The sequence below is a fragment of the Camarhynchus parvulus genome, chromosome 14 (assembly GCF_901933205.1).
Source record: "Camarhynchus parvulus chromosome 14, STF_HiC, whole genome shotgun sequence".
In the NCBI taxonomy this organism is placed as follows: domain Eukaryota; kingdom Metazoa; phylum Chordata; class Aves; order Passeriformes; family Thraupidae; genus Camarhynchus; species Camarhynchus parvulus.
The window spans coordinates 11580256-11722749 of NC_044584.1; the positions used below are offsets into that span (position 1 = coordinate 11580256).

At 43.4% G+C, this 142494-nt stretch overlaps 3 protein-coding genes across 3 annotated transcripts; all 3 read left to right on the top strand.

Annotated features, from left to right (window-relative positions):
- Positions 1 to 19532: 19532 nt before the first annotated feature.
- Positions 19533 to 79368, top strand: SMG1 (SMG1 nonsense mediated mRNA decay associated PI3K related kinase). Its single transcript, XM_030957872.1, has 63 exons — positions 19533 to 19873; positions 28468 to 28631; positions 31548 to 31703; positions 34258 to 34394; positions 36610 to 36668; positions 37370 to 37583; positions 38337 to 38462; positions 38557 to 38629; positions 39307 to 39404; positions 40880 to 41053; positions 41998 to 42222; positions 42334 to 42435; positions 42872 to 43141; positions 43684 to 43814; positions 44509 to 44670; positions 45104 to 45222; positions 45647 to 45734; positions 45817 to 45918; positions 46437 to 46577; positions 46869 to 47068; positions 47310 to 47506; positions 48192 to 48359; positions 49163 to 49317; positions 49791 to 49936; positions 50602 to 50803; positions 51729 to 51838; positions 52290 to 52437; positions 52806 to 52965; positions 53598 to 53718; positions 54361 to 54609; positions 54896 to 55180; positions 56176 to 56320; positions 56593 to 56731; positions 57022 to 57252; positions 57345 to 57522; positions 58145 to 58306; positions 58579 to 58796; positions 58973 to 59127; positions 60036 to 60258; positions 61201 to 61447; positions 62027 to 62256; positions 62808 to 63056; positions 63434 to 63572; positions 63660 to 63769; positions 64383 to 64601; positions 65034 to 65224; positions 65814 to 65986; positions 66363 to 66642; positions 68226 to 68498; positions 69078 to 69312; positions 70744 to 70970; positions 71643 to 71793; positions 71886 to 72075; positions 72308 to 72777; positions 73705 to 73839; positions 74698 to 74850; positions 75178 to 75357; positions 75561 to 75788; positions 76219 to 76430; positions 76634 to 76740; positions 77068 to 77247; positions 77364 to 77470; positions 78118 to 79368. The coding sequence occupies exons 1-63, from the start codon at positions 19785 to 19787 to the stop codon at positions 78193 to 78195; spliced, it is 10986 nt and encodes a 3661-aa protein (XP_030813732.1). The 5' UTR covers positions 19533 to 19784; the 3' UTR covers positions 78196 to 79368.
- Positions 79369 to 84391: 5023 nt separating this feature from the next.
- On the top strand, positions 84392 to 90884 carry ARL6IP1 (ADP ribosylation factor like GTPase 6 interacting protein 1). Its single transcript, XM_030958223.1, has 6 exons — positions 84392 to 84501; positions 86036 to 86169; positions 87824 to 87943; positions 88765 to 88882; positions 89508 to 89592; positions 89815 to 90884. Exons 1-6 carry the CDS (start codon positions 84466 to 84468, stop codon positions 89931 to 89933), a joined length of 612 nt encoding a protein of 203 aa, XP_030814083.1. The 5' UTR covers positions 84392 to 84465; the 3' UTR covers positions 89934 to 90884.
- Positions 90885 to 91372: 488 nt separating this feature from the next.
- Positions 91373 to 95780, top strand: RPS15A (ribosomal protein S15a). Its single transcript, XM_030958478.1, has 5 exons — positions 91373 to 91481; positions 92572 to 92709; positions 92865 to 92944; positions 94453 to 94538; positions 95645 to 95780. Exons 2-5 carry the CDS (start codon positions 92577 to 92579, stop codon positions 95736 to 95738), a joined length of 393 nt encoding a protein of 130 aa, XP_030814338.1. The 5' UTR covers positions 91373 to 91481; positions 92572 to 92576; the 3' UTR covers positions 95739 to 95780.
- The last annotated feature ends 46714 nt before the right edge of the window (positions 95781 to 142494 follow it).

The following is a 142494-nucleotide window of genomic DNA, read 5'->3' on the forward strand; positions in this document are numbered from 1 at the left end:
AACAATTGCTCTTGAATACATTCCAAAACTAATTTAATATACGATGTCTGCTGGGACTGGGTGAGTCAGAGCACTGTGATGGGACTCCGAATGTGCTGCAATTTATTTGTACTGAAGTTTAAATAAGATTGATGGAGCCATAAAGCCATTATTGAGAAGGCTTCATGGTGGAGCCCAGAGGGAAAATGAAGCATAGCAACAGGCTCTGGATTCTGTAACATCCTCCCACCTCACTGTGGGGTTGTGATGGTGGTAGGTCTTTTTTGTCAGCTGGTTTGGGTCCTCAGAGAGCTGTGGGTGGCTGCAGACTGGTGTGGATGGCTGGCACTTGTGACAACCACCAGAGCTCTACAAGAAGATTTCCCAGGAGATGAGGGGTGGCTTGTGGAGCTGTATCCAGTAGAATCATGGAATAGTTGGGGTTGGAAGGGATCTCTGGGGATCATCCAGTCCAATGGCCCTGTCAAGGCAGGGTGACCTGGAGCAGGTCACATTCATTCAGGTCACACATGAATGCATCCAGAGGGGTGTTGAAGGTCTCTGTAGAGGGAGACTCCACAGCCTCTCTGGGCAGCTGTTCTGGGGCTCTGCCATCCTCAATGTAAAGAAGTTCTTCCTTATGTTGAGGTGAAACTTCTTGTGTTTTAGTTTATGGCCACTGCTCCTTGTCCTCTCGCTGGGCACCTCTGAAGGATCTGGCACCATCCTCTTGGTACCTGCCTTTGAGATATTTATATTCATTAAAGTTAGTCTGGATTTTCTGGTTTAATACAAGATTTTGTCAGAGGTTGGCCTTGAGGAAGAAGGCTTGCAGCCCTGGTGAAGTCTGAGGCCAGCCCAGTGGGGATAATTGCTCAGTGGTTCCAGTGCCTCCGCCCTGCAATGAGCCCCACCAGCAAACCCAGCCAGGCTGGAAGCCGTAGGCTGCCCATCTGCCACCAATGCTCTTGGAAGCAGAGCAAAGGAAATTGGATGGATGGTATAATAAAAACTAGAAAGGATTATTGGCTTTGGTTTGCTTTTCAAAGATTAAGAATCTCTTTCAAGTGTCTTCATTTATCACCTAGATATAGACCAGCACAGACAAATACATTTATGGTGCAAGATATCTCTAAAGGTCTTTCTTTATACTTCACAGCTGTGAGGTATCAAACCCTCAGCTTTTTTGTGATGATTCATTCAAAGTAAGCTGTAAAGAGCAGCAGCAAATACAAGTGAAGCTGTGGCTGTCTGCAGCCACAGGCTGGGCATCCCAAGGTCCCAGGCAGATCCACTGTTCCAGCAAGTGCTCAGTGTGCTTGGGTGGCAGGGATGGTCAGGAAGGGTCACAACAAGCCTGCTCCAAAATGTTTACAGGCCCCCTGGTTTGGCTGAACCCTCTCCTTTTGGATTTGGAGAAAGGTTTAGTGGCAGCTGCTGCCTTCAGGTTTCCAATGCTGCATACGTGTGGCTGACACATATGGTATTTCCCACTTGGAAATCTCTTTCCAAACCTCAGCCTCAGGGCAAGAACAGGAAAGACTGGGGATGCACCAGGATTTCCAGCTGGGATGTTTCTATCATTACTGGATAAAAAGTGCTGGAGAAGAAAGCTTCTGGGTAATTCAGAGTCTGCAACTGGGTGTGTGTGACTCACCAGTATGTTGACACGTACTCATTTTAGTAAAATCTGGTGTTTGTTTCACTGGTAGTGTTGATGTACAAAAGGCATTGAAATTAACTGCTGCATGTTAAAGATCAATTAGGTTTTACTCCCACTGAAAATGACATTGGTATTTGGCAGAGCCATGTACACCCATGGCTCCTTTACACTCACAGGAAAATTTATGGCCCAGCTGCAGAGAGGCCGTTTTCTCTGCAATGAACATCAAAATTTGGTTTCTAGCTGTGCCCTTTCTCCATTTGGGTACGTTTTTGTGTGCTGGGAGGAAGGTCCTGGACAGAGCAAACAGTTCAGTGCCAGCTGGGAGCGACGTGCTGCTCATCAGACCCTGCTGCCTTCTCCTGGGGCTTCTCCTGGGTGACCAAGGGAGCTGATGATGCTCATCATGTGTGCTGGCTGCAGGTGCAAACATCACCTGCCATAAAAGCTGCACCCTGGGATCATAACAGCCCCTTAGGGGAAAGATGAAACACCATCCCAGGTGCCTCCAAGGGAAGTGATGTGGGGTCAGTTTGCAAGGCTGGTGCCTGGGGCTTTGGATTGCTTTTTTAGAAAAAGACATGAGGCAGGAGAAGGTGTGGTAAAGGTACCTGCCTGGCTTACCAAGAACACTGAGTTAAGCATGTCCCAGTTTCCAGGGGCATCCCTGTGTGGGTGTCACCAGGCTCATTGCTGGTGTGCTCCTTTGGGGGTTTGAAGCAGGGGGCTCTTGCTGCTGATTTTGTACTGACACAATTTTGGATATAACTTAGGATCTTGGGCCATGCTTTAAAAGAAAGTGGTGTTTCAAGGAGTTAAACACACCTCTGGGATGCATTATTCAAAGTAATCCTTAAATGTGGGGTAGCACCTGCCTGGACTTTCCTGTTCCTGCAGTTGGTGACGCAAGGAGGTGAAAGAGGCTGTTGCTCAATGCCTGTGACTAACCAACCCTTCCTGCCACAGCTCTTGCCAGGAGCACACTCCCTCCCTCCATCCCACCTCAGCCCTGCTGGAACCTGGGGTGCTCTGAGGGAGCAGACCTGGGCCAAAATACCCCTGGGGAAAGGGAGCTGGGGGGTTCTTTCCACCCTGATAATTTCCCTGATGTGGTAAAGGCGCCTGGAGAGGGGCTGCAGTCTTGGAGGAAGGCTGTGATCAAAAAATACCCTGCTGCCAAAAGAGAGGAGAATTGGACAAAGTGGGGTGATTCTTGCACTGGATCAGTTCCTGGAGTGGTTTGCGCTGTGCCTCCCCAAAGGTGTAGGGGTTCATTTTGGGCAGGACTGGTGCCAAAGCTGGTGGAAAGAAGGCTCTCCCCTTGTGATGAGGGCAGTGTGCTTTTACCAAACAGGTCAAACACAGGGCTCCTTGCTGCAATTTCTCCCTCTTCCAGACCTAGAACTTCAAACACTGCTGCAGAAAGTATATGGAGACCTTTTCCTGTGTTTTGGTTTATGTTCTCTGCCATCCCTGCATGAGGAGAGAGGCAAGCTGGGTTTGGTACAGAGGAGGTACGAAAGTGATTTCAGCTGCTAGGAACAGCAGACCGAGGAGACAGAGGGAGCTGTGTGCCCTGCCTCGTGTTTGTAGATGTCACTTGTCATTTCCAATGGTGTGCATGATTTTGTCGGTTTAATCAAATTGCTCCTTCTAACACTCGATTTGCCCAGGGGCTTTTTTCCGTTCCTTCCTGTGTTAGGTGTGAAACATGGGCAGGGAGGAGCCCGGCTCGGGGCACGGCTGGGCACGGGGCACCGTGTGCCAGGGGCTGCCAGCAGCGCTGTCCCTGCCCAGTGCCGGTCCCTGGGGAGCCCCGGGGCAGCTCTCGGCCACCAGAGGGGTTTGTGGCACTGGCACAGAGGGCAGCAATGACAATTTGACGTCAGCGGCCGCGGCTGCTCGGCTCTCTCGTCTGCTGGGGACTATTTTTAGCCTAATCTCAGAAGTGCCTCCTCGCCCGCTGTAGTTGCTTAGCAGCCCCGCGCTGCCGTGCGGGGATGGATGATGATGATGAGGATGATGATGATGGGATGATGATGAAGGCACACGTGCAGAGGTTTCCGTGCGGGCTCCTCCGGCCACAGCGAGCCCAGAGCTCCCAGAGCTGCGGGTCTGTCCCCGGTGCTGGCGTGCCCTGCAGTGACAATCCCGGCGGCTCCTGCATCCCCTGCCCTGCGCTCACCTCTCCGGCGAGCAGAGCCTTCCTTCCCTCTGGGTTTGCTCTGCTTGGGAGCAGACATCAGGAAAAGGGGCTCGGCCTCCAAACACGCCCCTGAGGAAGTCCCGAATGCGCAGCCAGGGAAACGCGGTGCAATAAACCCTGGCAGGATGCTTTGTTTACTCTTTGGTGAGCTGTTTTACTTTCAGATGATCTGTTTTCTCTGACGTAATGTAGAATTGCATGTGTCTAAAGCTGCCTGCCAGGATTGCTGGTGTCTGAGAGGGGAATTATGTTTGTTGTAAAGGCAGTGATACCCTCAGTTAGAGTTAAGGCTCTCAGAAGACAAAAGCAGTTTTTTTCTCAAATTTGAAACTCTGGTACTTAAACTATATCTGCTCCAATTGATCAAATCAGATTGCTGAGCTACAGATAAGTCTGTAAATACATTAAGCTGAAGAAAGATTTGTTTTATGTCTCCATGCCCTGACAGGCTCCTTTTAAAGCAAGAAAATCCTGAAATTAGTCACTGCAGGTACAAATACAACACACACTCAGGACTTTTAGGGGCTGGTTTCCAAAATGGCAGGAGCCCAAGCTGATGCGCAATTGTAAGCATGTCCCATAATTTGATGAACCTGAAAAATTAGGCTGAGGCTGTCTGTGTGTTTTGGGGCACATCCTATTCCTGTCTGCCCAAGACCCTCCAGGAGATGCTGCAGCTCCTGCTCCTGCACTTGCATCCCCCCAACATGTGTGACCAGACACGTGAGGAGTGTGCCCAAGCTGGAGAGTGGTGATGCAGAGCCACAGGGCTCTGGGCACAGGCAAAGGAGGCTCAGGGAAGAGAAAGGCAGCAAGGATGTGCAGGGAGGGCTGCTGGAGTGGGAAACTCTTTGATCTGGAGAGCTGAGGGAGAGACTGGAGGTCTAGAAGCTCCTTGATAAGCCACTGCCTGGTTATCAGGGAGGGATGGTTATTGCAAGGACAGATGCTGTTTCAGGAGGATGCTGCTTGTGAGACAGAAGGTCCCTGTCAGGCACTGGGGCTGGAACACTGAAGGCAGGAGAGGGTTTCTGCTGAGTGTCAGAGCCTGCCAGGAGGAGTCCAACAGCATCCAAACCAGAGGCTGGATTTCTGCTCAAGGGAAATGATCACTGAATATCACACTCTGTTTAGTCTGGAGTAGGGTGTGCTGCTGTGTTTTACACCCAGGATCCCATCTGGAGCATCTTCACACCCCTCCTAAGCTGTGGGGAGGAGTAAGAGCTGTGAGTGCTATCATTCAACATGAAAGCCCTCTGTGCATACCTGCAGTCCTATTGATTTAGCATAAAAAGGCAGAAATCAAATATCAATTCAGCCTTATTTGCCAGCTTGGTCCCCAGATTGTGCATTTTTAGAAAGCCATCCTACATTCTTTCTTCTGGAGAGTTATAGGCTGCCACTGTTGGTAAATGTCAGCCAAAAATTAAATGGGGTGTGAGAATGGGGCAGTCATGGATTTTCTGCAGTTGATGGTGGCACCAAGGACCTTTCCAGTAGCTCGTGCTACTACCCAGCTTGCTGGCAATCTAGCACAGAGCTCAAAGCTCTGAGGAAACATAAAATCCAGTGCTACACAAGTAGTACACAAAGAGGTGGTTTGGTTTGGTTATGATTGGCACCCTACAGTAATCTTTAATCACTTTAAGATTAAAAGGCAATTTCTGAGCTACTGGAAACTCAGCACTTCAGGAAAATCATTCCCTTAAAACATGCTCAAGTGATGGAACTTTTCCCTCTCACTTTGTCCTCTTTAACTGATGTACAGTAAAGGATGTGGAGCCAGTTACTAGGTAGGTTTTCAAAATAACCCTGGGGAAGATGGATCTGGCAGACAGCAGCACCAAAGAGTGGAGAGGCAGCCAAAGGCCGGTGTGTGTTTTTGCCATGGTCCCCAGGAGCTGATGGAGAATCCAGTGCTGAGGAGTCAGTGCCCCAATCCTCTGCAAGCGCAGCCTTGTTCAGTGTCTGGCACGTGTCCTGGCTGAACCAACCCGGTGTGTGCCTGACTGGCTGCACAGCCGTGCCCAGGGTGGTGCTGGAGAGGTGATTCCTTTCCTTGCCTTTTGGCTCCTGTTTGTCACATTAGTGCTTGTGCCCCTATCGATTGGTTTCAGACGTTGCTGAAGAGTGCAGGTAAAGCCCCTCCCTCTGCCCCTGTGAGACACTGAGAACAGCTTCGTGTGCTCTCCTTCAAACCAGCTGAAACCATGAACCTGTGTATTTGCCAACCCAAGCCCTTGCCGGGCCTTTTCATGTGTTTAATGAAACACTTTCTGCATCCAAATTCCAGATGCCTCAGGCTCTGCCACCTGCTGCCAGCTGCTGCTGACCTGGGCTTTGCTGCAGCTGGGTCCAGGCCTTGGGGGCTTTTTCTATCCTGTAAAATAAATTTGAAATAAGAAATAAGGTTTACATGGTTTAGGACAAGGCTTTATCCTACTACTTGTTTGCTTAAGGCTCTTTGCTTTGGCAAGCATGTCAGGAGTGGGAAAGGAAATGAGTGTCACCATTTGTCACACATTTAGTAATGTTGCATATAGAAAGGTAAATGCCAAGTGTACATATGCCATTTTATAAATAAATGCTGGCAAGGAAAGGCGATTTCTACCCAATTATGTGCCCTTTTGGATGTAAATGTTATGTATGTGTGGTAATATTTGGCCATCTGCTGCTGACAGCAAGAATTGCACGGGCATGGCAGGAGGGAGCCCCTTCACACTGGCTCCTGCAGAAGCTGTAGCCAGGAGGGGGGACCCGAGGGACCCCAACACCCTGAGAGGTGCTGGGATCTGCCCCACATGATGTGAGGGGGTTGTCAGCCTCATCTGGGCTTCCTGACTCTAAAGGAACCTAAATCCAGGCTGGAGCTCACCATCTTGGTCTGTAATAGTATCTGTGGGTGGCAGCCAGCAGCTGACCCTGCTGGCCTGTGGCAAGCTGTCCCAGGCTGCTGGGGAAGTCTGTGTCTTTCAGTGGCTGGAGGTGTTTGTAGGAATGCATCTGCCTGATGTCTGTGACCTACAGGGCCATGGACCACACCAGGGTACAATACCCGGGCAAGAGAGGAAAAGGAGAGGTGTGAGGAGAAAGAAGGACATACGAAAAAAATCTCACAGTGTCGGAAAGGTCTAGATTAAAAGAAGGTGGGAAAGTTGGTATTGTGCTTTACAAAAACAGTTCTGTGAGGGCATGTGATTTGGCAGAGTGTCCAAAGGAAGGCACTCAGGTGAGCTCTGATAATATCTGACTGTCTGATCCTCCTCCCATCAGAGGGAGCTCTCAGAAGCTCATCTCTGGCATCCCCCAGCAGGTCCGGACATCTGAAGACTGTCAGCTTTGCCCACATGAATAAAAGGCATTAAGGAAATATCCCCTGTTTTTTAAGGTGTGTTGTGTTTTCTGTGCAGGGCTATGCTCTCACACCAAGTGTTCTGAGCTCTCTTCAAGCACTGTGGATTTAATTGGCTTCCCAGGCAGGCACCTTGCTCCATGGTCTGTCTTGTTGGCAGCCTTGGAGATATTTTGCCATTGTTATTTTTCGCTTGGCACACCAGTGTCTGCACACGGTGTCCAGAGTAGCCAGGCCCAAGTCACTGATGACATCATGGTCTCTGGAAGAAAAACTTCCCTAGGGAGAAGGGCAGTGTGTGCAGCTTTGGGCTAAGTACAATAAAAATCCCCTGTTTTGTGTAGAAAATGAAAAACATGCTCAGAAAGACCACAGGGAGTAATAACACTGACTGCTAGCAGAAAATGTGCTGGGTGAGCCCAAAGTCAATGTGCTTGTACTTAATTCTGTCCCAGCAGCTACATGTGTAGGGTGAACCCAGATCTCAGCAAATTCATCCTTGTGCCTTGGTGGCCCTTTCCCTCTCACAGGACAAACTGTGGTCCAGAAGGACCTGGCAGGACTGAGCAGCAGCTGACCTACAGGAGGGGAGGGCTTCTCAGCAATCCTCCTGTCTGGGGAACCTGGCACTTCAGGACTGGAGCCTGCTGAGCCCCAGGTACTCACTGTAGTTTCCCTTTTCCTTCTTTTTCTTTCTTTCCTTTTATTAAAGCTGACTGCTGGCAGCAAACTGTAAAGTCCTCTCTGCTAACATTGCTGCAGGAGAATTCACAGGCTTTTCCTGGTTTGCAGGGAATATTGCAAACCCCAAGGAAGGGAAGAGTCAGCAAGAGGGAGGGAGGAGGAACAGAGCTATTCAATGGTCCTGGGAGATTTGCATCTGTCAGCTAATAAATGCAGTAGGATAACAATGGAATTAATTTTAAATCACCTAAACAATCCAAGAGCAATTACTTCATTTAATTATAAGCAAGATGAGGGAAACAATAGGATTTAATTTCAATAATACCGCTACCAACTCAGCTATTATTTTAATTTAATTTAAAGTGACAGAACTTCCTGCGTTGCAATACTCTGCCTGAAAATATCATGCTTTACCTTCACCATTCAGTCAATAAACCGTGGTATGGACTTTGCTTAATATTCAGCACCTGATTGAAAAAGAAAACAGGGCCCTACACTTTGTTTTAAAATAACATTTCCAAGTCTATGCAGCAATATCTGTTATGAGAGCCAAAGGTCACTGGGGGAACCCAGCACTGAACTGAATGGTGACCTGCTTGTTTGGGTATTACTTATCAAGAATATTTTTTAGATTCCCCCAAGTATTGTAGTTCCTCTACAGAACACACAGCCATCTCAGGCTCTCCCTGAAGAGGCTCAGCACTCAGCAAGATGTGAGGGGAGTCTTCCAGCAGTCCCAGGCTGGAGCAACATAGCAACATCTGGGCAAGTAGAAAGTGACATGAGAGCAAAAGTAACAGCTGGATTTGTTGGCTGCAGGCGAGTTGGTGAGTGGCACAGCTGGAGAAGTTTGGGCTTGCTGTCTCTTGGTTTTTTTGCCTTTGTAGTTGCATGTTTTTTGGGTTTTTTGCTGATATTTTTAGCCTTATTCCAGTTTGGTAGCATTTAACTTGGTTGCTATAATAACTGCTGCAGAAGCTGTCATGAGGGAATTTATTCTGTCTTTGTGAGTATGTTTGCACTGCATGAAATAAAGAAGGCCTGAGGCAAGCTATTGAAGAACAAGGAAAAGACAAAATATTGACTCAACAATTCAGTGAGCATCATCTGCCCACTGTGCTGAACAAGGCATGGGTCCTACAAGAAAAGTCTCCTTGATCATGTTGTTAAAGAATATCTTGAAAGGCAAAGAGACAGGAGAACTGGAGACAGCTGCATGGCCTTGAGTAAGATTGATAATTTTTGAATACTTGACTTCACAGCATATGAATATATAAAATTCATACATGATTCATATAGGTATGTAAAGGAACTGATATACCCAGACATATATTTCTAACTCATGTAAATCAGTGTTAGTGGTTTAATTTATTCTTGTCCTGGTGCTTGTTGCTTTTATTAAGAGCAGCTTCTTCTGATGTCCTGAGTCACTTCAGAGAGAAGGACATGAGGATCCAGCTTTAGCTCCTCCAGGCAGCTCTCTCAGTCCCATGCCTGGGTTGTTGTCAAGGAGACATATCTCTGGCATACATCTTCTCTGTGGTTTCTCCTCTTAGTATGCTTTTCCATTGCTATGGAGACTATCACAAACTCATTTAGCAACTCCCCGATGCCCCACGAGGAATATGTATTTCATAACTCACTCCTCAGAACAAGGAGTGCTGTTTAATTTTTGGCTGCTCACCTGCATGTCCAGCCTGGCTGTGCCAGGGACTGTTTGTGCTGAGCCCTCATGAGCTGACACAGCGTGGCTCTAAGGGCAGGGCTGCACAAAGGTGCCTTCGATGGGGACAGTTTGGAAGCTGAGACAAGCCTTGTGTGTGGGAGATAGCCAAATTCTTGCCCTGGCCACTCGGCATGGCTCTCCAAGTCCAAACCCCTCTCATTCTCCAGGTCTCCAGCTGGCATTCTACTGGGTTCTGAACTGAGGTGAAACCAAGAAAAACGCCTAACTCTAATAGTGCAAAGGAGAGGTAAGCAGAACCACTCTGCTGGCCTCTGCTGCAGGGCAGGAGGGAGGGAGCAGTGCAGCGGGGCTAGCAGGGACAGGGAGCAGGGAGGGGGGATCCGTGGCTGGTTTTGTCAGCTCCTGCTGCTGCAGATGGGCTGCACCCCCTCGGGGCAGCTCCGGAGTTTGTGACAGTCACACGGTGGCACTCGGGCTCCCAGGGAGCTGGGGCACAGCTGCACTGCAGACCGCAGCAGCCCAGCAGCAGAAGTGGCACCAGCAGCCTGGAGGAGCCCAGGTGTGTGCACTCAAACCACTTTGGCCAGCACAGAAGAGTAGGCTTTAATGAGAAAAGTAAGACATAAGAGAAGTTATCACCTGGGATTTACAACAGCTGCTGCACAGGAAAGCAGTCACTGCTGGCTGAAGGGCCTGCAGCAGTGGGTTTGAGCACACCAGAGCATCTTCCTTCTGAGACACAAGGGAGAAGGATCTGGCAAAATGGTCCCACAGGGACTTAATGCCGGGGAGAGATCCCTTCCAAAGCTGATGCAAGTAAGCAGGAGAAAATAAATGGGGCAGCCCATAAAACAATCAAGTCCCAGGTTCAAGGTGGGAATTACAGCTCTGTGGTGAGATGCTGAGATGGCAGCTGAGGCTGTGGTTCCCAGCTCCCTGCCCTGTTTCCCCACTCCAGTGCACAATCTGACATATCAGCACAATCCTCAATTCCAGCTTGCATTAATGTGTCAGTCTCTGCCCTGCAGTACCTCAGGAGCACACAGACTCTCATCTGGCTACTGGGGCAGGAAGGCCATGGCAGGGCTGAGATAGGGACAGTGACCCCATTACCTTCCCTGGGAAAGCCAGAGTCCATCTGTACCCAGAAGTCTGTAAGTAGCCAGACAGCCTCCAAATCTCCACCTTAGTGCTACACAGGGCCATAAATAGCCAACAGGTACTAGGAGCAGCTGAACCCAGCTCATAGAATATAAATAAATAAATAAATAAAATGAAGTAATTAATCAATTCAGTAATTTAACAAAAATGTACAAATTTACATATTTTACAAAGGCATGTGATTTTTAATGAAGTAGGATTTGGGAAACCCAAAGGATTCACATATACCCTGTCACTTATGCAAATCACTCTCTGTTCACTGATTTATAGTATCAGTTGGCTGCACATGAAATTGCTTTAAAATGCTGATGTGCATCTCCCAGATGCGTGTTGGGCTGTTTCCATGTGCTGCACTGAGGCTGGCTCAGCACAACCCAGAGCTGGGCTGGTGTAGGATGTGCACCCCAAAATCCCCCTCTGCATTACAGAGCCAGCACACTCACAGGCAGTGGAGAAGGAAAAGAGGAGGGAAATGCATTAGAAATCTACCCTGAGCAGTTAATTCCAGTGTCTCAGCAGTGATGGGCTGCTTTGTAATTTGCTTCAGTGCCATTTTTAATCTTGTGAAGTTCAAAAGGTAAAGGATATATTTCACTCAAATTTAGATTTGTTGTTTTCAACTTGGATCCCAGATTTGAAATTCCAATTAGTATCCATAGAAATGTATGTATGCACACACTACACATGGGATTGCATTTCATGGGGATAACTATGCCCAAGCAGCAATTCCATGTGCAGCTCTGGTTCATATGGCTACATTTCTCAGAGGCACTTTTTTTGGTCTTATAATGGGTTTTCTTCTGGGTGTTTAAAGGCTTGGCTTGCTCTTCAGCTGTGTGTTGGTGAAAGCTTACAGCCAGGATTTATGGATTTGCAAACATGTCATTAAGGGGTTGGTGGATTGGGTCTGCATGCTTGGAGCTAAATTCCATTTATCTGGAGAGTAGGTGTTTAACTAATGGCACATCAGACATGGAATAAATGCAGGGCAGCTTCTAGTGTCCGTGTTTTACAAAAACATCTGAATAAATGAGCTGAGAGAACAAAACATCGACTGTTTTTATATTCAGCGAACAGAAATAACAAGAAAAAGCACCATGATGAAGCACTATCTTTGTGCATTAGTGATTATTGCAAAGTTAATTTTATTTATTCTGGAGGATCACCATATCTGTAAGGCTGTGGAACAACAAGTTCAAGAAACTGAAAGAACCAAATAATTGCAAACCATATGTTGAAACAACCGAATTAATATTTCAAATAAGAATTTAAAGGAACTTATGTGAAAGAAAACAGTAAGTTTATGTAACATTTCTAGCTGAATGAAAGGCTGGCTGTGTTTGTTAACAGGGCTGTAATGCTCCGTGTGCATTGGCTGCACAAGCTGTGGGTAAGAAGGATGGTGGTGCTACAGGGAAGTGGGAAAAAGCGTAGCATAAATGTGGTCTAGGAAAACAATGAGAAAGAGAGAGAAGTGCTCTGTTTAAGGCCTCAATCTGCTTCAGATGATGATCTCTTTTATAGCAGAATATTAGACCATATTATGTTATGCTTCAAGATGCCAACCTGATCAAGGTCTGACTATTCTAAACATTAAAAAAATGTAATTTCTGCCTAGAAAGCTTTAAGTTATACAGCAGTTTATAGAATAACTTATTTTTATGTAGGAAATCACAAGTACTTGGGAATAAGGAGTATGACAAAATAAAAATTTGAAAGAACATGTCAATAGGGCTTAATGAGATCTGCTGTCTTTCTTTTGCTTATTTCTGAGTAAATCCTTGCAGTTTTCTCTGTAAACATGCAAAAATTGAATTAAAAGAACTTTATGAAGGCTGAAAAAAGCAAAACTTGAAAATTGGAGAAAAAGTCAGAAATCAGGTTGACTGGGGATGATGTGTGCTTTTCATGCACAAAGCCATATGCTATTTTTTCACCCTGGCCTGGAGATGAGTCAAAGTTGCTTTTGAAGGAAGCTGTGGTTTGTAAGGCTGTTGTTAGAGAAGCTGCAAATTGTAGTGATTTATACAAGGCAGTATGGGAAGATGATTTGGTGGTTACAATGCGTGTATGTTATTTGGGAAATCAGATTCCCTTTTACATAATGCTAGACAGCTCTCCCACACCAAGCTTTTCATAGGCTCAGAGGAATTCTGAGTCCTTGCACTGCATGTATCAGGCAGTAAAAGGCAATTTATCCTCCTTTGATTCAGGTTGAATAGTGTCATTATTCAGCCATGGACACAGCCTTTCTCACAAAAGTAACACGCAGTAACAACTATGCAGGTGAGATTTCAACCAAGCAGTGCCTGGGGCCTCAATTCCCCTTGTGGAGACTTTGAACCCTCCTGGGTTTGCTCTAGATAGTGCCAGTGACTGCTGTCACTGCCCATCCTCTGCAGTGCCCTGCTTGCAGAAGAACCAAGGGAACTGCTGTTGCTCCCTGCGTTTACCCAGATTTTATCCACATGCCACAAATCTATCCAACTCAATTTGTTTTCTGCTGATGAGTGTTTTCCCACCCTGTTAGCATGTTATCATGCAAACAACCAGAGATGTGAAAGATTTTGTCTTTTTAGCTGGTTTTGTATGGAAGCAGAGCTCACATGGTCCCTTGGCCAGCAGATGAGCCATGGGTCCTCTAGGAATTCCTCTAGGAATTACTTTTGGTCCCATTGCCAGCTTTGTGGTTGGATGCCTCAACTTGTGAGTTTCCACAAAAATGCCCTAGAAAGGTTGTGAGAAAACCTGAGTGGTGCTTGAGAAACGTGTACAAAACTGACAGAAAATATGGTTGTACATCACACATAAAATTAGTCCCACTGTCTGGGTCAGAGCACTGAACTCTGAGAGATAAGGACCTGCTGCTTAAATCTCTTTCTGGACTCATGGCTCCTCTCTTTCAGTCTCTGATACTGTGTTTTTTCTCATAAACGCTGGTTATCGAGCTGTCTCACGAAGTATGACTCAGGTGACATCTCTACTGATCTCATCAAAGTCTTTTCCAGAGGCTTCAAGGAAAGATAGAGAGATAAGGACTTGGTAATGTTGAGATCTGGAACACATTAAAAAAACAGGTAGGAAAATAAGCCTAGAAAAAGCAATTAAAGCTAGTGAAGATTAAAGGATAAATACCTTAGGGGAGTTTACTGTATGTTTCACTTCTATTTGTACTGCACCTTTTAGACCCATTTTTCTTTTCATTTTCATAGCACTCCACTATCAACATAAGCACCAAACTGATCTAAATTAACAAGCTGGATTCATTACACCATTCAAACAAATTTCCCTGGGCTTATTACACCTAAAGGCTTGATACTTTCCTGCCAGCCTCTTTCAAATTACCCTTTCAACAAACATGACATAAACTTGGGTCTACAGAGCATGAAAATTTATGTGCGAGAGCAGTTATTTTAACAGGTGGAAAGTCTCAGATTCGCCAGAAAGGTGAAGCATCAAGTACACCATTAATTTTTCAAAAGGGCTTCACAGTATAATAGTCTTGTACTATTGGCATCCACGGTGAGAGCTAACTGCTTCTTGCTGCAACTCTGCCTTTCTCTGCAGTGCAGCACAGAGCACGCCAGCTCTGCTCCACCACTGTGCAGCATTTCATCATGTGCAATTGCTCGTGAGCCCCGACTCAGCTTTTCCCTCTTGCAGCATGCGGTGCTTCTCAGGCTTCTGCCCAGGCTCTCAGGAATCCTGCAAGAAGCACAAATCTCCCCACAGCCCCTGAACAGTGAGCTCTTGCAGCACCATGAACTGATCTGCAGCCAGGCTTGGCTTGCAGGTAACAGAAATCTCGGGCAGGACAGCAGTGTCTCACTGATCAGAGCAGAGGGAGCTGCTGCTCGTGGAGCACCTTGCAGTTGCTGTGAGTAAAAGCACACTTGCTTCTCAGCCAGCACTGTCTACACATCAGACATTCAGCTGTTCCACGAAGTTTGATTTTCAGAGAGGTTGAAAAATTTTTGTAACTGAGTTGTTACAATGCTGTCAATTTAACTACGTAACACACTGCAGGCAGACTATGACTTCCCTCTGAGGAGCTCTGTGTGGATTCCAAAACTCAGAAAAGGATTGTTGCAGTTCCCACTCTCCTGAAACCAGCATGGACACTACTGCTTTGGGTTATCTCATCATTTTAACCCTGGCTGAAATTTAATACATATAATACGACTGCTTGTATCGACAAAAAAATTTACTCTCCTACTATTTTTCCTTTCAGGACCTAAAGTTTTAAAGACCTGAAACTGGATTAAGTTATGTATTTATCAGGTCAAAATTAGTGCAACAACTACTTGTTTAGAAACCTGTCACTTAAATGGAAGTGCTTAGTTTGTATGTTATGTATGACAGTGGCTGGTAATATGTAATAATATCTAGGACATTTAGGGAAGTATACACTTAATACACAGAAAAACATACTGTTAATAAACAGAATATGAAGAAACAGCTTATACACACAAACAAGGACTAATGTAGCCCACAATGTAATAAATCTATGACAGGATGATGTCTGTGGCAGGAACTCAGATACTTACATACTGTACATAATGCTGGAAGATATACATCTCACCTAGGAGATGTAAAATGCCTTAAAGATGTAATAATCATAAGGAAATTCAGGAGAGCAAGTTCTAAGAAATTTTATGTCTTATATTTGTTGCTCTGTAGTAGAGGAATACTGTTCAGGAAAAAATATCCTCTAAAAGACCTTGAGGAAATGGAGCAGATGGTTGTATGTGCTATCCCACTTAAATTCAAAGTGGCTTTATAAATACTCAGAAAAAATAAAGCAATGTTTCTCTGGTCCTTTATACAAGTAAAAGAAGCTAAAAGTTGATTTTTTTGTTGACATTCAAATTGGAATTCCAAAACAAAAGATTGACTTTTTTACACTAAAATGATTTTCAATTCAAAACTGGTGGTGAACTAATGGTTCAATATGCATTGTTATTAGAATTATTTGTACACTGGATTTCTGTATCAATATCCCTCATAGGATAAGGAAAAATTCTAGTTTGGGATGAGATAAGGTAGGCCTCAACAGGGGCTGCAGCATTTGTTGCTGCTGGACAGTGTCCCTGCTGGACAGAGATCTCTGTGGATCCCTGTACCTGCACAGGTTTTTAATGAAAGCACAGTGGGAGTCCTGGAGGAGCTCCTGTGCACGCCTGGGGGCTGTGCCTGAGCCGCCAGTACAACGTGTTCTGGACACCCTGTGCTCTCGGTGCCTGCACAGACTGGCCACACATCATATGTGCTCTGAGACTGCTGTGCCCAGAATAGTCTGTGGGGCCAGTCAACTGAAAATTTGGTTGGTTGATGAAAATTGGATTCTGCCATCAAAACAGTAGAATTGGCAGGTATAGGGGGTAACTCCTCTAAGAATCCTTTCTTATTTTTAAGAGGCATCTATCTGAAATTCACAGACTACAGGATCTTGGCGACTGGTACTTCTCTGCTCTAGTTAAATACTGTTTTGCTCCTTGGCTTCTGTCCTATTTCCACAAGAGGAAATAGCATCTCTTTCCCTCTCATGGCTGGTGATTGTTTTTCTCTCAATCTGTAGCTTTATTATGAATCAGAGGGAGCCAAGGGCCAGGAGTGACTTGCAATCCTCAGCACATGCTGGTTTCTCCAGACATACTGCTTAGTAAGGAAATAAATTAGCGAGGGGTAAAAGACGCAATATGTGCTTACCACCCAATTTCAGCACATTAAATATATACAATCTGCACTTCATTCCCACTAAAAATAACACTCAGATTAATGCAGCTTTCTTTGATATATTAAATAGAGAAATCATTAGCATGAATTACAAAGCAGGAAAAGTGTGTTTCACGGTGTCTGTCACTCCAGGGCTGTGCGTTAGGATGGATGTGGGCAGTTTGATGGAGCGGACTGAGCATACACCCAGGAGTGAGGGCACGTATCTCCACAAGTGTCATCGACTCCTTCTGGAATTTAAGGCAGGTCTTTTAAGTACATTTATTTCTATTTTGAGAGAGTCCATATTTAAACACTTTAATTTTTAGCAAGACTTCAGAATGTACAGCTCCAGCTGATGTCTGTGCTGGCTACTCAGTATAAGTTCCAAACTTGAGGGCTGAAATTTAGAAGGCAGTTTTGAAAATCCTGGCCTCAGCTTCCCCAGGTTTCTTAATTCCTAATGTGATATCTGAATGGCCTTATCCATCTTTGGCTGATTGAAATCTGCTGAGAAAATGCTGTAGGAATAATTACTACTCTATCTCACAAATCTTGATGAGCTTTTTAACTAATATCTTTAATACCATTCAAATTTCACAATATAATCATCTTTGTAGAAACAAATCTAAAATATCTTTTATTTTGGTAGCTATATAATATCTTACAATGTTAAGGCTGTGCACAAAAGCAGTTTAGAAAGCTGAACATCACTGATCCATTTTACAAATGGAGACAACTGCACTCTGAAGAGGGATCTGCATTAGACCACACAGACTGCAGCAAATTCACCACTAGAATACAGGATTTCTGATACAAAATTTACTCCACTGAACACTAAATCAGCGGTTAAACTCTTGGTGGATACAGGCAGTTGTTTGTCATAGTATCCAGGTTGCTTATTTATCCCTGGGTAAATTAATTGGAAGTGTAGTTAAAAATACATTGCTACAATTACCTTTTCCCTTAAGTGATTCATGTTTGTTACCACTGGGATGCTACTCAGTAATGAAACAAAAAGAATCACTTGCAGCATCACTGGGGCCAAGAATCTGCTTGAATTAATAGGGATGGGTCAGGAAATTTGCAGCAGGTACTGTTGTTATACTTACAGAAAATAACTTTGTCATGTATTTTGTAATTTTGGATGTCCATCTCAATTATAAAGGACGGGAAAAAATCTGTCAGGGCTCACGGAATTCATTGGTTTTGGAAAACTAATTCACTTAAGATGTACAAATGTACATCAGCTGAAAGTCAGACTGATGGCCGGGGGTCATTGCATAGAAGTGGCATTTTATTGTGATGAAGCCTTGTGATACAATTTTTTCTTTTTGTCCTGAAATTGATCTTGAAATCGCTATGTCTTGCAGGCGCTGCTGATTGAGTGCCAGGCAATAGGAGTGGATCAGCAGGATGAGGGCTGCCCAGCGGAGTCCAAGGGAGGCGGCAGGATGCCATCTGTCTGAGGGAAGACTCCAACAGAACCCTGGCATAGTACGAGGATTTCTAATATGGAAATAGGCACAGGAGAATTTCAGAAGTCTCCTCAGGTCTTGCAGTGGTCTCAAGCCTCAGATATTGCAATTAAAAAAATATTTTGTCTACTCATGTCTCTTTGCTGAATACCTGACCAAACTATTATGATTTTTCATAAATGAGGAATAGTCTGCTGTCAGGAATTGGACTTAATGAATCAGCTATTGTAAGTTTCCAGACCTTGCAGGAGAAATAAAAATACGCCAGAGACAGTGTACGCACCTTTTTTGGGGGAAATGTCCTTAGAATATCTACCAAATGGAGGTGACCTTTTTTCTCTCCTCAGAATTGTCTGCCTCCCTGGTAATAGGCTTTGCCAACAGTGGGCACCAAATGCCCTTCCAGCGGCTGTGAAGAGAGCTCCGGAGGACAGCACAGATAGCCATGGAGATATACGGAAATGTCTCCGGGTTTAGAAGGACACTATTTTGCTTTTGAAATGCATTTTAGAAGGTTCCTGTGAGGAAGATGGGGAAACCTTCGGGGTTTGGTTAGTGTTTGATTTGGGCCTGGTCAGCTTTCTGCTGATGGCTGCTGAACATCAGACTCCCTGCCACTCATGGACGGGTGGCATGCCCTAATGGGAGAAGCGTGGGGATGGGGATCTGCTCCATCCGGACGGACACAGCTCCCTACAGACTCCAGCGGGGCGTGGGGCAGCACAGACAGACCCGTGCAGAGGGAAGGGGGGATGGCAGCAGGCCAGGGTCCGCCCTCCAGCCTCGCTCCGGTCCTGTCAGCCCCGGCTGCTCCCGGGGCTCAAGGGCCCCAGGGTCCCCTCACGCCTTGGAAACCTCGGAGCGCCGGGGGCCCCCTCGGGACTCGGGGTCTTCCCCTGGCTCCCCTCGGGACTCGGGGTCTGGGATCCCCTGGCTCCCCTCGGGACTCAGGGTCTGCGATCCCCGGGCTCCCCTCGGGACTCGGGGTCTGCGATCCCCGGCTCCCCTCACAGCTGGGGAATGAACCCGCCGCCTCCCGCCGTGTCGTGGGCACACCGGGGCTCCTCAGGCGCCAGGGTGCCCTCGGGGCCTGGGGTACCCTGACCCTCAGGATGGCAGGATAGCGTCTTGAGCTGCGCCCAGGGAAGGTTTAGGTTGGATATTAGGAAGAAGTTCACAAGAAGGATTAGACTCTGAAATGGGCGGCCCAGGGAGGTGGTGGAGTCACCGTCCCCGGCGGTGTTTAAGGAAATACTGGACGTGGCACTCAGAGCCATGGTACATTGACGTGGTGATGTTCGCAGAGAGGTTGAACTCGATGATCTCAGAGGTCTTTTCCAATCCCAGGGATTCCGCGACCCCTTCACGCTGCTGGCGTTGGGACGCCCTGGCTGCCCTCCCGCACGGGCTCCCCCGGCAGCTGGGGGGCTGTCACCGGCTCCCCGCAGGGCCGGGGGCTGACACCCCGGTGACCGCCCGGGGCGGTGCCGCCGCCGGCCAGCCGCTCCCGCGGGAGGCACGGGCGGAGAGCAGCGGGGACCCCCCGGGCGGGGATCCCGTCCCGCGGCTGCCGGAGGCGGAGCCACCACCCCCGCGCCCCGTGCCCGCCCTCCCGGCGTGCCCCGCGGAGGGGCGGGCGGCTCATGTCCGCCATCCCGGCGTGCTGCGCGCCCGGGCAGCAGCCGGAGCAGCCGCGACGGCCGCGTCCCCTCCCTGCGCTGTGAGACAGCAGCACCGCCCGCGGAGCGCGAGTGAGGAGCCGCCGCCCGCGCCTCTCCCCCCGCGTCCTCCTGCTCCTGCTGCTCCTCCGCCCTGTCCCGCGCCGCTGCCCGGCCGGCCATGCCGTCTCGGGCAAGGTAATGAGCCGCAGAGCCCCGGGGTCTCGGCTGAGCGGCACCGGCAGCAGGCAGCACTACCACCCGCGGGGCTGGAATGACTGGCAACCCAGGTGGGCAGGGCTGGGGCCGGGGGCGCGGGCTCGGGGCTGTGAGAGCGGGGCGGGCGGCTCGGCCGGGCCCCACCGCCGGGCCTGGGGGAGCGGGGCGGCGGCTGAGCCACTTCCTGGCGACCGGGCCTAGCGCGGGAGGGCGGGCGGGCCCAGGCGGCGGGACGGGGCCGCGTCTGCCGGAGGCGGGACGGGGCCGGTGTGTCAGCGCTCGGCGGGGTGGGAGCTCCCGCGGCCTGTAACGTGTGCGGCCGGTGGCCGGTGTGTGCCTGCGGGCAGCGCGTCCCTCCCTGGCGGCCCCGGGCGGCGGAGCGGGGGTGGGCTCGGGTCCCGTATTTTCAGCCTGTTTTTCAGCTGGAACACAGCCAGGGAAGAGCTGAGGCTGCAGGAGTACTCGTAGTATTTTGAGGGTTAACATCGTACTACCTAGATTTATTTTAGATATTTTTTTATCAATCTGGGGAGACTAGTTGATCTCTATAAGCTCTCAACCCAGTCTATTTAAAATGAGTTGTAAGGCTTTAGGTGTGTTTACATCTGGTACGTTTTAGTAAAATTCAAAATCTGTTCAATGATTTAGTTAGATGTAGAGTGTGTATTTCAGGTCTTAATTATTTCTAGTCTATCTCATGCCAGTGTATTTGCTCTGCTGCTCAGTCTTGCTGTTTTCAGCATCAAAATTGTCATGTAGAAATGTAAATAAATTTGTTGTTTCTTAGGTTTTTTAAAAAATATGTGGGTTTGAGGCTTTTAAAAGAGTTTTTGGAAGTTTAACGCAGCATAGGACTCTACTTACAAACTTTCCAGTAGAGACCAGAGTGGCACATGCTTGGGAATATATTTGCAGGTGATGGTCCCAGTCTCATGTAGTTTGGACTAGAAAAATAGGGTGAATGTGAAGGTCACTTCAGCATTTACTGTGAAATAAACTTTCCTTTTGCTTGAACAGCCAACAGCACTGCCTCTAGGGCCAGTGCTAGAGGCTGTTCAATTCTCAATGGTGTATGGGGCATGGTTATTTAAATTCTGATTTCTTCTGTGATTGAAATACTTGGTCACATAACTTGGTCACATAACTTAGTCTTTTTCCCTCACTTAAGAACTTATGAACATTATTGGTGACATTTTCTTAGAGCGTCTAGATTTTTTTGGGAGATAATTAGGAGGACTGATCTCTTACTCCTTACCTACTTCTTCACTTCAGCTTCCTGGGCTGCAGTCTGTAATTCTGGGCCCTAACTCGTGACCCTTCGACCTGGAAGAAATTGGATGTGTCTTTGCAGTGGATGACTTCTATAAATGCATTTTGGTTGGATATATGAATTTGTCATGAGTTCTATCTTTTTATCTAAAAAATACATCTTCTGAGAGTTAGGAAGCTGATTTTACCCAATGTAGTATTGCCTACAGAGGGTTCAGTAGAGTTAAGGGTGAAAGTAAGAGTGTAGCTGCAGAAGTGCTTTGCCTGGTGAAAAGGTTTAAGAAGTTACCTCCATGTGTGGCTCTGGTGTGTTCCCTGTAGTCTGGTGCCTCCTTAGCTCTCAAGTACAGCTGTGTGACCTGGGCTGCTGAAATAATTGTCCACAAAGCCACAGCAGAGCCAAAGCTCTGAGAGCACCAGGGAAAGTGTGGCAGCCTTAGGGAGCCTCAGCATGGATGGGGCCTTGTTCTGTTTCCATCACACTGTGTGATCAAGAGCTTCTGCTAAGAAATAGCCAGCACCTCTACGCTGGTCCTGACACTTTTCAGAATTTAACTGTATCATTTCCTTTAAATATTACTTTATTATTATTATTATGGTGGGGGATACCAGGAATCAGAAATGTTCACACAATCCTGAACACAGCACATTTTCATATGTGTGCAGTGCTCCATTTTTTTGCATCTCAGAAAGATTGGTGATGGGAAGCCTGAGTCTACACTATGAATTTAAGGACGGTGCAGAGATTAAATCAGTCTGTTGATTTGGTGTTAACTAATTTTTAAAAGTGATTCACATGCACGGTTGAAAGGAGATCTGTTATATAAAACTGACAGCCTTTGTTTCTTTCATAATTTGAAATATGATCTTGGACAAACCCCACAACACAAATATATCCACATATTCTTTCCTTCCCCTTTCTGCTGGCTGTTGGTTTCGTTTACTTCAGGTGATACTGCTGGTAAATGCTTTCTTGCAGGGTGTGGAAGAGGTGAAGGAAGTGGCCCAGGTAGTGAAAGCTGTAATAATTGTAGTTGTTTCAAGTTCCTAAGGGCAAAAAAAGGAACTGCTGATACATGGGTGTATCATCAGATGGATTGTTTTCAAATGCACTTTTTTATGTGTGTAAAAGTGACTAGATTGATTTTCATTAGTAGGTCCAGATTTCCTCTCAGTTTTTAGTAATGCTAGTCAGCACTGGGGCTTGTGGTGAAAAGAGTGTGAAACTGAAAGTTGGAGCACAGAGTTTCTTTTAAGAAAAAGTAGTTTTTAATGAACATGAGATTTCTTCTGTGTGTGTGTGTGGATGCAGTCATCCACATGGACTGGTTTTCCAGCAGTGTGTGTGCAGATAGAGCTGCCTGTGTGTTACAGGGGAAGAAGTTGTCCTGATGTATAGGGGCGTATTACTTTGTGCACTGCTGTGTACCAGACTCAGTTAATAGCAACACAAAAACTTCGTAGACAGATGTTGGATGGATGTGACAGAGAACAGTGAAGGATTTCTTGAGAAGGCTTGGTAAGATTTTGTTCCCCCTTCTCCTAATCTTTGCAGCTGTCTAGACCTTTGCTTCTTTCTTTCTTCTCTCTTTGTTCAGCAGATCTGACTGCATTTTCCCTGTTACAACTCTTGGGGCAAAAAATAAATCATTTCAGTGTGCAGGCCTTGTGTGTGAACAGAGTTCATTTGTTAGAGTGCTGAGGGCTAATTAGGTACTGAAAGAAGCAGTGCTGCTCTTTGGGAGGAAATGCAGGAGTGTGAGTGCAGGGGTAGCAAGTGCAGTGTGCACTATGGCATTCTTAGGTGAAAGTGTGAAAAGGAAGATAAGATTTTAATTAACAGGACCTCTCTGTCTCCCTTACCTATCATAAATGTAGGTTAGCAGGGGAGGATGCAAAAAAGTGTAAAACAACATCTTTCACCTCTGAGCAAATTTGCAGAAGTGTCCTATTAGGTTTTAGTACTGAAATAATGAAAATGGCATGTGTCCTCTCCTACAGCATGTCATTGTTATGAGTTACTAATTTCTGTTAGCATGGTGCTTGCCAAACCAAGTTACTGCCTGATCCTCATAGGTTTAGACTTGAGGAGACAAGACAGTAAAATATGGTCTCCTTCCAGGTAGATTGTGGCCTAAGCAGCCCTTCCAGCAAATTGGCTGGAAGTTTGTAACTGAGGACAGGTAAGTACCCTGTCTTTAATTCAGACAGGTTGGGAGATACTGGCAGGGAGCAAAGAAACTCATTAGACCAAATGGCCCAGGAAAGTGCTGCTCAGAGCAGTGCTTTTCACATGGCTGTGAGGGGCAGAGGCATGTCTTTTACAAAAAGCAAGCACTCACTGTGGAAATTGTCTGGTTATAATGCTGCGTCCAGGCAGTGAATGACAAACAGGTGATAGTAGCAGTTCTACGTAGAAGGAAAGTTGAGACAGACTCTGTTTCTTCTGTGCTTGCATGTACAGCAAAGTACCTGTAAAACCTTTGTTAGAAATAGGCTGAAACCATTGTTTGCATAGGTGAGAGACCTGAAGGCTGGCAACATACAGGAGTTTGAGGATGTTGCTGTGATTACCTAAGAATGGGTGTAGAGTCATGTAGGGTGAAAGTGGATATGACTTCTGTCCCTTCAGGGGTTGCTGAGAGAGAGGAGAGCAAAGACTAAGATAGGGAAGGAGAGAGAAAAGTAGTCAGTGATGTTAAGGCAGCTTAAAAAATGAGATGCAGGATCAGTTGTAAGGTGCCATTGTGAAAACATCAGTGGAAACCTTGGGAAGAAATTCAGTGGCCTGCATGTGGGAGATGCTGAACAGGAATGGGTTCAGTTCTGGAGTTGCAGCCATAATTCTTGATCTCCTTTCACATTTGTGTTAAGTATGATGATAACTCTTTGATCTCACACCTTCCCAAGCTTTTTTTGGGTTTTGGTAAAATGGAGGAGCTGAAATTTGTAATGTAAGAACCTTTGTTTTTAATGTGAAGACAGAGGAGAATGAGTGTGAGAAAGATTAAAGAAGATGAAAGTGTGTCAGTGGGAAGCAGAAGAAACTTGGAGTGCAGATCATTTTCCATTCAAGAACAGCCATACTAAATCAGACCAAGGGTTTAGCTAGTTCAGCATCCTGTACCCCAAAATGTCTGTTGGAAAACACCTGTGGCAAAAGAAGAGGATGTGTATATGTGATACCTTTCCCTGACATTCCCTTCTCATAATGCCCAGTGTGGAACAGAATGAAATTGGTGAGCTTCTGTCTGAGAAGGGAGTGACACAGAATCAGAGGTGATTTGAAATGCTTCTGTGATGACAGGTAGATGTCCAGCAATGGAGCTGGCAGAATTGCAGTAGGAAGATAGTTTATTAGTTATTTCATGAATAGAAAACACAGCCACTTGTATTTTCCCAGGAGAAGAAGCAGAAGTAGGCTTTGGGGTGGGCTCAGCCGGGCTCTGGCTTGGCAGGATGGACCAAGTGAGGAGAAGGTCATGGCAAAAGGAAGCTCTGCATGCCAATGGCAGAACAGTCAGAAACTTGGTGGGAAGCTGTTAATTTGGGTGAATACAGTGACTCTTTAAAGTTTTACATATTTTACTGATAAAGAATTTCAGTAATGAAGAATTTATCGACATGACTTCAAATAAACTTGGCAAATACAGCAAGTAAGCAAGTAAAATCAACTGACTTGGGCAATAATAGAACTCACTCAGTAGAGTTGCCTTGGAGTAAATCTTTCATGTAGGTTCTGTACTTGGAAATAAAATCAAATAGAATAATTAAGTGATTTTTGTCTCAAAATAATGTCCATATGGCAGGGCTGTTCTGAAAAAGCTACACATAATGAACAGTATACACTAGATTGTAGCAAGTTTCTTGGGCAAAAATTCTTAAGGCTTCCATATAACAAAAATAGCAACACATTTTTGATCTATTTTTCTTTTTTTCTGGATAAGTTAAACTAGTTAAACTAAAATCACCCTGCAGAAAACTGAGTGCAGTATCTTCTGTTTAAAGATATTGCTAAAACAGTGTCTGCAGCCACTTGGTGGTGATGGGTAATCTTCACCAGAACCAGACGCAGATGAAAACTCTCATGTGAGCTCTTGAAGTACTTTGTTTACTCTCCATCAGTGAGCTTTTCAGGTAGAAGTAATGCAGTGTAGTCTCTCATAAAGTGCCTAATAAACTTTGGAAGCTACAGTATAAGGTAATCATAGTCATGTTCATCCTTGCAGTTTCCCATTTTGACTTCATCTAATATAGCATTTGTATTTTTGCTTATCTGTTGCTAACATTGTACATGAGACTCTATCAATATGTGATATTTGTTAGGTGTGTGACAATGTCAATGCATTTAACTTAAATTTGTTGTTACGTAGGATAATGCTGAGCATTAGATCTGTCGTGTAACCTGCCATCTGCTTGGTGCAATTTCAGTGTAAATATCACCATGTGAGCAGAGCAGTGCCCTCTGAAATGCAGGCATGAGCTGAGGTGACCACAGTACAGTTCTGCCCATTGCCTGGTGGAATGGCTGGAAGGGAGGCAGAAAAATTAATTATTTTTAAAACTTTGGCAAGGACCTGAGCACAGAGTGCCTGCCTTTGAGTTGTGAGGGGCTGTCTTTCAAAATCATACCCACATTCCTGACATGAAAAATGGTATCTTTCAGAAATGGATTTGGAATTGAGTGTGTCTGCCTGTGCACGCAGTGGGTGTGCACAGCAGTGTCACCCAGGTGTCTGGAGCACAGGGGCAGGTGACAGGTGCTGGGTCACAGCCCCAGCTCTTGATGAGCCCTTGCCACAAGTCCCAGAGTGGTGTTGCAGGAGCCCACAGCACAGCTCTGGAATTCCTTTCCCACTGAGGGAACTCTAGAACAGCTGGAAATGCACATGTCCATCAGGTCCTCTGCTCTGCCTCTGCTGTGCAGCTCCTTACAAGCTCCTTCCCATTGGAAATCCTCTTTCCAGGCAATACAGGCTGTAGCAGTCAGTTGGGTCACAGAATACCAGCATCTTTCTAGGATGATTTTTGTCTCTGCCTCATAAAGATAGCCAGGAGTTTCTGTCCAATTGAAGCTACACGTTTATTGTAGTGGGAACAGTGTGGTCAGTGGGCATTATTGTCTCTTAAATTGATCTATAGGAGAACAATTACATATTTTTTACTAAAATTGGACTCACCTTTCAGTTGGTGATAAAGTGTGAGCAGGTTGGCTTGCAGTTGGCTGTTCCAGAAGCCCGAATGAAGTGAGTGTGTGGGTTTTCCTGGGGAAACAATAGGCTCACGTATTTTACCACAGTGGAAAATTTTACAAAGCGTTCAAAGGCTGTCCTGTGGGAAGTGGGGTTAGCTGAGAACATGTGTAGTCCTTCAGTTGATAGGGATGCACAGAACAGTGTTAAAAATTGTACGTTTAATCAGCTTTTGTACAGACGTAGGAATTTCAGTGTTAATGGTTGACAATTAGAGATGATTCAGTTTACAGTGCATTGCCTTAAAAAAGCGATGCCCTTTGGGAAGGTAAATGTAAGAAGCCACCAGTACTTAAATTTGTCAGGCTGTTTCATTGAAAGACTAATGTAATTGCTCAAAGTGAACTGGGAGGTTTTAGGAGAAGATCTGGGGTCTCTGTATGTCTGGAAATTTGCACATGATTTTTGGTCACATTTAAAGTTCATACCATGTGAAGTGCAGAACTTTTCTGTTCAGCATAGCTTGGGTGAATGATGATGGAACAATTGAATAAAGATTTTTACAATCCTAGCTAACTGTCATGAATAAAGACTTTTAGTAAGGCTTTGCCTCTAGAGTAACATAGCCTATTTTTCAAATAGTCCAAGCAAGTGCCCAACAAAGCAGTAGATGTGATGGCACAGTGAATACTGAGTGAGAAAAAGTGTCTTGCTGTGTATGTCTAAAAATGAACTTGCTTACAGTGCAAAAGGGAATAATACCTGCCAACAAATCTAATATCAACTTGCACCGTGAGAACACAGAAAAAGCACAGTTTTCTTATTGTTCCAAACTGATAATATAATGTCTTTTAACATTCTCAGGAGAATAAAATGTATGTCTTTAATTCCAGTTGGTTTTGCAAGTGTCAATGCTCATGGTATTCCTCTTCCGGTTGTACTGAGGCCGAGCTGTGTTGGACAGTAGCAAGCCTTTAGTACTGCTTAAGTAACAACTGCTTATCAAAAAGTTTACCCGTGTTTTTCCCTGTTGGCCTTGAGATGTATTTCCCTTTTTCCTGAATTTGTCTGCCAGTTCTAATCACAGTGTTGTCTTGAAAAGGAAAAATGAAAGAGATTTTCTTTAAGAACCTGTGGTGTTTATCCTTACACAAATTGTAGTTAATTTACAGGAATGATCTGTCCTGCTTTTTTGTTAAATAGTTGAATGAGCTAGCCAAAAGTTTAAGTAAAAATAGTAGATCTTTAGAGTAGTGAAGGCTTGCTGTAAATAATCTGAATAGTCTGATTCCAAATATACTGGAGTTGAGTGAAATTCTGCTGATTCTCCCTTTGGATGGGTATTGCTTTATTTGTTTTAATGTCATCCCCCCATCGTTGCTTGTAAGAGTGCATTTGAAGTGATTGGTTGAGTTTACGTTCTGAAGTCTCATGCACGCATGTTTATTATTAAAGTCCCGCATGTTTAAAAATTAAACCACTTAGTGTGTCCAGGGAGAAGAGTTGATTTCATAATTTTAATCTTTTTCCTTAAAAGTTTAGTCTGGTCTTTATCAGTTTTCTGATATGAGAGTGGTTCAAACCTAATGCAGATTTTTTTTAAAGTTGCCTATTATCTGCAGACATTTACACTTCAGGATCACAGCTCTTAATTTACCTTTCAGTTTTTTCACAGTAAAGTCTGCTTCCTTCCTTTTTTATTTTTTAAAAACTTCATATGTGATTTTTGTGCTGATCATCAGTTACATTCTTCGATCTAATAAGAGGGTTTATGTTGCTGAGTAAGGCCCATGGCATATTATATAAATGTTCATCTGTAGATTAGTGATGACTTTCACAAATGGTAGGCACTGTATCATCCAGCTATGATACATACCTGGACCTAGTTTTGTTTTATTTGTCACCTCTGGGAAGTAATGTTTGCCTTGTATAGACATGCAACTGGAAAGAGACTGGAGAAGGTCATAAGAAAAGGCATTGGCACACTAGAATGCATTTCCTTTGCATGTTGCTGTGATAATTAGTCAATTCCTGCCCCAATGTGAATTTAAGGTCACTTTTTAAGCAACGGGTTAGACAAACAACTTTTTTGACGTAGTGAAATACATTTGGGATTGTCATTTAAATATGTTGCATTTATAAGTGAATGTGAATCCCACTCCTGTTATATCCCTACATAAAAAAAAATATTTTTCTCTTTGTAGAACTGACAGTGCATCAGCTGACCAGGACAATTTAAAATATTCTTCATCCAGAGATCGGGGCAGTTCTGCCTCCTATGGATTACAACCCTCAAATTCAGCTGTGGTGTCTCGGCAAAGACACGATGATATCAGAGTCCACACTGACATACAGAATGAAGAAAAAGGTACACAGATTGCTGTTTCATGTGTGGTTGTGAGGGGATGAGCAGGGAAAGGCAGGAAACCGAAATGGTGGAGATGAACTGATTTGTCTCGTTGCCACAAGTATCAGTGTTTTGGGAGATTTGTCAGGGATCAAAGAATTGCTGTGGTTGTTGTGAATACTGAGAAAAACGTGCACTTGTGTTAGGAGAAGAATGCAAGAGAAGGCTTGATGTGTTAACAGAATTAGTACTTTTTTCTGAAGAATGATATTCTGGATGTGTCTGGTCTTCAGACTGTAATTTCTTCCTGAATAGTCTCCAGTACTTCAGGTATTGGATTAAAAGGGCTACAAGGCTGATCTATTGCCTGTTGTAGCTTTACTGCACCAAACTGGAATCTTTGTTCAGTAATCAGATCTATATTCTTATCATTAATGGCAGTTTCTAGTTTCATGTACCTCAATCTGACTTCATGTAAATCATGTGATGTGTGATTCATACATTTTTACTGGTTTTGTTTTTTTTTTTTTTTTTAGGATGTAAATACTATCTCTAGGAGATAACTAAACAGTCAAATTCATATCTTTTCTGTAATTATGAGAAGTCTATATTCTGATTTTTTTTCTTTAATTGCCAAATACAGATATCAAATTAGAGGATTTCTTACTTGCAGAGTCACTTTTTGACTATGTAAATCCTCAAGCAGGCCAGACTCAAGAAGAAATCTCGCAGGAATAGTAGTGTGGGAGTTTTTGTTCAGGAACCTAAAAAGTATTTGAACTCCCCCCACTTCTCTGGCCTGTAACTGACTGTAAATAATTGCTGTATCTTAGGGGAAATTACAGCTGGATGCAAATTATTTTTTTATAAGTAGAAGATAGTGTTAGTAGGTGGGAGAAGCATGAAGCATGTTTATCTGCATAGTTTGAGAACCTTAAGATTTGTTTTACTTCAGTAGAGAAACTGCTTAGGAGGTGAGTGTATTTGTCTGTCTGCTAATGTGGAATGTTGTACTGTGTTTAACACAGACTGGCATAGGAGGTTGTTCTTGTAAGTTGAAGGGTGCTGGTATTTAAAGAATGTACTGGCAGTGCAGTGAAATAGTAAGTTTTGGACAAATTCAGAAAGGTAGTTTGTGAAGTTGCTGGGAAAGTGCCATTTGAGAAGAAAAATGTACCTGGCTCCCTCCAGTGCTGTATCTTGCAGGGCATGTCTCTGCTAGCTCAGCACTTTGTGCTGTTTTGTTCAGGTGTGACTTGAAAAGAAGTGATTAGGATATTCTCACTATAAAACCAAGTTCCAGGTGTATCTTGTTCATTTTTATGATTGGAGAAATTTGTAAGCTTAAAGATGCAGAATAGTCTCTTTGTTTACTAAGATCTTTCAGTTCATCTGTTGGAGTCTGCCAGCATGGAATTTTCATTTGAGATTTTCTGTCCTGGCTTCCATATGCTCCCTACCTGCCTCCCCGCAGTTTCTGGTGTTAATAATAAAAATCACGTAGAAATTTATAATTTTTGGAAGTTTTTCAGGTTTGAAAACCTCCAAGGATGTGACTCTTATGTGTAGGCTCAAATGCATTAATTGCTCTTAGAAGTTACTTCCTTCATAGGACAGTGTGGTTTGTTCTGACAAAATACAGTGAAAAGGGGCAAACTTGCTAGTTGCTGTTTAAAAACTGAGCTGTAAAAAATAATGTTGTAAATCTAAATAGATACAAACTATCTTTTCTGTAATTGTAGTTAGCCAATTACAAGTAAGACTTTGCACAGGGTTTTCTGTAATGGTAGGGTAGCCCCATGGGTATAGGAATGCACAAATGTATACTGGTAGTTAATATCTGCTTTTTATCAAATATTTTGCCTTAAAGAAACATTTGTTAAATCTCCTAAGGTCTAGGTTCACCTCAGTGTTTGAACTCTACTTTTTTATCAATCCTTTAGTCTCGGTAGGCAGCCTCTTATGGGGAGCCACCTCTTCTTTTTGCCCTGGCCTTCTTTTATACATTGAAGCAGGTGGACTTGTGGAAATATCTTTTCTGAAAGAAATCTTGTGTGTTTTTTGTTTTTCTGGGTTTAATTTTATTAGTTGATTGTTCCCTGTCTTGGACAGGGAAGGGCACTTCAGAAATGTTCCTTGGAGGTGAGCTCTGATACCTTGAGTGAAGGATTGGGCAGGCTCAGGGGACAGTTTCACTTCTCTACAGTATTGAGGGGAAGAACCTGCCCTCAAAGTGGTGTGGCAGGCTGGAAAATTGCCAGCATTTGAGTATGTTTATTCTTGTGCATCTAGGAGTAAGATCAATTGAATTACTCAAAATGATGCTTTTATTTTCATTTTATATTGTTACCAAAGATGTGTCTTAAGTGAGAGAATGTAGAATGTAGACTCCTTAATTGAGGATGGTGCCAGTATTAGTGAAAATGTTGACCTTAACGTTTAAGGAGAGTTGTTCAGTCTGTGCAAGCAGATCATGTTTGTCTTTTCAAAAACTTTCCTTTTTTTGGCCATTTTACTTAGCTTGTATAGTGGATTCATAGGAAAAACAGAATGGAGATTTCATGTACATAAAGGAGCAAGTAAGTGAAAATACCTAGCCATGTGTACCAGCAGTTTGACCTTGTATTTTACAAAGCCTTTAAAGTCAAAGTAATAATAAGAAAACATTAAATGCAACAAATTTGATACTAAACTTTATGACAATAGTGATTTTCTCCTGTATTAAAAAAAAAGACAGATGAGATTCTTAATCTGTGACCTGGAAATTTACAGGATATAACAAAACATTGATGCATGTGGAAGTGAAGAAGGAAGCTAAAGGAGGTGATAGAGGATAGAGCTGCTAATTTGCATACGAATTGAATAACTCACAGCTCACCACCCTGGTAAATGTGTGGTCTGAGAGCCTGTTCTAATGTCACATTGGTTTGTCCACAGGTGGCTACAGTGTCAATGGAGGATCTGGGGAAAATACTTATGGTCGGAAGTCGTTGGGGCAAGAGCTGAGAGTTAACAATGTGACCAATCCTGATTTTACCAGTGTTCCGCATGGGAATCGTGCTTTAGCCACAAAAGACATGAGGAAATCACAGGGTAAGGACATTGCTGAGTTTCAGGAAGAGGATATCTCTTTTGGCAATATTTCTCCTGTTCAGAATATGAAAAGAAATTCACTGTGGTTATGCAGTCTGTATGGATTTTATTTTTTGTGATACATGATTAGATGGTGTTGATGGAAACTTGTTTTGCTCATTTTTTGTCTTGTTTTACTGTTCCTTGTGCTGAGGCTTCCTCCATAGGTTTGGCAGATCTCTCAACAACCTGGCTTAGACTGTTAATCTTTCAATTTCCTTTAGGTGGCTTTTGAACCCTTGCTTAGGTTAGCCAGGTTTGGCAGAGACATCTGTAAGAAAGAGAACTTGCTTTGGATTTTGTTGCAAATGGATGCCTGAGTAAAAAGTTGTAATTAATGAGCCCCAGCGTGGGAAGAGCAGCAATGGTTGGGAGCAGCTCAGCTGTTCCTGTTGTCCCTGAGCTGAAGGACAAACAGTGATCATGTCCTGTCACTGTGTCCTCCTGAGCCTGACACTGCTCCTGCTCCCTCTTGCTGAGGAACAGAGGCCAGGGAGGAGCTGGAAGTATCCTAAGAATGTGGGCACCGTCTGGGGAGATGCAGCAAGAACAAATTTGGAGTTTCAAGAGGCTGCAGGAATGCTGGGCTTGTGTTTTTGAGGAAGAAGGCTTCACTCTTCCCACTATTTGAGGTTTGAGTCATAGTTAAAAAAAAAACCAAAAAGAAGTTATTCTAAGCATTTTTTGAATGAAAATAGAAACTTTATGACTAAGCACTGTCACTTATTGCATCACTTAGTATAAGTAGTAGTTGAGCCACTGGTAAAATCTGCCTGCTTTATGCCAAGCACATTATAAACATGAGGACAGGCTGTTTCTTCTCAAGAATTAATATTTCAGAGGAGAAATGGGAATGTTCAGTGTACTTTGCAGTGGAAGAGCTGAAGTGTAAGTGGTGCCATGACTGTTTCAAAAATGTGATTTTAAGAATGAGTTAAACTCAGACTTTAGAATCCCATTCTGGTGTCTTGGTCTAAAATTATGTAGTCCTTTTAGTGTCTTTTTATGTTTATGTACAGGAAATAGAAAACTCTTCAAATGAAAAAACTTTCTGCCAGTACTAAATAATGGTTAATTCAGACTGTTTTCCAGGGTATGTGAGCATCTCTAATACTTAAAAGGTTAGGATGTATAATTTTGGATGACTGAAGTTGTTGCCTATGACTTGCATGTTTTCTCTCCTTGAAATGTCAGATTTCAAATGTTTCTCCTTTTGAACGTGGCTGTCTTTGATTGTTGTAGGTTTCAGCAAGTCATTTTGGTTTTTTGTATCTTCTTTAAAATACAATGGGATTATGCTGCAACAAGATTTTGGGTTTTAAGTTCTTTGATTTTTCTTGTTAGTATACTCATTAAACAATTTTAAAAATAGTCTTCTGTGAGTTAGCATGTGGCTGAGACCTTGCTGAATTTTCACAAAGTGAATGTCACAGGTATTTGTTACCTAGTGCTTTGATTAGTGTAGCTTCAGTCGTGTTCTTGGTTAATGGTTTTTGCTTCTATTTTTTTCTTAAAGTTGTAATTGTGACTTAACAATTAGCTGACACTCTTGGGGAGTAATGCCAATGTAGATTAGCTATGAACTGAATAAAGACAAAGCTGCTTTAGTCACATCAGATGACTGATGTCTAGCAGAGTAGAGCAGAAAGCTCTGTAGCTGTCTTGGATTTTCTCATTAGTCATATTGACTAAGGATACCTCATCATACTCCACGAATCCTCTGATTGGAACCACCACAAAACATCTAATATTAAACTTATTGAAAGAAATTTTGTTTCCTTTTTTCAAATGAGGGCAATTAATTATTTGTATGAATTCGTAGGTAATTTGTCCCTGAGGCAGGTGAGTTGCATTGTGACCATCTCTGCTATTGTGTGCTGTTGGCCAGGTTTGATGAGGTGTTGCCTTAGGAATGTTCATTCTCCCCCATCATGATCTGGTTAAGTGAACTGCCAGGTCCCTCTTCACACTGGGGCTTCTGTTCCTCAGTAAATAAAGAGCAGTTCTATTTTCCTGTTTGAAGCAGAACCCCTGCTACCTATCACAGAGAAAATATTGTTTGTTTGTAGTTGCTTGAACTTAAATCTGGTTCTTTGCTTCAGGAAGCAGCTTGTTTTTTCCACAAGGTTTTCTCAAAATATTATTTGTTGAATTATTTTTGTTTATTCTATGAGAAGTCTGGTTTAATCTTACCCCACACCATTTTTTTTAGTTACATTTATGTAGAAGGAAACTAAGTCCAAGTTTTTGTGTAGAAATAAGACAGTTCTGCTTAGTTCTGAATGAGTTCAATAGAGATAGTGGGCTGTCTCCATGAAGAAATGAAACATTTTGATAGCTAAATTGGATTTTACATTTAACTTCTTTTTATGAAAGCTTAAAACCAATCAGGATTTATTTTTAATTATTTTCTTAAATGACTATTATGACTTATTGATTCCACTCATACATGTATTGGACAATACAGTACTGTTGATAAATGCTGTAGGAAAAAATAAAGAATTGCTTTTTTCAGAGCGACCGTTGTCTTATTCTGACGAGTCTCGACTGTCAAATCTTCTTCGGAGGATTACTCGGGAAGACGACAGAGACCGAAGACTGGCTACTGTAAAGCAACTGAAAGAATTCATTCAGCAACCAGAAAACAAACTGGTCAGCAATTCTTCCTTTTCCATTGCATTGGGTAGTTCTTGTTTTACAAAATTGTCTTTTTCAAATCTGAGTATTGGGATATGTCTGCAGGATTATCTTGTATACAAAGAATTTCATTCCACAAGAAAGGAGAGTGTATTCCTGGATTGTCTGTCTTGTTTCCCATAATTCAGGAAATGTTTTATTAGGATGTGTTGCCTTAAACTAAACAGCTGAATGCCTGAACTAATGTAGATTAGCTATTATAGGAATTAACATGGCATGTGTGTGGCTTTCTTTGACTGCTCTTAGGAATAGCCTCTGGATCCCTCAGAAAGGAAGCAGAGGGAAAGGGGAGTAAAGTGTTGTTGTCTTGTTCAAGAACTGCTTCTGTATTTTAAATTAAAAATACACCGTTTTTTTATTCTTGTGAACAGCTCATCTTAGAGCTACTCAGCTTTCTAAACATCTCTATGTGGGAAGGGAACTAAGTAAATCTTTGTTTTCATTATATCTTTAGGAGTTTTGGTGGTTTGCTGAAATCTCTAATGTCCTTAAGTGTTTTTTAAGGATATGGGGATGGGAAGGGAGGTATCCCACTGTGGGTATAAATTTTTAATATTACGTATTTTGAAATGAAATATTAGAGAGCATATTGTCTGACACATCTCCCCCACTGTTTTGGAAAGCTTAAGAGTTCTCCAAGTACTGAAAAGGCAGGAAGTGATGGTTTAATATCCTGCCACTCATTTGCAAGCAGTGCTCTGATACTTTAGCTGTGGGATCTGTGTCTGTCCTTATTTATAAGAAATTGGTTCATTTTCTCGTTGTATGTTAATTAACCAGTGATAACTGTGCTGTTTTCCAAAGGACATGAGACTTGAATATGGGGAGTATTCTGGTCTGTGCACCTAGGTGTAAACAGCCCCTGTGCAAGCCTAGTTAACACTTCAGCTTTCCTCTTGTTGCTACAAGGGTTTAGGAAGTAAATGCTTTCCACAGTTATTCTGTGGTTATTTTTAGTTACTTCCATTGTTCTCCATGAGCTTTTTCTCATTTAAAATTTTAATTTTGTAACTGCATTTTATTTAGGTTTATTGGTATCTCAGAATGTACTGAAATTGCCATTGTAATGTCTAAGTCAGTGATGACAAACTTTGTTAGTGGTCAGAATATTAGAAGTTTGTCACCTAGAAGCTTCCCTGAGCTCACTAATGAGAATAAGATCAGATGTCAAGTGATATTAAGGCCAAAACTTCATAATGGACAGTGTTTAACCCAGCAGTAGTTCCTGCAGGTCTTGACACTACTTAGTGTAGTTTAACTAAGTTCTTTTCCTCTTCAGGGCTGAAATATGAGTTCAGAGTAAAGTGGTAGAAGTCAGTAGTCTCTTGTCATCTAATGGAGTCCAGCTTTAGCTTCTAAATTATAGAGATGTCTTTTCCTTTTTAGCCTGTCTTGCAGGTACCAGACACATTTTCAAAATGCCCTTATGAGTTCTGAGGGGTCAAGCATGTGGATCTCTGTCCCTCAAAAGCATGATGTTGCTCAAAACTTTCCATTGTGTTAAAGGAATGTCTTTGTGAAGAAAGGAGAATAAACTTTTTTTGTTAACTTGTCAAGAAAACTCCCTGTTAATGTGTTACACAGTTGCAGCTAAAGTGTGATTTTTCAGTCAGATCACTAATGTGGCAGGGGTTTAGTGCATTTAGGAAAACAAGTCTTTCTGATTATGTTCACTGAGAAGTACTGGTTCATCAATAATGCTTCATCTCAAAATTTTATTCCATTTCACTAAAATGCAGGATTGCCTAAGTAGAACCTTTAGTACTTCAGATCATATTATGGGTTCCATTAAGTTTTCCGGTGATACAATTGATTCATTAGTGTTAGAGATTTGGTCTTTAGTAGATGCTACTCCTTAGCTGTGTGATGAGTCTTCCATGGTGATGTAATGTTATCAGCAAGAGCTAAACTTGGAACAAACCTTGATAGCAGGCTGCCAGTATTTTCATGGCTACTGTAAATAAATATCAAATATAACATCTAGGATAATATTGCAGTGTTGCTTAATATAGTTGATGCTAGTCTGCAATGGCCATGGAAAGCATAATGGCATTCTCTTGGCAAGGAGAACTGGGAGTGTTGTGTTTAATGTGGGTGTAAGCAGGGCCTATTGTGGAGGCAGTATTGGGCAATTGCTGTGCTTATGCCTTTTATGTATCTTGTATTGCAGGTACTTGTTAAACAACTGGATAATATCCTGACTGCCATTCATGATGTGCTCAATGAAAGGTAAGTTGAAAAAATGCTCTAAAGGGGAAAAATAATGTCAGCATTAGGTTTGAAATAGAGAGGGAAAAGTTTGAAAGAAAGTAATTTGCTAGTTTTGCATGGGTGTCCTATTGCAGGAGCAGAATGAAATTAGCGGGGAGTAAAGGCTCTTAGGCATATCAACAGTTCTGTTGGGCTGTCTAGAGTACACCTCCCTTGGACAGCATGTGAAGGCACAAGTGTGGCTTTGATGCTGTGGGTAGTGTGGAGTCTGTCTCAGGTGTGTTCACTCAGCTGGTGGAGCTGTGCACTGCTGTGGTGGTGTAGCTTCCAAAATGAAATGAGTTTTTCTACAAGCTGAGTCATTTACATCCAGTTAAGAATGTATATAGAGGATGCTGAGGTTTCTCTGGGCTTTTAGGTGCTTAGGTCAGTGTTATTTCCCAGTCAGCTGCATATTAAGAACTATTTCTATTGGGTACTGTGTTGCTAGTAAAACAGCACATTTGCATACTTTTATTCCAGCTGATTTACTCCATAGAAATAATATTTCTTAGAATTTTATCTTAGCTTTGCCACTGCTGCCATTAAGTAGAAGAGAAGCAGCGTCATTTCTGCATATATTTTCATTTGCATTAGAAAATGCGTAATTTTGTTCATGCTTCTGTTTTGCTGTCATGGCTGGAGATGCCAAGTTTCTTTTTTTCTCTCTAAAAATACAGTAGCAAATTGCTTCAGGAATTGAGACAGGAAGGAGCTTGCTGTCTTGGCCTTCTTTGTGCTTCTCTGAGCTACGAGGCTGAGAAGATCTTTAAATGGATTTTTAGCAAATTCAGTTCATCCACAAAAGATGAAGTTAAACTTCTTTATTTGTGTGCAACCTACAAAGCACTAGAGACTGTAGGAGAAAAGAAAGCATTTTCATCTTTAATGCAGGTAAGACTATAAGTTAAAACATGATTATTAATGATTTTCTCAGTGCAATGCTTGAATGAACTTTTTAAACTGGAATGAACAGTAAGTAATGCTATATTGACATAATAAGTAATTATCATTACAGCTGGGAGGGAACTTTCTGACTGAATGAGATTCTTCAATTCTGGTTACATTAGAAAAGAATGACAAGTCTTTGTGGGATACGTATTTGGAGCAATTTTCTAGTATTTATGGCAGATCCAAGAAGAATCTTGTTGAGACCAGAAAGAACTTATGTGGACTGCTACACAAAATCCAACCTTTTGCTTGTTTTGTGTCACCTCCTATTTACCATTTCTAACTGGAATTGTGGGTAGATCTGAGAAGGAGTAGGATGTGTGCAGACAAGATGAAGTCCCCTTGTACAAGTTTTAGAGTTTCTTATTTTGGGTGTAGAACAGCTATGGCCAGGTCTGTGCTCCAATTTAATAGTTACTTTACAGAGCCAGAAAGCTTTGGCAGGAGAAATAGAGCTTAAAATTACACAGTTGTTCTGTGGCTAAAGACCTAAAGACAAGTGTTCCCTGGCTCTGCCGTATATCAAGCAAATGCCCCCTTGAAGTGATTATTTTCATGCAGTGTATGTGATGCCTTTTACATTTTGTTCCTGCAGAAGGAGTAGAGTTTTGTTGATTGAATCAGACTAGTTTGTTACAGTGTGTTCTCTGTCATGTTTTAATGTGAAATATCTGGTGGCTTTGCTTTACTTTTCAGCTTGTAATGACCAGCCTGCAGTCCATCCTAGAAAATGTTGATACACCAGAGTTACTGTGCAAGTGTGTCAAGTGCATCCTTTTGGTGTCTCGATGCTACCCACACATTTTCAGCACCAATTTTAGGGTAAGCTTTCTTTGTGCTTTGTGTTCTCTTTCTACAATGGAAATGTTGGTGCATTAATTTGGGTAATGATTCTGTTTTCACAATTGCTTTCCAGGACACGGTGGACATCCTGGTTGGGTGGCACATAGATCATACTCAGAAACCTTCCTTGACACAACAGGTCTCTGGTAAGTTTGGCCAGAGGAGCTCATGGAGGGTCTTATCTGGCTTGCAGATGTTTGGGGTTTATTTACACCAGTTTGGGTCTTCTGACATGCAAACTGACATAAAACCAAAATAAGTTTCTGGCTACATAATAAGACACTTTGTTCTTAACTTTTTAGCAAATTTGCATTTTCCATTTTTTGCTAATTCTGGAAAAATTGTATGCTTTATTTAGGGTACATTTAAGCACCAATTGTTTTGTGCAATTTTATAACAATCTTTAATAAATTTATAGGTCTTAGTATATCCTCTGTGAAAGAATATGTATTTTCCCTATGTACTTTTAGAAAATCTTTCTCATAAAGATCCTGTACTGGCATTTAAAAATGAGGAGAGTTTTTCCAGTAGCTTTGTCAGTTTTCTTGGGAGTTATTCACAGCAAGTTTATTATGCTTCTTGTGTCGTAGCCCTAGATTCTATCTTTGGTGTTTACTGCTGTGGGGCAGAACTGAACCTTAAAATTATTTTTGCAAAAGGACAGAAGAGGGAGATACAATTTGCATTTCTTTTTAAAACATCTAGTGTTAGTATTTTCATGTAGATGACCTCTTAGCTCAGCAACTTTTCCCTCAGAAATATGCAACTAAAATTTAATGGTTGTATGTCAGCCTGTATTAATTGGCTTGGTATTTTTGTACAGGATGGCTGCAGAGCTTGGAGCCCTTTTGGGTGGCTGATCTAACTTTTTCTACCACACTCTTGGGTCAGTTTTTGGAAGATATGGAAGCTTATGCTGAGGTAAACAAGACTTTATGGTATACACCAGAGTTAACTGTTATGGTTTTCTTAATAAACCCACAGCTGTGATTTTTATGGCTGTATTACTTTTGTAGGATTTCCTGGGGAAAAGAGGGCCAAATTACGGAGTATAATTCAGTCATGTACAATGACCAACTGCACAAATACTCATGAACCATTAAATAGTATCACAACCAGGCCTTCAGCCATTGTTGATTGAGAATACAGTGTTGTAGTAAAACTATAAACAATTGACCAAGCAGGAATGCCTTTATTTTTCAAGAGCTGATGTGAAGACAGCTCATGATTTTTCCTTGGTGCTTTATTTAATTGTCCAACCTTAGAGTGTTTCAGAACTAGTAACTGTTGGGGGAAGAGAGGAAATCTTAATGCTTCAAAAGACTAATGACAAATCTGTCTTTTTAAAATAAAGCAGCAGATTACATTGTGCAGGAAATAATGCAGCAGGAACTGATGGAAAATGAGATTATATTCATTTAATGTACTCCATTTTGACTTTAACCTTTGCTAAGTTAACAGGGCATAGAGTTTATCTGATGCTGTCATTAAAGAAAGAGCTTTGGGTTAGGAGGGGAGTGCTGTCTTTTATGGTGTATGTGCTCATATGAATATGTACTTACAGGTCAATTATACTGCACTGTGTATGTTAATATATAGGTCCTGTGGGTAAAATTGTACTTGGAGCATAATTTGTGTCACTCAAAGCAGAATGAATAATTTGGTCAGTATCCTTCTCTGCACAGCAGGGCCTTTGCTGGGGCAGCTTTAGGATTCACAGGGCAGAGCAGTAAATCACTGCTTATCAGGCTGGCTGCTGCTCTGGTCAATGTGTGTATTCTTAGTCACGGAAGAGTTTTAAGATAACGTGTGCTAACATGGAGGAGGTGCTTCCAGCCAGTGTGTTTATCTCACAGTGGGGTAGAGCAAGGCTACAGCTCTACTAATGAGATCAGCACTTCTGGGAATGTTCCCAGGCACTGGTGCCAGCTGGCATGGAGTAGGCTGGTAGTGAACTCTTGGTCTCCAGATCAGCATACTTCACATGTGTGATGGGAATGGCCAGTGAAACATCTCCTCTCCACTTTGGGGATGGGAATTTTTTGAAAGAGTGGTAAAAGTGTGCAGACAACTGTTGGTAACAGTGCAGGAATACCAATGATCATGTTCCAGAGACCAGGAACTTCATAAGCTTCAGGTTCAATTTACAAGATATAGTCTGAGTACTTTGTTTCAGTGGCTAAACTCATTGCTACTCTGTGACTTTTCATTGTCATTGTGTGCCTATATTCCACCTTCCTATGTGTGTGTCGTTAAGAGATACTGGATAAACACATCTGTAATTGGATTGTACAGTTTAATGTCTGGAGATGAAGTATTTTCAATCTCACATTCTGATATTTTACCCGTGTGTAAGTTGATGATGTGTGCTGATACACAAACCTTGTGTGCTGCAGGACCTCAGCCACGTGGCTTCGGGGGAATCAGTAGATGAGGACATTCCTCCCCCGTCGGTGTCGCTGCCCAAGCTGGCTGCCCTGCTGCGCGTGTTCAGCACCGTGGTGAGGAGCATCGGGGAGCGCTTCAGCCCCATCAGGGGACCACCCATTACAGAAGCTTATGTAACTGATGTAAGAGCTCCATTGCTGTGGCTTTCTTGGTTGCTCACGTGTTTTGTCACCATACAGCAATGCCACTGATTTAGGTTTTACGAACGTTACATGAATGTGTATATTCTTAGCTTTGAGTAAATCTATTTTTTCCAAGATATATGCTGCAATAATTCTATTAAACTATAGATTGTGATAGTGGCACATGGAGATTGTATCAGAAATTAACTTTTTTAGACATTTTAACTTCATGTGACTGGGTTTGCTTGTTATCTTTGAAACCATGTTATTGTTTATTCAGATAACTATGCCACTGTAGAAACTTGAATTCTGCTTATGATTTTTCTTTCTGTTGAAATTTTATCTATTAAATCTGATAGCAAACTTTTCTAGCTCTATAGTACAGGATGGTGTAAACTCAGAATAAATGTTATATAATAAGCTAAGTAGCTGATATAGTTCTGTAATGGGTGAGGAGATAAGATAAAAGTACCTGCACTCAAACTCTTGTGGCTGCTGGATGACCTGCCCAGCTGGAATTTATGCCCTTGCAGAATTTTGTGAGAGACACAACTTCTTGGGTAAATATGTGTATGGATTTCCCAGTTGAAGACAAGACAGTTATGTAACTTCTGCCCTAATCTACAGGGGATTCTTGTGACAAAATCTCAAGAAAACTCATCTGTCTTTTTCAAGGGGAATTCTGGTGATGTTAGTTGGAACTGAACAGAACTGTGAGTCATGAGCTTAGGTTTTGTAGATCTCTAACTGAATTGGAAACCAAGCAATTGAAAGTTTGTTTTTTCTTACACTTCCGAAGTGTAATGTCAAGATGACATTTTTCAGAATAGAATTGAACAAGCTGCAGAGCAGGTGATGGGACAGGATATCAAATGGGTGTGAATACAATTAATTAGCATCTCTCTTTAATGGAGTTTAACTCAGTTGTGTTTTTAATTTTGCAGGTTCTGTACAGAGTAATGAGATGTGTGACTGCAGCAAACCAAGTGTTCTTTTCTGAAGCTGTGCTTACAGCTGCCAATGAGTGTGTTGGGGTTTTACTTGGCAGCCTGGATCCCAGTATGACCATACACTGTGACATGGTCATCACCTATGGATTAGATCAAATGGAAAATTGTCAGACTTGTGGCACTGACTACGTCATTTCGGTCCTGAATCTGTTGACACTGGTTTGTACATGTTTTTATTCTTGTGAGGGACTAGAAAAACAGTATTTTGATTAATCTTTAATAATGAGTAAAAATTCAGGTGAAGTTACTTATTTTGGTCTTTATCCCCAGATTGTTGAACAAATAAATACGAAACTACCATCATCATTTGTAGAGAAATTATTTATACCAGAGTCTAAACTACTTGTTCTTCGTTATCATAAGGAGAAAGAGGTAAGAGTAAAAGTAACTTCTGCAGGTGTATTCCAACAGCCTTCATGCACTTCCTAGAATATATTGAGCTGTAAAACTTAAGCTATAAAGCTCATCTTGAATACATTTTTTAGTCTAACAGAATATCTGAAACTTCTGAAAAGGCAGATATAGCTACTTCTTAGCATTTAGATTTGATAAGAAATTGGAAAGTTTACCATCATTCCAGGTAGAGAGGTCCTTAGTTCATCTGGCTTTGATACTCAGTGTGTTAGGCAGAAGATCTAGAAAATAATTAGTAGATTCTGTAAGTAAGAGGTACAGAAAACTGAAGATGGATATCTGTATCAGACTAAGCTATTCATAGATAAAGAAGAGTGATTTTAAACTCTTTGTTGCTGATTAGTGTATTTTATGATTTGTTTTAATCAGTTATTGCTGTAATTATGTTCTCAAGGTCGTTGCAGCAGCCCTTGCTGTATACCAAGCTGTATTGAGCCTGAAGAACATTCCTGTTCTGGAGACTGCTTACAGGTTGATTCTAGGAGAAATGACCTGTGCTTTAAATAGTCTACTGCATAGTTTACACCTTCCTGAGGCCTGTTCTGAAATCCAGCATGACTCTTTCAAGAAGCTTATATCCAATGTGGATAATGCCAAGTTTGTTGTTATATTTGACCTCAGTGCTCTAAGTACTATTGGAAATGCTAAAAACTCATTAATTGGGGTGAGTAACAACTCAGACAGTTCATGCAATAAGTGTAAAAAATACTTGATTACTTAAAGTTAATGTATTACACCAGTAGGGTGCATATGTATAACTAAAATGATCATATTTGTCTCTGAACTTCCTAAGTTTTAGAAAAACTTCCAGTGTTAAAACTTAGGGGAAACAGTGGGTGGATTGTATCTCTAGTTGTTGCATAATGAAAAGCAGTTTCTAGGGAAGAGCATCTTATCAGGGTTATTAAGGGTTTAATGCTCAGATCATCATAGTAATTGTTTTTGAACCTCAAGACAGATAAAAGCAGCTGTAAAGTGTCCTTTGGTAGCATGTTAGCCATATGAAAACACTTTCCAGATCTTTCCATATAAAAACATGAACTACTTTTAACAGACTTCTAAAAATGGGAAGGAAATAGTTACAGTCAGAAAACAATAGAGTTAAATTATTTCCTGTGGGGAAGAGAGGAAAGACATTATTTGATGGTATGAAAATTACAGTTAAAAGTAGATCCTAGTTTTTATGTTTCTGTGATTGTTTTATAGATGTGGGCCCTTTCACCAACTGTATTTGCACTGCTGAGTAAAAACCTGATGATTGTTCATGGTGACATAGCAGTTCACTTCCCTGCTGTCCAGTATGCAGTGCTCTACACGTTGTACTCACACTGCTCCAGGTATGGGGTTTGATAATTCAGCAGTATTTTAAGAGCACTAGGATGGACTGATGTGAATAGAATATATTGTTGGAGGGATGAAATGAAATAGGCTGTTACAATCAAGCTTTTGCCCAAACTTCCTTAATTAGTTTTTACTTTCATTAATTGCAGGGAAGCTGTATCTCAGCCAGGAAAGCATATCCTGGCTTAAAGTTGGCCTTTTATTCAAAAGCAGATTAGAAATCTTGTTTGAATAGAGATAACGGAGGGAGAACTCTACTGAAAGTAAATTAGGAAAGATTATTTACTGTTTTGCCTTAATGAGAGACCTGGGAGGGGTAATGAGATGTAAACAACAGATGTAAATAGATTTTAGACCTTATTAATACAAACTGTTGTTAAAGTAAGGGAATATACAATTTTAACTGTTACTCTTCACATTCTTAGCTGTGGTGATTTTTCACTAAGCATTGGATACCAGATACAGTTGAGAACAGGTTACTGGCCTGCATGGACTGATAGCAAATTGTAGCTTTGTTCTTTTAGGCTAGGGATCAAAATATTTGGGTTTTGACAGAGGGTGGTTTGTTTGTGTATGTGTTCATTTAACTTTTGTTGCTCATTGTTGATGTTTTCTCTCCTCCTGTAAACTTTAGGGAAGTATCTCTAATCTTGGGGCAGTTTTACAGTTTGTTTTTCCTTGCCTTTTCAGGCACGACCATTTCATATCCAGTAGCCTCAGTTCTTCCTCTCCCTCTCTGTTTGATGGAGCAGTTATAAGTACTGTAACTACAGCAACAAAAAAACATTTCTCAATCATACTGAACCTTTTGGGACTACTGCTTAAGAAGGATAACCTTACTCAAGATACCAGGTAAGGAAAATATTCCTAGAAATTTGGAAATTTTTTTTTGTCCAGTAGAATACATTAATTCAGAAACCAGGATAATTTGAATTTGTAAAACTTGGGGTAAATCTAACCTGTCAAACGTTTGGGTTTTTTATACACTATTAGTGAAATCATGGAAAAAAGTAGCTGCTTGTTTTTATATATGAAAACTAGAGAAGTTTAAACCATTCTAAGATCTATCCAGTAGAAACAGAGCTATTAAAATTCACTGAAAGAAAGGGTTTGCTCACTGAAAGCATCCTTACCAAAATGCTGTGAAAGCTGGGGACATCTTTAAAGTTAAGAAATAACTTGTCTAGAAAGTGTGAGCTATGGTGCGATACTGATGTACAACGTGAAGTAGTTTGAAAGTACCTTTCTTAACTGTGTAGAGTGACTCAACTCTTGGTTTTTGAAGGAAACTACTTACAACATGGGCTTTGGAAGTGGCTCTTCTGATGAAGAAGTCAGAAACATATACACCGTTATTTTCTCTCCCATCTTTTCATAAGTTTTGCAAAGGACTTTTAGCAAACAGTAAGATATTGCATATTTTTACTTAACTGTCTTTTACATTTCAAAATTAAGTACATAAATAGCCTTGTCCCACTGATAGTAGCAACTGTACTTGTTTCATTTACTTTAAGGATGCTTCAAGATAGCATTGTGCAAGAACTTAGATTCTTTTTATGATTTTTTTTTTAAAGTGGATCCCTGCCTGTTAGTTAAACAATTAATTTTGTTAAAATAAATTGCAATCTTAAGAGATTTGACACATCACTGACATTTTTGGTAGATCAATTTCCCAGTCACAAATCATTTCTCAAAAGCACTGGAACAGTTCTGTGATGTATTCAATTCCAGAATCTGTAAATAATATGGGAACAAATGCAGAGTAGTGCAGAAGTTACCTAATTCCAGCAAGAATAACTTGTTTTGTCCTTTCAACTCTTTAATTCAGCACTTCTGGAAGATGTGAACATTTGTCTTCAAGCATGTAGTAGCCTTCATGCCTTGTCTTCATCCCTTCCAGATGACCTGTTACAGAGGTACTTGCACAGAGGTCTGTATGTTATTAGAATTCTGCTGATGATGGGGATATTCACACCTCTTTCCTTTTTGGTGTTGCAGGTGTGTTGATGTGTGTCGTGTTCAGCTTGTCCATAGTGGTGCTCGTGTGAGACAAGCTTTTGGAAAACTGCTGAAGTCAATTCGTTTGGATGTTGTGTTGAGGTGAGTTGTTCAGACCAACTTCAGTGTAGATAATGGTTTAATTTCTTCAGAGACACTTAACCTGAAAAATAATGCCAGTGGACATCGTACTGTCTTAGTTCAAAATCGAAGAGCACGAGCTTACACTGGTAGTTCTGGGTTCCTGGTTGGGCTTGATGATATTAAAGGTCTCATCCAACCCTCTATGATTCGAAGTGTCTTGCTATCTCTCCTGTGCTTTTACTGGTCTAAGAACAGTATGTAGTACACAAAGTAATTAATAAATTTGATTAGCTGTGCATCACTTCTTGAAGCAAACACTGAGTATCTGTAAGGTCCCTGTTACTCAGAGCTTCAGCAATATGTCCTATAATTTGACTTGAAGACCTGAGCTCTGAAAGCACTTGGTATTAATACCAAAGCATGTAATTACTTCTAGTCATTACATATAGATATAGTGTGTGTGTAACTCTTATACAGCTGTTTTTGGTTTAGTCAAGTATATTGTAGCATGGGTCATTTTCCCTCTCTTCCTGCAGTAACCGTACCCACACTGAAATACAAGAAATTTCTTTGGCTATAAGAAGTCACATGAGCAAAGCTCCAAGTAACACATTCCACCCACAGGATTTCTCTGATGTCATCAGTTTTATTTTGTATGGAAACCTCCACCGAACTGGGTAAGAATTCCTTGTAGAACTGAAATCTCTGAGTGTTGAATTTATAGTAAACAAATCCAAGTTACATTTAGTTTAAAATTTGTAAATATCATTACAAACTACGTTGCTTTGCTTTCAAACTTTTTTTATACTTTTAAGTATTTATAAGCATCTTACATACACACCTTTTGGCATATTTGCCTATATACATTGCTGCTTGGAAGTTAATTTTGTGAGAGATCTGTTTGTGAACAATAGGGAGATGAAGTGTGTACAGTATAAGCTTGTCAATGCACTGATGTTTTCTTTCAGGAAGGATAATTGGTTAGAAAGGTTATTCTATAGCTGTCAAAGACTGGATAAGAGAGATCAGCCAACCATCCCTCGGAACCTGTTGAAGACTGATGCTGTGCTGTGGCAGTGGGCTGTCTGGGAAGCAGCTCAGTTCACTGTTCTCTCAAAGCTACGGACTCCTCTGGGGAGAGCCCAAGATACATTTCAAACAATTGAAGGTAAAGTAAAAAATACACTTTATTTTGATGAGATTTTTGGTAAGGTTGTGAAGCAAATGTGTTCATGTCTAAGGCAAGAGGCACAACAGCTTTATTTTTCAGTGCTTATAGATTTTAATGTTGCTGCATAATTACTGTTAAGTTGTGGTAGATTTGAGGGCTAGCATTGCTATCCCTTTGCACATTTAAATACAATACTTTTTGGTAACTCTTTTTTCCCATGTTTTGGTAAAATGTGTAGGTATTATTAGGAGTCTTGCAGCCCACACATTAAACCCTGATCAAGATGTCAGCCAGTGGACTACTGCAGACAATGATGAAGGACACAGTAGCAACCAGCTTAGGCTTGTTCTCCTTCTGCAGTATTTGGAGAACTTGGAAAAATTGATGTACAATGCATATGAAGGATGTGCCAATGCCCTTACCTCTCCACCCAAGGTTTGTCTGTCTTGCAGTGCTGATGTTGCTTGGAGCAGTCTAGTGAATGAGCGGTGTCTTCAGGATTGTTCAGTTCTTAGCCATGGAATTCCAGAAAAACTTCTCAAGCAAAGTCTGAGCCTCTTAAAAAAACTCTGGCTTTAACTTTGGCATATTCCTACAGAACATGTTAAACCAGGCTTTGTTTCTGGAGTACCAGCTTGCATAGTGGTACAAATCCAGCAAGACTGTAGTCCCTCTGATTTGTAGCACTTATTTGTAGATTGTCAGCAGCCCTATTATAAAGTAACACACATATTTAAAGTTTTAATTGGTTTTTGGGGTCTATTATAAAGTAACACAGTTATTTAAAGTTTTAATTGGTTTATTTATAAGTAAGATACCCCATTGTGTATTTCTAAGTGCAAAACATTCTTCACTGTTGAAAATAAGCTGTTTAATTACCAGACTTTGATGTGACAGTAATACATGATTTATAGTCAGTGCATATTAAGACTTCTGGCCTGCCAGTGTTCCTGGCCAGTTGCATGCTACATATGATTTCAGACCATTTACATTAATAAAATTAATGATTAATTGAAGACTGGAGAAAATAAACCTTCCTGCCTTTGATATCAGTCTTAAGTACTTAACTGTTTTGGTTTGTGCAGAAGAATGTTGTGAAACTTCTTTCCTGTCTCTGAAGGTTATCAGGACGTTCTTTTACACCAATCGCCAGACGTGCCAGGACTGGCTGACACGGATTAGACTGTCCATCATGAGAGTTGGATTGCTGGCTGGCCAGCCTGCTGTGACAGTCAGGCATGGATTTGATTTACTCACAGAAATGAAAACTAATAATAGTATCTCTCAGGTACTCTCTTTTCAAACTCTGTGGACTACTGCAGAAATATTCACTATGATATTCTAAAAGAAGTAAGCTAAGACAACCAGTAGTTACTAAACCAAGTGGTATTAGTGGTAAAAGAATGAGTTTTTTAAAGCCACATTTTAAATTTGTATGTTTTTGTTGTGGTTGTGATACTGTGGATTGGAGGTTAGGATGTACTGAACACATGTGGTCAAATACTACACAGGAATGAATGCTGTAGTTAATTCACAGTTTTAATTGAGCAATTTCTAATTTAGTGGAAACCTTGTGAAACTAGTGCTGCATTAGTGTGAGACCATCCCAAGCTTGTGGTAGTGTGATGTCTTTCCATACCTTGTGGGTATGAGAAGTGGGATTGTGTCATAGGGGTATCCTTCCTCTAACTAGGAGCTAAGTTCAGGGGTGGGATGGGTGGATGAAGTAGTTAAAACCTTCTTGAAAGGGTTGAATAGTTTCTTCAGTACTTAATTTGATTTGCTTAAATGTTTTACCAAAGGTGGTTTGATAGATATTTGTTACTTTGTGCTCCCTTACAAATTCTCATATAGGTACAAAGCCACCACCCAGTGATTGCTTGCCACTGGTGTTGAGGCTGTGGGTTCACAGCTCAAACTCTTCCCTTGGCTCCCCTGCTCTTCCAAAATCAGTGCAGTGGATGGATATCAGGAGCACTTGTAGATGCGTATAGTGAAATACTGCTTCACCATTTCTGAGTACTCACCCACAGACAGGTGGCTCTTGCATGAGATGAGTTTTGTTAAATAATGCTTTTGGTTTGCATTTAGGGAAATGAATTGGAAGTGACAATTATGATGCTGGTAGAAGCATTATGTGAGCTTCATTGTCCTGAAGCTATTCAGGGTATTGCTGTCTGGTCTTCTGCTGTAGTTGGGAAGAGCCTCTCCTGGATCAATTCTGTAGCTCAGCAAGCAGAAGGGCGGTAAGTTTTCACAAATTATGGGATGCTATAAACTTGGAAGTTTTTTCCTTCTAGGGAAAGTTCTGCTTCTGAGTCTTTTAAACTGTGGCATGAGTCAAGGCTGATGAATTTCCATGTCAATTATACTCAGTGAATCTTTTCAGAGATGTGATATGTATTTAATCAGTATCCAGCTCTACTCATTCAGATTAAAATTGTGATAGACAAATATAAAACTAATTTATTTACTTCTGTCTCTACTTGATTTGAAGTTTACATTAAAACTTTTATGGACAAGCTTTTATCAAATACTATAACCTGGAAATTCAGCTAGCAACCTCATATCCTATCTTAATCCCTTTCTTTTGCTGAAGGTGATATGAGCTTTTTGAGCATTGGAGTAAAATAATGCTCAAAATCTAGGTTATTTACAAAAAAACCAAAAACCCAACCTGGTTCTTCAAGATGCTGACTGAAATATTGAACTGTTTTAGGTTTGAAAAAGCAACTGCAGAATACCAGGAGCACCTCTGTTCCATGACTGGAGTGGACTGCTGTATAACAGGCTTTGACAAGACTGTTCTGAAGTTGGCCAATTCCAACAGTGTGAACAATGCCAGCCCAAAGCATTCCTTAAATGGTCAGTATTTGTTTTCTTTTTGAGAGGAATACAACTGTGTAAATGTGTACATAAAATAAGAACATTCAGTGATACAGCCATGGTGATGTCTGACTCTGAAATCTGAAAACCTGTTTCTGTCTGCAGTTAAACTGAGCCACTTAATGCCCTTGAAACCAATATTATGTGTAGATAGGAGGGTTTGCAGTACTGAGGTCTAGCTGAATGAAACTAAAGGTAATAGGTAAAATATTTTGTAACTTATTAATTTAAATCTAGTTAATTTTATATCATCATAACTTAAACCTTAGTGTTTATGACATAATTGTATCATAAGTGCACTAGTTATTCAGAGATTTTTAACTTCTAAGACTTGGTTGCAGTATTCTGTTTCATCTTTGAAAATGAACCTCCTTTGTTCCTAATTTAGTTTTTCTGTTTTTCTGTTTTGATGCCCCTTTACAGATATAAACTAAATTTTTTCAAAACCTCATCTGAAAAGGGTCTCTTTTCCCTTGGAAAAAGTGTCAGTGGAAGAATACTGTTAAAGTTGTATAACTATTTGATTTTTTTTAATGAAGTGTTTTTCTTGACAAAAGACATAGAAATAATGTTTCAATGATAGAACTGCTGTTTGAAAATATATATTTAAGTGCATGTTTATATAATATTTTTTCATTCCATAGGAGAAACTAGAAAAACTGTTCTGACTAAGCCAAGTGACTCTTCACCTGAAGTGATAAACTACCTGGGTAACAAGGCATGTGAATGTTACATTTCCATTGCTGACTGGTCTGCTGTTCAGGAGTGGCAAAACATGGTCCATGAACTGAAGAAAAGCAATAGTAATACCTCAATCAACCTGAAAGCAGATTTTAACTACATAAAGTAAGGGTATAATTCATTTTTTCAACAGTACCTAAAAGTTCATTGTTTTACAGCTGAAATATTAAAGTTTTAATTGATTTTAAAAATTGGATGTCAGTTTCTAAGTAGAGGCGTACAAAGAAGAGAGGTGTGTTCTTGGGAGGGTGAAAACTTGGCCATGGCATTTACAGATGAAGAGAGAACTTCATTCTAAATAGCTGCTGTAACTTTCTGGCTGCTGAGGCTGCTTAGTATTCAAGAAAAAAATCTTTCATTGAAGAAAAAAGATGCCAAATTTATTCTGCTTTACTCAGCGGAAGATGAATCCTTTTGCACAACTTAAATGTATCTCATGTTCTTAAAAATATCTTAATATACTAATTTAATGGAAAAAGTATAGGAAAGAAATGGTCTTGGCCACTGAGTTTTTTAGTTTTCTGGTTTTTTTTAAATGAAATTTAGAATTGTAGCTTGTGCATTTATTTCCTGACCTTTGATATTTTTCTAGTTCATGAAAAAATACTTGTGACATTGAATAGACCTTCAGAGTTTAAGGATAATTTATTTTTATTTGACAACTTGATTGCTTTCCATTCCTGCATGATTGTGGTAAACATAGTAAAATCCTTTTGCCTGAAATTTTTTGACTTGAAAATAAAAGCACAGAAGAAAGCAGTGAAATAAAATCTGCAGGTCTGAAAAGGTGACTGCTTCTGTCAGAGAAAGAGGCTCTTCTTTCTCTTTGGTACTGGATTCATTCATTTGGTGCAGGAGTAGTGCCTTTTATTGATGTATGTGATAATTGAGATTTTTTGCTTAGAATTAATCCTAAGAGCTCTGTAGGATTTTGAGTTGTCTTGAGTCTTTTCTTTTTGCTGTGTAATATACTTAGCAACTGGAGTGAATTAAGAAATATGAAAATAAAACTATAAATGTTGAATTGCAGATCTTTGAGCAGCTTTGAGTCTGGACAACTTACTGAATGCACTGAACAACTAGAATTATTACCAGGAGAAAATATCAACCTGCTTGCAGGGGGATCCAAAGAAAAAATAGGTATAAATGCATAAATTAACATTTACTTCAAATGCAAAAATAAACATTTCTTTGTGTGTCTGTCTGTATAAATGACAGACTGAAACTTCCGAATGCAATTTGCTGTGTTCAGTGGACTGACCATAACCCTTATGAATCAAGCTTCAAAATGATGGGCAGTGGTCATCCTAAATGTTGATGCAAGTTTGTTTTCTGGAGTTAATTAAAAAATGTGACTGTTTATAAGTAAATAAAAAATGTGACTGTTAAAAAAAATGTGACTGTTTATAAGTAATCTGTGATGAATATTCATAATAGAATATTATGAATATATATACATATAAAATATATATATTTTTAAAAGAGGGGTTTTTTTTCTAACTTCCTTACTGTGAAAAATGCATTATCAGATGGTGAAACATGATAAAATTTGGCAGTTCTAATTGGTTTCAATTGTTTAATCTCTATGTAGACATGAAGAAGCTCCTTCCTAATATGCTAAGTCCTGATCCAAGAGAACTTCAAAAAGCAGTTGAAGTACAGCTTTTGAGAAGTTCAGTATGTCTGGCAACAGCTGTAAACCACATAGAACAGGAGCAAAAGTGGCAGTCAATATCTGAGTAAGTTGAAATGTGCTATGAATTAATGTAATGCACTGTGAAAACACGTTCTAGTTTGTTAAACATAACTTTGTGTAAAGCTTCAGCATCCACGGCAGTTCTAGCTGTTGTGAGTTATAAGCTTACTGAGGAAAATAAGATGATGTTTAACTTGGAGTTCATGCAGTTTATAAAGTACTTGAGTTGGTAAAGTGCTTCTGTGTCAGCTTAATAATTGAGTATTGTCATGTAACTTGTATGATATTGCAACGCTTTCCGACCATCCTTTTAAAGATACTGATTTTGTTTTTTCTTCAGTAATTTTGATACCGCTATTTATTCTCACAGTCTAGCTAAGAAAAATGACTGTCCTGATCCTTTAATTTCAGAAATCTTATAAAGTACCTAAAGCAAACCTCTCGCATTGCTATTGGGCCTTTGAGGCTTTCCACGCTCACCGTGTCTCAGTCTTTACCAGTGTTGAGCACTCTTCAGTTGTACTGTTCTTCTGCTTTGGAAAACACTGTATGCAACAGGCTGACATCAGAGGTAATTCTGTGTGTTTAAAACCTAAATTGGGATCATGTCTTTTGCCATGTCATATTGTGGAGTATTGAATATAAAACATAGATTAATTGTTAATTTTGACTGTTAATCGTACTGTCAAAAGATCTCATTCAGTTTTCTAATGTGCCTTGACCCAAGTTTTTATAAGCTTACATCTCAATTGGAGTTCTCTCTACAGCTATAAATACACCTCTCTTTCAGTTACACTTACAGTATTTTTGAACTGTTATTGACAGTTGCCTTTTGGAGTGTTGGTATTTCTTCTCTGAATACATTGTAACATGCACTTAATTTACTTTCAAAACAACTTAAAAATATTCTAATAAAAAATCACTTCAGCAATTAGAAACTGAATGTCAGACTTCAACCACTATGAGTGTTCTAGATGTAATTTCCAATCACATTGTTCAGAAGACAGTTCTGCTTGTTTTGAGCAGTTCTTACTGTTGTCCTCTCGAAATCAAACATAAAACATATTTCTCTTAGTTACAGTGTGGTTGCTATTATAAATAAGAATTTTTGCTCTAAAAATGGTCTTTGGTTTTAATTAATGAAAATGCATTGTAATAAAGTTGTCTCTCAAGACAACTGTGCAACTTGTGTGCCTCTTGCAGGACTGTCTGATACCTCTCTTCAATGAAGCGTTGAGGTCATGCAAGCAGCACGATGTAAGACCATGGATGCATGCCCTGAGGTACACAGTGTACCAGAATCAACTGATGGAAAAGCTGAAAGGTGTGTGAGCTCTCATTATGGTGTTGTGAAAATCAAATGCAGAATTTGAACTTGTCTGCTGAAAGCAGCAGCTGTGTCTTTTTCTAGTATTTTAGATTAAGTACTTCTTAAAAGCCAGTTTTTTTCCTTCAGGTGTCTTGTTTTACTACTCATTGTCTTTATTAGTGCTGTAATGTAGACAGTGTCAAAAAGGAAAACAACATTCTGAAGTGTTTAATAGTTGTATGCTCCTCTCCTAATAACCCCTTAATTGCTCATCACTTCATACTTTAACTGCTTTCACTTTTGAACATTTCACCATTATGAATAATGAGTCTTCACACACAGTGAAGAAAGCCATTTAAATGTGCAGTATGATAAGAAGTAATGGGAGAAAAAAAGTTCTGTCAGGAGAAAAGTAGGCTTATTAGCTAAGAAGAATGGTTATAGTGGGGAAGAAAACCTTTTGCCCATCAGATAATCCATGGATATAATTTATGTTTGAGATGGGGTATATAAATATTCTAGGCAGAAATGAAGTCATCTAAATCTCTGAAGCAATTTTTACTGATGCCCATGTACACAATATATTGGGCAGACATTCTCTGTGTGTCAGACAGTGATTTAATACTTTTGTTTACAATGTCTTGCTCCCTTCTTTAGAACCAACAGTCCCAATTAAGAGCCATCTAATGGAACTGGGTTTAACAGCAGCGAAGTTTGCACGGAAGCGAGGAAACATCGCCCTGGCTACGCGGCTGCTGGCCCAGTGCAGTGAGGTGCAGCTGGGGAAAACCACCACTGCACAGGACTTAGTCCAGCACTTTAAAAAATTGTCTGCACCAGGTCAGATAGATGAAAAATGGGGTCCTGAACTTGATATTGAGAAAACAAAGTTGTTATACACAGCAGGTGAGTGTTATGTTGTAGTGACTTGAGCTTTTTTTCCTTATAACCAGGCTGATTCACCTCACCTTGAAGAAGTCACAGTAGGGCAGTATGATTAGGAACTGATTTCATCCCATTAGCTGTTGTCTATCTGAAAGTGTTTTCACAAGTGTTTGCATGCTTGTCATTCTTCAAAAGAGAATTTTCTCTGTAAACATATATTGGTGCAAGTTTTATATGAATGTGCTGAATTTCAGAATTGTTTTAAATAATAGCAGTGTACTGAAGATCTGCTTTCCATGATATGCAGGTCAGTCAACACATGCCATGGAAATGCTGAGTTCTTGTGCCATATCTTTCTGCAAATCTGCCAAAGCTGAATATGCAGTTGCTAAATCTATTCTCACGCTGGCTAAATGGATTCAAGCAGAATGGAAAGAGATCTCAGGACAGTTGAAACAAGTATATAGAGCTCAACAGCAGCAGAATCACAGTGGCCTGTCTACCTTGTCTAAAAACATATATAATTTGATTGAGCTGCCAGCTGTTAATACACTGGAAGATGAATATCCCAGGATTGAAAGTGAATCTACAGGTACGTTTGTTCTCATTGTTCTTTTTTAAAATTAGTTACAGATAAATATAGTGAGGGATAACATCAGTTATATTGATGAAGACTAAGTGCTCCATCTCTTATGTATTTGCTTTCCTAATGTATTTGTCAAAGGTGTGTATTTTGTGCAAAAGGTAACTATACACAGTTAGAAAATCCAAACACCTTAATATTGATATTTCATATTTCTGTAACATTTTTCTCATTCAAGTAATGGTGGCCTGAGGAAGAAACTGGGATATGTTTATTTTGTGTTGAGGATATCAGTTATTGTCCTGTATGTGTTTGCTTTCAGCTTGTGTATTTGCTAAAGTTGGAGTTAGATCTTTCAGGTTTAAGCATGGAGAGGATTTATGTTATGAAGGTCCCCATAAGTGTGAAAAGTACTTGAGGATTTTTCATTATCTTTAATCTGTAATTAATCTGAACACTTCTGCTGTTGCTGCAGAATGTGTTCTCATTCCTAATTTCCAGCACACTTTAAATGTTAAGATAAATTCTGTGCTTCTTTAAACTTGGATTTCATAAATAACTTCATTCCTGCAAAGTCAGAATTATTGTAGAGCTGTTGGTGGATGTTAAACAGTAGGTGCTTTCTGACTTGATGGCAGAGAACATAAATATATACACAAACAAACACAACCACTGTGCCCTGGGTACTTCATAGAAGTCTTCTCTCTGAAGCACTCTGCTCCTTTGGAGGTCATGAGTTCCTTGCCTCAGTTCCACCTCTCTGTGAGAGAGGAAGGAATTGTAGAGTGTCAGCAGTGGTTGTTGGCAAATGGAAACTAGACTTTATTTTGAAGCTGTGTCAGAACTGAAAAATAATTGCATTTTGGAAAATTTTGCACTGTTGGGTATTAATTTTACTAAAAAAATACTGTATACCCATAATTTTTGGTGTTATTTTCTGTGCTAAGGAAGGCAGAAGTAGGTTTTACACTGTAACACATATTACTCTATTTCTCCCATCACAGTAAACATTGGAGTTGGAGAACCAGACTTTATCTTGGGCCAGCTCTATCACTTGTCTTCAGTACAGGCACCTGAAGTAGCCAAGTCTTGGGCAGCCCTGGCTAGCTGGGCTTACAGATGGGGCCGCAAAGTAGTTGATAATGCCAGGTAAATACAGCCTAGTGCTTGAATTTGTACAGTACAATTGGTTTTCTTAAGATAAACCTTATCTGTGTATTTATGATTGCTGTTGTATGTGGTCTGAAGCTTGCCATGAGCAGAGAAATGAATTTTCTCCTGGTTAGTTGCCTCTGTAAAACAAAGCTAACTTAATTCTGAGAGAACGATGATTTCTTCCTTCAAAAAGTTTTATAGATAGACTTGCAGTAGCTCTACAAATACTCATGTGATGGGGATCAATAATTCATTAACTGTTACAGTCAGGGAGAAGGTGTTCGGCTGCTGCCCCGGGAGAAATCCGAGGTTCAGAACTTGCTCCCAGACAACATTGCAGAGGAGGATAAAGAGAAAATCTATGGCATTCTTGGGCAGGCAGTGTGTCGGCCAGCTGGCATTCAAGTAAGTGTAGATTTGTTTGTGTGAAAAAATGTTCAGCTTCAGCATGAACCTTACTTTTCTCTTCTTGCAGTTCATGTTAACTCTTGTAAATGTCTTAAAGTTAAAATTCAGACAGTACAAGAAACCATCTGTTAGCCATGTGTAACCCACCTGTTGGATGAACTATGGTAGTGTGATCAAGTAATGCAGTTGCATGAGCTGCTAAGCAAAAACTGACTTAGGAGCTCACATTGCTTGTAGAAATTATTGGAGGACTTAATCAAACCTGCTTTCCCTTTATTTGCATTTAGGATGAAGATATGACTCTACAAATCACTGAAAATGAGGACAATGAAGAAGATGATATGGTGGATGTGATATGGCGTCAGTTATTAACAAGTTGTCCCTGGCTTTCAGATCTTGATGAAAATGCAACAGAAGGATTAATTAAAGTCTGGAGGAAAGTTGTAGACAGAATCTTCAGTCTCTATAAACTGTCCTGCAGTGCATACTTTACATTCCTCAAACTCAATGCTGGGCAGGTTAGTGTTGATGTGGAAACCAAGTTACAAAGTTTTCTAAATGAGGATATGAGCTATATACTTAATTTAGAGGAGTATTTCTGTGTTTCAAGGTTCCACTTGATGAAGAAGATCCCAGACTGCACTTAAGAAACACCTCTGAGCAAAGCACGGATGATGTAATTGTGATGGCAACCCTGAGACTGTTACGCTTGCTTGTGAAACATGCTGGAGAGCTTAGACAGTATCTAGAGCATGGACTAGAAACTACACCTACTGCTCCTTGGAGAGGTAAGCATATGTTATCTAACTGTTAAAATTGATTTTGAGACATTTTCTCTAAATGCAGAAAACTGTTCATTGCACTTTGATAAAATCTTTTATTTAAGTGTGAGGAAAAGAGACCCTGTCTTTTACTAAGTGATGTCACTGAAGATGTTAAAGTCTGCCACACGCTCTGATTGTGAAGTAGATAAGTAGCACAGATTTTGATCCCCTCCTTCCCCCACTTGAAGACATAGAAAGGAGAAAGGGGATGTGGTTTGTGAAGTATTACATCACATGACCACTGTAAAAAACAAACGAGGTGGGTTTTTTCTAGTTACGGTTGAGAAAGATGTGTGGCTAAAGCCACATGTTTCAGAAGTAGTTGTTTGTCACTACACTGCAGGTTCTGGTTGTTCAGGGACTTCCCCTCAAAGGTTATAGTGTTAGTGTGGGAGGTAAAGAAAAGGAGGCCACCTATTGTAAAATTGCTCTTTGTTTTGGACTTTTTTGTAAATTGGTAAATTTGTACTTCTTTGATTTACATTCTCCCTATGCAAAAATAATGGCATGCTTTTAAAAATAAAATTCTATCTCATTTGAAGAGGAATGAAGTGAATCAGCACATTTCCCTTTCCTCTTTCTGCAGGAATTATTCCCCAGCTTTTCTCTCGCCTGAATCACCCCGAGGTGTACGTTCGACAGAGCATTTGCAACTTGCTCTGTCGAGTTGCTCAGGATTCTCCTCATCTCATCCTCTATCCTGCAATAGTGGGAACCATTTCACTTAGCAGTGAATCCCAGACTTCAGGTATGGAGAAAAGGAAAAACTGTTCAAATTAACTTAAGCTACTATATTTTTATATACTGGGTAGGATGATGCTGAGGTGTTTTTTTTGTTTTCTCAGTTTTGATCTTAAGAATATTTTTGTTATGGGAACTCAGTGATATCCTTAATCTGATTTACCAGATTTTGCAAATTTTTCTTATACTTCACCAGTACTTAATGGGAACCTGATGCTGAATAAACTGGAGTGATACATCTTACTGTAGCTAATATTTTATCATCTGTTTTTAATTTAGGAAACAAGCTGCCTTCTGCCATCCCTACTTTGCTTGGTAATATACAAGGAGAAGAGCTGTTGGGTGGTGAATGTGATGAAGGGAGCACTCCAGCTTCCCAGGAAAGTAGTAAAGATGATACAAAAGCTGGATTAAATGAAGATCAAGCAATGATGCAAGATTGCTACAGCAAAATTGTGGAGAAACTCTCTGCTGCAAATCCAACAATGGTATTGCAGGTAAATAATTCAAATGTATGTTGCTTCAGTACTTGAACCACAAATATGTAATTTATGTGTCTTGGGTGTTGGCTGACTGAAAGTTTGCTGTGTCTCTGTCTTTTTTCCAACTTGTTCATCTACTGAAACAAATCTGAATTTTAGTTCTTTTGAAAAGTGACTCTTGCTTTCTCCAGGTTCAGATGCTTGTGGCTGAGCTGCGCAGGGTTACAGTTCTCTGGGATGAGCTGTGGTTGGGAGTTCTCCTGCAGCAGCACATGTATGTCCTCAGACGGATTCAGCAGCTGGAAGATGAAGTCAAGAGGGTCCAAAACAACAACACTCTACGGAAGTATGTCTGTTTCAGTAATACAGGGGATAATCATAACAAATGTTTATTCTGGGGAAGTAAACAGTCACATGAATCAGCAGTGGTGTTGTTCCTGAATCCATACTATCCCAGCTGCTACTTTGTAAGCCTGGGACCTTATTTCAGGAACATTTTATGCTCCAGCTACTTCTCCAGTCAAATGAGAGAAACAGTTTATCCTGTGAATTCATGTTGTGATTTCTTTAGAAATAACATGTTAGAACCCGATGTATATTGTACTGTGGATGATGAGATCCTATAGTTCTCCATTTCCAAGTGAGATGAAATGAGTATACACCATTCAGCATGCTTAATCTATTTAGACATCACTGTAAATGCAGATATTTGGAGCAAACAAGAATGTCTTAATCTGGTTTTAGTTTTCAGTGTTGAGCAAGTCTGTCTTTCTTCCTCACCTGGGTTCTCCTGTGAGCAGAGTAGTAGAAGAACAGATCCATTCACTGGGCACCTGGCTAAACTTAAGAATGCCTCTTGTATTCTGTAGTCAGGACTGACATGGAATGGGAGAACAGAATGATCTGAATGTCTCTTCTCCTTCTTTACAGTTTGGTGCACCCTCAACAAGTAGTAGTAAAAAGGTCCTTTAATAAAGGAAATCATTTGCTTAAAATGATTTCTGCTCAGAACTTCTAATCAGGGTTTCTGGTACTGAACAATGCATTTTAAATGTTTTTTTTTTTGAAATACGTGTGGTTCAGAGGAGCACTTATTCAAGGTGGAATGAAATATTCTTCATTTTAATATGATCATTTTAGAGAAGTAATCATTTTTGTGAGTTCTTCAATGTCTCATTTGTTATTTAATGCTGTCCTTATGAGAACTTGGTTTTATGGCATTAAGAAGAGGTTTTTGTGTGTTTTTTATAACAGAGAGGAGAAAATAGCAATCATGCGTGAAAAGCACACAGCTCTGATGAAGCCCATTGTGTTTGCTCTGGAGCACGTGAGGAGCATCACTGCAGCTCCTGCAGAAACTCCTCATGAGAAATGGTTTCAGGATAACTATGGAGATGCAATTGAAAATGCACTAGAGAAGCTGAAGAATCCTTTGAATCCTGCTAAACCTGGAAGCAGCTGGCTCCCATTTAAAGAGGTATCACGTGCAAGAGAAAGAGTACAATGTAGACACACTTGCTGCTCTTGCTGCATCATGTGCTTGACCCTATCCTTCTCTTGCTCTTCTCTTACCGTATCAAAATTGCAGCCTCAAGCTTTGTCTTAACAGTCAGCACAGGCAAACTGGGCACTAAAGCACTATAATTTTTGCCTCTAGCCAGTCCTATTGATTGTCTGTTACTGCATTTCTACCCATTGAAATTACATTTTTCAAATTTTGCAGCTTCTTCTGTGTGGGTTGCTATCAGCTTTGGGAGCAGAGAGCTTTTTATTTTAAATACTGTCTTTCTGAAACTCTGGTATTTGAGTTTAGTTTATTTATGTTTTAACAAGTTAATTCTGTTTATCTAAGCATAGTCCTTGGGCTGTGCAGCAACCTTCAAAAGATCAACCCTTCCCAGAGGTCCTTTGTCAATTATGTCATCTTCTCTTAGTTTATGGGTTTTAAGAGAAACTAAATATTCACTTGTCTCTCCAGAGCCAGCCTGGTGTTTTTAAAACCAGAACAGAGGTTTTACATACAAATAGACCTTTTTTACTTGTACTTCCTCTTCTGCTTTGCAGAACAGACAGGCATTCAGATATATAAACAGGAGGTTGCTGAATGCTGCTGCCTTTAACCACAGCTCAGGTATTTATAAATACAGGAGCAAACCTCTTGAGCAGCATGATTTGTTGTGACTTTGCTTCTTGTCACTGCACAGGGTATATTTGCTGCATAGAGGATGATGTTTAGTTTTTGTGATCTTCATCCTAAACTGTGGATTAGCAGTGCGGCAAGGGTGCAAGGGAGTTTAGGAAAAAACCTTGTTTTCTGGAAGATGTCCACCATTAAGTCTAGTTTGATGGTGTTTTCATTCTTACTGCTATAACTGTTAAGGTGAATGTCAACCTAAAAGAAAAAAAATTTTTGGAATAGGTAATGCTGAGCTTGCAGCAAAGAGCACAGAAACGGGCCAGTTACCTCTTACGACTTGAAGAGATCAGTCCTTGGCTGGCTGCCATGATGAACACTGAGATAGCACTTCCTGGAGAGGTGTCCACCAGGGACACAGTCACCATCCACAGTGTGGGCAGCACCATCACCATCCTGCCCACCAAAACCAAACCTAAAAAGCTGCTTTTCCTGGGTTCAGATGGGAAGAACTATCCCTACCTGTTCAAAGGTAAGTAATAGAATTTTTCTCATACCAGGTACTGTCTCTTATTATAAATTAGACTGTATTAAAGTTAGGAAGATTGTGTGGTGCAGCTCTAGTTTTATTTGCCTGAATGATAGGGAGAAAGAGGAGTTTGAAGCATTTGCTCTCTCTCTTCCCTACCTCTTACTTCACCAGATATTTTTCAAGGAATTTTGCCATGTGAAACTGTAAGTCAAATCCCTTCTTTACAAGACTTTCATCAGAAGCTGTGCTCTGCTTGGATATTGATAGGATTTGCTGCATGTAATTTTTCAGAAGCTTACTGTAGCCCCTAAAAGAAAACTTAGAGACTTTTTGTTTTGCCTTCGAGGGAAAGGCCTATTTGTTATGTTGTAACTATTGTGTGTACTGCTCACATAGCAAGCTGGCATAAGCTGGTAGGTGGATGCCATGTAAACACTTTGCTTTAGGCCAAACAACTCAATCTACATATTATGAAGATATTCATAGTCTGAAATGTAGTGAGTTTAAAGAAATACTAAATTTTGGGCTTTAGGAGAATTTTTTTATCTAGAAGCTAAATTTTAAACAATTTTCTTGAAGGTTTGGAAGACTTGCACCTAGATGAGAGGATCATGCAGTTCTTATCCATTGTGAACACCATGTTTGCCACCATCAACCGGCAAGAGACGCCGCGGTTCCACGCGAGGCACTACTCGGTGACACCCCTGGGGACAAGGTCAGGCCTCATCCAGTGGGTGGATGGAGCCACGCCTCTGTTTGGGCTGTACAAGCGCTGGCAGCAGCGGGAAGCTGCTCTGCAGGCACAAAAGGTAATGGCTCTGTCCTGTGCGAAGTGGAACAAGGCAGAAGAGAAGTGCTTGTTTGATTTGCTTTGTGATTCTAAGTCACATGGTCTTATAAGGATTGTTTTGTTCATAATAATGCAGAAGGGTTCTGTGTATTCATGTAATTTGGGACTTCACCAGAAGTCAATAAAATTGCATCTCTGTTATTTATATATAATTACAGTATGTAACATAAAAATGCTCTCTGGCATGATAATTCAAAAGAACTGTTTTTTACAAATAGAATTAACCTTGGTTGAAATTATTTTAGTTCCGTATCTTGTTTACTCATTCTCATTCCATTCTAAATACAGTTTTTGCAGTTATATTTGAGATCTACTTTGAGAATAGAATTAGGCTGAAACAATGTGTTTTCAGTCTATTTAGATCTTAACTGCTGAATTTTGAAAGCAGTCTCTGAGCTGAAGAAGTCATATGCAGTCAAGGCATTGATTTCATATTTCATTCTCACCCAAACTGAATTTGGCATATGTTTCTGTGCTAATACATCAACTACCCATTTTTATCTCTTCTAGGCTCAGGACTCCTACCAGACCCCTCAGAACCCTGGAATAGTTCCTAGACCCAGTGAACTTTACTACAGTAAAATTGGACCTGCTTTAAAGGCAGTCGGGCTTAGTCTCGACGTGTCACGTCGTGACTGGCCCTTGAATGTCATGAGGGCTGTTCTGGAGGAGCTGATGGAAGCAACTCCCCCGAATCTCCTCGCCAAGGAGCTCTGGTCATCCTGCACCACACCAGATGAGTGGTGGAGAGTTACACAGGTGAGTTACAACAGCTGTATTTTACATAGGAGAGGCTGTGGTTTTAATGGGATGAGGGGCACCAACTGCCTGAGGTGTTGTACTTGTGAGTTTGGAGAGCTGGTGCTGCTGTGAGTTTGAGGAAATGTTGGCAGTTGTGCCGTTGAATTTAAACGTGGGTATAGACCAGATAAGTCTATGTTATACTAGAGTTACCAGCCAAAAAAATGAAAACTCTTGTAAGATACCATCAAACAACAAATAGAAAACTGCTTGGAATAAGTTGGGCTTGATTTGTTTTACACTTACACTTAAAATAATGTTTTAAGATGGTAGTCAGTCCAGTGTGTTGGCAGAGGATTCCCACAAATAATTTTTTCCTGAAACTCTCTTTTAAGTCGTATGCAAGATCCACTGCAGTTATGTCCATGGTTGGCTACATCATTGGTCTTGGAGACAGACATCTGGATAATGTTCTTATAGATATGACTACAGGAGAAGTTGTCCACATAGATTATAATGTTTGCTTTGAAAAAGGTAATTTAAAAAATGCTCTATGTTATTCAAATAAAAGGTTTTCTTTCTTAGCAATTAAAAGAAACAACTTAATTTTTTATCTTCAAGGCAAGAGCCTTAGGGTGCCAGAGAAGGTTCCGTTCCGGATGACGCACAACATTGAAACAGCGCTGGGAGTGACAGGAGTGGAAGGGGTGTTCAGGCTTTCTTGTGAGCAGGTATGGTTGGAGATTTGAAAACTGAGGGCCATCACTGGCCAAATACTGTCTTAGAACTTTTCTATTCTTCATTCTGCTGCTGGTTTATAGAGCCTTCACCTAGCTGCTGTGATTTTAATTGGCCTTACTTTAGCTATATCCTGTGGTAGGTATTTAACACGAGATTGTCTGATAAATGTGCATGCAAGTAGTGGTACAACTAAAATTTAGGGCAAAAAGGGGGACTTTTAGTTGTAGATTAAAATGTTATGTTTTTCCTGAATTTTTTTTTGAGATATCTTGCTTGCCCTCTTCCTTTGGGACTCATCCCAAACAGATGACAGATATGACAGATATGTTTTTAAAAAGAAAAATGCTGTGAGGGAGGGAGATTTTCCTCCTTAAGCATCTGTGCTTGTGCATAGAGTTTGTGTGGAAGGCTAGATCTTCCTACAGGCTTAGCTGCATTTGTACCCACTGTGGTGTTCTTCCTGTCTCTGTAGTAGTTAGGCATAACTATTACTATCCATTATGTATTTCTGTACCTACTCAATACAGTATTTTGCCTCTAAGTTTCCACTGTTCTGCGAAGATAACAGAGAATCAGAACGAGTCTGTTTAAAATACGATGCAGGTCCTTCATATAATGCGGCGTGGGAGAGAGACTTTGCTTACACTGCTGGAGGCTTTTGTTTATGATCCACTGGTGGACTGGACAGCTGGAGGAGAGGCAGGATTTGCTGGGGCTGTCTATGGTGGTGGTGGCCAGCAGGCTGAAAACAAACAGAGCAAAAGGGAAATGGAAAGGGATATTACACGGAGTCTCTTTTCCTCAAGGGTGGCCGAGATAAAGGTGAGTTTACTACAATAATTTTATATTTTTAATTCAAAGTAGACTCTGCACTTTCATTTTATTTATTTGCATTTTGGGAATGGGGGAAGATACGGTCTTATATCAGCACTAGTTCATGAATTTTATTGTGATAAATTGAGTTTGTATAAAGGGAAGTGTTTATATTGAACTTGGAAGTATTTAATTTTCAGTTTCCACATGCTTAATTCTAAAACACGTTTTAGTTCTTTGCCTGAATCTGGGCTAGGAGAATAACAATAGAGGTTTAGAGAGCAGTTTAAATAAAGAATGTCTGTTAAGATTTGGCAGTTGTAGCCCTGGAAGCAGTGCTAGATGAATGGCATTGTTGAAGGGTTAAGTTCTGCCATATCCTTACTTTCTGCTGCCAGTTGGATTTAGTGCAGTTCAGTAACATCTGTGTCTTGATTGCAGGTTAACTGGTTTAAGAACAGAGATGAAATGCTTGCTGTGCTGCCAAAACTGGACAGTAGTTTAGAAGAGTACCTGAACCTGCAGGAGCAGTTAACAGATGTAGAAAAGTTGCAACGAAAACTACTGGAAGAGATAGAATTTCTGGAAGGTGCAGAAGGAGTGGATCATCCCTCCCGCACACTTCAGAACAGGTACAGAGGAACCAGGAGTTCTGTCAGAAGTCTCACAGTTCAATACAAATGGTGTTTTAGCAATGTACTTATGGGTTAAATGTTAGAAATCTGTACATGAGTGAATAGCTGGATAAAAGCTATTGCAGTAAGCAGGTCTCTCCTTGTACAGAAGAACTACTGAAACCTTTTCCTACTCAATAATCTTATTCATGTCCTGCCCCTCATACTCCATTAATATAACTTGTGCTAGTCCAAGTTCCACACTTGACCCTCAAGGTAAGAGAGGGAATGTTCTGAAAGTGATGTCCCATCATTATAATCCACTTAAGGGAGCTCTTGATTAATAGCACAAAATTATTTTAAGTTTCTAATTTCTTAAGGTTATTTGAAATTAATCAAGTACTTCATAATTACATGAATAGGCACAGGCATTAATTATTTTGTAAGAAAACAGAATTAATAATAATACTGTTAGTTTAAGTAATTGGTGAGAAGCTATTCATTTGCTGGTTAACAGTTGTATTGTTCAATACTGTTCTGTATTCTATAGTGTTAAGTATTTTCTTTCTTGTAGTACTTACTTGATTCTGTGGCTTCAATAATTCAGGTATTCTGAGCACACACAGTTGCAGTCTCAACAAAGAGCTGTCCAGGAAGCCATCCAGGTGAAGCTGAATGAGTTTGAGCAGTGGATAACCCATTACCAAACTGCCTTCAGTAATTTAGAGGCAACACAGCTTGCAAGTCTGCTCCAAGAAATTAGCACACAGATGGACCTAGGTACAAAATAGTATTTCTGGGGGTGGTTTTAATGGTTTGAAAATAACTTGAGTTCAATATCAGGAGGCATTATGAGTACCCTCTAACTTAAAGGCAATGATCTGTATGTAATAAGTTAAAAGAAAGGGGCTTCTTCAAAGGGTGATTTAGAGCACTTCAGGGTTTCAGTGCCAAGCTGTCTGAAGGAACTTGTCTGTCTTATCCTACCTGGGCATGAGATTCTCTTACCTTGTACTCAAAATTCTCAATATGAATTCTCCATGCTTCCTTTATCACAAGTTAAAAAAAAAATTGAAAAGGTGTTAATGCTCAGTATTTGTATGGTATAAAACGTGTTCTCAGACATATCTTTGTTTATAACCTTCTTTCTTAAAAGGTCCTCCAAGTTATGTCCCAGCAACAGCATTTCTGCAAAATGCAGGCCAGGCACATCTAATCAGCCAGTGTGAACAGCTGGAAGGAGAGGTTGGTGCTTTTCTGCAGCAGAGAAGATCTGTGTTACGTGGTTGCCTAGAACAACTGCACAGCTATGCAACAGTGGCTCTGCAGTATCCAAAAGCTGTGTTCCAGAAGCACCGAATAGAGCAGTGGAAAACCTGGATGGAAGAGCTCATTTGTAACATGACAATAGAGCGTTGTCAGGATATCTTTAGGAAGTAAGTTGACAGAGTAATGGCTTGTTCAAAGAACATAATTTTCAAGTTACTACCCTAATTTTATCATTTAAAGAAATACTTCTGCAAGGACCTATATAATTATAAAGCAAACCAACATAAAGTTGTGATTCTACAAATTTGGAGTAAACATGAAACACTGCTTTAAAAATACCATTCCAGAATTTAATCTGTGTACTTCAACAAGAAAATCAAGTAACATTGTCCTGTAATGATCAAATGGAGCAATCACCTGTGTGGCTTCAGAGTAGTGATATTTTGAGTTTTAGAAACTTCTAGTATTTAGAAATCAATAAGGAAAGATTTTTTTAAATCTAGTAGATTTTCAAGCAGTTTCTGGTTCTTTTTTTCTTCTTAAGTCAGGCTGTTTCAACATTATTATGGCTTGGCTTAAGAGATCTAGATTATATTTGAGCATTTCCTCTGAAATCTCTTTCCTTTCTTTTTATTTTCTATTCATTCTTTGCTTCAAGGATAGTTATCTTATGTCCTTGCAAACAGGTGTGGAATATGGTGCATTTTAGGACCTTATAAAAGCATTGTTAGGGGCGTCATCAACCTCTTGCAGTATTTAGAGTTAAGGATCACGGAATCACAGAATAATGAGGTTGGAAGAGACCTCTAAGATTGAGTCCAGCCTATGCCCTAACACCTCAACCAGACTATAGCACCAAGTGCCATGTCCAGTGTTTTTTTAAACACATCCAGAGATGGTGATTCTACCACCTCCCTGGGAAGAGCATTCCAATGCTTTATTATTCTTTCAGTGAAAAATTTTTTCCTAATATCCAATCTCTACCTTCCCTGACTTAGCTTGAGCCCGTGCCCTCTGGTTCTGTCAGTGCTGTCTGGTGGGAGAGACCAACCCCACCTGTCTACAGCCTCCCTTCAGGAAGATGTAGAGAGCAATAAGGTCACCTCTAAGCCTCCTCTTCTCCAGGCTAAACTACCCCAGTTCCTTCAAATGTTCCTCATAAGGATTTGTGTTCCCAGCCCCTCACCAGCCTTGTTGCCCTGCTCTGGATGTGCTCAAGCATCTCAACATCCTTCCTAAACTGAGGGGCACAGTAGGTGATTTAGGAGCAGTTTGAACATTGTGGTGGTGTTCACAGGGGTCCCAGGATGAGAGAAGAGATGAGAATCTTGACTCCATCTTTCAGCAGGCTGATTTATTATTTTATGATATATATATTCTATTAAAGCTATACTAAAAGAAGAGAAGAAAGGATTTCATCAGAAGGCTTGAAAGGAAAGGAATGAAATGATAATAAAATCTTGTGACTGACCAGACCTTCTGAGACAGCTGGACTGTGATTGGCCATAAATTAGAAACAACCACATCAGACCAATCAGAGATGCACCTGTTGCATTCCACAGCAGCAGATAATTATTGTTGTTCTTTTCCTCTGAGGCCTCTCAGCTTCTCAGGAGAAAAATCCTGGCAAAGGATTTTTCGGAAAATATCATGGCTACAGGGCATGGAGTGTTTTTCCTACCTGCAGATCAGAAAGCAGTGTGTTGCCACTTGAGAAGGGAAATGTGGTCAGTGTGTTTGTGTTGCACAGGTACGAGATGCAGTACGCCCCCCAGCCCGCGCCCAGCGTGTGCCAGTTCATCACGGCCACGGAGATGACGCTGCAGCGCTACGCGGCCGACATCAACAGCCGGCTGATCCGGCAGGTGGAGCGCCTCAAGCAGGAGGCCGTCACCGTGCCCGTGTGCGAGGAGCAGCTCAAGGAGATCGAGCGCTGCATCAAAGTCTTCCTGCACGAGAACGGCGAGGAGGGCTCGCTCAGCTTGGCCAGCGTCATCATCTCCGCTCTCTGCGCCCTGACCAGGTGAGTTCCCTCGGGAAAGCTCCCGCTGGAGGCCTGTTGTATTGCACTAAATAGTTTATTTGGTTGTTGTTTTGCACTGGGTGATTGGAAATTTGTACTGAGTATGTTATGTTACGTAGATTGTTATTTCTCTTCTCCCATCACGTGGTCTTTCCTTCTTGCACCCCTCTGCTATACCCCCTGGTGGTTTGGGCCCTGGTTACCCCTCCCCTCACCCCTCCTCAATGGTATCCCATTGGCTGCAGTCCTCTTCCCTTGCCCCCATTGCCTCGGGTATAAAGGTCCCCTGCAAGAAGGTCACACCCTCTTTTACACCTGGGAGGTCACCAGAGCCTGAAGTGTCCCTTCCCAAGCTAATAAAGGGGACACTCGTCCCCACGTGGAGAAGAGCGTTTCTCATCTTTTGCTTTGTCCATGTAAGACCATGTGGGCCAGAGTCCATAGCTAGCTGGAGTGGATTCAAACAACAGCCCGAGAGACACGGATTCTTACAGAGGTCACATCACAGGAACAGTCAGTGGTGGACTCTGTGAGGAGTGTGGCAGCAGGCACCGTGTCTAAGTGTCTCTGTTCATCCAGGCGAAACCTGATGATGGAAGGTGCAGCGTCCAGTGCTGGAGAGCAGCTGGTTGATTTGACATCCAGAGATGGAGCCTGGTTCCTGGAGGAGCTTTGCAGCATGAGTGGCAATGTCACATGCCTCGTGCAGCTGCTGAAGCAGTGCCATCTTGTACCCCAGGACCTAGACATTCCCAACCCCATGGAAGCATCAGAAGCTGTTCACTTAGCCAATGGAGTATATATCTCACTTCAGGTGAGTCTTTTGTTACTTTTCCCCCCATCCTTCAAGGCTTCAGTGAAGTCATTTGTAATAGATTCTTTGTTAATGGGCTAAATGTTTGTTTATGATGCTGCTGAGATTTTTTTCATAAGTCTTGCTGATTGCTGTATTTGATTGAGCTGAACAGGCATTTTCTTCTGTCGTTTACATTTTTATTGGTTGAAAGAAACTGTTTAGATCTATACATGACAAATTACAAAAAACTGCTGTCAAGTAAGTAACCATGAGGAAGACCTTGGTATCAGCTTTATAGGCACACCAACTTCATGTCTCCTTTTCATTTTTCTGTTCTGTTGCTGGCAGTCCAGATCAACTTCCAGACTCTTCAAACTGTGTTCTTTCTGATTTCTGCTCCTGCTAAACTTTACTTATTTTCACCTGAATCTAATAGTTTCAAATAAACTCAGAAAAGCTGTTGTACAGGCCCCTGTCTCCAATATTGGGTAGGAGAAAAATGCATTTATAATTTTGTGGTTCAGAAATGTTTCCACATTAATAAAACACAAAAAACCCATGAAGGGCAGTCTGAGTGAAATATCTGCTGAAGACTAATGTGCTTTATAAACTGTGGCTGGTTAAATAGATTTTTGAGGCTTTTGGTTCCATTGCATTGATTTGAGAAATATTTTCCTCTCAAGCTGCATAAGTGCATTTGGATTTTCATCACTTTATTTTTTTTTCTCTTTGAAGTTGTAACATTTCAGAACTGTTTCAGAAATATGCATGGCAGCAGTTTCACTGCATTGCAGTGGGGATCTTTCACCCACACATTGTTGTCCTCCCGGTGAGCTCTTAGATAAGATGTACTCACTGAGCTCCCTGCTCACTTGGCAGTCAAGATAACCAGTCTCTGGTGTGTTTCCTCTCCTTTTGGAGACAGAGCACGTTGGTTCTTTCTGTAGCTGCCTTTAGCAGCATGAGTGGCTTCTCTGCTGCATTCTGCTTGGGGGAAATTGCTCTGTGCCACTTAAGGTGCTGTTTTTCTTCCTTGCATTGATTTCTGTGGCAAAATTATCACTACCTGGCAAGTTTCTGCTACTTTGTCTAGTCAATCAGTTTAAGAAATCATAAATTCAGTAAATAATTTAATATACTTATAGTTATGTAATGGAAAAGCTGACATTGATGAAACCAATTCACAAATTATGAGCTCTGTGCCCCCCAGCCTCTGCTGAGGATGGCTGCCAGGTATTGCTGCTGTGGAGATGGTTGTTGCTACATTGCTACACGGATCAGACCTTTGGCTTTGTACAGGGTTTAATGTATTCCTGATTTCTTCAAAGTTTATCCAAGAGCAGAATGTCTGCTGCATGGTGGTGTAGTACTAAAATGACAAAAGATGTTGCATGTGATACTTTTTGGAGGGGGAAAAGTTCTTACTTTTTCATACCTACTTCCCAACAGGAATTGAACTCCAACTTCCGGCAGATCATTTTCCCCGAAGCACTGAGGTGCTTAATGAAAGGAGAGTATACTTTAGAAAGTATGCTCCATGAACTGGATAATCTCATAGAGCAAACAACTGATGGAGTCCCTTTGCAAACGCTGGTTGAATCTCTTCAAGCCTACTTAAGAAATGCTGCTATGGGTATAGAGGAGGAGACACACACTCATTACATTGATGTTGCAAGGTAAATCACCTTTTTTCCAGTTCAGGTATGAGAGAGTGAAGACTGAAGAACATTAATTTGTCTAAAATTATTTTTTGTTTGAGGTGCAGGCTTTTCTTGCCCAAGAATGCCTTCAGCAGAATGCAGGGTATAAAGTTGTGCACTTGTTTCCTCCTGTTTGTGTGTTTATCCACATGCATACACAGAAATATGGAGCTGTGGCAATTTACACTTATATCTGCTTAAAACTGACTTTTGTAGTCAACTTCTTCCAAATATGTAGTTGTGATTTTATGTTTGAAGTGAAAGGATGCTCAAAATAGGAACTTGTTCATTAGTTTGTGGGAGGAACCTGTGAAAGGGAGAGCTTGTAACCATGGCACTCCTCATCAGGAGGTTTGAGGAGCAGCTTTTGCTTAATGAGTCAGTGACTTGATTAAAAAAGCAAAATGAGACAAAACACCAAGCAAACAAAGACTTGTGCATCTTGTAATGTGGGACAGTAAATTTCTGGATAGGTGCTTGGTACACAGCAAACTAATTCAAAATCTTCAAGTGGTGTTTCCCTTGAGCCAGTTGTGGTGGGTCCATCAGTGGTACAGTGAACCTGTGGAATCAGGCAGTTTAAGAAAATTCTGTTTATTGTGGACTAAGTGAAACCAGGTAAATTTTCTTTCTTTTTTTCCTGTTAAGAGTACTTCATGCTCAGTATGGTGAACTGATTCAACCAAGAAATGGTTCAGTTGATGAAACTCCCAAAATGTCAGCTGGTCAGATGCTTTTGGTAGCTTTTGATGGAATGTTTGCTCAAGTGGAAACTGCATTTGGTTTATTGATTGAAAAGGTATGGATTTGTTCTTTTTGGAGTACTGTTTGAGTCAGAATTGGGAAACCTCTAAAAAAACCAAACTAATTAATTTCCTTTACAATGCTCAGCTAAACAAGATGGAGATACCTCTTGCTTGGCGCAAGATTGACATAATCAGGGAAGCCCGCAGCACCCAGGTTAACTTCTTTGATGATGACAATAATCGGCAAGTCCTGGAGGAGATTTTCTTTCTGAAGAGACTGCAAACAATTAAAGAATTTTTCAGGCTCTGTGGTACCTTTTCTAAGACACTGTCAGGTAAACAAATGTTATTATCAAATATTCAGTTTGCCCTTATCCACTTCTCATCCTGTTCAGAAGAACATAAATTGGTCACTTTTGCTGTAACTTAACTTGGATATGTGGTAAGGAGGCAGCAACTAAAAATGAATTACCATACTTTTGCTGTGCTTGTAATTTGGATATTATTCTTCTGGATGCATCAAATGTTTCATTTATAACAAGAGTACTATTTCTTTCCCTTTAAAAGGAATCAGTTCAATTGAAGATCAGAATGCAGTAAATGGACCTGTTCAAATTGTCAATGTGAAAGCCCTTTACAGGAACTCTTGTTTTAGTGAAGATCAAATGGCCAAGCCAATTAAGGCTTTTACAGCAGACTTTGTGAGGCAGCTTTTAATTGGCCTTCCAAATCAAGCTTTGGGACTGACCTTGTGCAGTTTCATCAGCGCTCTGGGTGTCGATATCATTGCTCAGGTAGAGGCTAAAGACTTTGGAGCAGAAAGCAAAGTTTCTGTGGATGACCTGTGCAAGAAAGCCGTGGAGCACAACATCCAGATTGGCAAGTTCTCCCAGCTGGTGATGAACAGGGCCACAGTCCTGGCCAGCTCCTACGACACCGCCTGGAAGAAGCACGACCTGGTGCGCAGGCTGGAAACCAGCATCTCCTCGTGCAAGACCAGCCTGCAGAGGGTGCAGCTGCACATTGCCATGTTCCAGGTGAGAGCCCAGCACGGCTGGGGAAAATGAGCCTGAGTTACAACAAACATGATATTTTCTTGAATAAGTTCTAAGGTATTTTAGTGGACTTTATAAGGTATTTAGGTTATAATTATGCTGTAAATATATAAGGAACAGTGCTACTGCTGGCTTTTCTGGAAGAGTAGCTGCTTTACAAGAAGCAAATTCTTCAACATAAAAATTTTTTTAATCAATCCATGTAATTTTTTTCCATAGCCATTAATTTGGTGTTTAGAAAATAGGTCATTCTCTGGCTTTCTTACCAGCAATGCTGTCCTGTTCTCCCCCTTTTTCTCAGATTATGATTGTAAGGGAGGAGATGGCTTAGAACAGAGGGTGAGGTGCTGAATGTCATTTTGCACCTTTCCTTCAAAGTTTTAATGCATTGACTGTCTCCTCTCCACTCTTTACTTCATTAAAAATACAAATAGCAGCAGTATCAGTCCCAAAAAATGCTCTTCTGAGGCTTTAGATAAATGCCATTGTGTTGTACTATCAGTGATCTTAATTTTATATGGGACAAGGCTTTCTCCAGGTCAGTTAATAAACCATTTCATAGACCAATGAGCAAAATTATTTTGGTTTTAAGATATCAAGTGAATTGTTTCTGAATATTGATGGCTTTTCCTTTAGATTAAAATGATATGTGTAAATCACATCTAGTAAGTCAGTGGACTGATTAATGGTATAAACATCCAAGCCAGCAAAACCTTTACAACTACTTGTATAATTTAATGCTCTTGAATGATTTAGGACTTTGAGCTGTGCTGGTACTGTCTGATGTGCAGCCCTTTTAAGTGCCCTTACTTATACAGGGTACCAGAGCACTGGAATTGCTGTTTGTGATGCTAAGTATTTTGTGCTGAGCAATATTGATAATCAAGTGTTGCTGTTGCTTTCTTAAAGTGGCAGCATGAGGATCTCCTCATCAATCGTCCCCAGGCTATTTCTGTCACTCCACCTCGTTCTGTAATTTTAACCAACATGAAAAAGAAACTTCACACGCTCAGTCAGATTGAAGCTTCCATTGCAACGGTCCAGGTATGGCTGTTTGGGGAGGGTTGTCCAGCAGCCCATTGAAATGTGGCAAACACAAACTGCAAAATCATCTGCCACATTCAAATTATGTTATCTGGCTTGCTGTCTCACACAAATGTGGGGGTATTGTCATCAATCTCTTTCTGATGGATACTGTTATATTGTTTGATTTTGCTGTCTCATCCAAAATGTTCTTTGGAATAGCAGTAAATGTCTTTGACAAAAAATACAAATCTGTGAAAGTACCTTTCTTTCTGAAGGCTACTAATGCTCCTTTTCTTTAAGTTTGTGTGCCTTAGATCATCCTTACTATTATTTTTCATAGCTAAATGTCAGAAGTTCCCTTTGTAGAAACGGGCAAATTTATTCTTCTGTGTTTTAAGGTTTGTATGCTGTGGCTTTGCTCAGTATTTTAGATTTGTTTGGTGCCAGTAATGTAGAATGTTTAATTGTTTGTTAAATGCTGCTTAGCTTCCTGAATTTTAATTTCCTTTTTTTAGTTGTGAAGGTACTGTTTATAATAATTTCTTGAATTATTTGCAAAATAATGGAGGCAAATATAATGATGTTATATAATTCTCAGTCTAGAACTCTGATTACTTTTGCCTTTTTTTTGGTGAGTTAAAGTCTAGACAGGTAGACTTTATGTAACAATCAAATCCAGTTGTGATGTGTACTGGAAATAAACTTTTAAACAGCATAAACTAACATTTGTTAATCATGAACACTGCAGTATTTTACATACATGGCATAAGAAAATGTCTACATGTGTTATGTATGCAGAATTTATTTAAAGCCAGGCTTAGAATGCTGTGTATCAGTATGAATTATCTATATGGGCTTTTTTCTTCCCCAATGCAGGAGAAACTAGCAGCACTTGAAGCAAGTATTGAGCAGCGTTTAAAATGGGCAGGAGGTGCTAATCCTGCACTGGCCCCAGTCTTGCAAGATTTTGATGCCACTATTGCTGAAAGAAGAAACCTTGTACTGAAAGAAAGTCAAAGAGCGAGCCAGGTACTACAGATATGTACAGTACTCTTGATTCCATGAGTGTGTTCACTCTTCATTTCCCACTTGAGGTTTATGTAGAAGATATTTTTCTGCTCTGCATCTAAAGAGCAAGCATGGATAACTAAATACTTCTGGGAATCCCACTTGAAAGCAATAGGAATAATCTTTGTGAGAATTGCTGCAGGGTTGGATGACCCTGGGATGATACTGCTACTGTAACAGAGCAGTTTCTGTGTGTTTAAAATCCTCACTTCAAAGCACATGAAAAAAACAGTGTTTGTCTCTTAGACAGTTGAAGTGAAATAATTTTTCTCACTCTTTGATTTTCAGGTCACTTTCCTTTGCAGTAATATCATTCATTTTGAGAGTTTGCGTACCAGAACAGCGGAAGCCCTGAACCTGGATGCTGCCCTGTTTGAGCTCCTCAAGCGCTGTCAGCAGATGTGCTCCTTCGCATCCCAGTTCAACAGCTCCGTGTCTGACCTGGAGCTCCGCCTGCTGCAGAGGGTGGTGAGCACAGGGCAGGGCATGAAACCTCTCAGAATCACTGCAGGGAGCTCTCAGCTTTGCCTTCCATTCTCTGTTATGTGTACCTGCAGATGGAGTGTGGCTGCAGAGTTCATGCTGTCAGTTAAACACTTGGCAGTGCTGTCTGCACAGCAAAAGCGTTTTATCTCTGGGTACAGATAAAGAAGTGTTTCTGTTATTTTTAGGGCACTGGTCTCGAACATCCTATTGGCAGCTCTGAATGGCTTCACTCAGCTCACAAGCAGTTGACCCAGGAGATATCTACACAGAGAACAGTACAAACAGAAAGAGAACAACAAATAGAAACAGTTTGTGAAACAATTCAGAATCTGGTGGATAGTATTAAAACTGTGCTCACGGGTCATAACAGACAGCTTGGAGATGTCAAACATCTACTGAAAGCTATGGCAAAGGTATACCTGAAACATCCTTAAATTTATTCCTCAAACCCAAGTCAGTACAGTTTAAGAAAAATAACAGTAGTAGCTATGTGCTTTGTAAAGTATCTAGAAACAGTAAAATGTTTGTGCATGTGGAGTTCAAGACATAAAGTTCATGTTTAAGAATTCGTAAAACTTTCTAGCATTAGCCTTAGCAGGCTTTTATTGAACTGAACCGTTTCTCTGTCTTGGCAGTTGAAACATTGTGTTTGTAAACCCTTTTGGTTCTAAAGCTGTGAAAAATTTTATAATTTAAAAATTTATTTCTTCATACATAACTGCTGAAAATTATAGTTATTTGTAATCATATGACAAACTGAAGGACTGAAAAGGCTTAGAAATCTCCACTTTATTCTCATAGCCAAAATGTAGCAGCTGACCTTTTTGTACATCTTGGTTACAGGATGAAGAAGCGGCTCTGGCAGATGGTGAAGATGTTCCCTATGAGAACAGTGTTAGGCAGTTCCTGGGTGAATATAAATCATGGCAAGATAATATTCAGACAGTTCTGTTTACTTTAGTTCAGGTTATGGGTCAAGTCCGCAGTCAGGAACATGTTGAAATGCTGCAGGAAATAACTCCCACCTTGAAAGAACTTAAAACACAGAGCCAAAGGTAAGAGAGTTACCTTTTCTCAGGTGACAAAAGGCATTTTGCATACCTGCTTTAATGTAGCAGGAACACATCATGGGACACATGCTTGATGATTTTCTTAAAACTCAGAAATCTTCTTGTAAAATTTTAATTAATTTAATTTTTGGGTTTTCAGTAAGTCAAGTAGCTGCATGAGTATTTACTAACTCCATTATATTTCCCAGTGTCTACAATAATCTGGTGGGGTTTGCATCACCCTTAGTCACGGATACAGCAAATGAATGCTCCAGCCCAACTTCAGCTGCTACATATCAGCCAACCTTTGCTGCAGGTAATGCTTGCAAAAGTACAAATGTGAAACCACCAGGAATTGATATTAGAGAGGGGATCGTAGCTCATACTGAACTTTGAAATGCAGACAATTTACTTGATATAAATAAATTCTTAGCAGTGGAATAAAACTTCTTGTTTATGAAGTGAAAGAAATTAGAAAATGGAAAAATTGAAAACTGGTGCAGAATTTAAAATGCAAATTTAAAATGCATTTTTTCTGAAAAACTGATAGGTCTATTTGAAATGCATTTAATTGTGCTTTTTCTTGCATCTGTAATATGCTATTATTTTGAAGACTTTAAGCACTTTTAAACTTTCTTTACAGCTGTACGTAGCAATACGGGGCAGAAAACTCAGCCAGAGGTGATGTCACAGAATGCAAGAAAGCTAATTCAGAAAAATCTTGCAACATCAGCAGATACTCCTCCAAACACAGTCCCAGGAACTGGCAAAAGTGTTGCTTGTAGTCCCAAAAAGACAGCCAGGGACCCTAAAACAGGAAAAGGTAAATACAAACCTCAAAAAAACCAACAGCCCTACCACTGACAGCAACAAAAAAATACCTCAGAGGGTTTCTGTGCAGGAGTGTCAAGTTGCATAAACTTTGTTTTGTACCTGTAGCTGTGCAGGAGAGGAATTCCTACGCAGTTAGCGTGTGGAAGCGGGTCAAAGCCAAGTTAGAGGGCCGAGATGTGGATCCCAACAGGAGAATGTCTGTGGCTGAACAGGTGAGTTGAAAATAAAGATCCAGTACTGGTCTTTGCTTTAAATACATGCAGGTGTGTATGCTGAAGTGTGCCTTCAGGGCTGAAATCCTGTTGTGAATGGGGGTTCCTTGGGGTAGGAGCTATTGCAGTGCAAATCAAGGTTGCTGCTGCCTTGTATTGCCTTTTTTTTTTTTTTTACTGTTATATGCTTTTGTTTTTTGTATGGGAGGTTTATGTAGAGCCATGAATCGGATAAAATTGTCTTTTGTCTGTCACTAAGCTAACATTTATTCCACAGCTGCTGGTAGCCAGGGAGAACACGAGATCTGTACAGCTGCCCAAGGGACAGACTTGTCTGTGTTCACTAACACAACACACAACTCCTGTCTCTGGGCAACGGAGTCAGGGGACACAGTTGTCCACGTCTATTTGAGAATGGTGTGGCTACTTCCACAGGATAGGGGCTGTGAATGAGATGATAATGTGACTTTTTTTTTGCAGCACAGCTTCCTGTTTCTTATGTAGACTGCACCAAGTTATGTCTACAGTTACTTCAGATTTTTTTCAATAAATATTTGCAGGTGGCATTCGACAGTAAATTGTAAGATCACTTAAACACTTCTAAAATTCTAGCTTATTTTTAATTCCTTGTTTGACCTTTTTAATAGGTTGACTTTGTGATTAAGGAAGCAACTAATCTAGATAACTTGGCTCAGCTGTATGAAGGTTGGACTGCCTGGGTATGAGTAGGGAGACAGCAGCTCGGTCTGGTTCAGCGAGGTCAGACATCCACCAGAATCAACTCGGCCTCAGGCATCCGTAGCCGCACCACAGTCGGTGGTGATGCATACTGGGGCTTAATCTGAGGAAACCTAGGAAATCTCGGTGCACTGGGAAGTGAATCCTGCAGGATAGCTGCACTCAGGGATACGCTAAACACAATGGTCTGCAACCCCCACGGTCAAGGGTGAACGCTCACCGCTTGAGCAACACGGTTTGTCTTTCTGCTACGGAAGAACTGCAAACGTGTCTGGGGGTCAGCTGCAGAAAGAAATCAGGATGCTACAAACGGCAGAGTGATTTGGAACTCAATTCCACCTGACCCTGTGAACAATTCAGGAAACACTGAACCCTGTTCAAAGAAAAACAGAAAAATGGGGCCATGAAGAAATCACAGCAAGGGCAGATTTGACGTGTTCAGATCCTCGTTCCTCTTGTTCTGTGGCAGCAGTGCTGGTTGAGTTGACCAGTTAGTACGGGAAAAGGCTACAAAATGTAAACTTCAGAAATGGACTGAAAGCAAAGAGCTGTACATCAGATACACGCCGCATTGGAAGAACTTCTGAGATAGAAGAAAAAGCCTTTGTTCTCTTCTCCCTTTCCTCTTTCCTTTCACTCCTCCCTCCCAGCCTCTCCTCGCATACCCCCCTCTTGGCTTATTCTTGTAGGTTAGGCGTACTTCCAATATACTTTTTATTTCAATCCTTCTACTTCACAGTTTAGTCAAATTAACGACTTAAATTCTGTTTGGTAAACAATTTCTCCAAAAGCACTGAAAATACAGAACATCAACGATTACTTATGAGTTGGATGGTCAAATGCAAAATGTAATTTTGGTTATTTTAAAGTCATTTTTGTGATTCTATTATGTACAGTTTCTCAAAATTGTCACTGTGCATTTAAAAGTAATGATTCCTACTGGCATTTGATTTAATGTGCACTTCCCTCTGCTTGCAGTGTACACTTTTTTGTAATTCAAATTGTCCCTCCAATCTCATTCTACTGTGATTGCTGTAGTTTCTTTCGTACAACGTAGCTAATGCAATGTAATCTTTACCTTTTTAAAAACCAGGATAGAGTATCTAGTAGAGTTTTACATTGTTGATGACAGATAAACAATAAAGTGATGTTCTGGTGGAGGTAGAGTGATATGCTTTTTACTTCATTTTCCTAATCCTTTTAGTTCACACTTGTAAATTCTAGTGCTTCACTTCACAGGGGTATACATATAATCCAAGAAATGAAGGACTCTCAAATTTTTGTTCAACTAGATCTGTAAAGATTTCTGCAAAGTAGTTTTCCTTCGCCATATTTCTTCTATAGATGGCTGTTCAGTAATGCATCCATAGGGAATCTTCCACCAAGGTTTTTTTTTAATCAATTCTCAAAGTGTGATTATGGTCAGAAAAGTCTCTCTAAAAATGGCATCATCTTCCTTGGATCAAGGTCCTGCTTGTGTGCTGGTTGTCTGAAAGACTTCTTGCTTTATTTTTTAAGCAGGACACCTTTAGGAAAAGGCAACTTCCTTTTCTTAGAGAAACAAATTCCACAGAATTCAGCTACAACTGCAGAACTGTAAAGGTGCTGATAGCTAAAGCAGAAATGCACCCTGGCATTCTGAACCCAGATAAATTTGTTGTAGCTCTGTATAAAAAGTTTTTTTGTAAACTTGGTGAATTCGTTATGGATAGTTGCTGAAAAATGTGGGAAGATCCTTAATGCCATTTTAGTCACTTTTCAGAGTAAAACCACACTTTCAATACAGCATTTTTCAGTCAAAATCCAAGTATTAAAAGATTGGAGCCAAGCCCACTACTGGCATAAAATTAATTTAATTGAAAGGGTTTGCAGCAGTTCATCTGAGTAGGAAGCTTGGCTGGTGATTTTTGGATAATGCCAGCAACCTTCTGTTCCTTTCAGTATTTGCACTATGCTGACTGCTCTGCCTCCGCAGTAGGTCTTAGAATTCACTTTCTCCTCTGTTGCCAACTTTTTGTGGACATGCACTTTGAAGTGTAACAGTTTTCAACAGTCATATGGCCTTCCTTGCACTCTGATTGCCTGATTACCTCTAGGGAAGTCACAGGCTTTGCATCTAACAGTCCCCGTGCAAACGCATTCCACTGCCGCTGCTTCCTGACCCTCTGCCACGCTCGCCGCAGGAAACGCTGTTGGAATGTTGCAGTGAAGAACATTCATGTGCACAACAGGACACTTGACACTGTTGGTCCTTTCCATTTTTCTCCAGTTCAAAATGACCTTATGAACAATCTGTTGGAGAAGTGTAGTGACAGGAGTGTGTTGTACCTGCTGTTTTGTTTCTTGGAAGCTGGGGGGAAGGGAGGGGTAATGCACTCACCTGTGGCTCATGTATTATACCTCTGCCATCCAGAAATGAAACACTTGTGTGGAGATGGGTTCTTACTGCGTAATTTAATAAAGTTTTAAAAAATAAAAAAGAATACGTGTTTTTAATTTCCTTCTGGGCAACACTGTGTGGTTGTGAAAATTACAGGGAGGAATAAAAGTGCCAGATACAAACAAATAACAAACCAAACCCCAAATTGGAACAGGATTCTCTAGAGACTTAAATTTGCATAACTAATGCAAAGGAGACAGCTCAGATGTGCTAGTGGGCTGGCACTGTTCACATGTGTGCTGACACATTTTTCTTGGAAATGTTGACAGTATGGGAGGTTGGTACAGTCTTGATGAAACCTAAAATTCAGGTTCTGCTCACACATCCTGCATATATGACTGCATTAGTTACATTCTCTTAAAAGATGCTTCTTAAAAAGACATGAGGGTCCTTCCTTTATTTTCAGTAGAACTGGTGTTTATTTTCTCTGCAGTGAGGCACACCTAGAATAATGCAAGTCTAGAATCACCTCTCTAAATACATGCAAACCAGCTGAAGCTGTAGAAGTCAAACAGTTCAACTGAGGGCAATTTTTTGCCTGCTGCTTACCTGCAGTAAATATTAACCAAGGGACCAGGCTATAAAGTGATTTCTCAAAGCCAAATTCCACATATGTTCAGCAGTTTTGTTACCCCCTCACAATTCTATAGGCTCGTGGTTGAGATGCCCTTTGAAAATGGAGTTGGTTGTTTGCCTCTCTTCCTTCTCCCCTTTTGGAAAGCCAGGATGTGAGCATGGCTCTGCCAAATGTGTTGCTGGGATGTGTTAAACTGGAATTATTAGTGGTGTCCTAGATTATTTTGGTAGGATAATGGCACAGTCAGTACAACAAATGGAAAATGCAGCAGATCTATATAGTTAACAGAAATAGTTTTGTACTTTTTAGGGACTTCATGGTTTGATTTTGCTTTGCAACAATATTTTTGCCCTCAAGGATTATCCTATTTAAATAATGTTTTGTCTGATTTTTCAAATGTCTGTAAAAGACTCAAGTCCCTCAAGCTGAAGCTCTGTTTTTCTAAGTGCTGTAGTCTTTAAGGTTAATTTACTTCAATTATTCATCAATATGTTCTGTGCCTGGCACATTAGCCATTCTGTTTTAGTGCCCTCAAGTACTTCAAAGGTTTCTTTGCTTTCTTTTTTTCCTTTTATTTTTGTCAAGCTTTTCCTAAAATTAGCAGACACACTTTATGCATTAAAGAATTTGACTAGGAAAAATAGTTCAGAGGACCTGCCATCTGTGTGTTTGTTAATGTGCTCCCAAATTATAAAATGCATTTTTCCTTTAGTGAAGTTGTGAGCATACTGTTAATATTTTAGCTAAAGGATTTCACAGAAATTACAGATATTAGCTACAAACTACTGCTGTGTACATAAATGCATAGCTGATTAGAGCAATTCTGCCATTCATCAGGCTAATTTTTTTATTACTAGCATAATAAATGTGCATTAGGTATGCTGAAAAGGGTGGAGGTTTGACATGTAAACTTTGTGTGCCTGTTCTAAGTGCACAGAGCAATTGCACTGCCCCTTTTAAAGGTGCTTTGAAAACAGCTTGGGGATTTAATTTGCTGTGCATCTGCTAAGAGAGAATCTTGGTGCAGGAAGAATGGATCCCATTGCAGCATGGTCTGTGCCATGTGTTGCGTGTAGCTCAGGTAGGGTGCAGGAGGTGCTGAGCTGCTGCTGATGGTGCACCATGGCTGAGATTTAACAATGCAATCTGTGAATACCTGTACTTTAGGCACACATTTTTTAATGTGACTTGGTGTCTCTCAAGGCCTGGCTGCTCAGTGAGGGGTGGACAGGTGGCAGGGCTTGCCCTGTGCTGTGTTCCATGGCCTCTCTGGCATTTCTGGGCTTGAGGGCACCCAGCAATGCTCACCTGTCCCTCTGAGGTATGCAGCAACACCTAATAGGAGGGAAAGGCACCTCCATGGGCCCTCTGGGATGGAGAAAAGCTGCAAGGGCACCTGGATGGGGAGCTGGGTTTGAGAGACTGGCTGGAGATGATGGCAGTGCCTGCTTTTCCATTGGTAAGTGCTTGGGTTTTTTGTGGTGAGAATCACATAAATGGGTGAAACCAGGAGCTGGCTGATGTTATCTTATAGCCAGAGCAGTGTTGCTGCAGGGCACTGTAAATATCTGTAGAAACTGTAATGCATCATGGACCCACACAATGGTGATGGGCTGGAATGGACCTTAAACACCATCTAGTCCAAACATCCCAGCACTGAATCTCCCTGGGCAAACCTGTTCTCACCACCCTCAGTAAAGAATTCCCTCCAAATATCTAACCCACATTTCCCCACTTTCAGTTTGTACCCGTTACTCCTTGTTCTGTCACTACAGTTCCTGATGAGGAATCCCTCTCCTTGTAGGCCCCTACAGACATTGGAAGGTTGTTTGAGGTCATGCCCTGTATGGCTCCATGCTCTTTTAAAAGACTAATAAAATTATTGCTGGCATCATCACTTACTTATGAAATCACCTTTTGTGTGAGCTTTGCTGTGGTAAAATTACAGATTTTGAGAGCGAACTCCACCATTTATAAGTGTAAAACGTTACACAAAAATACTGTTAGCTTTTAGTGGCATGTGAATGAATTTGAAAGTTATTCAGTATGGCATCTGTTCTTTACATATGTTCTAGGGTGTGAGAAGCACCCTGTGAAAGACCAAACCATTCAGGACAGACATATGTTTGCTTTTACACTGTCTTCCTTAGTCCTGCTCTTTTTTGTCTCCATCAAGCTGGTGCCAGAGCAGTTTGGGTGCCCGAGATGTTTTCTTTGCTCTCATTATAGCCTTGCATTGCATCCTGGGCACGGTGATTACGCTCATTAACTCACGTGCCTGAAGCATTTAGAAAGCTGAGTCAGAAACAATATTTATATCCCAGTGGCTTTCTCCTGTATTTATTTCCATGCTGCCACAAGTTCTGAAGGAAATAAAACACCTTTGCTGGGCTTTGATGTTACCAAGAGAACTTGCCGAGCGCTGGGCACTGCTGAGGCCGCACCTCGGGTGGTGTGACCAGGTCAGGGCCCCTCAGTTCAGAACGGACACTGAGGGGCTGGAGCGAGCTCAGAGCTGAGGAAGGGGCTGGGGAAGGGGCTGGAGCAAGAGCTGAGGGAGCTGAGGGTGTTCACTGGGGACACAGGGACCTCAGAGCTAGGGAAGGGGCTGGGGAAGGGGCTGGAGCAGCAGCGGAGGGAGCTGAGGGTGTTCATGGGGACCCAGGGAGGCTCGGGGTGACCCCTCAGAGAGCTGGTCAAATGGGGCTGGAGCCGGCCCGGCGTCGGGCTCTGCTCCCAGGAAACAAGGGACAGGACAAGGGGAAAAAGTCTTAAGCTGAGCCTGGGGAGGTTTAGGTTTGACATTAGGAAGAATTTCTTCACACAGTGATTAGATATTGGAACGGGCGGCACAGGGAGGTGGTAGAGGCACCGTCCCTCGAGGTGTTTTAAGGAAAGATCCGATGTGTGTCACTCAGTGCCGTGGCGCAGTTGACAAAGTAGTGTTCGCTCGCAGGCTGCACTCTGAACTCTTTTCCAACGAGACTTTTCAGTGGGGCGCCGCCCCTCCCCGGCGCCGAGCAGCTCTCCCCGCGCGGGCCCGGCACCGCCTCAGCCGCACTGCGGCGCGCAGGGGGGCGCGCGCACGCCCAGCGCAGTTCGAATCCCAGCAGCCAACCGGCGGCCGGCGGGGCGCCGGGGCTGACCAATCACAGCGCTCAGGCGGCCCGCGGAGGCTATAAAAGGAGGCTGCGCGGCGAGTGACGGAGGGCGTGGCCGGCGGTGCGGGAGCGGCGCAACATGGCGGAGGGGGACAACAACAGCGTCTACCAGCTGGTGAGGGAGGGCGGGCGGACGGCCGCTCGGGCCTGCTGGGGGCGGCGGCGGAGCCAGGCCCGCTCTGCTGTGCTCTGCCCTGTCCTGTCCTACCCGCAGTGGGGGCTGGCGGGGGCCGCTCGGCCCCGCGCTGTGTGACGCGGTTCGGCGCTGGGGGCTCGGGGCCCGCGGTGCGGCGGCTGCTGCGGCTGCGGGCCCGGGGCGCGGGAGCGGCGGCTGCGCTGCTGCTCGCGGGCCGGAGCCCCCAGCAGCGCTTGGCGTTGCGTGATCTGCGGCGGTTACAGCCTATGTCAGTCTGTCAGTCCGTGTCCGTGTGTGTCTGTTTGTGTGTGTGCAGCCTCCTGCTGCGGGAGCGAGCGCCGCAGCGATCCCGGAGAGCGGCAGGCGTTGGGTGATTCAGCTTAACTAAACGTGCCAAGATATGCTTGAATAGTTAAATAAACACAAGGCTCTATATATAGTGATGCCTCAGTTGGTAAGCGGCTGCCGAGGGAAATGGGGAAATCGTAGTAAAAACCCGTGAAGGGGCAGAGGCTGGAGGCGTTTGAGCGCTGCGGTGCTGCACACCCAGGCTGGGCGCAGGGAGCAGCTCCAGGAGCTCGGAGCTTGGAGGGAGGCGCCGGGGTCTGTAGAAAATCCACGAGCTGTGTTGTGCTTGTTATTCTAGTGGCGTCGGAGTTCTCATTGGAATTAAGTGTAGCACATAGCTGGGAGTGAAACCTGTTCTTTTAGCTCTGCGCGGCAGACGTGCATGTCTTCATGGCTTTTCATCTCTTACTGCTCGGGCAGCAGTCAGTTCTGTTCACGGTCTACCTGAGTTTTGTAATCTCTCAGATGCCATCTCCCGCTGAGGGGACACTGTTAAGCTCTGTTAAATGTGGAACACCTCAGGTGAACTGCTTAGCAAGCTGATGGCAGCACAGGTGGGGCCTCCTTGCAAGAGAGGTGTAGGGAGGAATGTAGGAATCACATAGGAAGTGGAGTTGAAAGGCTGTCTTGGGCAGCTTGTGGGAAGACTTGCTGTCCAGGTGTCATCAGTTGGATAAATTTACTCTGGATTCTGAGTCTTTATCCATCTTCCTCATAATAAACTGGCATTGGACAGCAGTTGGAAAGCTTCAATTTAATGTGGTAGAGTTGTCTTGGAAAATACATTTATTTTTAAACAGTTCTCATATTACAGTTTTCCAGTCATTGACACTGAAAACTTGAGAGGCTTTAAAACCTGATGTTCTACTAATCTGGGGGGATGGGGTGTGGTAAATGGGAGATTAGGGGAAAACACCTTGGCAAAATCTGGGAGGAGGTATTGTTTGCCTGTACATGCTGCTAGGATCTTAACTATTTAAAGGTATCACTGCTACAATGTCATAACTTAGTACAAAACTCACAATACTATTACAAATTTAATTACTCAGAAAGATTTGTGTCTGGGATCTTTAATTATTACACTGGGGTTTTTTTAGCTACTTCAGTGTGGGAATTAATTTGATAATCTGGTTAGTTAAAGGAATTTTCTTCTCTTTTTGTGTAGGCAGCTGAAACTGCAAGCTTGGAGGAGCAGTTGCAAGGATGGGGAGAAGTGATTCTGATGACAGATAAAGTTCTGCGCTGGGAGCGAGCCTGGTTTCCTCTGGCGCTGATGAGTGTTGTTTCCTTCTCCTTCCTGTGAGTACCTGCTGGAGGGAGCTGCAGCATCATTGCATCTTCATGGCTGTGACCAAACCTATTAAGAAAATTAGTAGGGCATCTGGAGAAGTCTAATAGGAAGGCTTTTACTCTAGGTTCTTTTTCTTAAAACGTGTGAACTTTGTTGGAAATTATAAACAAAAGTAATGAAAGCAGGAAGTCACATGATTCACATCCTGCTCAGAATGGTTTCTGCAAAAGCTGTTTGCCAGCAGTAGTTGCTGGGGTCTTTCCTGTGCTCAGCTGAATGTTCTTCAGTGCTGCATTCATGTTCTGTCCTCATTCTTTGTCCCCTGCTTCTTGGTCAGATCTCATGACCTCCTTTGGTTCCCCCCCCCCCACCACCAGCAGTATCCTTACAGAAAGCTTCTTCCCATAGAGCACAATATCCTATTCTGCCTCTTTGCTGTGGGTTCAGGATAAGTTCAGGGTTTTTTTGCACAGCTAGGGTTTTTTAATATTCTCTGTCCTGTCCTTTGAGAAAGGAGAAAAGGGAAGACTGCAGGTAAGCTCAGCAGGGTGGAAGGATGTTGCCTGTCTGATTGGAGATGCTGGAAGCACTTGGATGTGCCTTTATGTAACAGGGTAGTAAAGATGACCTGACTGCCTTGCTCAGACAGCTGTTTGTGCCAGCTCTGCAGTTTGCCAGCTCTATCTGTTCCTGCAATAAGGAGAGAAATTACAAAAATAAATGTTCAACCAGGTGAGGCAGGGATAATTGGTCTTTTGGCTAAAATAAATTTTTTTGCTTTTAGGGGAGGTGAGGAAGGTGGAAATCAAATGGAAGCTAAAAAGTAATTTTTAAAAGAAGTAATTGTGTGAAGTTCAGGATATTCTGTTATAAATTCTGTGATTATAGCAGGGAATATCTTGTGCTGAGTAATACTTTATGGAAATGCAGAACTACTTCAGGTTCTGAACTCACCAAAATGACCTTGAACACCCAGCACGGTGTCACTGTGCAGATGTAGAGAATCAATGGCCCTGCAGTAGCACTCTGCAGATGTACAGAACAGCCCCATGGACTGGGTCATTTCTTTGCTTTTACTGTTTCAGTTTTCAGGAAGTTCTGTGAAGTCCAGTTGGGTAGCAGAGGGCCCAGCTGGGTGTTATCAGACACTCAGGAGATCAGCTGGTTCTTGTCCACTTGCCCTTGTGCTGTTTTTGAGTAATGGCAGACTGAGTATGGAGAATGCAGCACTGCTTTAAGTGGAGCTTGATGGCCAGAACAGGTTTGGCTGGCTCTCCCAGGAGAGACAGAGCAAATGACAGCCTCTAGTGGATCTGAATTCTGTGACTTGAGCAACAAAATTAGAGCTTTTACTCTGCCTGGTTATTTCATTTGTTCACTCATCATCATCATCCCTCAATCAGTGTTAAGTTCACTGTTGATCAATTTCTGAGAGAATAATAATGATGAAATTTTACTTCTACTGAACTTTGTACCTTATTTGCTTGTAGCATATTCTTATCTGGTATATTAAGAGATAAAGGCATTTTCTGTAATTTTGTTTGAGGTTAGGGAAGAGAGAGCTCTGCAGTGGGAAGCTCTGAGCCAGTCTGAAAAAGTGACCAAGCATGTCTAGTATTGAGCAGTTTGAGTACTCAGAAATAATTTCTCTTCTTTCTACAGGATGATCTACTATTTGGACCCATCAGTTCTCTCAGGTGTCTCCTGTTTGGTCATGTTCCTCTGTTTGGCTGATTACCTGGTTCCTGCTCTTGCTCCTCGAATCTTTGGCTCTAATAAATGGTGAGGAAAGCTTCAATTGAAAGTTTAATGAGTGTAAATATGATCTTTATCAAAATGGATATCTGATTTGTGGATATCAAATGGTTACTTTGTAGAGTCATTGTAGTGAGAAATCAGCAATCTCTCTAATACATGAAGTGAGGACAGTAGCAACATGTTCTTCATTCTTTTTCTGAGGATTACTACTTCTACATACCTTTATTATTCTTTTCTTCTGGAAAAATCAGATTTTTTTTAAGAAGTAGGCACATTCTTTACTCTCCATTAAGCATGCTAGTTAGTTCTGCTAGACTAGTTTTTAGTAATTAATGGACAATATATACTGAAAAGTAAAATTATGTGGAAGAGTACTGATTGTATGTTTGGAAAAAAACAGCAGTAAATGTGATAAAAAAGAGAGTAATGCAGAGAGTATGTATGTAATTGTGAGTGAAACAGTTTTGGAAAAGGCAAGTCTTGTATAAAAGAAGTAACTTGAAGAAGAACCTGATTTGAACGACATTTTGAGTTAAAGGTGAATTTTAGTGTATCTGCTTTAGGATGACTAATGGATAAATGTTCTTATGTAGATAAGCATTATTTGTGTGTATCACTCTGGTGTCAGATTAAGGTCAGGAGTCAGTTTAATTAACAGTCAGCATACAGGAAAATGACATGGGCACTTCCTTGCAGTGCTCAATAATGTATCAAGCAAAGCAAGTGCCAGCATAAGCACTGGATACTTCTTTACTGCTGGAAAAATGGCATGGGGAATTTTTTTAAGATGTTAAATTAAATATTGAAGTCTTATTTCTGGCTTTTTTCCCTCCCTTTAATAAAAGGACCACGGAGCAGCAACAAAGGTTTCACGAGATTTGCGGCAATTTGGTGAAATGTCGCCGCCGGATTGTTGGCTGGTGGAAGCGCCTCTTCACTCTGAAGGAAGAAAAGCCTAAAATGGTACTGAGTTCTAGGAATTAATCTCTGTTGTCTTAAGATTTTGTGTGATCTAGTTTTGTCTGAAATATTTTAGCAAGGTCTGAATGAACTGGTGTTCCAAACCAGCAGCTGGCGCTTCTGGCTGTGACTTGGTCACACATTTATTCAGACCTGGAGTGGTAAGGTACAAAACTTAAAAACTTGCAGTTCTTGTAGTTTAGGAGCATACCTTTGATAATAAGATAAAGGAAGACTGGATTTCTCTGGATAGGTAAATTTTTGGAAACGAGCTGTTTCCAGTGTGCACAAACTGTCCAAAAAGCTGGATCTTTAGTGGTGTGTCAGCTGGTACATGAACTACTGAAAACAGCTGTGGCTGCAGCATTGGGGATGGCACAGTCTGGCACTAAGGGATACCTGGGCAAAAGAAGAACGTGCACCCTGTTCAGCTGATGGTCTGAAAATAAGTGAGAATAGACAATTACAGATCCTGTAATCTCAGTTTTAACATGCCTGTGCATAGGTATTATGTGTGGAAGAGCCAGAAAGCTTCATGTTAGTTTGAAATGTTGAAGTTCTGCCAAACACTGAAGGGAAGGCAGAATCCCCAGCAGGTCTGTGGTAACTCTTCACTTTTCACTTTTAGTACTTCATGACCATGGTCTTCACTCTTGCTGTGGTTGCCTGGATTGGACAGCAAGTTCACAATCTCTTTCTGACCTATCTTATTGGTAAGTGTGGGCATGCAAAACACAAAGAACTCTTTTGTTAGCTGCCTGAAATGGATTGAGACTGGTAGAAGTAATTTTTGGTCAAGTGTGGTGGGGTGTTTTTGTTGCAGGGTTATGTTTTTCTCTTTTCAGGCAATTAATGGGGCTTAAGGGAAGCAAAGAATTGCAGAGTGACAGAAGCTTGTTAAGGGAGTATTAATTATTTTTTTTCCTTCTCTTTAGTAAGCTTCTTGTTACTGTTTCCTGGACTAAACCAACATGGGATCATCACAAAGTACATTGGAATGGCAAAAAGGGAGATCAACAAACTTCTCAAGCACAAGGAAAAGAAAAATGAATGAAGGCTTAAGTGCTGTTCACTCTAGTAGAAGGTTTTCTTGGGAACAGTTTTGAGAATTAATGTATAATTAAGACAATAGAAGTTGTATTGCTCACTGACTTTTTTTTAATTGGCTCCCTGACGAAGTGAAAAAGTCATTCCAGCAGCTGCTGTGGGTTTGTCTCTTGCTGTGCTGAGTAGGGCTCTGCAGCCTGGAACTGATCCTGTGTGAGACATCCTCTTCTGTGATGTATGGAGCTTGTTAAGTGTCTTCATCAAACAGACCCTGGGCATAACCACCCCAACAGCAGAGCTGTAATGCCTGATAGTATTTCTGTGACTGTGTTAGATTTGCTGATCATTAATTGTGGCTGCAGCAAGTGTGAGAGGGGGTTCTGAAGGCTGATGCTTTTTGGAGGCTTGTAACTACTGATCCTTGTGGCAGGAGGACAATTAGCAGAGTGAGAATGGCCATGGCTGAGGGTGCACATCCAAAATGGGGCCAGAAGGTTCCATTGTCTCACTGAACCCGTTTGCTTCTTTTGGCTGTGTGTACCAGAGAATGTGTGGAGTAGGGGTCTGGAATACATAAATTTGTAGTTCAGTTATTTAGCTGTAATGTAAACTCATTGCACTGAGACTGTAGAGAATGAATGAGGGTGTGTGTAACTTTAAGAGCTGATTGTTCTAGAAACTGCTGTTGTCATGGAGCCTTGTAGCACGTTTGGTTTTATGAATGTTTGTCTGTATACAAAAATCACTCTGAATATGCTGAGTTTGACTCTGTAAATAAGCCTGAATTGTTTGTGCTTTTCTATGATCTCTCCCTCCTTTTTTAAAACTGAACTGTTTTTCTTTAAAAAGCTAAAACCTGTGTTAATGTTTTAAAAGTTTACTGTTTTAAATGAACTCTCTTCAGTGTCTATTGTAACTGTTGAATAGGTAAATACAGACTAAAGAGAAACTACTTGAACACTTGCTTCTTGTCCATGTCCAGAGAAGGGTGTCAGTGCATTTTTCTGTGTAGCAGGAGATGGGGGAAGGGTTGAGGAAGTGCTGAAGGGCACAGCCTGTCGGTGGGAGAGATCCTGGGTGTGTGCAGCTGAGCGGTGACGCAGCGCGGTGTCCCCAGCTGTGTTCGAGAGTGGGGAATGCACTGACACCGGCTTGGCTGCTGCCTGCCTGCTGGCACAGTGTGCCCCTTCGGAGTGTGCGCTCAGTACGGACACAGCCCATGTATCAGCGGGGGCTGTGCTCACCGCAGCCCCGTGTCCCCGTTGTCGCGGTGTCCCCGTGTCCCCGCTGCGCTGTCCCAGCCCGGGGGCTCTGCTGCGCGTTCTGCCCGGCGGAGCGCAGGTTTTTGACCCTCGCGCCCCGCCGTACGCGAGCGAAGCGTCCCTGTTCCCATGGCAGCCGGGAGGCGGTGTCGCTCCGGAAGTGCGGCGCCCGGTCTCAGCCAATGGGGAGGGCCAGGCCTGAGAGGCGAAGTCTCGCGATATCTCCGCCCGCCGATGGCCCTCCCATCAGCCCGCGCGGCCTGGGCTCTTCCTTTTCCGCCATCACGCTCTCGGTGAGTGGGGCCGGAGCCGCGGGCGCGCAGCATCCGCCCCGTCCCGCCGCCATCCGCGCCCCGCGCCCGCCCCGCCCGCGCCGCCGCGGGCAGCGGGCACCGCGCCACCCGCCTGGCCCGCTTTGAGCCGCCGGCACCGGCGCTGGCGCCGTCCGGAGTTCCCGGAACGCGGGGTGGGGGCGGCTCCTCCCGCCCGTGGCTCTGCGCTTTTCGGCGATGCGCGGCGGGAAGCGGGAGCGGCGGCCGGGCGCGGCCGGGGCTGTGGGGAGCTGGGCCGGGCCGGGCGCGGGGCAGCCGCGGAGCCGGTGCGCTGAGGGGCATGCAGATCGTGCGGCGGGGCCGGGGCGGAGGGAGCGGGGAGCGGGCGCGGTCGGGCCCCGGGAGGAGGCGGCCCCGGCGCGGGGGGCTGGCGGCCCTCACCGGGGGCGGGAGTTGGCTGCGCGGTGCTGGTGGCTCGGTGTTGAAAGTCCCCGTGTGCCGCAGGAGCTGCCCCGGTGCTGGGGACAGCTCGGGCACGGAGCTGGCGGCGGCCCGGCTCTGTCGGAGCGGTGGCCGTGCCAAGTCATCCCCGCCGGGCTGGGGCTGCTCCGAGGCTCCTTTTGGCGAGCCTCTGAGAGCTGCTGCCGGCCTTCCTTTGCGGAGCGTTGTGTTTGTGCATCCTGCAAGGTTTTTGCAGATCAGCGAACCGAGCAGCATCTGTTGATTTAATACCACATAGGATCTAGTTATTGTACAGGGTCGGTACTGTGCAATACTGGTGTTAATTGGCTTTTAAGGGCAAACTGATTTACCTGAGGAGCTGTCACAGTGCTGACAGCTGTCTGGATGGTGGTTTTGAAATCGTGTGTGTGCTTTGATAGAGCCAAATTTAACCGTGTCAGGTTTCCTGACGTGTTACGGTAGTGGTGACTCTTCTTGATCACAGCTGAGCGTGACTCGGTTCGCTTCTTCAGCCTGAAGTGCTTTTCAAGGTTTAATGCAACTTTCTGTCAGTGTTGGATCTTTTCGATGTAAAATCAGCCCTGACTGAAGCGCTGCTCGGCGTTTCCGTGCCGAGGAGCCGGTGCAGTAACTGCTGCCCTCCCTGCAGGCACCATGGTGCGGATGAACGTTCTGGCCGATGCTCTCAAAAGCATCAACAATGCAGAGAAGCGCGGCAAGCGCCAGGTGCTCATCCGGCCGTGCTCCAAGGTGATCGTCCGCTTCCTCACCGTCATGATGAAGCACGGTAAGTGCCGGCCCTGCTCCCCCGGCTGTCCGCGGCTGCTGCTGCGGTAAAAGATCTAAATCGTGGTGCTTGAAGTAGTTTGGTACAGCACAGTAAATTAGTTGTGTTATTGTAGTTAAGTGTTGTGTGTGTCTCTGTCTGCTGGTCTCCTGCAGGTTACATTGGTGAATTCGAGATAATTGATGATCACAGAGCTGGGAAGATTGTTGTCAACCTCACAGGCAGACTCAACAAGGTAGGATTTGTCTTTCTGAATTCAGTTCTCTAAAGAAGTGTTTAAATGAGACTTCTTAAAAAATTTTATGTTTGTTTGCTCCATTTCTAAAACAACTGCTTGTAAAGGAGGTGGTATTTGTTGAATCCGTGTAAATACGAGCAGCATGGGTGTTATCAGTTAAAACGGTGGTTAATTTGTCTGGATTCAAAGTGGTATGGGTCACTAATTAACATTTCTTTTAAACTCTGACTGTGTAAGATACACTTTCAGGGAAGTCTGCTTGCAAGTGCTGTGTATTTCTCCCTGTTCAAAGGCTTTCTGGCTACCTAGTGCTCTCTCAGTTTGATATTTAAGCTGTCTGGAAGACTTGTCTTAAGGGATAGGATTGGTTTTCAGTTGATGTTTGATAGCTGCAGATGTGGAGAAGACAAACCTTTCTCCTGCTGCCAGGTGGGCTTTGCTTGCAGTGAGGAGAAGTTGAATGTTATATTAATTGGTGCCTATGAAGCTCCTGGGGCATGTGAGGCATTCATGTGTGTTTTGGAAATTCTTAAGTGCTTATGTCTCAAACTACTGAGCTGTGTAGTTCTGTGTGACTTGCTGTGCATCACTGTTTACAGCTGAGCTCTTCCAGTGAGAGTTAGCTCTCCAGTAAAGAAATAAAAAATATTTCTTGCTCAGAACATGTTGGGGGCTGTCCTCATGGTGAAGATGCCATCTGGAAATTGCAGAGTGTATAAGGCAGATAATGCTGACACCCCCAAATTACTGCAGTAGTTACAGTAATTACAGTAGACACAGTGTTGTGTGTCTGTAATAGAAGTGATGTGGGTCAGGTTTGAGAGTAGTGTTCCTTGAACTCTTCCAGGATGATATGGATCTTCCAGGCTAATGGATATAATATTTCTCCCAATCATTGCAGTAAGGGAACAGTTGTTTAGTTCAGAAAAACGTGCATAGTGCAGGAAGGTGTGCTTCTGGTTTGGGTTGGATAGTTGTTGAGATAATTGGAGCCAGTGAGGTAACTGGTGGTGGTGCTGGTGGTCTTGGTCAGTGATACAACTACCTTGAAAATTCCAGTAACGTGGTAATTTCTTCCTGGTTAAAATTTACATGGAGGTTTTGTTTTTGCTAACTTTGTATGATGGTTAGAGGTGGAATATCCCTGAGCAATCCCAGGAATGTTGCTGATGTTACATCATGCTTTAGTATTTCCCCCAGGTGTGGGCATTACTTGGGTGGTGTGGCTTCAGCAGCAGTTTAGGGCTGTTCACGTGAGGAGGAGGAGTGAGGCTGAGGCAGGAATGGGTGTGGAATTGCTGCAGTTTAGAGCTGTGCAGGTGAGGAGGAGGAGGAGGAGTGAGGCTGAGGCAGGAATGGGTGTGGAATTACTGGATGCGAGGTCCAGGTGTAACAGAGTGTGTGTGACAGCAGTTGGTGAGGTGCTTCAGGCAGGGAGCTGGGATCACACAGCTGCAAATCTATAAAGTTCTTCAGTTTATAATGGAATCCTCTCTTACTTACAGTGTGGTGTAATCAGTCCCAGATTTGATGTGCAGCTGAAGGATTTGGAAAAGTGGCAGAACAACCTGCTGCCTTCCCGTCAGTTTGGGTGAGTATGAGGAAGGGTCAAATGTGTGTTGTGTGTAAAAATGTTACACTCACAAACTGCCTGAGTTAGGCTCACCTGGCACCTTTTCCTCTGATCAGCCTGGAGTTAAATTTCAGTGTAAAAATCCATCCTCCATATAAATGCCCTTTTAAACCAGCTTTACAGGGGCTCTGCTAAGCAAGGATCTGTTTCTGTTTGGCTTTGGTAAAATCCTTGTTTGACCATTTCACAGTTTAATGGAAAGTAGGACTTTTCTCGTACTTGTTTTGGTTTTATGAATGGCTGTTCTTAAATGGGGAAGGAGTTATGTAAGTTACCAGGTCAGTGAAAGTAAATTGTGCTACTTGAATTCACATGTCCTGTGTGCAAGTTAATCAAATATGAAGTGATGAGGAACTTGGAGGCTCTGTTGAACGAACCTCCACAACACAGGAAGTCTTATATGTACCTTTTTCTTCACAAAGTGTGTGGAATTGAGAGCTGTAACTCCCTGTGCACCAGGATGGCGGAGCTGGAAGAGTCTCCAGGGCCTCAGCCAGTGTGTCCCATCAAAGAAAGGATTGATTAAAACAGTTCTGTGCTGTTTCTGTTCTTAAGGCTCCAGCAGTAACTCCTGCTTCAGCTGGCCCTGTGTAGCCACTCTGTTGTGGGAATTTTAAGGGTATTTAGAGTGGTGGGACAGGAGGTTCTGGGGCTGTGTGGGTGAGGTGTGTTGGTAATGCAGATGTTGGCATTAGCAGTGCACCACGCAGAGATCCCAGCTGAGGAGCTGTGGCACCTCTGCCTGCACTGGGGAGCAGCATTTGTGGAGGATAGAAGTGGACTTGGGCTAGAAACGTGTCCAGCAGCTGGACAGGGAGTGCCCAGTGGGAATATGCAGGGAAAGAGCCAAATAGCTGGGGAGCAAAGTCTGTCACTGCCCTGTGTGTGCTGCAGGGCTGTGCTCCTGAGAGGAGCTGCTTTGCACTGTTGATAATCAGTCTCACTGTGTTGGGCCTGTTACAGGAACAGGCCCTGCTGTTTGTGACACAGATGAAGGTGGTGCTGTCACCTCTGCAGCAGCCTGGAGCAGGGAGATGACCTGACCATTTGCTCTCTCTTGGCAGGTATATTGTCCTGACAACCTCAGCTGGCATCATGGACCATGAGGAGGCGAGACGAAAACACACAGGAGGCAAAATCCTGGGGTTCTTTTTCTAAAACTTGTAAAAAAAGAGGATACTAATAAATTGTTCAAATGGACTCTGATGTTTCCAGTGGGTATTTTAATGGCTTCAAACACTGCCTGTGACAGTGCTTGTAGCAGCTCTTCAGTAGTGCTGGAGGTCCAGCTTCACTTCAAATGATATTTGGGCTCCACACCATCCCTGCTCACAATTTTGTTTCTGTTAATGATATAATGTACTTCTGAAAGTTACCACTGGAGTGGCATTTTGGGGTCACTGTACAGGAGAGCGTCAGCAGGGAAGCTCTAATGCTCATCCCATCTGTCCTGCTTGGGCTCACCTCGCAGGTGTTCAATACATGTGTCTGCAGTTAGTTACCTGTGTGTGATTCTAGAGTTTCACCTTTTGCCTCAATAATAGAAGATTGATAATAATAGAAATAGCCTTGTCAGAAGCTATTTCCTGTTTATGGTTAAAAAAGTTGTGGGATGTGGGATTCTGGAATAATAAAAATGGTTGGAGTTTTGCTTTCAGATCACAAACTTGTTCCACGTCATATAGTGAAAGGAGTAACTGAGGTTGGGATGTGAATAATTCTTTTCCTTCAAATTTCTCCTTTGAAAGTGTTTTGAAACACCAGAATTTTGGGTAGAGTAGTTGCTGTGCAGCTGCTTTGTATGTAGGCACACAGAAACAACTGTTTGGGATTTTACATTTTCAGAGTGAGGAAATAAGATGGTCTGAACCTACAGGTAGGGAATATCTAGTATTGAATGAGTTGGGGTTTTCTTCAGGCACGTGACAGCACAGTGTCCTTGATGCAGAGAAATCAGATGTGTTTCAAGGCACTACATGGAGCTGTACAACTTGGTAGAGGATGGGCAGCAAGCTGGCCTGATGGCATTGTCCAACAACAGCTGGAACTGCCCTGCCTTGTTTCACTTGGTTTGGAGTCAGTCCTACCAGGAGAGAGCCTTTGGAGATGTACCAAGTGTTTCAACACACTCTAAACCAGCTGGGGAAATTTGTGATTCTGATACAGACAGTTGGAACCCAAGTTTTCCTGCTTGGTGATACATCCCCATGCCCACTGTGTAGAGTTGCTTGGGCTGGGAGTGTCCTGCCTTGAAGGTGACACTTCATCACAAACCTTGGCCTGGAGGGGCTCTTCAGGTGCCAGGTCTGAGCTCAATAACTCTGTAACCTCTCCTGGTTCAGTCTGTTACTCTTTATGGAGGAAAGGAGGAGGTGATACTGTTAAGCAGAAGGTTTTTATTCTGGGCAGACACTGCAGTGTCACTGCTGTGGTTGGTGCTTCCCGAGGAACGTGAGAGCCAGCAGAGCTCTGAGAGTGCTCACAGGAGATGTGGTGGCAGCAGCACTCTGACCTGGGCCTGGCTGAGAAGAGCAGGGGCACAGGATAAAGCTGGTTTAGCTGCTGGGTCACAGCTGTGATGGGTTGGAGACAAAACATTCAAATGGCATCACTGGTTCTCAGTTTGGCTGGAAATAAATCTGCTTAGCTGCAAGTCTGTACACTGAATTAGAGTAGTTACAAAGTCTGTTTCAGCCCTCATTTTGTTGTCAAATTGAGCTATTTAGTGACATGTGGGGTTTTTCCTATCCTTAATGGATTTCATTTTGCAGTACCAGGCACTGACAGCTGAGATTTTGTACTTGCTCAGAGTAACCCTGAAGATTATATCAAGATTCACTATTCTTTTTTATAAAATCTTGATTTTATCAAGTCTAGAATAGAACATGTTTCTCATACCTGGTGGAAGAAGCCAATGACAGTTTCAAAGCTTCCTTTAGATGAATTAACTATGGCAAGTTTCCTGCTAGTTTGACATTTGTTTTAAATCAGTTTTAACACACAGGACATACATGGCAGTTTTCCTGACCTAGCTTAGCTGTGTGTCCTTCACTCCCAAAGAGACTCCTGAGGTAACAATTTCTGATGTTCTCAGTTGACAGATCAGTTGGGAATGAACTGTAAATTCATTCCACAAGCCAGCCCAGTGACTTTTATAGACTTATTAAATGGAAATTAGAGCTGTAATGTAACAAGAATGACTTGGAGGAAAGGAAGCAGCAGCAGAAGCACCTTTTCCACAGGATATCTACAAAAGTGACTGCATCCAGACTTACACGTGAAAGCTGATGTGGCTAACTGGGGTTCATGAGATGATCTCTGAGCTTGCACCTCACTGGTGAGAGCTTTGCTGCTGGCTGAGAGCCATGAACTCTGGAAGGTGGGCTTGGGAGCTGACAGGAGAGATCATGACAACACAACAACTTTAAATGGGTTTGCAGGAGTTCTTACTCCCAGATATGTTTAAAATCTGAACGTGGTGTAATTTTTTTAACCTCAGTGATGTTTAGTGGGCTGAGGGCATGTATATGCCTTGGGCAAGCAGTCTGTAGGTAAAAGCATTTTGGGTAAGAAAAGGATTGCTAGAGGTGGGAGGGGAAATGGCACAAAGCTGAAGGTGCAGTGTGGATTGCAACAGGTGATCAGGGGCAGGTGAGAGTTCAGAGAAGGGGTTTGGTACCTGTGGGCAGAGGGAACATCAATGATGGAGGAGCTGAGGGACACTGAAGGTGATGGTGTCACCTCTGTGCCCTGCACACCCATCTGAGCCCTCTCTCCATGCCTGGAGCATCCCAGAGCTCACCCCGAGCCCGTGCTGGAGCTGCCCTGCCTGCAGCCCCCCTGCTCACAGCCACGTGTCAGCATCACAGTCCAGCCCCAGGGGCAGAATGCAGTCAGAACTGAATTTGGTTGTGAAAATGAGTAAATTGGATGCAGCTGGGAGAGGGTTGGTGATGGCCCTGCGAGGTACAGCCCGGTCTCACCTTGCAGTCAGATCAGTATTTTGGGGTGCCCCTGCTCCTCATGCCGTGGCTAAAGAGGATGAATGAAGGATGTTCAAACTGGCTGCCTGCTGGATCCAAACACGATTTACTGGTTCCTGAGAAGGTGTCAGCAGAGGGCAGCAACCGGCCTCAGTCACTGGAGATGGAGAGGAGTATCCTGCGTCCTGTGCCCCGGTCCACAATGAGAGTTTTCTCTGTCTTTGATGCTTTGAGCCTAGTTCAAGGTAATATTGGAGGTGAGAATAAGTGTGGATCTGCAAAATACTGCAGCAGGCTCAGGAGCCTGGTGTGTGACAGTGGCTTGACTGGAAATGCACCTTTTTCTCCTCATCCTTTTCTCTAATGCTATTCAGCTAATTGAGATTTAAGACAAAGCTATGTCTTACTGCCAATTAATGTAAGTATCCATCTCTCAGTAAATATTTGGGTGGATTTAAGCACAGTTTAGTCTGGAGAACTGTTCTAGTGAAGTCAGGGGGTTTCAGAGGCTGCTGGCCTCCATTCTTGTTCATGCCTCTGCTGTTTTCTCTGCTCAGGTGCTGCTCTTGTATCCTTAATGCAGTAATGGGCTGTGATTATCCTGAACCTCAGGACAGCCCATCTCATCAGGCATGTGATGGAGTTGGGAGCAGTGATGCTGTTGGTACATTTGTGCTGGGGCAGGATTCAAGTTCCTAGTCTAGTTTAGTTACATTTTGCTGAGGTTTTTATCTGCTGGTGCTGCACTTAATCATTGTGTGTGCATTCCTGTGGCATTGTCTGCTTTTGGACTAGGTGCTCTAGCAGGGTATGTGACTCCCTCCCTCCCCAGCTTTCAGACTGCTTTTTAAACAGATTTGGGATAATTCTGTGTGAGGGCCATGGAAATGGAAAGCATTCCTGCACTCTGTAATCCATTGCTATTTCCTCTTGGACTTCTATAATTTAAGACTAGGAGTTTATTTTTTTCATATTTAATTGACTTGATTTATTGTTCCCACTCTGTGAACAAACCATGCTACACATTCTCCAGAAAACTCTTCCTCCAGGAGCTTGCAATCCCCTGGCTGTCATCCCTAGATGTCTCTCTTGCCTTAATGTAAGAAAATATGAAAAAGACAGAAGTACTGAAATACTTGGTGTGTGATCCTGGATAGAAATGTGTATGTGCAGCACTCCTCCATCTTCACCTCCCCATTAGATTAGAGGGATTGGCCCCTTCATTTGTGGGGAAGAAACGTGGCACAGCCATTCTTGTTGTCTTCCCCTGATGCAAGGTAACTCTGCTTTCAGCTGGACCAGGCTGTAGGCAGGAAGGTGCAAGGTTGTATCTGGGAGTAGGGGAAAAGTAGGTGATGGAAGAGTTAAAGAAAAGCTGCAGCTGCAGCCCCTCTCTGAGCACTGTCTGAGTCTCATTAGCTCCATGGATGGAGCTCAGTTTGTGTTTGGTCCACTGCTGTTTGTGCCAGTTTAAAAAAGTCCAGGAATATCAGTGACAACTTTAGGTTTTTGGTATCTTTACAAATCAGGCCTTTAACCATAAGAATGAAAAAAAGGAAGAGAAATTAAATGTTATTTTTTCCTTTTCTCCCTACCCCTCTGCAATGCACATGGGTGCTTGTCTCCTCACTTGCAGTAACATGCCCAGCTGTATTCTTGCATAACAGGATCCTCAGCACGTGATCCCCATGTCTGTGTGGGCAGGTAATCAGCTCTGGCCCTCCTTCAGCCCCTGGGGTTCCTTCCTTAGGGCAGCAACATTGGCCCCTCAGTTAAGCACGTGCCCTCCTCAAGTTTGAAACCATTTTCACCTCACTGGGGAGGCTGTGGGTGTCAGAGCTGACTGCACACCTGTGGTGTTTGTGCTGGGACCTGTGTTCTGTCCAGGATGGGCTTATGGGTCTGTCCCTCTTGGGCAGGAGCCAAAGCCTTGCTTGTTTTCCATGACTGGTGGTGATTTCTGGTTCTATTTCCAGTTTATAGTCCAGGCCAGATAGCAGGAATTGGGGTTTTATGTGAAGCCTTGTGCAGTGTGTGTCACATCAGGGGGAAGAGGAGAGGTGTGCATAGGACCACTGAATTCATCTGCAGGCAGGTGTTTGCTCTGGGAGGGAAGCAAAAATCAGGAGACTATTTTTAGCTCTGAAATACTTTTATTGAATGACATTCAGTCCTTGCCAGCCTTTGATGAGCAGAGAAATAATCCTTGAAGGGAAAAGCCAGAGGTGCCTGGATCTGTGCTGGGCTGCTGGCAGCTCCCAGTGTGGCTGTGGGAGGGCTGGGACAGCTCCTGGGACAGCTCCTGGGACAGCTCCTGGGACAGCAGCCACCTGCAGCCACCACCAACCAGGCATGGGCTGAGAGAGAGGTGCTGGAGTACAGCAAGGCATCTGAGCGTGAACAAAATGATTCTGAGCCCATTTCCCTGAGAGAGACCCTGTCCTGTGGAGCAGGATGTGGGGCTGAGAGCCACAAGCCCATGGAACATCAGGAGTCAGCCCCAGGCCCAGGCCAGAGAGCCCATCTTGCAAATTGCTGAATTACAAAGCCAGTGCTGGTAGGTGGTGGCTCCAGAAATAGATACAGAGGTAGCACACAACGCTTCCTGGTAGCTGAAATAAAAAGAATTAAACTGTACAAAAGTGTGCTTTAATTGCTAACTCTCTCCTGTCTGCTTAAATCACTAGAAATAAAGGTCTCCTCCTTAGTGATGAGCAGTTCCAGGCAGAACAGACGTGATGGGGGAAACATGTTTGGAATAAATACTGATGTGAATGACACTTATTAGCTACAGTGTGGCATATTTATTTCTCTGTAGTTAGCATAATAGCACAGCTTGAAACGAGAAGGGTTCTTTACTTGTGTCTGTGTGTGCGTGCATAAAAATAACAATGGCTTGTTTTGGGCAGAATGCAGATGATTCTGCTGTCTCTGCAATTAGCACTGGTGTTTGGGTGGTGCCAGCTGCTGTGGCACTGAGACAGGGGCCCAGGCATGGCTGGGCTTTGGGCAAACCCCCCCTTTTTGTGCTTTGGGCAAACCTTCCCTTGCTGTGCTTTGGGCAAACCTTCCCTCCCTGAGCTTTGGGCAAACCCTCCCTTTCTGAGCTTTGGGCAAACCCTCCCTTTCTGAGCTTTGGGCAAACCCTCCTTTCCTGAGCTTTGGGCAAACCTTCCCTTTCTGTGGCAGGCAGGACTGTCGTGGATATTTTCACCCCTGGTGAGGGGGAGAAAAATGATGCATCTGACTCCATCTTATCAGAAGGCTAATTAATTACTTCATTACACTATATTATTCTGTACTATATTACATCACATCTAAACTGAATTTGCCAAGCACTCAACTCTGCACACCCTGCACAGAATCTCGTGACTGTCAGCGACAGTCCCGACACACAGACACTGATAGGCGCTGACAGGCCAAGGAAACAAAACACCATCACTCTGGGTAAACAATCTCCATACTGCATTCTACTTTGGCACAAACACAGGCACAGCAAATTATAAGAATTGTTTTTCCTTTCTCTGAGGTTCAGAGAACGTGAAACCCAGAAATATTCTTGGGAAGAATTGTGCCTTGCTTTTCTATGTGAAGAGAAACATGGTGACACAGGACAGAAAGCAGAGCAGCAAGGACAGGAAGCAGAGCAGCACAGCTGGCTCCTGTCCCCCTCAGTGCCTGCCCCTGGTGGCTCTGCTCTCCTTTGGGTGCTGCAGGGCTCCTACAAGGGCAAAGCAGCCCCTGCCACCTCCCCAGGGCTCCTGGCAGGGTGACCACAGCCAGCAGGCTCAGCTGGAACAGTGCCTGCCATTGGGAAACATTCTGATTATCTCACAGGAATTCAGCCCCAGGTGTGAGGGTGACTGGCTGAAGGCTTTCTTGTCTCCTGAGGAGCCAGATGGGGATAAGTTTGGCTGCTGGGATGTCCAGGTTACCTTCCCTCCTGCTCCTGGGAACCTCAGCCTTGTCCTGCTGCTCTGTTCCTGGTGCTGGGGGGTGCTGCCTGTGCCAGGGTCTGGCAGCCCTGCCCCTTCTCCTCCCATGGGGTTTGGCATTTCTCACCCCCAGGGATTTCTCACCCCCAGGGATTTCTCACCCCTGCAGTGATTTGAAAAGCATTGAGCAGTTCAGTGAGGGCATCAGACACTATTGCTGCCATATCCTCCCTCCCCAAGGTCCTGGAACAAGGAGGGAGGGAAAGCTTTGCTGGGAGTCTGCGCTGGGCAGACACTGCCAGCCAGCACAGGGAAGAGCTGCAAGAGCTCTTGGAGCTCCTTGCAAGAGCTTCCAGACAAATCTGGCATGTGACTGGTTCAGTGAGCATCATCTTTGTGTTGCTTTGAAACAGCAACTTCTCCTCTCTTCTGCATTTTAATGTGAGAATGTGTGGATATGGACAGCCTTGCACCTCTACTGTCCTGCTCCAGCCTTGAGTGAAGGTGTCTGGTGGGTTGCACAGCTCTTGGGGAAGGGGAGACAGGAGGGTGGACAGACAAAGGGACTGCTAGAGCCCTCTGTCCTTAAGAAAAGCCATGAGGCATTCCAAATAAGAAGTTAAGGTGGTCTCAGGTGGGCTGTGAGTGCTGAGCACTGTCTCAGGAGCCATCTCACAGGCCTTTTTGTGGAGGGGAATAATTATACTGTGGTAAAAGTATTTACTTGCTAGGTATTTCCCTGCCTTATTGGACTGTATTCTTCCATTGCTGAAATGTGAGATGAAAAACCTGTGAGTAACAAACTTTCTGTTTTAAGCCCACTTGATTGAGTGCTTGGTTCAGCAATACCACAAAAGTGCCAGACCAGAGCGTGAAATATCACATTACCAGGTGTCAGGCTGCTTATAACTTCCACTCTGGGATTGTTGAGGATTTTTTTTCCTGTTGGTCTTTTAATGAAAATGCCAAAGGGGGAAAAACTATTACAAAAAAATAAAAAATGCTGCTTTGATTGAAAATAAAAATGCTGAGGCAGCAGCAACTTTCAGTAGCACTTTGTCTGTTGCGTTGCCCTGACAGAGATTATTCCCCAAGCCTGGGGGATGCTGTGAGGGTCTGCTCTGGGCACAGTCCTGCTAGCTTTGGTTTTGGCAGGGACCATGCTGTGACAAGGTGGGGACACTGCTTTCCTGCTCGTGCCTTCCCTTACAGGGCTGGCTGCCCTCCCAGGTGTGCCAGTGCAGGGATGTGAGAGAGCTCCTGGCACTGCCAGCCTCTGTGCAAGGGCTGGGACACAGCAGGGAGGGACCTCCACTGCTGGGGCTCTGAAAGGTGGCTGGGGAGCAGCTGTCACCTGTGAAAGGTGGCTAAAGGAGAAGATTTCCCCTGTGAAAGGTGGCTGAGGAAGCAGCTGAGTGCTCTGGAGCACAAGCACCCAGCAGTGGTGCTGGGAAAGAAGGGTGGACAAGGCTAACACAGGGTGCTGCTGGAGAGGTGGGGAGGCCATCTCTGTCTGAAAGGAGGAGGAAGATGCTTAGTCAGAGTTGGAGATCCACGTGGCAGCTCAATAAATCCCCTGGGGTGGAGAAAATGATGCTCTAGGAGGATGGCCTTGGCCAGGTTCAGCTCATAGTGACTTTGGGTGGCATCAGTGCCTTCAGTCCTGGCCTTCAGTGGTGCTTCCCTGCTGCCTGAGCATTCTTCCAGTGGGGTGGAGTGGTGGGGAAGATGAAACAGGAAAACCTTATAAATATGATTGCTTAGCAAAAGATTTTGAGAATATAGAAACTATAAGTGAGATTGAAATGAAAGCAAGCTTTGAGATACTTTAGCTACTGAACAACTAGAAAACAATGGTGTGGCTGGCTGAAAGTAATCTCCTTTTGATGAAACAATACCTTCTGCTCGCAGACAGGTTCAAAGGTCAGAGCAGACTTGATTAGCTTAGCAGAAGGGGTCTAAAGAGTAGTTTTTAGGGTTTAAAATGTAACACAGTATAGTAATGTAATAATTCTTCTAAGCTGTTTGTACATGCTATAAGATTTATATCTTGCATTAGGTTGGTTATTTTGTGCTGTCAAGGATGGAGGTGTCCCAGCCTGTACCCCGGCAATGGGAGCTGTGGTCCCCTGGCTGTCCTGTGCCTGGCACAGGAAGGTCCCTCCTGCCTGGGACACACACAGAGGTGCTTGGGGACACTGGGAAACCACCTGGGGAGGCCACGGTGCCCCAGAGCAGCCTGCATTTGTGGGGGTTCTGTGCCCCTCTCCAGCTGAGCAGATTGCTCAGAGCAGCCTGCATTTGTGGGGGATCTGTGCTCCTCTCCAAGTGAGCAGATTGCTCCTCTGGGGCTCCAGAGGCTGCAGTCCCTCCCTGCAGGAATGCTGGCACCTTGCACAGCAGGAAAGGGAAACTCCCAGACGTGGCAAACAATCTGCAGCAGCTAAAGCTACACCAAAAGCATCTTGCATGGAAAATCAGACAGAGCAGGAAAAACAGCACTTACCATCAATATAGCACAGCTGAAATCTCTTTCTTGGAGATAATAATCTCTGACTCCAGCAGTAAAAATAAAGGACAGAAATGGGAAGAAGCCAGAAAACATGGCTGTGGGAGTGAATCTCGGTGAAATGAAAATTAAAAACACAATGAAAAGCATGGAACTGCCTTGAGTGAAACCAGCTGGCTGTCCAGAGCTGCACCCAGATCCTGTGGGAGGCACAGGGGGTGTGAGGAGCAGCAGGGCTGGGGCTGTGCCAGCGCCCAGCTGGGAGGGCACGGGGGGGAAGAGAAAGATCAGGATCTCAGGGTTCCCTTGCAGCCTGGGGGACATCCAGGTGCTTGCCTTTGGCTCCCAGTGTGAAGGATAAAGCGATTTCTTCTGTCTGAGGGACAAGGGCTGATCCTGGCTCCTGCCTGGGGCTCTGCCCTGAGCTGCTGCCCATCCTCAGCAAACCCCCCACATCTAGGGCTGTGCAGGCCAGACCCCTTGCAGGGCTCCAGCAGTGGAAGGGAAGGTTTCTGCTGGCCCAGACAGGCAGCACTGCCAGCTGGGCTGACCTCAGAGCAGCCATGGCCTCCTTATTGTCCCTGCAAGGTGGGACCTATGCAAATCAGAGCCACAAAACTGGGCTCCTCATGCTGTTTCCTCCTTCATTTTTAAGTGCTACAGGAGATGCACAGCCTTTTATCAAAGGATGTCAGTGTCTGGTGTGAATATGTATGTCTTTTGACTATTTCAGGCTGACCTTGATGTGTTTGTTATGCTAAGTGTCATAAAAATCAAACAGGTAAATTAACTAGCTGCTATTTCCACAACACCAAGGAAGCACCTGGGGCCCTTTTGCTCCCTGCAGACAATGGCTGAGGGAGGATTATGCAACTCCTGCTCTGCTGGTGGCTGCTCTCTTCCAGAGCTGGCATGGTATTTTTAGATGCAAAGGAGAAGTGTCTCCTAACTATATGCTAATCACATTTTCAAAGCTTCAGCTGATATTAAAATGATTCAGCCGTGTCCTGAATTCACATACTTTTGTTTGTTGCCTTTTGTATGCTCTGTGCAGCTTTTCATACAACTCTGCCTATTTTCTACCAAAATCATGGCTTGGGAGCTGCTGTATGACAAAGGATGTTTTTATCCTTTTTTGAAGATCTTTTGAGTTTTCCTTAGCCTCAGCTATCTGAAATACAGACTCATGCATATATATTCTCTCTGCAGGCAAAGAACAGAGGCAGGAGCAGACTTTACAGCTGTGATTCTCAAATTTTATTAAAGGGCTGCCTGACCTTCAGGGGAAAGAAAAGTATTTGAGAGCCATCATATCTGATGCTGCCACCCCGATGTTCATTTATGGCCAAATAACTTTTTGATGGGATTTTTTTATTAGTTTTTCTTGCCCTTTTGTGTACTCCCTTGCCTGGTGGGAATATGCTCAATAAATGTCTTTGTGTGTGTCTCCCACAGCACCCTCAGGCCTGTGCTGGACTCGGGCCTGCAGCCCTCGTGGCCTCTGCACCCTCAGCCTGATGTGCTGTGTGCCAAGCTGAGGAAAAAAAATCACTTTACTGCAGATAGCCTGCTGAAATTAGTCCTTTTCCTAGCAAAAAGGTGCCACATAGCCCAGGACATTGTCTGGTGCTCAGGAAGTGTCCCCAAATCCAGTGCAGCGCACCATGGAGTGCTGATACAAACATGGAACACAGCAAGGGAGGGTTACAGCTTCTCCTGGTGAGAATGGCAGCTCAGAGCAGGGCCCATGCTGCTGGGGCCACTGGGGGTGAGGGGGAGTGATGGGGGACTCAGCTGGGCCTTACTGGTGTTCACTGGTGTTCCTGAGCCCAGCTGGGCCTTACTGGTGTTCACTGGTGTTCCTGAGCCCAGCCTAGCTTTGCTAGTATTCCTGAGCCCAGCTGGGCCTTACTGGTGTTCACTGGTGTTCCTGAGGCCAGCCTGGCTTTGCTGGCGCTTCCAGGCTCAGCTGTGGGGCAGAGGAGAGCCATGAGCAGCTCTTCACAGAGGTAGGTGATGCTCTGGGGATCCCCACAGGGGTTTGGTGCTTCCAAAACCTTAACAATGGCCTTTCTGTGGCCAAGAAGCACCTGGGTTTGCTGTTCCCTCCCGAGCCACCTCTGCCTGGGGCTGAGGGGACACTGGGATCCTCCCCCAGGGGTTTTGGGGTCTTTGCCCTTTCCAGGCTGCTCTCCTGGTGCTGAGCCCAGCCTGGGGGCTCAGATGGGCCAGGCACCTCTGGAGGCCCTCAGTGCCCCTGAGGAGGATGGGCTGATGGCCCAGCACAGCTCCTGGCCCACACAAGGTTTAAGGGGCTGCAGGCAGGACCCCCCAGCCCTGCCCAGCTGGAGCTCCCCCATTCCCACTCTCCCATCTCCCCTATTCCCTCTGTCCCTGTTCCCCCATTCCCTCTGTTCCATCTCCCTATTCCCACTCTCCCATCTCCCCATTCCCTCTGTTCCATCTCCCCATTCTCTGTCCCAGTCCTGCTGTCCCTGTAGCTGATAGCTGCTGGAGGATCTGTGCTGTGCCCCCTCTCTTCCCTACTCTTCTCTTTACCCCCTCCTCCTCTTTTAATCCCTGTCTTGCTTGGATTCAACGTTTTTTATCCTGATCTTCAAGGACCAAAGCAAAACACTTCCAACAGCTCAGGAAGCTGGTCAGATTTGCATTTAGCATATTTAAATATTTAAATATGTAACATATTTAGGGTTGAATTAAAGCAAAGGGAGACAAAATTGGGAGCAGACTGAAGAATGAGTGTGTGTGTGCATGTAGGGAGGAATAAAGGCAATGTGTGCAGATACACAGGGAAAATAAAACATGGGAAAGGAGACAGAGAGAGCCTGGTCCCTCTTTGTTGTTGCATCAAGCACACTGTGACTAATGGTGATAATTTCCCATACCCCCCAGTACCATAACAGAAGAAAAAACCTAATTGTCATCTGCCACCCACTGCTTGTAAAGCAGCTTCTCTTAAATAGTTCTTATGTATTGAGTTCAGCTGTCAAAAGGAGCAGCTTTTTTTCATGGTCTGCAGAATGCATTTCAGTTTGAACGCAGCTCAATGCAAAGGTCACCCCATCAAAAATGTTTCCCTCAGCAGTGAACATAATGGCAAAGCCCAGCATTTTGCAGTCTACTCTCACAATTTTACTTGATATTTTTAAAATGTTAGACAGCTGGAGATTAAATTCCCTTTGATGGGCAGGATTTGAGGGAGAATGTTTTGTAGAATACTTTGGGTTTCCCCCTCCTCTCTGCCATGCTGTGGTATGGGCTCCTTAGTAGCTACTTATGACAGGTAGTATGAGCCATAAAAAGAGCAGGAGACAGAGGAAAATTGCCCATTGTTCTTCAGATTGGCTGCAGTTCCTTAGGATATCAGTATGTGCTCCTGTGTGTGCCAGTGTTTCAATGGTAGTTTGGATTCTGGATGCTTAAATTACTCTCCCTGTCACTGTTTCCATTTACTTGACACGTTCCAAAACGAAAGGACTTTGGGAGTCAGCCTACAGTGAGAGGGAGACCACAGGAGTGAATGTCACTGCAGGCAGTGGGCAGGGGTCACACAGCAGCAAAAGGAGGTTTTCTGCTGCCATTTCCCCAGGAGATGGGGCTGGGCAGATGAAAGTGATAATTACAGGGGTGCCTGTTCTGTGTGCGTGCCCTCCCACATAACCTGGCAGGGGAAAACAAGACATGGTCAGACTGGCTTCTGCTGGGCATCTGAGGGTGGCTGCTGCATCTTCCAGGGTATAACTTGCGTGTTTCATCCACATTTTTACAGAAACTTTGCTCTGTTGTTGGGCTGTGGAGGGGAAGGTTGGAAAAGGTTTTATTTGCCCCTAGAGGAAATGTTTTGTGCTGTTGTGCTGCCTGGGTTAACCTGTGATGACTCTTGCCCAAAGGACTGTGTGCAGGCCATGAAAACAGTGCTCTGCATCAGCTCCTACCAAACATGTGCTGAGTGAGCTTCTGAGACAGCAGGGACAGCTGGGACAATGCCAACAGCGCCTTGTCTGCAGGAGATGCTGCCCAATTCACCCTGAACAAGTTCTTTAGTGGTACAGGTGTTGCATTTTCTCAGCATGCATCAGGACTGAAAACTTTGTGCCTCTCCAGCCTTATTCTTCTTGTAAATGTTAAATTTCCCTTTTTTAAAGGGCAACTGTACCACATGTAAAAAATCTTAGTTACAAGTGTGCTTTTAAGGCAGCAGAACCTGCTTTGTTCTGTTGTACTGGTAAAAATGTCTTGACAGGGACAGGCATCAAAGTCCTGGCCTGAATAAACTGGCTGGAATTAGGCAGAGGATGTTTTGCAAGGATGTTCCAGCTGGGGAAAACTACACAGTCTGGTCTCTTCTTGCTTCTATGCCACAGTGTGGTGCAGAGAGCTCCTTTGTTTTTAGCTGTGTTGTTCATGGCTGAGTGACAGGGTGAAGGAGCTTTTACTTGGGCCCCTCTGCAGGTGACAGTGCCACGAGGTGGCAGTGGCCACCAAATAATGTCTAGCCACGAGCAGAGTGTCCAGGAGTGCAATTGTTGAGCTCTTTGCTCTCTGATTTAAGAGAGGGAGCACAATCCAGCCTCTAAATACCAGCTGAAGCACTGCTCTACCTTATAGCTGTCCTTTGACTTTCAAGTAGACCCAAATTCCAATTTTGCCATTTTTTTTGAGCACCTCATCAAAGTCAGGGTGAGAGGAGACCAAATTCTTGCTGACCTGTGCCTTGCTGTTCTGTGTGCACCCTTCAGAGCCTTGGAGGGCTTGCTCCTGTTCAGGCTGCACATTCCCTGCAGGATTTTTTGGGTGTTTAATGTAATTGTGCTGCTCTCCCTTTTCCAAGATATCCCCTTTGTGGGTGACATTTTGCTCTCCTGTGCCTGGGCTGCCTGGGATGGACAGTGGGAACTGCAGAGCAGATAAAATCTGCATTGCTTGAGTCATGGTGGCTCCACTGCCTTCTCACAGGTCTCTGTGTCTGAAGGGGCAGAGCTTTCCTGCAGTTTGCTGGGACAGAATTTTAGAGTAATAGAATCTTTTAGATAGTTGGACAGAATCTTTAAGGTAATTGAGTCCAACCATTAACCCAGCACTGCTATGTCCACCATTAAACCATATCTCCTACACATCTTTTAAATAACTCCAGGATGGTGACTGCACCATTTTCATGACATCCTGTTCCAATGCTTGACAACTCTTTCAGTGAAGAGATTTTTCCTAATGTTGAACCTAAAACTCCCTTGGTGCAACTTGATAGAGACATCTTTACCATGCAGTTGGTATTTTTTGCCATCTTTGGTGTAACCAGTGTAAAGCAAGAACCAGTCTCTCTAAGGAGAGTGGCTGAGAAAGGATATTGCATGCTGCAGTCAAGCTCCTCGATAATCTGAAGGCAGGCCTGGAGGGTGGAAAGAAGGCAGGAATCACCTTTTTTCTGTTTTTTCTGCTGATAAATCAAGCGCAACAGTAAGAATTTAATAAAACAGTGTGACATTTTAGGTAGAATGTTGCCCATGGGTTAAACGAGTTGCTCAGCTGTGATGGGAGGCCTCACTTCCCAACAAGGGGCTGTGCTGCTGTGACATCAGGGCTGGTAGATTCTGTGTGCCATGCATTTCTGTAGGCACACACCCCATTTCACGTGCCTCTCTGTAAAATGGATTTTGTTTCACTCAGCAGGGGTGATGTGAGGATATGTTTGTTGATGTTTTTGGGGTCCTCGTCTATTTTTGGGAGAGTGCCATGAAGGGCTTGAATGGCAAATTCTTCCTGTCAGAGCACACCTGTAATTAAACAGGTCTGCTTATCCGTGAGACAGGCTTATTATTGCTTTTTCTAGCCTTGATCTAACAAATTGCGCAATGTGCTCTGGCACACATCTGCTGCTCTGTGCCTGCTGGGGAGGGTGGACACCTGGTGCCAGTGGAGGAAGAGCAGTGGAGTGGAAGCAGTGGCCTCAGTGGGGATTTCCTTTGGAGGTAAAAGCCCTGCATGGCTGTTTGTGAAACCCTGCAGTAGGGGTAGGTTTGTTGTCAAGCAAGAGACACTGTGAAAGCAAATAACTGCAAATTGGCCAAGTGCTGGCTGAGGATCTGAGCGCTGTGACAGGTGAGCTCAGCTGGCAGCAGCCTGGCTGTGTCACACGCTGGTGGCTGCTTGGCACAGACACATTTGTGCAGGGTGCCTGCTGCACGTGCTGCTGCTGCTGCCCAGGGCCAGCCTGGGCTCTTTGTCACACCGTGTGCTGGGCTGTGGCATTCACATTCTCTGAAAAAAGGATTTTTCTCCTGGGAAGCTGAGAAGCCTCAGAGAAAAGCAAAACAATTCTTATCTCATTTGCTTCTCCTGTGTTTTGCTTATGTGGAATGTATTTGGAGATTGTTTACCCACAGGTGATTGTTTCATTGGATTCTGCTGTGAGTTGTTTTGACCCAATGGCCAATCAGGGCCAAGCTGTGTCAGGACTCTGGAAAGAGTCACAAGGTTTCATTATTATCTTTTTAGCATTTTAGTAGGTATCCTTTCTGTATTCTTTATAAAAGGATTAGAAATTCTTTATTCTATTATATAAATATAATCTAGTATAGTACACTAATAAATATAATATAGTATAATATTCTTTAATATATTATTATAAAGTAATAAATTATCCTTCTGAAAACAGGGAGTCAGATTCATCATTCCTGCCTTCGTCAGGGCATTTCCCAGTAAATACAATAGTGGACCAGACAGGAAAATGACACACATCATCATGTGCAAGGACCATGCCTGGTTCTGCTCTCCTGAAGCTGAAGGGAGAAAGGGGAATATCCCCTTGTTGGGTAGAAAGGGGAAGCAACTGGTTGGAAGAAGGGGTGGATGCCAGAGTGCTGCATCTGCCAGCGTGGACACTCCAGCCTTTGCAATGTATAAATAATGGAAAATGTGTGTGCTTTTCTCATTGTGTCAGTCAGAAAGCCCTGACCCAGCTGGAGGAAAATAACAATTTAAACAGAGATGTCATCAAGCAGGATGTTCCAGCTCGTTAGAAAACAACTTACAGTATGCTTGAAAGGCAATGCATAAAAAGCAACAGCTCACTCCTGCACTGGAAAATCTAAAGCAGAATAGGCAGATATGACCTCATCTCTTCATGATGGAAAATCACTGCTTCTTAACCTGATGTTCTTGCCATCCTAAAGCAGTTAGTGGGAAGTCAGTGATTTAGGAGAAATCACCTGCGGTTTTGGTGAATAATTTTCCTTTGCTAGAAACTCTCTTTTATTTGGCAACTTACAGCAAGAATTGGTGAGCCTCTTGGAAGCTCACAGAAGATGGGTGGCATGCCCAGGAGCTGATGTTTAAGTAAAGGTTAAATTGATGTGTCTGCCCCCTTTACAATGTAATCCACATGAGCAAAATCCAGGGGGACTGGAGAAGGCCAGGTATGTCCTGCAAGACCCAGCTGGCAGATGAGAATAGTAAATGTCTGAAGTTATCAAACAGGGCTGGGATGAAATGTAGGTCTTGTACCTCCCACCTGTTCTACATCTCCACTGTCTGCAGTGTCTGAGTCTCACTAAAGCTGCTGGGATTTCAGTGCAGCTCTTGGCCATATGCATAGCTTCTGATTTTTCAGATTTAGGAGGGACTTGTGATATTTAGGAGGGAATGTGAGATCTTTCAACAGCAAGAAAAGGTACAGAAATCCAAACCAGAAGGCAGGATACCTTTTTTTTTTTTTTTTTTTACATAGCTCATATTTTCCTGTTTAAATGCAAATATTTGTCCTTGACACCCTGCTTGAGGACAAACAAAGTGATTGCTCCTTGTGGCTGTGCTGATTTTCTCATTTGAGTCTGCTGCTATAATGGCAGTCAGATTAAGAAAAAATAATAATAAAAAAAAAGGCGGAGGATTGGGCAGAGATGGGATGTTAAATGTTGTGGAGAGCATGGAAACCCTGTGTCAGCCCAGAACTTGTAAAGGGAAAACCATCCTTGGCAGAGACAGCTCAATAGGCTTGTAAAGTCTGGCACCATCAAAACCACAATTTGGGTTTTGTCAAAGCATGGCAGCGGAGCCTTGAGAAATGACAGCTGTATTATCTGTCTCCAGACCATTCTGAGAGCAACAGCAGGAACAGGCTGGAAACAGTTCAGGAAATCATTTTATACTGAGGGTTTGCTGGGGGCAGAGATGTATAGGGGAAATTGAAATGAAAGAATTAATAACAGTATCAATAACCTTCCTACCACAGCTATCAGACATGACATGAAAATTGCTTGAAAGTTGTCATCTACTGTGTATTTTACTCCCATCAGGAAGATTTGAGGCATGAGAGGAGAATCCAAACAAGGCAATTAGAAGACTGGAGCATGTTGAGAAAGGAAGAAATGACTAGTGTGGAGAACATTTGAATGCAAATTTCCCTGCTAGACACAGAGGCTGGGCCAGATTCTGATATGTGGAGCAAGCACTGGAGGCTGCAGATTTCCAGAACTGCAGTCTCAGCTGGTGTGCGCAAGGGTGGTTTGTGCAGGATGCTGATTGTTGCAGCAGAAGATATAATGCAGCTCTTCCTGGAGGTGGATCCTAGGGGCTGAAGATCCCAGCTAGAGTTTCTCACTCACCACCAAAGTGATTTAAAATTACTGGAGTCATTGCCAATATTTCCAGTACTTTTTCTGGGCTGTAGACCAATCCTGCTTAGTGCAGTCCAGTTTGTGAGAGTGCAGGGGATGGTAAAATGTCCTACTTTTTTCTATCCCTGTGTGTTGACTCTGAGCCATTTGTACTCATTCTCTTGCTCCAAGATGATTGACTCCCAGCCAGGAGCTCAGTGTACTTGTCCAGAACTTTGGGACTCTGGACCCAGACTAGAATTGTCCATAGCTACTGGGAAAGAGAGCCCAGCACGTAGGTTAAACCACTTATAAATGATGGCATCACAGAGGCAGCCAAGCTCTATTTCTGCAAGTGACATAGTCACCTAAGCACTGAAACCACACTGGGAACACTCCCCTTCCTGTGGAGCAGATGCTTTTCAGACATTACCTAAGCCCTGAGGCTGGGATGGGACAGACTGCTGGGATCCCATGTGCCAGTTCCAGGTCATTAATGTGCACAGGAGAAGGGATTCAATTTTCAGACTTTCCCAGAGACAGCAAGTTTCTACTGGAGTTTATCTTCAAGCTTAACCTGTAAATCACCCAGAATCAATGTTGTTTTTTGACCTGTATTTAGGTATATTTTTGCCACATAGCTGGCCAAACTTTTGGTGTTTCCAAGGGAAAGGGGAAGAAGTGAAGCTTGCAGTCTCCATTTTCTGAATTCGCAGTTGTATGTCTGAGAGGAGCCAGTGAAGAAGATGGTGAATGCCAAGGCACAGGCTCAATTGCACAGGACTGAGAACACAACAGTCTTTATGTACAGAAGAGAAAAATTGTAGCTTGCTTGTCACTTTAGGAAACTGGTCATTACTTTCTTTTTGGTTCCCAGAGCAGTCTCCCTACAATTAATTGGTTATTCCCTAGTAATGGAGACAGAGAAGTGGTTTATGCTATCAGGGGGAGCACAGGCACTGAGCTGAAGAGCAGGTCCTGTCTGTGCTGCCCAGGAAGTCACTGGGGAAGCAGTTTGACAGCTGGAGGGAGGTGGGACACCTGTCTGCAGCTCAGTCCTGGGCTGGTGACAGCACCCTGGGCTACCCTGGTGACTGCAGGCACACAGTTTGGGGTGATTGGGAGTGGGGCTGTGGCTGAACCTCATCCCCAGTGGGTACAGCTGTGAGAAGCAGGTGAGCAGCACCGACAGCAATGAGCCATGGAGTGCCCAGGTGTGTAATCACTGACCAGACACCAAAGGGAACAGAGGGCACACAGGTGCAGGGCATGAACATGAGGGGCACACGGGTGCAATGCATCAACAGGAGGGGCACACAGGTGCCATGCATCAACAGGAGGGTATAAAAGGTTGGGCTGAAGGACACGAAGGGCAGATGCTTGCAGCCTTCTGAAGGGATGTTACTCTGTGTGGGCAGATGCTTGAAGCCTTCTGATGAGGTAAGGTGTTTCTGTGTTTGGGGGAATGCTTAAAGCCTTCTGAAACTGTGTGGTGACACTCTGTGTGTTGTGGCCATCTCAGCTGTGACATGTGCTGCCCTGGCCCAGGTGTAGCAGCCTCAGATGTGCTGGTGCCCAGAGCTCTGATGGGCACAGATGTCCCTGGGGATGTTTGTGCTGCTGGGGAGCTGGAGTGGCTGGCAGGGTGAATGGGGTGTTCTAAAGCAGAATGGGGCTTTCTCCATGTTTGTTCCTGTTCCTGTAACCCTGGCAAAGAAGAGAAAATGCCTTTGCAAGGGAAAATACTCAGTGTATTCACTGCTTATAGCATTTGGTGGGCTCATTTGCTAAAGTAATCCATGCGTGCCCAGAGTAAGAAAAGACTGCTGTGGCACTGAGTCTGTGATTCTGGGTCCTTTCTCCCTTTGAACATTTGCTTTTCTTCTGCAATCTGTAGCTGGTTGGGACTTATTCAAAGGTAGCTTCAAAAGATCAAAGGCAGATGCAGTCTTTATAGCATTCATGGCTCTGCCATTCAGTTCATGCAGATATTAATGAGGTGTGTTTTATATGGCCTGACAGTCATGTCTTTCTGCTCACCCTAATGAGATTGTTCTGCTGTCCCTCTTGTTCTAATAAGCAACAGAGCCTCCAAGATCAATTTCTAAAAAGATATTTTTCCACTTAAATATTATCAAGAGCAAAACTAGGAATTATAATTTTAAAAGGCATAAGGTACCAGGATCTTCTGTCTGATGCCTTCAAAGCAGTGCATTCTCTGCCTAGCCTACTCTGAATTATCAGAGTTTTCAGGCTAACACATAAATTTCTTGGCCTTTTATCTCTCTAATTGTTTTCACAAGTTCATTAATGATTTTGCAAAAGCTGTAGTGAAACGAAATGACATGCTCATAAACCTTTAAAGGAGAATATACCCATCTGCTGATGGGAAAAGTCTCATTAGTCTTTTCAAATTGCTCCCAGCAGGTTCAAACTTGTTAGGTGCAGATTCAGATTCAACTTGTTAGGTGCATAAATATGCTTCTCTAATTCAATTGGCTGTGCTGATTGTGTGACAATTGAAGTTTGCTCTGCTTTTGAGTAGCCACACAAATCACCTTTGTAAGGTAGATGTTTTGAGAGCCAGAACTGTTCTGAAATCTGAGGGGTTTTAAAAAATCTGTGGAAGTTCTTGAGCTACTGATGCCACCTGTTCTTTTCTTCCAAGAAAATCCTGTGCTGGCTTTTTGGATGAAAACTGGGTTTCTTACTGAGCTGGGACTATTCAGGTGATGATGCTGAAGCTTTTGCAAGGTATTTTCAGGGCTGCAGATGGTGTGGGATTTTTGCTGGGACAAGGACTAAATGCTGTGTTATTAGGGGTCTCTGACGCCTGTGCAGGGAGGGGAGCAGAGCTGGGTGTGGATCCAGGCAGCTGCACCTGTGGGGAAGGGTGCAGGGTGTCCCAGGGGACACATCCCAAACCTCAGTGAGCAGGGCCCTGGCATGCCTGACCCCACCCAGGAGATAAGGGACATTAAAGGTGTTTCTCAGTTGTTCCTCAGCAGGGCTTGGGGCATCATCAGTGGTGGGAGGAGAGCCTGGTGCAGCAGTTCCAGCACAGCAGGACATGGGGGAAGGCTGGAGAAGGAGCAGGAGAGGAACTGAGGGCAGCCAGGGCCAGAAGGTTCAGTGCTTCTGCAAAGCACTGGGGACACTCTGAACTGCTGGAGCAGCACATCCCCAACCTCCCTCAACCCAAATCTGTTCTCTCTATGCTGAGATAAAGAATGAAAATGATTTTCGAGTCTTGAGAGTGCTTTCCTTTGAGCTCATTTAGATGAGGATATTTCTATCACACAAACCTTAATTAAGTATTTGATTTCACTTTTGTATGTGGAGTTAATTTATGTGACATGATTAAAATACATGTTATTTATACAATAAGAACTGGAGTAGATGATTAAAACAACTGAACAGCCTCTTCTGAAATTCCAACTTTGCTTTATCCTTTGACAGGATATTCTAGCTGAACATTTTTGAAAGTTAAGTTAAATATAAGGGTGCATTTTAGATAAGTACTTTACCATGCAAGCTCTATTTTATGGCTGACACTAGAGGTCTCAGATTTTGACTGGTGTGAGCAGAGGATACTGATACACATTTTGGGCCCTTCTGCTCCCAGCTGCCTGAATGAAGCTGAGCTGTCTGGTAGTGTTACTTCAAAGGGGTGAAACCCCTCTGGCTGTGTCCTTGTGTGCTGTGCTGTCACCTCTCTGTGTGAAGCCTCTCAGCACCACCCTGGCATTCTCACATTGGAAGGTGAGGAGACCTTGGTGACACAGAGGAAAACAAACCTCTTTCCTCGAGGAGGGAAAACAGACATGTCCAAGTGTCCATCAAAGCTAGAAACCAGAATGCACTGAGTCAGGTTTGTGTCACTGCCAGTGGCAGAGTGCTCAGCACAGAGCTGAGAAATCAGTTTTCAGTGATGGGGAGCATAGCTGTGACTGTACCTGTATCTCTTGGAATGGGGATTCAGCTCTAGCTCAGTGTCTAAGGCCTCACTTTGTGTGAGCCCTTGCTGGAGTTGTAAAGGCCATTTTTGGTGGCTGTAACCAGCAGCTGCTGTCACCTGCACTGTCACACAGCTCTGGATCTCAGTGATGTGCAGCCATCAGCCTGGGCTAGCCCAGGAGCACAGAGACAGCTGCTCATGTTTAACCTCACTCTCCTGCAAAAAGCAAAGCCTTTCCTGGGGTTAACTGCTTAGCTGAGATGCCTTGGGCTGGGTGCTGCCTGTGCAGGGCTGTCCTGGCCATGGTGAGCTGAGCAGGGAGGCTGCAGGTGACCTGAGCCTGCTTGGGCACCTTCTGCAGCTGGGCTGGCTGCTCTCTGAGCACACCTGGGCTTCTCCTGCTCCTCAGGGCTCCCTGTGCTGCTGTCCCCACCGGTCCCAAGGGAGTCACAGAGCTCTGGCCATGCTCATCCCTGTGCATCCATCTCAGTTTTATCAGCTGGGTGCTTCTGATTGTTCTAATTCTCTCTGGAATTAGAGTAGGGACTCTAATGTTTTACATTAGAGTGAAAAACACTCTAGTGTTTCAGAAAGGGAGGTCACAGGGAAGTACTGGTTTCTGCAAGTCTCCCAAACCAGATTTTGCTGGGGACTGTCTGAAACTGCAGAAACAGGATTCAAAGTTCTGTTTTTAAAACATGTTTGGCAAATCTGCTTGATTCTGCAATAGAGCATTCAGGATAGTCGATGACACTCCTCAAAGCTTGTTGGTTTTGTTTGTTTGTTTGTTTGTCTGTGAAAATGTTGAAGTCTTGACCTGACTTTTGCGATTAACTATGGAAGGGGAAACGTCTTTTTTTGTCTTCTTTTTCTTTTTCTTTCCCCTTGCAGGATGAGAAATGTTTCCCCCACAAAACTTTTGAGCTCTTGTTATCTGAAAATGACAATTTTCAGTTTCTCTTTACTTTGGGTATTTTGGCTACTTTTTAGTGCCTAGCTTTGGTCCATTGTTTTTAGTTTGTATAACAGAACGAGATGCTCCTTTCTGACAGTGTAGTTGTGCTGCTGCATTGCTGTGTGCAGTGTTCTGAAACTTCTGCAGAGGAGGTACAGCTCAGTGGAAAGTCCTTCTGTTACACATGAGAAATTAATTTGCAATTATTAAGTTGGATGAGTTCCTCCTTTGTTCTGTCTGAAAATGGCCTGTGAGCAGATTGCAATGAATTTTTTGAGAATTTAGCAACAAATTGTAAGCTTCTTCTCTAAGTAATTCCTAGTCTGGCCAGAACAAACAGTTCATGATGTGCAAGTGGAATTCATAATTTCTTAGTTTCTTGAGTGGCTAATATATGGACCAAGGTTCCCCAGACAGTGTGAAGTGCAGGTAGCACAAAACTTGCTTTTAATCTGTGCTTTAAAACTGAGATGTTGGGTTGTGACCTGAGTTTTGATTAACTTGAGGGACTGAGCCCAAAGAATAGAGGGGTGTGGTGTTTAGAACTTGCCTTCAGGTTGCTGCCTGCAAAGAGGGCCCATGCACTGGGGTTTTAGCAGTGTGGGATCAGTCTCTGGCAACAGATGATTTTAATACTCCCAAATATTACCAGTGAAAAGAAAAAAAATATGGACATATTGTTTGGTGAGGGATGAGAAAAGAGCAGATGAGAAGTCCTGTGTGGCTGGGAGCTGAGGAAGAGGCAGCTGTGGGATGGGAAGCCAGGGCAGCCTGGCCACGTTGCCTGTGTCTGGTGGTGCTGCTGTGGCAGAGCACTCCAAGGCCAAGTCACCAGCCAGCCTGTCCAGCTAGTAAATATTAGAGGAGCTGAAAAAATTAATGGGAGCCTAACAGTAAATGTCACCAGCTGTGCCAGCAGCTGAAAAGGGCTGGGCTCAGTGCTGTGATGCTGGCAACCCTTTCTGCTCCTGCTGCAGCCTCAGCTCCTCCCTGCTCCTTGCAGGCAGCTGTCAGATAGCTCCATCTGCATTCCTGCACCCCTGGGACTTCCAAACACCACAGGATGTTAAAAAGGAGACACCACTTTTTCCTTTATTGCACTGTGCTGCTTTCTGCCTGTGGAGGTTTTGTTGGTTTTGGTGCCTAACTTGGTGTGAAGGCTGGTGTAACCACTTTCTCTGCTGTACTCTAAATTTTGTTTCACAGCACTTTTCCTCTCACCAAGAGCTGCATGTGGCCCCACTGCAGCCTGCCTGGCTCAGGATGGGCTGTTCACACAAAAGCAGCACTGCTGGTGAGGATGGAAGTGCTGGCATTCACACTGCTGCTGCTTCTCTGCTCTCCTGTCCCCATTCAAACCAGCTCAGTGGCATGTGTCACAGTGCTCACTTTGTAAAGCCTTGCCTGTCCTAGGTTAGTGCAGCTTCCAGACCACCTGCACTGGCATCAACAATTAGTTCATTCTGCCTCTGTTCATTAAAATAAGCTAAGACTGTTGCAGGTTATCATGTCTTTCCAAGGCATGGGGACATACCTGTGTCTGTCAGCCTGTCCCCACAGCTGAGCCCTGCTGGGTGATTTGTGCTGCATCTGCGTGATGGTTGCTGAACCTGGAGTGAGACAGGAGAAACAGTTAGTGAAACCCAAAGGTTCCTGCTCCTGAGCTGTCCTGGCTGGGTGCAGGGAGGTGCATCATCCCTGGCTGTGCTATGAAGCTCTGGAATTGGGGAGCAGTGTCCCTCTGCCCGGGGCAGGGTCAGCAGATGGCACTGTCACACCTGCAGTGCTGGCGCAGCTTGGGAAGGGCTCCGTGCTCGGCCTTGGCTTCTCTCCTGGGCAAATCTGCTGTAAGTGACAGGGGGACCTTTTGTCACCTTAATCTCTGCTGCCAGGGCCCCGTGGTCAGGCTGGGGCTGTGTGGCCCGTGTTTGACAGGGATCCTGTGGGAAGGCTCTGGAGAGCTGTCACCTCTGCCCAGCGCTGGGGCTGCTGCTGCTGGCTCCAGACACCTTCCCCAGGCACTGAAGGGTGTCCCCATCCCTGGGATGGAAGTGCCCTGATGGGCTCTGGGAGGGGAGAGCTGATGTTCCAGTTCTGGTTTCTGTGAAAGTCACAGGCTGTTTCCAAGGGGCAGGGGACCAGCACGGAGCTCTGTGCCATGGAGAGCAGCACTGGATTTCCTGGGTGAGCCTGGCATGCCCTGGGTGGCAGTGGCTCTCCAGGGGACCAGCACAGGAGCTCTGTGCCATGGAGAGCTGCTCTGCCTTTCCTGGGTGAGCCTGGCATGCCCTGGGTGGCAGTGGCTCTCCAGGACTTCAGAACTGCAATGTGGCTTTGCAGAGCAGCCAGTTCTGCACTGCTGATAAGAGTTTTCTAGGAATCATCCCGTAGGAAATGAGGCTATCTAGCAGTGCTGTGAAACGAGGATTTGTGGTGTAAGAGTTATCATGAGAGCAGCACCTGGAATCCCTCTGCAGCGCAGCCACCATCCTGCTCAGGCTTCTTTTCTCCACACAGTGCTTTTCTTCCAGCTTCTGGAGCAGACATGGAGCTTGACATCATGTTCATCTGTCCATGTACCATAATATTGCCAGTGACATTCAGCACTTCAGGGATTTTTGGCTGCTGACTTTCAATGACATTAGGAGCAATCTCCATAGCCAGTGTGAGATCCTCCTCTGTGCTGAAGAATATAAAAGAGACTATTGCATTTAATATATTGGAATACATGAGACACAGCAGCAGTTTGTATGATTTATTGGGTAGACAAAAATGCACCATGGCATGTTCTGTAAGTATAAGCACAAACACATCGTGCTACATCCACTGTAAATTTCCTTTACTGCTAAAGTGTCTAAATTAATGAATGCAGGAATAATGGGTTATTTCAAACAATAGGTTCTGTCACAAGCTACTTGGCCATTAACATGGGAGCACACTCAACTGTCCTGACAAGGGTTCAGGCGATGGTGACCTGGAACAAAGCAGCATGTCCCTGAGGGTATGGCCTGATGCCCTAGAGCCTGCCAGAGGTGGTTAGCCCTGAAGAGACAGAAAGGGCTGCCTTGGGCTCTGTGCTGCAAACCACCCCCTCTCACTTCTGCATCTCACAGAAAAGACTGACTTGTATCTCTCACAGGACACCCTCCCTTCACCTCACACTTTTAATGTGTATCACACACAAGACAAGTGATTCCTGTGCTGGAGTGTCTGAATCCCTCTCATGCTGTATTCTTAAGTGCTTCTGATCTCTTTTAATCTGGGGCTTGGGAAAAGGGAGAATTGCTTTCAGTTGCTTTGGACAGATTCCCAAAAAGGAAGAAACAAATAGATAATACATAAATTTTTTAAAACAGCAATAATTTTTGCCTATGATGAGGCTGACAGGAGCTGGCTGATGGGAGGCAGTGTGGCATGTCTGTTATCACATCTCATGAAGTTTGATGGAGCCAGCTGGCAAATACCAGCAACTCTCCTGAGTTCATAGCTCACCCTGTTTGTGTTGACATTTCTGGCAAGGAAAGGTAAAGAGCTGTCCCAGCTGCAATAACCTGGGAGCTCTCCCTGTGCATTCCGCTTGACTGCAATGAGAGTCTCCCTTGGCAGGAGAGAATCAAGTGCCAGCATTTGCCATGGTGGCTGCTTGGCTGGGGGACCTGCAGGAGGGGGTGGTGGCACCTGGGGACATCCAGCCCCAGAACTGCACACCAGTGGCCTCACAGCTCTCACCTTCCCTTCCTCCCTCCTAAAACCCAACTTTGCTGTCACCTGGCTGCCTCCCAGCACAGCACAGGGCTGGTGTGAGGTGCTGCAGCCCCCAAGGCAGCTCAGGCTGAGCCCTGCCTGCTGCTGGAGAGGAGAGGAAATCAAAAAAACTAAAGGAAACCCAAATGATTTGACTCTCGTGCCAGCATCCTATGTTTCCTTGGGCTGTGCTCCAGTGTTTGCTGTGTCTGCACTGTTAATGACACTGTGTTACCCTGGAAGCTGGCTAATTTTTTATTCTTGCCTCTTTTTAAAAATTTGACCTTTAGCATTTGAGCTTTAATAACTGCTGTTAATCTGTTCAATAAGGAAAAATAATAGAGAAGGCAAAAATCATAACCTGGTCTGTGCTCAGTCTTTGAGCACTGTTTTCTCTTTCAGACATTCCCCCTCCCTCGGGAATGCTAAACACTGCTGGGAGCTCCTCCTGTCTGCATCCACTGCAGCCTTGTGTGGAGGCAAGCTCTGCCTCTTGCTTAGCATGAGTCCTGCATGTCCTGCCCTTCCCACTGCCTTTCTGGCCTGGTATTTGTGTTCAGCAGCCACAGTCACTGTCCAGCTCACCCTCCCCAACCCAAGGGACCTCTGTGTCACACCTTCCCCGCAGATGTGCTGGGATGCATCTTTCTTACTCAAAACCTCAGGTGCAAGGTGATAGTCCTGTGATCAAAGCTGGTCCTTAACTACCTTGTACTTTGTTATATGCTTTACAACTTCAGAGTTTTAAAGCCCCAGATATTTGAGTGATGGGAAGTTGTTTATTTCAACTCTTTTCAAGTCATTTCACTCTGTCATTGTGCTTTTCCTGGGCTGGATCCAGACCAGTCCCTGTCCACTGAGTGTCCTCTTCAGAAACACCTCACATGCTACAAAGAGAACAAATGTTGAGGAGAAAGCTGGAGGCCAGAATATAATTCCTTTCCTCTCATTTTATCCATGTGTAAGATGAGAGAACCTTTCCAGCACCTGATGCTTGAATAATTCTCCTCTTTAATGCCTGAAAGCTCTGCTCACCTCCGCCTTGCTGGCTGGCTGAACTCACACTGCTTGCATCTCCTTCCAGGATGACAGCCAGGAAATTCTTACAGTGCAATTTAAAGACCATAAAGCGCAGGATGAGCAGATGGCAGGTCACATCTCCCCCTGTGAGCAGCCCATGTCACCGTGGCACTGCTTCAGCCTTGCTGAGCTGCTCTCACTGAGTCCAAACAAGGAGCAGCTCCAGTGGAGGGGATGTCTGTCAGGGCAGCATCCCAGCAGCACAGACCTTTCACTGTGGCAAAGAATCTGGGCATTGGCAAGGAGCTTTAGTGACAATGAGCTTTAAATACCTGCTGTTAAGATAATCACAATAATCTGTCTGCCAGCTTTTTCCTAATGTGCATTTTCTAATTCATTGTGGGAGGCAAAATCCTTTGACTGGTGGAATGAAGACATGGCACTGTGACTGTAATTTACATTGTTAAATAAGTGGAAGGAGCAGCTATCAAAAGCTGAAATCCTACCCAAAGCCGGATAGCTGCCTTCACAGACTTTATTTTTTTTTTAAGACAAGAAATTAATGTTTTCATAGAAAGGAATTCTTGATGGGAGGAATCCTCAGTTCTCTGAAAGGGATTAAAAAAGTGAATACTGCTGTTGCAGGATTTGCTGAGATCCTGATCTCTTAGAGTCTGCCCTTGGAGCAGGGTATCTTACCCTCTGCTTCTCATTTACTGCTCTGTGGACTGCTGTGCTGCTTTGGAGAGGCTGAAATAGCCATTATGGTCATTCCTGTCATCCCAAAGAGGATGTTTCTGAGAAAATTAATTTCTCTTCTATCTAATTGGGAACCTCAAGCAGAGATCTGTCATGTATTGGCCCTTGGTGCAGCAGTCAGGTTGAGCCCCCTTATCCTTTCAGCATTAATTACAACCCCCTGTGCTCCTGTGCAGCCCTTTGCCCAAGGAGCTGTGTTCCCATTAATCACAGCCCAGATGGGGCTGTTTGGGGCACAGGGACACTCCACAGAGTCACTGTCATCTGGGATTTGCTGAGGACGGGGCAGAGTGGAGTCAGAAGTTTGATAGGGAAGAATCTTCTCAAAAAAAACCCACAAAAAGTTGAGGAAAACACTACATCTAAATGAAGCATTGAGCTGAACAGCAGGGCCAGCAGGTAAATAATGTGGACTGAGAGAGGTGCAACTACCCAGAAATCATTCCTTACACAGTTTATTCTCAGTTAATGAAGTTAATGAAGATGATTCTTCATTTTCTTCACACTCAAAGCCCCCTCTTTTTCCCTTCTCCTGGGGTGAGTGAGGGTGGCAGGGAGTGAGGAGCAACTTGCCACCCTGCTGCCCAGATCCTTGGTCCACCAGCAGTGCCTGACTTGCATGAGACCTTCTCATGCAGATTTGGATGGATAGAGCCTGAAAAACACCTTTTCTTTGTTCCCCTTCAGGTGAAATCTGCTGTACCCTCCACCTGTTCCCTGGTGAGCACATCTGTGCCCTGCAGAGGCTGTGTTTGACACTCTTGTGGGCAAAACCCTGTGAGGGGCAGATGTTTGTGGAGCTGGGACTTGCAACTCCCTGGCCACCTCTGGGAATGGCTCTTTCAAGGACGTTTTCAAAGCATGTTTGCAGAGGCTTGCATTGCTGCTGCTCCGCTCATGCTGAGGAATAAATTGGATTTGGCTATCTGCAGCTGCTTTTGGCACCTTTCACTAGTGCAGAAATTCCTGTTGTGATCTGTGAAAAAACAACCACCAAAAATCCTTAATTTTACAAGAGGTATTCCTAGGAAAAAGTGTCACTTTTCATATAGGCTGGCTAAACGTAGCCGGTTGTGCTGTTTATCCAAGAGGGAGCATTATAGTTTGCATTTTGCATTTCTAAGAACTGACAGAGCCAGCTTGGGCTCTGCTCTTTTTTTTTCTTTTCCTTGCAACTGGAATCCATTTTTGTTTGTATCACAGAGCTTCTTAGTCCTGTTGAATCTGGCTTCGTGTTTCTCAGGGGACAAGGCAGGATTACTAATAGCTTTCCAACCCACTTCAGTCTCTCCCCTCATAACACAAACTCTCAGCAAAACAGGCTCGAGCAAGGTCTTTGTCCTGGATGACTTTTTGCTAAATAAGTTAGCAATGCTCTACTTAGCAAAATCTCTTATCCCCCATGGGTGGTTCAGACTCCCTGGGAGCCTGCAGCAGGGCTGGGGCAAGGGGAATGTGAGCAGGGCTGGGAGAAAAGCTGTGTTTAAACCCTAATGCAGCCAATTCCCAACGTGTGGCCTCAGACCTGCTGGGCAGATACAGAAATATTTTGGTCTGAATCAGAAAAATGTGTCATTTTCTCCCAGAGAATCTGAAACAGGTCCCTCTTTCTCTCTTTCACAGATGAACAGACAGAATAAGCTGTCCACCTTCAGAGTATGAGTTGACTTTGAATTTCAATAAGAACATTTGTTTCTTCTACATGAAATTTATTAATAAATGTGGTTTTCTCAGCAATCTTAGTTCCTGAAAATATGTATCCTAGGGTTTGTTAGATTTTTCTAAAGACTTCTATGGAAGTAGGACCATGCAAAAAGTAGCAAGTATATGTGAAGCATATTGTAAATGCTTCCAGATTAGATTCTTCTATTTAAAAAAAAAGCTTTTTTTTATTCCCATCATTCAGTGAAATGAATCTTTAGATGACAGATACTGGACTCTGACAGGCATCTCATCCTGTATTGAGGCTAGTGACAGTCTGAAAGGAATTGCTCATCTGAGTCAACAGCCAGCTTCTCCAACTGTGTTTGTCTTTGGTGCTAATTTCATTTCTTTGCTCTGTTTTCCTGGAACCTGGGCAGGCACACTGACCTGATAAATAACTGGAGCCAGCAATAAAGATAAAGGAAAGCTCTACACTTCAGAGGTCAAGCTAGCCTCCAAATCATATTTGCCCTAATGGAGAACAAATTCAACACCACCAAAAGTCAAATGAATGTTTAGTCACCTGAGAAAATACCATTATAAGCTGAAATGAGCTCTCATTTTTTTTCCGTTTTATTTCTTTAATTTCTCCTTGGCTTCTGCTACAAAACTAAAAATAGGGGCATTAGTCACAGGGTACTTCAGAGGCACCCTCAAGGCAGGAGCAAGATTCTAAGGTAAATCATAGCTGGTGACTCTTAAAATGGATGAAATCACTTGCATTAGGCCTTCAGGATGCATATTTTCATTTACTTGATTTATTCCTATTGTTTAAGCTGTGATGTGAAGTGGCACAGGCACGATGGAGCCAGGCTGATGAGGAACTTTATAGTGAGCTGCCAGGGCAGAAAATCCCATTGCAGAGAGATCCTTTCCTCAGGGCTGTTTGTGAGGATGGTGCAGCAGAAAGCTGAGAGAATGATTTAAAAGGGAATGAAAAAAAAGAACAGAAGGTGGGAAAATGTAAGAAATAGGCAGGTAAATTATCTGACATGCTGCTGGCACCAAAGCCCTGGGCCACCCTGGTGTGGAACCAGCTACAGAGCTGGGCAGATCAGACCAGGTTATCCCCTCCAGGAGGTGAGCAGGGTGTCTCAGCCCCTCACCCTGCTCCTCACAGAAGCTGATTTGTCTCCAGAGGTTCCCCATGAGTTGGCCCCTTCCTTCTCTGCCCAGCCTGGGAGATGCTGGTGGTTTGTTTCCCGGTTGTGTTTGTTTCCCAAGCCTCTCTCTGCCTCCTTACATCCCCTGAGTGTGTGATATGAAGGCTGGGAGCTGCCTAATGCAGCATTTCTGACAGCCAGACCTGCTTGTTTTGGAGGCCAAAAGGAAATTAGTAAATGTCTTTTTTCTGTTGTTGCTGATGCCATCAAGTCACATTCTATATCGTTGTATCACCAGCATCCTAGAAAGGGTGAGGCATCTTGGCAATAATGTCTTTTATTGATAAATAAGGCAGGGCCAAACAGTACCTTAATGGCATGTCCAAGACTTCCTCTTACAATTTATATCTTGGAAATTCTTTAAACCATGTTTATTTTGTGAAACATTGAGAGACAGTAAGGAGTTACTGTGGAAGTAGGTATTAGCAGGGACTGGGGGAAAGCAGAGAACTTTTTATGTATCCCACTGTGCCCCTGTAAAATCCCAGCCCTGTCTTACCTCAGTTGATATTTATTTTGTGAGCATGCAAATCTTCATTGGTTATGAGAACTTTTCTGCTCAGTTTAAGTGCAGTTGTGAAATTCATTAAGGGCACCTGCAGAGCTTATGTCTGTACACCAAGGATGGAATATTTTGGGTTCTGTGGGTGTCAATTATTTACTATAGAAATATCTTTGTCATGAAACGTCATCTGATTTGTTTGTGATGGCAAAAGTGGCTCTGGATGATTGACTTGTGTGTCACTATGGGACATGGAAGTGTAGACACATCAGCAATGTTTGAGTTTCTGTGCTACAAAACATATGTACAGCACATTAGAGCTGTCAGCAAGTTGTAACGAAGCTGATTTTACTTAAACTGATCTTTTTCACCTATGCAAGATAGTGTGTGGGTTTTATAGGAAGTTACATTGGATCAGCTGAGTGAGGGCTGTCTCATTGTATTTTGTGGCTTTTGTTTATTCATTTGCGCTGCTTTTGTAATGGGAATTAATTTGGTAGAACTTTCCTGTAGACTGCAAATGCAAAATCCTCAAACTAAATGCCCAAGCAACTCCTTCTTCCTGCTTCCACAAAATAAAAATAAATTTGGAGGAAAAATTTTATTTTAGTTAAAAATTATTTTCTCTTCAGGAAGGAAAGTCCAGGGGATATCATGGTTTGTTTCAATATAAACAGGTATTGATCTATCAGACCTCTCAGTGTTTGGCCAGCTGTATACAGAGATCAGCTAGAGTTGGGGTTTTTTTCCTGTTTCCCCCATGTAGGGGTCAAACACAGCTCCATGAAGGCATGTGACTTTCTAACAAAATGCATCCTTAAGGACAAAAGGACAAATTCCTTTCTGGGCAGGCAGGCTTGATGATTTTTAGTTGTAATGACATATTTATTTCAGGGCTAAATTTGGCCAAGTGTTCATAAGTGCACGCAACACCACAGATGTAAATGCAATATATCTTGTTTGATAAAAACAACCAAGGGGAGTTAATTTGCTATCCTGGGCACTTCTCCATATATAAGTAGAAGGAAGAGTACTAAAAAGGCTGCTTCTCAGATTTTAATAAGAAGCTCTGTGAAGATTGCATTTTGGCTTATAGCACAATATTTCATTTTCCTCAATTCTTTACAATCTTCTCTAACAACGCATCCATGTGCACATTTTGTGGTCGTGTTTTAGGTCACTCAGTCAAGCAACTTTTAAAAAAATATTGCTAACAAGAAATGTGAAATGTTGCTGGTAAATGGGTGCAATAGCTCATGTGGCAAAGAAGCTGTTAGTGAAAAAATGTTACTGGTCCTGTGGATGAGAGCTATGGCAACTGGAGATGTTGGTTCAGCTCCATGTCAGCAGTGCCATCAGCAGGCAGTGGCTTCAAGGTGAGCCCAGCCTGACTGGCCATGTTCTCCAACAGCAAAGATAAAGTTGTTTTTCCTGCCCCTGTGTTTAGCACAGCCACACCAATCCAACAGCCTGCTGATCACTGGTAATAAATCTCAAAAACTCAACCATTCAAAGCAAATCCTTAGCTCTCACCCAGCTCTCTTTCCTGATCTTAGAATGGAGCTGTGTGAAGTGCTGGGCTCCTCTTCCAGCCATGCAGTAGAACCAGATTTCCTGGAAGCTGGAGGCAAGAGAAAGTCCTAAGTGGTGTTGATTTGAATTTTCTTCCCAATATTTGGATCCTGGCTGATCAAGCATTCACTGCACCATTGTGGTGTTTCCTGGAAAATATTTGCAGTGGTGGGAAAATATTCTATCAGTACCTGAGCTTGGCAGCAGCACCTGTGTCAGCACTCCCAGCTGGGTGAGAGTGGTGCATTCTCTGCTAGCAGGACAGGCAACCCAGCAAGTGCAAACTGCACCCCCTGAACATCTCTGTCACTCTGTCTGGGGTGGCAAAGAGTGACTTTGCTCTCCTGAGCTGAAAGCTCAGAGCTGGCCATTGCTGTTTTAACTCAGAGCATGCAGAATTGAGTAGAAAATGTCATTACTTTTATGTTAAGTGAGTAGAAAAGTGCAAATAACAGAGTATGCAGCACTTTTTTAACTTTCTTGAGGAGAAAATAGATCTGTATAAGCTCTGCTGTAACTTGTTTGTTCATCTTCCATTTTACTGTTCATGGACACCTCTAAAGCCAGGGTTTAATTTAGGTAATTTTTCAAGAAAAGGCAAACTCTTTCTGTGGGTCTGACAAAACAGAATATGTATAAAGAACAATGAAAAATAATTTTAGGATGAATTAGGAATGTTCAATTCAGCTGGGAGAACTGACACCCAGCAGCCACTGGCACACAGAGGTAAACTCAGAGCAGCAAACACACCAACAGTTCAGGTTCTCTTTATCTCCACCTTGGGAGTTGTCAGCACTCTTGAATATATTAAGCAGCTGTTAGTAATGAACAAACATGTAAAAATTAATCTGGTTTTGGAGGAACAGTTAATGAGCTGAAGAAGGGCTAAATTTCTTGAACAAGTAATTTATTTAATGAACAGTTTGACTCAGAAGTGTGATGCCTCTGTTGTAGCTTGTAGCTGGACCTAAGGAGCTTTTTTATATTTTGCTCTGGTATAAAGTGCCTCCTGTATATTTCAGTGCTGCAGCAGCTTTCTGGCCTTTTCAGCAGGATGTGAACTGTTAGATAATGACAGCAAGCAGAGTGGGAACAGTGGGGTTAAGTTCTGGAGCAGCAGCACTGCAGCGAAGACACAGAAAGAATAAAAAGGGGATTGAACTTGTAATTGCAGTAGCAAAAACATCCTGAAGGCTGATGGAAGGGCTCATGTGCTGTCCTTCAGGCTGTAAATTAAACTTTACTGGTGGCTCAGGTGAAGCTTTTTTGGAATGAGAACATGAGCCCCTGTGTCCTGCTGCAGCCTGTCCTGGAGCTGCCTGCTGTCCTGGCTGGATCTGTGCAAGCCAGAGGCTTGGTCTGCTTTTTTGGCAGCTCTCATGCACCTTTTACTCCTTGTAGACACTTCCAGAGCAGCCATGGTGCAGACAGGGACAGCAGAGTGTGATGGAGAGGCAGCTTGTTTGTTCTCATGACAGCTTGTTAACAATTAGCTTTTCCCAAGGTGTCTGGGACTGGTCAGCAAATGCTTGACTTGGCTGGTGAATCCCATACAGCAATTCCTGTTTTCAGCCTTCCTGTGCCAAAAGCTAGCTATTCTGGGAGAAAAATCCAGATTTCTGTCTATTTGCTGCTGCCTGCAGTGGTGTTTCAAAGAGCATGGTTGACCACAACTCACACACACAAACCAGAGCAAATCCCCCAATGAGCTGTGTGGGGTTGTGCCAAGGAGGGCATCCCTCACTCTGCAGGGTGAGCAGGGGGCACAGCACTGCCCTTTCCCAGCCAGGGCAATGCTTGCTCCAAGTCAGCACACAGGACTAATGAGGGATTGTTTTGTTGATTAAAACCACACAGTATTTGTGGGCTGTTGAGAGAATCAGGTGCCAAGATGAAGATGTACTAACTTTGCTTTTAGTGCAGCCTTTGGAACTGGGAAAGGATGCAGTAAAGAGCAGAGAACAGATCAATAAGGGGTTCTTGGGGAGGAATGTTTGGTGCTGGTTAAATGGTCAGCCTGCAGGGAGCTAGAGAAGGAAAAGCTGTGTGCAGAAGGGTGAGGACAGCTGCTACAAGCAAAAGGGATTTAGCTGTTAAAAGCAGGACCATACCCAAATCAATTTTTTTTTTCATAAAAAAAAAAAAAAAGAAAACCCAGAGTGAATAAAGCACCAATTTTCCTACATTTTAAATGAGATGTAAAAAAGAACTCAGTAATGGTGTTGGTTGCCATGGTGTTTAAAGGTGCAGCTCCACAGACACTTCAAATAACAGGAGATGCTTTTATCTGCCTATGTGGCTGAGTTAATTTTCATCTGCTGGAATTATTCATTTAGTTTGCTTTAATTATTCTATATTGGCAATACCATAAAAGGGGCTGATCCTGCCATCCTAACACAGACAGTATTCTTCCTGACTCCACAGGAGCAAAGGAGGATTAGCTGCAAGCTGAACTACCCTGGCGATGCAGGTGGGAATGCTGTGGCTCTGGGCTTGCAGAGATGCCCCAGAGGTTTCTTGTAGAGTGCTTAGGGCAGAACTGGGCAGGGGAGCATTGTCCAGGCTCTGGGGGTGAAGGTGCATGGAAAATCCACAGCAGAGGGGCTGTGTCCTGTTAGCCACAGGCCCTGATGCTCTCCCAGCTCTGCTCAGGGGGACTGTTCAGCTTAGAAGATTCTCTCCTGTGTCCCGCAGGTTTTGGCCCTGTTTTGCTAAAGCAGGAACATCCCCAGCTGGGCCAGGGGACCTTGGAGGAGCTCACAAAACCTGTCCCTTGCTTTACTCACCTCCAGCCCTGCCCCAGCCAGGCTTTTGAACTCACTCCTTTTGTGCAAGTCCTCTGTGGCACTGGCAGTGCTTATTGACCAAATAAAAAGGGCTGCTAGTTAGATTGCCAAACCCCTGAATTGCTGTTGGATTGCCATATCCCTAAACTTTGGTTTGAGTTTCGAAGTGCCAAGCACTGGCCTCCTCCCTTGGTGCCTGCTGGGAGGTTGTTGATGGCACTGTCACTCGGGTGAAGGCTGAAATCCCCGTCCCTGCAGTCTAGATTGAAGCTGCAGCAGGTGCTCTGTGCCCACAAGGAGCCTGCAGCTTGTTCCAGATCCTGGCCCATATACAAAGTGTACTGATCCTGTGCCTTGCTACCCTTGTATCTCACCAGCTCATCTCCCTCTGCCCCCTTGTCTTTTGGCTGAGGACAGCCATCAGTACTGGCCCTGTATCTCTAAACACAAATACTTCTTTCCTGTGCTTGGCTTTACTTAAAAAAAAAGGAATGACCCAAAAGAGGAAGAGTTAGAAAGTGATGGTGTGAGATGATGCAGCCCTGTGTAACTCTAATATGGCTGTTGCTTGAAACAGGATATCAATGAATACATTTATAGTGTTTTCTCTCCCAATATTGTCATGTAATCTGCAATGAAATGGCATTCAGAGTCTCAGGATCTTTTCCATCACCCTGTCTATGCTTTCTTTTATTGATATTTTCCCTTGTTCCCCTAGAAGCATGAGTCAGGAACCCTGTGTTATTAAAAGCAGTCCCACTTGCACATACCTTTCATTTCCTTTGGATTACATTAATTGCCTGACAGCTAAAAGTGATCTGGGTTTTTCAGTCCTCAGCTCTGGACCACAAGAAATATTTACCAGCTACAGCAGATTTATAAAGATGCCACCGAGATGCCTTGAGACTAACAATCAGAAAACACAGCAGCAAAACAACACTATTTTTCAAGGTTAAATGCTCGGAATGCTAAAAAAGGAATTGCACATAATAAAGCCAAGCAAAGGTTTGGATTCAGCCCATATTTTCCTCTACTTTTGTCACATAAAAAAAAAGGTTCCAGTGGTTTAAAAATGATTGCACAGCATCACACTACAATTAGAAGTTTAATAAGGGAGCTTTAATTTTAATTTAGTTTTGGTTTTGTGGTTCAAATGCCTGTTGGTGCCAGCCCCCTGCCTGCCCTGCACAGTCATTTCCTTGCCATGCATGCCTGGCTCTGAGTCTCTGTGAGGCTCCTTTGGCTCAGAATGGCTGGATGGTGCTAAATAAAGCCCAGCCCAGTGCAAGGGGATTGCCCAGACTGATGGAGCAGTCTGGAGCTCAAACCTGTCCTGCAGGACTCTGAACAAAGCATTTAATCTTTCTGCACCCCCTTTCCCAGGCACTGTGGCACCAGGGCCAGGAAAGGGGTTTGGACAGAGGAAACCCCCAGCAGATGCGTGCTGGGATATAAGGCAGTTGCACCAAATTTGCAGGCTTCAGTTCATCATCAACTTTGCAGTGACAAAAAACATTGGCCTGATTCTGATTCAGCCGCAGCCACCACTCCTTGTGCATGTAAAGACCCATCTTAAGGCCCTGCACCATGGCAGAGATGCTGCCCGGGTGTATTTGGGTCTTTTTCCCTCCCTCAAAGCAGGGACTGGGTTTCCCATATCCACAATATGATGTTCCCTGCCTTGAAGTGACTTTGTGTTTTTTCAAGTGAAAAAATGAAACTTGAACTTCAAGAAACAGAGGCTTACTGATCTTGGTGTAAGTTATAAGTCAAAATGCAATGCTCTGTGTACAAACTCTATAGAACTGAACTGTTTAAAAGTGGTCTGCAAAGGCAGTAAGAGCCATTCTTTACTGATACCCAGTGAGAACGGGTGATGTGAAGTATTATAAATTCTTGTCTGAGTGACCTTGTAGCAATTGTTTGTGTTTGCCAGTGCTCCAGATAAATGCTGCGCACTTACATATTTATAAATTATTGTCCTTTGAAGGGACAGGGCTTGCTCACAGGGGATGACACTTGAAGCAGCACACCTGATCCCTCCTGCAGTTCTGAGACCCAGGGAGAAGTGAAGAACCTCCCAGGGGCGGTGGGGATTTTAAGCAGCAGAGGTTCCACACCCTGGCTGTGCTGCTCTTAGCTTGGAGACCACCAGCATAGCTGGGCAGCAGCAGGGAACATCTGGAACTGGGAATTTCTTCTTCCCATCCATGCCTCACTCTGAACCTGAGAGAGGCTCTTGTGGAGTGCCAAGCTGGACAAGTGAGCCTTCTTCCTGGGGACGAGCAAAGCTGCCCCCAAAGGCAGCTGGAGCTTTCTCAGTGTGAGGAAACTGTTGAGCCCTTTGCTGGTGTCTGAACTACATCTCTGTAGCACCACAAGCCTGTGCTGGGAGCAGGTTTGGATACCACCCTAACAAGGAAAAAAGGAGGTGAAAATTCCATAGTGCTTTAGCCTTCCACTAATAACAATTGAGACATCACTGACAGGCACTGCTGTCTTCCCAAGCCTTCCCTGAGATTTTTCATTTCCCTTAGGAGGGGGATTAGGCTGAGTCCATTTGCTGCTGCTTTTTCTGCAAGGTGCTGTCTGCAGACAAGGGGAGTGAGCCCCAGGCAGCCGAGTTTGGGTGCCCTGTCCCCCAGCAGCTCCTGGAGCTGCTCTGCAGCTGGCAGGTGCTCAGAACAGGGCCAGCCCTCACCCCTCTCACAGGACAGAGCAGTTTACAGGGAGATTTACACTCTGGTTAACATCTATGCCACCTGCCTGTGTGTGTGAGAGAGGATGAGGTATATATCCCAACTATTTTAGGGAAATACATCAGTACTATGAATTAGAAATACCTACAGGGGCTTGAAAATTTGGTTTAAACTCTTGTATAAACTGCAGATCTTATTAATTTTGTGTGGGTATATCATGTTGTGACTCCAGGTTTATTCTTCTGTAATGAATGTGGAAAGCAGATTTTCAGTTCTCCGTGCACTAGAACATCACACCTGTTATTTTCTTCTTTCCTCCCTCTGCCTTTCAAGTTGGAATGAAGCCCTCTACCTTGGAAATGTGTCTGTGTGGGCCTTCAAAGCCTAAGGCTGGCTGCAATAATCCTGCTAGATCCATTTTTTAACCCCTAGAAAGAGCTGATCATGTGAATCATTGCTCATGTGAATCTGCAGTACTGATTTTGTTATTGTTCTCAGTCCTGACTTTCTCTGCTTTTGATGATTCAACTCAAAGTCTTATCACATGTTCACATTTAGGGAAAGGCTTTGGGGGACTTAATTCTTCTCTAATCCTACCTGCAGCTAACAAAATACTCTGAACCTTTAGAACAGAGGAAGAGAGAGTGTGTGTGCATGTCTGCATAGGTTGACCTGCTGGAGAGATCATTTCTTATCTGTTTACAGATTCACTAAGGCCAGGGAAGGATTATACCCAGTGATCTTTGGCTCCAAATGTTTAAGTCATCTCTAAAGTGGAGATGCCTCAGCAGTAGATGAGGAAATTGAACCATTGCTTTTGCAAATACACTTAAAGTGGTATATTTTCTACATAATTGATTGTTAAAACAAATAGCTTTGCAGATCAGGTACTCAGGAAGAGTACTTGTGTTTGTGGGGGTCTGCCCATGGGGACTTTTGTTTTGGTAATTTTGTTCACCTGTTCTGTTAACCTAAAATCATCAGCTAAATTGTTTAATCCCTGTGTATTGGGGGAGGATGGGGAGGAAATGGCCTCTAAGTTTTGCACAGTTAATCCAGAGTCCTCTGAGGCTTTGGAGAAATCCCCAACTTTGAGGTTTCCTCCTCCCTCACCCTGCACAGCAGCAGCAGAACAGCCCAAGCAGTTCTGTGCCCCTTTGTGCTCCCAGCAGCAATCCCAGCATCAGCCCCCTGTTCCTCAGCTGTGCCGTGCAGGGAGGAGAGGAGAAATCATAAAAAGTGGGGGAGATGCAGGGCCAGGGATTGTCACCTGTGGGACAGCAATGGGTCCCACAGCAGTGAGGGAAAGGAGCAGCAGCACCCTTGAGGGGCTGGGAAGAGCTCCACAAGCAAAAAGCAACAGTTTATTCAGTCCATTTCCTCTACTTCAAGAAAATTAGGAAAAGGTAGGGGATTAACTTATTTCCCTGAGAGGAACAATGCTCCAGGGAGAAGAGACTTGGTCTCCAGAGCAGCCCTGAGATATGAGGGCTGGTTCTGATCTTCCCATTAGGGTGCAGAAATCATCCTTCCCATTCTGAAGCAAAGCAAATGAGCATCTCACTGAACAATTTGAAGCAAATAGCTAATAAAATCTAAAATAAATGAGATTACTGAATCAAATCATAGAATGCAAAATATTTGTGTAATTGTGTAATTCAAAGCTGTTGCAATATTAATGAATTTTATAATAGAATGATTAAACACAGGATTCATTTTCATTTTGCAAATGTGCTTAAGCCTTTAATCTAGCAGGGTATTACAACATAGGTAAATTTTGTTAAACCTTTCTGTGAAAGTATTTTATTTAAAGAACCACAACAAACCTCTTCCTGTTCAAAGCCCTCATCATCACTCATTGTTTTCTTTCGTCTCCTTCTCATTGTTTTCTTTATTCTGCTTCTTCCCATGGTTTCTGGCTCACCTACTGAAGATAAAATGAGACAATATGCAGCTGACACACTGAGCAGTCCAAGGATATAGTTCAGCACAGCTGAAGTCCAGTTGCCTAAAGCACCCTCTTATTCAAATCCTGACTTTTCCTTTAGTCTGATATAGCCTCCTCTATAAAGAGTTTTTTCTCTGAATAATTTTGCTGTTCACCATGAACTGTTTCAGGAGCAAGGTCCTACTTAATGGCAGGAAGCATGGCAAAGAGTAGCCCCAGGAGAAACACAAAACTCTTAACTCAATCCTCACTTATCTCAACCATTTGTTTAAATATCATTTATACATGCTGAAGAGCCCAGCAGAAGGGCAAACTGTGGGATTTTTTTTCTATGAGGTTTTTTTTGATCATCTTCTCTTCAATAGGTTAAAAAATGACGCTCAAACACCTTCGTTCGTGTTTCTTCTGAACCCGAGGAAAGTTCCAGAACTTCAGTCCAGACTGAGCAAAATTGATTACTCCTATCTTCTGTCTGGTAACTAATGGAGCCTTGCTTTTAGTTGCTCTACAGAGCTTTTGTGCTGCTGTAAATCACTGCAGTTGTCAAGATGGAAAAGTTTTGGGCTTTCATGCTCAGCAGTGCAAGGCTGCAGGCTGAGCTCTGCCTGCTGGGTCCTGGCAGGGAGAGAGAGGCACAGGCTCCTGGGCTGCAGCTTTTGTGTTTGCACATTTGTGTTTGCACATTTATAACCACAGGCTGGGTTTGTGCTCTGGCAGGGGTGAGGTTGTCCAGCCCTCTGGGTACCCTCCTATTATTTGTGTTTGTCTCTGCTCCTGGTGAGGCCACAAAACTGGAGCAGGGTGTGCAAACATCCCCTGGGTAGTGGAAAGGAAGTGAAGAAGGAATGGATGTATTAGGCCTAGAAATGTGTGTACATTTTTGGTGCCAGGGGATTTAGTTGTTTGAGCAATTTACATTGGGTTGTGCTGGATTCATTGTCATGTGTAGTCCAGCCCTCTGAGTACCCTCCCATTGTGTGTGTGATTCTGCTCCTGGCCAAGCCACAAAACTGGAGCAGGGTGTGCAAACCTCTCTTGGGTACTGGAGAGATGCTTGCACAGGTTCCTGGACTGCAGCATTTATGTTTGCACATTTGTGTTTGCACATTTATAACCACAGGCTGGGTTTGTGCTCTGGCAGAGGTGATGTTGTCCAGCCCTCTGAGGACCCTCCCATTGTTTGTGTTTGTCTCTGCTCCTGGCCAAGCCACAAAACTGGAGCAGGGTGTGCAAGCATCCCCTGGATACTGGAGAACCAGTGAAGAAGGAATGGATGTATCAGGCCTAGAAATGTGTGTACATTTTTGGTGCCAGGGGATTTAGTTGTTGGAGCAATTTACATTGGGTTGTGCTGGATTCATTGTTGTGTGTAGTCCTAAAGACTGGGGGCTTTTTCTGGAAATAAGATCATTGATGAGATGCTGTCTGGTGAAGGACTTACTGGGGGAAATTCTGTCAGAGGCAAGGTGGAGAAACCAGTGACCATTCTGGTCCCTTTAACACTGAAATTGATATAAATCAGTGCTGGGAAGGTGTGTGAACCTTTCCCAGCCCTGGGCCACCCATAAATCAACTGTGCAGTGTTGCAATGGAGGTGTGAGGTGTCTCTGCTTTTCACTCCCCACACCCATCCTGCATTGCTCCATCTCCACTCCTTTGTGTCTTCATACACCTGCAAAGAAGGGATTGGTTGTTTTTTTTATGCACAATTCCTCCAAAAATATTGTGTATCACAGAGATGACTGATATCATCCATTCATCTTTATAACATTGCAGTCACTCCACCATCTTAGAAAGGTGTGGGCACCTGTATCCAAGACAGGCTAAATCATAACAATTCAAATAATGTGCTTTGCTGCAGGAGAATAAAAACCTTCCTATAGCAGCTGTGATACTTGCTGGGAATGTTCTTTGTCATAATGGAAATACAGCCCATTGTTTTTAATACCAGTAGGATGATGTGGTGGGATCCATTCTCTGCAGGTTGATGAAAGGATCTGTGGAAATGACTTGGTTCCCAAAACAAATTGGGATATTTGTAGATCTAAGCTGTACATGGATCTGCAGCTCCCCTTTCACTGCTCACAGCAGCAGAGCAGAGGTAGCTGTCATTTTCTGTGCTACACAAACAGCCTTCTGTGCATCCATTTGTAAATGTAAAACAAGATTTTGGTTCCTGGCTTCAAACCCTGAACACACCAGCCTGATATTCCTTGAAAGACAGTGGGTGCCATAACCATGCTATTGCCTCTTACAAGGACAACATTTAAAAAATTAATTCAGGGGGAAATGCAGGTAAAAGGAAATCCAACATCATTCCAACCCAGATGTTTTATTCAGCTTGAAATGAATAAGTAATTTTATTTTCAAATGATCTAAGCCTTTTGCTTTTGCTGCAAAAAAGAAAAGAACAAAATTTCTGTGGAATGCAATATCAGTAATAAATCTTGAAAATATAAAGTAAGGCCAGCAGGCTTTCAGTGCTTCTCCTTCTTTGATTAAGCGCTGCCTGAATTCAATCCAAATTTACAAAGCGTGAGTTTGCTATTAATTCAGTTTTCTTTAGCCCAGCTTACAGCCCTGAATTACTGAATTTCAGGTAATAGTGCAGTGCTTGCTGCCAGCAGACAGGAGGTCAGGGAGGGTCTGGGGCTGCTCCTGGGCTCTGGGGACAGAATGCAGAGTGAGCCTGGCCCCTGCAGAGGCCCTTACTGGGCAGTAGCAGCATCGTGGGCAGCAGCTTTTGGGCTCAGCCTTGTGGTTTTGGGCAGGTTTATGTTCAACAATGCATGTAGGGACTGTCCAAACTGCTACTGGGTGAGGTTTGACTCCACAGTGATGTTTGATTTCCCTGTCCCATCACTCAAGACTGTGGAAACAGCAAATCCTATTTCCTAACAATGATTTTCTGAAACAGCTTTTTCTTTTTCCCCCTCAAGCTTGGTTTTGCACTAGAAATTACACAAACCAGTAAATGAGTTGCAGGAACAGATGGGGCTAATTGCACCTGTCTGACAGTGCAAATTTTAGCTCTCTGAGCCTTCACAGGGCTGTGGATCCAAATCACAGTCTGCAAAACAACTGATGGAAAGCCTCTCTGAAAGTCAGGTGTTTGCTGGCTGTGACTGGGCTCTTACTGAAGCTGTTCCACCAGTGACAGGTGATGAGCACTGCTGGAAATTAGGCTGTGAGAATTTATATGTCTTAGCTTTTGCATTAAAGAAGTATTTGATCATTCCTATCATTTTCCTGCACTTTTCCTCATTGTGTATGCCCACCTTGCCTCTGCAGTTCTGGCTGGGTGGGTTTTTTTGTTGTTATTCTCTCCCAAACCAGCAAAGCCCTTGGGTGGGCTGTGTGTCACTTGTGCTGTTCAGCTGCAGCAGAGGGGGAAAGGTGAGGTGGGAGAAGAAATTGTGGAAGTGGCAGCCAGAGTATGGTCTGAGCACACTCAGGGACCTGGGAATGGTCTGAAGGAGGCCAGAGCAGCCAGGCAGGGATTAGAAGAAGAGGAATTGCAAGGAACACTTTGCATGCAACTCCTTTCTCTTTGTGGCCAAAGTGATTGTCCAGAGTGGTCCCATCAGTTTGGACAAAAAATGGGAGGATAAAGCCTCACCTTTAGGGGTGAAGGTGGGGCTGGGTGGACCCTATGACAGCAGGATTGTCCCCAGACTGAGGAGGTGTGGGGCCAGCCTGAAAGCTGGCAGGAGAGGGGTGGTGTGGGAAGGCAGAGGGGAACAAGGCACGGAAGGTGCTGAGATGATGTATTTGTACCTGGGGATCTCAGGGGATGAAGAGGAAGAGTGATGTGGTCAAATCACCAGGCAGCTGCCTATGGGGCCAAACTGAGAATATTTTTTCCCTGCATTGGCCATAACTAACCTATTTTACTGGTGCTCTGTGCTTTCCTGGCAAGGGGATGTGTTTCTCTTTTGCCATGGGTTGTGTGATCCATGCTCAGGTACTCCTGGGCACCCTGCTTAGCTGACACTGTATTGTCACATCCTTGTGTGATCCCACAGCTGGGAGTACTGGGCACAAATCACTGCAGGATCAGGGCTGGTTCTGTGTGTGGTGCTGGCACCAAGTGAGGCTCAGCTGTGCCCAGGATGAGGGGCTGTGCTGTGCCTGGGGCAGAGATGCAGTGGGGGAGAAAGGGCAGCTGCAAACATTCCTGCCCTGCCATGGGAGCTCTCCTGCAGTGTCTGAGGGATCCAAATCACCCATCCTAAATCCTGCCATCTGACAGAATTTACATTTTCTCAGCATTTTGAAGGCATGTGCTCCAAGGACAAATGCAGTTTCACTGTAAATATGGCCCAGCCATCATTTTGGGTGGGAATAGAGCACCTTCAGGAGGAATTGCATTCTGCTGCTCCATTGAGGTGTTGAACTGTTTGGTGAGTATTTAAAAGCTGGATCTCTGCCATGATTGGTACCTCTGCACACAGATCATGTGGCTCTTCCACCTGAGACTCCTCAACTCCCAGCTTGTTCTTGGATTGCTTAGACTTAAGCACAACTCTGCATTTGGGTGCTGAGTTTGAGATAGCCTCTGATGTTCAGACACACATCCTAACGATCTATCCCCAAAGGATCTGGTCCCCTGGCTTCCTGGAACTGGAGCTGTTGGTATTTCCCAAAGCTGGGAAGATCTAAGCGCACAAGTCACCTTGGAGAGCACAGGCTCTCATCCAGCTCTCCCTGCAGCCATGCTAAAATAACTAATTAGTATTTTTTCATCCCAAAGTTTTGAAAGAAGATGCAATTAGTTTAGGAGGACTATGGCTGTGCTGCCTGGTGTGAGGGAGGAATTGCTTCCTGCTTTTGTTTCATCAGAGCTGGAATAGCCTCCAAGAGCTGACAGGTTTGGGCAGGAGAAGAAGAGCTCAGTGGTGAGAAGGAGCAGTGACACCCAGCCAGCTCTCAGCAATTGGGCACAGAAGCAGAGACATCCACTCCCCTTTTCTGAGGGAGAATGGCACGGAATGTCAGCAGACCAGGGTGCTGTGGGAGACCCAGGGCTCCCAGGTGCTGAGACACTGGAGGGGCTGCTGCAGTGACAGTGGAGCCTGGAGCTCCTGCTGCCTCCAGAGAGGGAAATCAACCTGTGTGCTGCAGAGCTGCTCTGCTGCTCTGGGCTGGCTCTCCTCCCTTGGAAGTGCTTGGATTTTATTGACAGCACAGTGAGACCCAGCATTAGAAACACTCAGTCTGCCTCTCAGCCAGCATCCTCCTGTAGTGGAAGCAAGCATCTGTGTAACCACCAAAACCTGGCTGTGGAAACCGTGACCTCATTTGAGATGATTTCATTTCACAAAGCCTGTGCCTTTCTCCATGGCACTGCTAATTCCCCTTGAAATCCTGTCCCTCACAGCTGGATTGCCTCTGCTCAGGCTGTGGGCTGCCTGTTGGAGCTGGATTTGCTGTGAGCATTTGTGTGATTGTTCCCTCATTTGCAGGCCCTGGCCCAAAGGCCATCTTTGTCATCCACAGTCTCATTTGGCAGGAAGATGTTTTCCTCTCAATTCCCTGGTCAGATATTTACCACTGTAACTCTGGCCACAGGAAGGCAGAATTAATGTTTCCTCTTGAGGTTGCATCAGGGTATCACAGAGGAAGCTGAGAGGGAAAGGCTGGAAGGAGCCTCCAGAGACTTTCTAGCCCAAGGTGCTGCTCTGAGGAAGGATCAAGTCAGCCCACACAGCTCCCATGACATCTCACAGTTTAACTGCTCTCCACAGCTGCACTGAGGGGATTTTTGCACATCCAAAGGCAGTGTGTCTCAATCTCTACAACCTTAAGAAAATATTTTTCTTACTATCCAAAAAGAGCCTTTGCTGCTAATAAAGCCCTTTTTTATTTCTTATTTTTTTTCCTGTTTTCTCAGCCACTAGGGCAGGATATAACCTAGAATTCATCATCCTTTAATAATGATGTTTAATGTATAGAAAGACTATCAAGTTCTCCTATTGGCTTCCTTTTTTGTAGATCAAGCAAAGTGAAGCTACTCATTAGTGCTGATTTTTCCAACTCTTTCCCCATTTTGGGCTTTCCCAAAA

Coding starts and splice junctions, on each gene's coding strand:
- SMG1 (XM_030957872.1), top strand. CDS start 19,785: ATGAGCCGCAGAGCCCCGGGGTCTCGGCTGAGCGGCACCGGCAGCAGG. Junction 42,436..42,871: donor GTTATCATAAGGAGAAAGAG/GTAAGAGTAAAA, acceptor TATGTTCTCAAG/GTCGTTGCAGCAGCCCTTGC. Junction 76,741..77,067: donor TCAGCCAACCTTTGCTGCAG/GTAATGCTTGCA, acceptor CTTTCTTTACAG/CTGTACGTAGCAATACGGGG.
- RPS15A (XM_030958478.1), top strand. CDS start 92,577: ATGGTGCGGATGAACGTTCTGGCCGATGCTCTCAAAAGCATCAACAAT. Junction 92,710..92,864: donor CACCGTCATGATGAAGCACG/GTAAGTGCCGGC, acceptor GGTCTCCTGCAG/GTTACATTGGTGAATTCGAG. Junction 94,539..95,644: donor CTGCCTTCCCGTCAGTTTGG/GTGAGTATGAGG, acceptor CTCTCTTGGCAG/GTATATTGTCCTGACAACCT.
- ARL6IP1 (XM_030958223.1), top strand. CDS start 84,466: ATGGCGGAGGGGGACAACAACAGCGTCTACCAGCTG. Junction 86,170..87,823: donor GTTGTTTCCTTCTCCTTCCT/GTGAGTACCTGC, acceptor TTCTTTCTACAG/GATGATCTACTATTTGGACC. Junction 87,944..88,764: donor ATCTTTGGCTCTAATAAATG/GTGAGGAAAGCT, acceptor CTTTAATAAAAG/GACCACGGAGCAGCAACAAA.